Below are 144,179 nucleotides of genomic sequence, written 5' to 3' on the forward strand. Positions count from 1 at the left end.
AAATTCTGTGAGTTGAAATGGAAAAGAAGTTATCCTTCTTCTGTAAACTACTAAGCTCATCAACTCCCCTCATATAACAGAGATGAACAAAGGCAAACATGTTTGAATCCAGCTCTTTACCCTGGAATCTGGGCTGAAAGGTGTTTTGGGCCTGCCTGGTTACTGTTACAATAGTTTGCCTGGCCCTTGTTATTGCTTGGATCTGGGGGTGATCATTACCTTAAGGAAATCTTCTAATCTCCCATGTTATATTTTTTATACAAATGTTGGTACCTAGGGTTCTGTTGAGGAAGGCACCTTTTTGAGCTCACCTGGAGGGCTTGACGGATGACTTTTTAATACGGCATTGGTTTGAGACATAGAATTATTGTGATCACCTGGGTGTCTTACAGAGGAAAAAATGAATTTTGTTCAAAACATGTTGAGAGCTAAGAGAATGGTACCCAATAAATCTTGATCACAACTGTGGCCTCATGTATTGTTTTTTTTATAATTCTGCAATTTTAATATGTTTCTAATAAAATACATTTTATAGATTTACATGTGTGAACATGTGGAATGCCTGAAAAGTCCCACTCAGATTTGGAATTATATACTCAGGGTAACCATGGCTATAGATACAGTGGAAAAGTGGGTGTAGACACCCAGGAACAGTTTTTTTTTTTTTTACAGAAGCAGCAGCAATGCAATTCACAAGTAAAGGAAAAAAACTATGAAAATAGAAAACAAATTAATTCACCACATCTAAATACTGGTAAGCTGCAATATACTTTTTTTAGGTTACTTATACACCCACCCTTATATACCCACTGAAAATTAACTCCCTAACCTAACCCTGAAATTGAATCTTTGACTGCAAAACTAACCCTAAAAGCTAATCCTCTGCCTAAGCCTAAACATTAACCTCTAACCCCCAAACAAACATGGGAATGTAGACTGCACTATTACTGTATATAAGCTAAATTAAAAGAAACACCAAACACAATTTATTGGTAGTTAAATGGCCGCGGCGCTTTTATTGGCATAAATAAATAAATGAATAGATCAATAAATAAATAAATAAATAAATAATTCAAATAACTTTATTAATTCTAAAATTTGAATAAATATTGAATAAATTCAAACTCCAAAAAAAATGTGCAAATAAAAATTAACGCTTAGTCATAAAAAACTCAAGCGAATCAATAAATAAATAAATCAGAAGTCCCCCCTTACAATAAGGGTGACAAGCCACATAAAAGTGCTGGCGACAGGGGTGGAAGGGAGGGGAACTCGCTACACAGTACTAAGCCAACTGAGCCCGGAGCATTCACGCAGCTGTTTTTATAGCCCTATTTGATCACGTGATGAAAGCTTCTAGAAGGTCACGTGTTTCCTTATGACGCAAAGTCACATTTCTCCTGCCTAAATGACCCATGCGCACCGCGGATGGGTACATTCAAAAAAATTTTTTTTTTAACTCTCTTTATTTAAACACACAGCGGCAGCCACAATCCTATGTAGCGAGCCACGTACTGCGCCTCACTTGTCATTCATAAAACACTCAGCCTTAACCAAACATTTAAAATCTGATAATAAGATACCGCCCAGCGTTTTCAAAATGTTTTTTGGTATTTACCAAAAAAACGCTACGTGGCATTTTAGTCATGAAAACAGGTAGTAACCTAATGCCTGGCGGTAGCCCACGTATTTATTGCCATTAGGAAATACTATGTTGTTAAGGAGCGGGCAGATGCCCAGTAATAACCAGTAACTGTTATGTTTGTTAAGGAGTGAGCAGCAGCCACGTCCCTAACAACCGATGAATCATTAGCTGTCAGCAGACTTCCCCGCTGGCAGCTGAATGTAAGAAAAAAAAAGCCAGCAATGACAAATTAGGAAAAAAATGTCCCTTCGGGTCTGGTATGGATTTTGAGGGGAACCCCAACCAGACTCTTATCTGAGCATGCAGCCCGGCAGGTCAGGAAAAGAGGGACAAGCTAGTGCCTTCCCCTCCTGAACCATACTAGGCAACATGTCCTTAACATGGGGGGGTGCTTTGGGTCAGGAGGGGCTTCACCCCCCCAAAGCACCTTGTCCAAGGTGCTTTGGGCGGCAGAGCCCCTTCTGACCCAAAGGACAAGGGCATCTTCCCCACATCCCTGGCCGGTGATTTTGGGGGTTTTCAGGAGGGGGCTCATTAAAATCTGGAAGCTCCTTTGAAAAAGGGCCCCCCAGATCCTAGCCCCCCTATATGAATGAGTATGGGGTACATAGTACCCCTTCTCATTCAGTAAAAAAAAAAGTGTAGTGTAAAAAAAGACAGTAGGCTGCTTTATTGAAAAAATAAAAAAAATGTCCCCCGGTGTAGATCCAAGGTTTTTTGGAGGGCAGAGTCCCCACTGCCCCAAAGCAATAACCCATGTGGAGGGCATGTGGCCTGGTATGGTTCAGGAGGGAGGCGCTAGCCTGTCCCCTGCCTTTCCTGATCCCATAACATTATTTTTTACATTTTGGCATAGAGGTTGCCTTCAAAATCCATACCAGACCCAAAGGGCTACCCAGTCTTTAACAACAATGACAGTTACTGGCTGTAACATCCCATCATTAATGCATGCCTCGTTCACTTACTAATTACCGCATGAATTTAATTATTTATTTTCTTCTGTGAATGTAGTGAAACGCCTTTTCATGTGGTATTTACTGTGAATTTTCAGAGATTTTCAGTAAATACCACAAAACAGTATAGTGAAGTTACAGGATCGCATGCAATATTTAGGAAAAATGTGTCCAGACATCTAAATGTCGCATGTGAGTTCATTTTCTGAATGGAGCCCAATATGTTGTATTGCCGCATGAAAATGTTTTTTTCAAATTCCAATTCTGCTATTAGCAATAATTACAAACCCAAATCCTTCTAAATGACTTTCAGTTGTTAGCATTTTAGTAAAACTGTTTATCGTAGAATTTTTGTGAACTAAATTTATATTGGAAAATTTCATGGTATTCAGTATGTTAAATAAGGAAAGGTGAGCAATTTAAAGCACAATTTTCTATATGTAGAGTTTGTTTTTAAATTTGGGCAACAATCAGAATGTTTGTGGACCCTGTAGATCCCAGCTGGCGGCATATCACCCATATTGTCTTTTATGGCAATAATTTTAGGATAAGCGCAAGCAAGAAGAAGGCTTACAATCTATCTAAATATACTGTACACTTTTAAAGGATTCAAGTGTGGGTGGCTTTCTGCAGAATAGAGGAACCTTGCTGGTACTATCCACAGCATTCCCTGACATGTTGGAATGGCTCCAATGAATGTGCACATACAAGTCAGTGCCAAATATCTATTCTAAGTGCATAGCATGATATTATTGAATGAAGGCAATTAAAAAAACAGTGGCAAAGTAAAATAAGCACTACAGTTTTAAAGTGGTTGGAAAGGTAGAAGGTTTTTTACCTTAATGCATTAGAAACAATTGAGTACTGTCCATGATACTTCTTTTATTTGCACTAACATACAATTTTTCAGGACAAGCTTTTGGGGTATGTCCCCTTCTTCAAGGACCAAGCAGTACTAACACACAAAGTTTTAGCAGAATGTTGAAGTAAGACAAATTCTAGGGGGTATTTTATCCAAAAAAATTGCGTTTGAAAGACTGCTGCGCAAATACAGTGTGATATAAAATATTGCAATGACCATCATTTTATTCTCTATAAAGTTTGGGGTTCTAAGTAAATTTTCTAGCCAAAAATACTGATTTTAACTCATAAGCAACAAATAAGAATTAGGCCTGATCTTGAAGTGGTTAAAAAAATTGATTTACAATCACTTTAAGGGCTTGTTCACATGTCTGTACACTAAAATGGTCTGTTTTAGCTTGTTGGGCTGATGTCTGTTCTATGCCAATGATGGGAAGTGGTGCCTTGTGTTATAACATCTAACAATTGTTCACCTTTATTTTTTATTCAAACATTTTTGAAATGTTAAAGTGACACTTCTATCTACCAAAGTGGTGCTGCAGTGGAGTGGCTGACACTGACAACAGGTAAGCTCCTGTCGAAAATAAATGTTTTTTTTTGGGCCCTTGCAATGACTGGAGTTGATTCAGTGCTGCTCTGTAAATGAGCCACAAAAGTAATTTATAGCTTTTTTATACAATTTGTTTTTACTATAGCCAGAACTAAAAATTTGGAATATTTTTTTTAAATGTATTTTTTGCTTAGTAAGTAAACATAAAATATTGTGAACATCTATTATCTTCATTTAAAACCAAGAGATAGTTCTAGGCTCCTAAAAAAAGCTTGTTTACAAAGCCCAATAGTTTAAGCTCAAATTTATACACACAGCTAAATGAGTAAGAGAAATGAGTCCCCCTTCACCTCCCTGTCTGCTCTTTTCACATGGGACTGTAAGGAGTTTCAAATGAAGATTGAGAATCTGAAAGCAAACTTAACCAATAATTTTATTTGTGAGATGAAATTCCTCCTTAAATAAGAACTCCATGAACTGCAGCCATTTACAAAATCTTCTGGTTGATAAGGGGGTAATTCCAATGAGGTCTATGTTACTCTGCACTCTGACAAGAGAAATACAGCTGCTCTGCCCGCCCCTCCTCTCCACTGTCCATTCACAGAAGGCTTTGTATTTTGTGAACGAGTTCAAATAACACAAAGCCTTCCGTGACAAGAAGAGAGCAGGGGCAGGCAGAGCAGCTACTGTATCTGAGACCCTATGACCTAATGTAAGAAGTATAGGGTTAGCTGTACTCCTGACAGTAAAAATCTAAATAGTAAATAAAGGAGAGACATTCACCTTGTTGGACTTAACCCCTTATAAGCCAGCATATTTTTAAAACTGCTGCAATTCCTGGATTTCTTCTTTAAAGTCCTTAAATAAATGAATGCCTGCATCTTCTAAATCCTATATAAAAATCTTTTTATACCTTTGACACATTTCAAAGTTAAAAATGATGATTCAATTTGGGATCTTTTCCCAAACTGGGATATTGAAATGTGAGTTGTAGTTCAGTTCTTAAGAGCTGTGTCGAGAAAACTAGGTAATCAAATAAGAATGGGAAGGATTATACTTTTATCTATAATACTAGAATGGATTGAAAAAACACTCGCACCAAACAAAATGTACAATTCAATTTTAAAATTGGACTGCCACTGCTTTAATCCCCTAGGAGTAAAAGACCAAACAGAAATAAATAGCAAAATGCTATTAGCAGCGCAAACTCCTCAAACAAATGTATAACATATCAATCCCAGTGCTAAAAGATTATGATTGAAAGATCATGCCAGTGATAAAGTGCTCAAGTGCAAAAAAAAGTAATAAATACATAAATTAATAGTGCAATTAATAAATTATGGGGAAAAATGCATTTTCTTTATATACTTGGATTGAATTTACTTTTTTCCCCCATAATTTATTAATTGCAGTATTAATTTATGTATTAATAATTTTTATTGCACTTGAGCACTTTATCACTGGTATGATATTTCAAGCATAATCTTTTAGCACTGGGATTGATATGTTATACGTTTGTTTGAGGAATTTGCGCTGCTAATAGCATTTTGCTGTTTATTTCTTTAATAATAGAATACCTATAAATGTAATAATTAAATAAGACTATAACTTTTTGACCATGATTTTACATATTGCAATATAATACAGTACATGTTGGGGTCTGGGGTTACCCCACCTACAGTACATACTCCAAATTTCATATGGTTCTCCATATAAAATAAAAATACATCTAAACAAAAAAGGAAGATGTTTGCAACAAACATCCCTCCATCAGGCAAAAACGTGTATATCCTTAGCTGTAAAATACTCACTACAAAAAAGGGTGGATTTCTGTATTTGAAACCCCTCCCTAACCGTTGCAGGTAAAGTTGATCAGAAAAGGAGTCCACAGTGCAGATCACTCAACTTTATTATACTAAAACACATAAGATCTAACACAATCTGGTGTTTCACCAGTTGGGGCTTTGCAGGGGGGCTTTAAGTGTGATGTTCTCTAAACCAGTAAATACTCTTCTGTATAACTGTAAGTCCCTAGATAAGTGAACCAAACACATTTTAACAGTTATGTTACTTGTTATTAGTACAAGTAAAACGTTTAATTTCCAGATCCACACTTAAGAATGTAGGTACCAAAGTATCCAGTTAACAGCTGCATTACATTACTTGTTATTAGTGAAAGTATTAAAGGCCAGATCTATAATTTCGCAGATACCTCTCTTCACTAAATCCTGGTCAAGATTAGCAAAATAAACATATTTTAAACCCATATAGGTTTTATATGATGTTAAGTTGCTGTCAGATTTTTGGTGTTGGTCACATTAGGGATTTTATATATGTAATTCATGTTCTATATTTATAGAATTTTACATTGATGTTGTATTGATTTTACATGTGTGAATCATCCTGTGCAAGTTACTTATGAGTTTACACATAAAAAAATATTATATTGAAATATATAGTATTGAAAATATTTTTGCATGATTTATATAGGTGAGTTATAAAGAAGGTAAATAATTGTTGAGATCTATCTTGGAAAAAGCTTTCCACTTCAATATCCAATATTCTATAATTATTATTACTTAAAATCGAGGGTCACATTTGTCAGATCAAATAGTTAAATTTTTTATTGGAAAAATGTAATAATTTAATTTGTTGTCCCTTCGAAAGGCAAGGGTGGTATGCAAATCTCATAGGAAAAAAATAATCAAATTGGTTGTCATGGTCCTAATTTTAAAGAACAATATGAATAAATATCACTCTTACCATGGTATGTAGTAATGCATAAACCTAGTGTTCTTCTTTAAATGTCTATAGTATAGATCAAATAAAAGTTATTGTTACATGTCTCATGCCCTTTTTACATTTATGGCTTCTAAGTTTATCCCCATAATTATTTATTTATATGTCACTTCAACAGCCATTTTGAACTCTTACAGAAGCATCTCCATTCTGTCTTTTGCTCATTTGAAACACAGTCATCAAAAATGAAACAGTTCTCCAGGTGAGGCCTCATAAATAGTTTGTAAAGTGGCACTGCTGTCTCCTTTTTAGCTTTTCTTCCACTTCTCTCAATATATTTTATCTAATAAAATTGCAATTAAATTTTATTGAATATTCTCAGCCTGTACAGAACAGTCGAAACTGGGAAAAGAGACTCATTTTTTATGTGTCATGCAACTCCAATAAATTCATTGCTATATTACTGGTTTTGTGGCAGTAATATAACTGTTTCAATTCTAATACCATGCTGATAATACCATTATATGTTTTGCTTTGATGAGCTCACTTCTCCGTTTTTGGATTCCCTAAATGTTATTTCCAACCTAAATCCATAATGTTATTTCCAACCTAAATCCATAATGTTATTTCCTACCTAAATCCATAAAGCAAATCTCAAGAAAAGCACACTTTGATGGAAATATAACTATGTGAGCCTTAGGATTAACAGACACTTTTAATTAAAAGTCCACATCCTGATGTCCTGATGTATAATTCACTCCTGAAGCACTTAGCATCATGTTTTAAAGGACAATCAGTTAATTAAGAGGTCGAATTACAAGGGTAGGCATAATTTAAGTCCTTCCTGAGACACTGTATCTTGAGAGGGCACAAGCTTTAAAACCCAGTAGCAAAATGCTTAACACTATAACAAGGGAAATTCTATTTAAAATACATTTGTACTTAAATAACCCATCATATATACTATTCATTCGGCATACTGTATATAAAGATAGTTTTCTAATGAGGTAATTTCTAATCTCCAGAACACAGTTACAAGGTATTTTTCTTTTAAGAGGCAGTATATTAGTTTACTGGGTAAAACACTAGTACTTCATTTATATAACAGGTCTATTTAGTTGATTTTATGATGTCCGAGTGCTATCATTTTTGTATCATCTTTGGAAAAAAAAGTCTCTATAAGCTGAGCTTACCTTGAAAGATATAATATCACTTTGCTTTATTCAGAATGTCTTGTTCTAACAATATGTGCTCGGAATTATTGCTGGCAAAGATTTCAGAATATCCAGTTAGTGTTGCAAGACATTTTCTTAAGTCACTTGTCATTTGGAGCAGTTGAAGGTCACAGCAAACAGGAAATGGCTACTTTGAATCTGTCATGTTAAATAATATACTGAGGTTTAAAAAATGATTTATTCTGAACCAAGAATCAAGGACAGGATCAATGGACGATGCTATAAACATTTGTTCCTTTAAAAATACTTGAACACAGATATTTTGATTCTTTTTTCTTGTGTTTCTTGGCAATTCTGAGATTGTAAACTTGACTAAAGGTGCCTATACATACAAGAAAGTCACAATCTGTCAATAGAGTTTAAAACTATTTCACTATGAACATTATCAGTCAATTAAAAACAATTATGAATAATGCAAATACATAACCCCAGGATGCCAAAGTTGATTTTGTTGTCATAATTTATATCTCATTATTACTCATGAAATTTTGAAGCCTATAATTGAGAGAAACCATGCAAACCCAGACTATAGCATGATCAAACATCAAATATGCACAGGATGGTCATCATAGATTAAAGGGTGGTCATTGATGGAGGTGTTAAAAGAACAAACAGTAGTCATTAAACATGCAAGTATATATATATTTACAGTGCTCAGCATAAATGAGTACACCCCGACAGATTTGTCAGAAAACCTTTACTTTCCTTTCAGAATCAACATATTCTATGAAACACTATGCTACAAAATACCACAAATGCGGGCCATTGATTGCAACCAGGATTTTCTAATTTGTACACACAAAAAAGTATCTTTCCCAACAAATTCTTTCAAGACCATGTTGCAAAAACGAATACACCCCAATAAAAGTCTTAGACCCCGTTCACACTGGGGCGACCTGTCAGGCGACCTGGTCGCCTGACAGGTCGCCGTAGGTCGCCTGGCATAAAGAAGCTGTGAACCTGTTCTAATAGGAGCGACACAAGTTGCTCCGACTTAGAAAAAGGGTCCGGAGCTTCTTTGGGGCGACCTGGAGCGGCCTGCATTGACTTCAAAGTTATGAACCCGTAGCGGCAGCTCCGAGGTCGCGGTGCGAGCTGCGCGCCGCGACCTGTGAGGTCGCCCCGGGAAGTCGGATCGCCCCAGTGTGAACGGGGCCTTAGGAGCAAAACTAAATTGTAGACAACAAAATTCGAATTACCAAGAGTTCAACTTTCTGGACCGGAAGGTTTTACCCCCTTACTGATTAGGCCATGTTTTGCGATTCGGCACTGCGTTAATTTAACAGACAATTGTCGTGTAATGTTGTACCCAAATAACATTGATGTCCTTTTTTTACCCTCAAACAGAGATTTCTTTTGGTGGTATTTGATCACCTGTGCGATTTTTATTTTTGCGCTATAAACAAAAATATTAGTGACAATTCTGAAAAAAAAAACAATATTTTTCACATTCTGCTATGTAACATTCCCAATAAAAAAATCTAAAAATCTAATTTTTTCATAATTTTAGGCCAATTTGTATTGTGCTACATATTTTTGGTAAAAAAAAATCCCAATAAGTCTATTTTGATTGGTTTGCGCAAAAATTATCGCGTCTACAAACTAGGGGAATGACTTAACCCCTAACTGACATTTTTGACATTTTTGGGGGGACCAGTGACATTACTACAGTAATCAGTGCTAAAAATATGCACTGTTACTGTAATAATGACACTGACAGGGAAGGGGTTAACTCGGGAGATCAAAGGGTTAAGTGTGAGCCTAGGGGGTGTGTTTTCTAACTGTGAGGGGGATGGGCTTGTGGAATCAACACAAAGACCACCTGTGATCCTAAATAGGAGGATCACAGGAGCTCTGTGCTGATTCCTGAGAGAACAACCAGTCTGCTGTGTTTACAACAGCAGACCACTGTTCTCTCTCTACAGGGAGTGATTGCGGGTGCCTGACAGCAATCACGGCCACCGGCCCCATGAATCAGTTTCCCCGCTGGCTAATGGTGGCGCGTGGGCACCCCCAGGATCACTCCCATGGATTGCCGTACCGGTACAGCGTTTCGCGCAGCCGAGCCAGCGTGCCGCAGTATGTTGTAATGTATGTAATGTTTTTAAACCTTCAAAGATCACAAGACTCCTTAAGATCTTGTCTTGGAGACACAGCAGGATGCAAGTAGAAATCTCTCTAAAGTGAAAACAAATCCATATTTTTAAGTTATCACAAAACCCCTTCATTTTCTGTTTTGCAGACACAACAGGATGTGAGTGAAAATCTCTCCAAAGTAAAAAGAAATTCCCTCCTAAACAGTTGTCAATGGAATCAATGTCCCTTTTGCAAGGTTTCCCCTGACCTACTGTTCCTGTTGCAACTGTAAAATTGTCTTTCCCATCACTTTCTGTTGTGGTGACATTAGTCAAAATGACAATCAGAGACGGTGAATATCCCCAGCAGAAAAGCTGATTTTACCTAAGACCTAACTTAGACACAGTTGTCACAGTTGAAAATGACCACATTTTCTGAGGCAGCTTTTGACCCTGAAACTCCACCTTTTAGATACAGGTTATTCAAAATCATCTTTGCAAAAGTTTACAACACCCCTTTGAGCAGTTGTGATGGCATCCCCTGTATAGAACAAGGAATAGAAAACATGACCTATTCACACTCATAATTACCAGATATATGCAAGCCACCATTCCTTGATAAGGCAATCGATCAAAAAGTAATGGTATCTTTTATCCTCAGATACCATTAGAGTTAATATATTAGTTGCACCCAACCCCCATTGGGTGCAACTAATACCCAATTGTGGTAATGGGGGGCTATGCCTTTATGGGGTTCAGAATGACACCTGGCATGCATTGGCCTATTCTGGTTGTTCTTGGCATAATGTTTGAGTTGTTTTTGCCCTCCAGTTAACCTCTTCTTTTTTTTCCATCTGGGTTTATTTGAGGTTGAGAGTTCACGTCTTTATTCCCTATTTACAGTGCTTTCTGGCATCTGCCCATTTGTTTAATTTCAGATAAGGGCACTGAGCATGCCAGTGCCTCTTCCTGATTCCTGCCGTGTCATCTCCTGGTTCAGTTTATAATGTCATTTTTGGTGTCACACCTAAAGTGGCATTGGTGGAACCCCGATGTGATGGCAGTCCATCTTGGTTCATGGCTTCTCTAATTCACTTACAGATAACACATGGTGAGCACTCGTAATATTAAATTCAACTGTGTTACATTGCCTGTCTGGCTAAAGTGATCAATATGTCATAAATATGCCCCTCTGTTTGTCCCAGTCTCCATATACTTTGACCAGATGGGGCAACTTGGTGTGATCTTTGTGTCAATGGACTGGTGATTTAATTAAGGGCTTCTGACATGTTTGATGGCTTGTACTGTGTTTAAAGTTTTAAATCCTATTTTACTGCCTATTTGTTTTGCTTTAAAACTCTTTAAGCAGCTACATTTGGTGTGGGAATTTACTCCTTTGTATGTCATTTTATATGGTTGGACTTGCTTATTGGTAAGATGGGCTTGCATTGTTTCCTTCCCTTTTGAATTAAAGGGAAACTCCAGTCAAAAATGAAATTTTTCCTATTAATAGAATGGTAAATATCTTTATCTTTGATATTATTCATTTTCTGGCTAGCTGCTTGTGTAGCTTAGAAAGTTTTATCTAGACTAGACAATCAGCTTCTTCCTGTTCTTCACCGACAACGCTATCTTGTCTGAATTTGCTAGGCAGTCTTTCACTTCTTGAAAAGGTTGTTGGTCTTTCTTAGACAGGCATACCTAGACCTGCACAGCCCCACCCCCATCCCTCCTATCCATCTCAGAACATAATCTCTTCCTATCTTCATAGCCTCATTTAGGCTAGCAGCTTCTTCTGAGAGAGAGAGAGAGAGAGAGAGAGAGAGAGAGGGGTCACGTGACCGGCACAATATATGAAAGAAATGAGGTACAAAGAAACATTTTTGAAAGTTTAGAAGGATACAGATCCATTTATATTGCTCATTACATGTGAGTAATGAGTTTTAGGCTCCCTTTTCACTAGTGCGATTTATCATGTGACTTTGGACACATAAAGTCATAGCCTATTGATTTCAATGGCACCCGTTCCCATCTATGCCACTTTGAAAATCAGCGACTTTGAAAAGGTGCCTGCACTACTTTGATGCAACTTTGATCCAGAGAGTATAAAGTTGGAATAAAGCTGCACTAAAAAGTCGCAATCTAAATCGCACAACTTAAGAGTCCTACTAGTGAAAATGTAGCCACTAGGCTAGAGTGTGACTTTGATGCAACTTTGATTGCAGCTTTGATCCAATATGGGACAGTGCGTGTCCAAAGTCGCATGACAAGTCACACTAGTGGAAATGGAGCTTTAGTCTAGGTGTCCACTATTGCGATTTAGAGTTGCCACTTTGATGCAACTTTGATCCAACGTTACACTCTGTGGATCAAAATCACATCAAAAGTTGCATCAAAGTAGTGCAGGTAGCTTTTCAAAGTCGCATAGATGAGAACGGATGCTTTTGAAATCAATGGGCTGTAAATTGTCATGCGACTTTGTGTGTCCAAAGCATGACAAGTCGCACTAGTGGAAAAGGAAACTTAGTGTGGTTGCCTGTACTGTGATCATTGTAGACTGTGAGCTGAGACCCCAGAGCACTTTCAGCTACACTGACAGTCCCCCCCACCCCATGTCCAGCTCTCTTCTTCTATGGTAGTCTTCATTCAAAGCCTAGCACAGTTATACTGTATATGTGCACCTGCCCCCCTCTCCCCTGTGTTCTGTGTGAATTATTTCATCATTTTCTCACGAATCAGGGAGTACAATGCATTCCTACTGATGAGAGAACACTAGGCGGGAACCTATGATCAGCTCCTCCCATTCTGTATACGCCCACGGGCTACAAAGGAACAGTGCCCCTGCCTGGAAGTGATGTCACTAGCTTTCAGTAACCACACCCACTTTCTGCTCTTGGACTCAGCAGGAAGAGGAATTGAAGTCATGTGACAGCACTGAATACTGCAAAATAAAAGGAGAAATACTGGGATTTTTTAATTTTGACACATAAGGCTGAACTCCGCTCACATTAATGATTGCAGGGGAGAATTTAAGATATTAGGCTGTACTTCCGCTTTAATGGTAATTCTTACATTACTTGGGGCCCTTCTATGTTTTTGGGGCTTGGAGCTCGGAAACCAGTTTAAACTCTTGTGTGCATCTTTTCCCCTTTGATGACGTGTATGGGTATCATGGATTGTTGCTGGATTCAAACTGGAAATTGTTACTTTATAACTGTGGCTATTATAATATGGACAGTTGATCGATGATTAGATGGTAGAGTGACCCCTTGGTTATATAGGTGTCAACCCTTTGTTTTTTGGCTTTTAAAAAAAAAGAAAAATCTCTATTGGATTGTATACAAATTGTAATATGTTTTTTAACAAACATTATGGATTGTAATATTTAGGTTGTTACTTCTGGTGCCCTAAAAATCCCATTCTTTCTATGTATTAGTTTTTAATGCTCTAGTTTTATTCTGTTTAGTATAGGACTGGTTTGCAGGAACAAAGTGTAAATAAAACATCCCTAGCAGGCATACAGACATCAATTAAGCCTAATTTAACCACTTTACCACCGGAGGATTTTGCTGTCTTCCGTCCAGGCCACTTTTTGCGATTCGGCGCTGTGCGACTTCAACTGACAATTGCGCGGTCATGCGACGCCGTACCCAAACGAAATTTACGTCCTTTTTTTCCCACAAACAGAGCTTTCTTTTGGTGGTATTTGATCACCTGTGCGATTTTTACTTTTTGCGCTATAAACAAAAAAAGAGCGTTTATTTTGAAAAAATAACAATATTTTTAACATTTTTTTATATGAAATTCTCCCCAAAAAAGATGTAAAAAACAATTTTTTTAAAAATTTTTGGCCAATTTGTTTTATGCTACATATGTTTGGTAAAAAAAATCGCAATAAGCGTATTTTGATTGGTTTGCGCAAAAGTTATTGCGTTTACTAACAAAGGGAAAGATTTCTGTAATTTTTGGTGTTTTTTTTTAACGCGTAATGGCGGCGATCTGCGATTTTTTTTGCGGGACTGCGACATTGCGGCGGACAGATCGGACCCTTGACTGACATTTTTGACACTTTTGGGGGTACCAGTGACATTACTGCAGTAATCAGTGCTATAAATATGCACTGTTACTGTAAAAATGACACTGGCAGGGAAGGGGTTAATTTTATTGGAGAGGGAGGGGTTAATGTATGCCTGGTGCTTACTGACGTGTAGGGGGGGAGGTGACTGTGTGAGTCATGGACAGATCGGATGTCCAGCTATGCTGAACAGTCCGATCTGTCACTCCCTGTCACTATGGAGATCCGCCCGCTGTGTTTACACACAGCGGGCGGATCTCCAGACTCGATCCCCGACGATCGGGTAAGGGCAGCGGCGATCGCCGCTGCTCCTCCCCTGGCCCGACTCCCGCTGTGAATGAAAACAGCGGGAGCGAGCCTCCGGCGGCGCGCAAGCGCCGCCCAGAAGGGGGAGTGTCTAACGACGTTAATACTACGTCGCTGGACGATAACGAACCACTCTGCCGCAGTAGTATTACTGTGAGCGGTTCTAAAGTGGTCAAGACCTGCCTTGGATTTCTAACCCTCATCACCCCCTCCCCCTCTCCAAAAAAAAGGTTTAGACTAACTGCTGAAAGATAGGATATTAATGATTAAGTTAAGGTCTAACCACTTGCTAACTGCCCACCGCAGATCTACTGCAGCAGGCTGGCTCAGCTGCATGAACCGCCGTACCTGTGTTCGCGGGAGCACTCCTGGGGGCACGCGCCCGCCCCCATTAGGAAGCCGATCTACAGGGCCTTCTGCCACAATTGACCCTGGGCACTCATGATCGCTCTCCGCTAAGAGAGGATGGTCAGCTGTTGTAAACACAGCAGACCGTTGTTCTCTCTGAAATGAACACAGAGAGCCTGTAATCCTCCTATTTGGGATCACAGGTCTCTGTGTTGATTCCACGAGTCACTCCCCCATACAGTAAGAAAACACTCCCCAAGGTTTACACTTAACCCTTTGATCACCCCTGGGTTAACCCCTTCCCTGCCAGTGTCATTATAACAGTAACAGTGCATATTTTTAGCACTGATTACTGTAGTAATGTCACTGGTCCCCCCAAAAGTGTCAAAAATGTCAGTTAGGGGTCCGTTCTGTCCACCGCAATGTCGCAGTCCCGCTAAAAATCGCAGATCGCCGCCATTACTAGTAAAAAAAAACTAAAAATGACTTAAGCCATTCCCCTAGTTTGTAGATGCGATAACTTTTGTGCAAACCAATCAAAATACGCTTATTGGGATTTTACCAAAAAATTTGTAGCAGAATACAAACTGGCCTAAAAGGATGAAAAAATTAGATTTTTAAACTTTTTGGGGGGGAATGTTATATAGTAGAAAGAGAAAAATATTATTTTCTTTTTCAGAATTTTTTTGTTTATAGCACAAAAAAAAAAATCGTATAGGTGATCAAATACCACCAAAAGAAAGCTCTATTGGTGGGGGGAAAATAATACATCAATTTTATTAGGGTGCAGCGTCACACGACCGCACAATTGTCAGTTAAGGCCCGTACACACGTACCGATCGTCGGCATACAAACGTCGGTGGACGAAGGATCTGCCGATTGTACGCGTGTTAGTATGGTGCCTCCGACAGATGTCTGCGCACAATCCGCGGACAAAAGTCTTTCTTGCAAACATGAAAATATTTGTATGCCGACACCAGAACGGACGATTGTTCGCCTGTCAGTACACAATTCTGCCGACACACAGCTACAAATCCCAACACGCATGATCAAACCAAATGAGTTCCCGGAAGAATTTTCTCTAGTAAACTCAACATTTTATTCAGAAAGAACTTTCGGCTCGCGGAAGTCCAAGAAATAGGTGAAATGCGGAGCACATGCTCATCTTGATAAATGTGAGAAGAAGGAAGATGCTGCTCATAATGCCATACTTTTCTAATAAAAAGGCATGTGTTCTGTTATGATGAAGATAATGTTTGTCTATTCTATCTGTTCTATCAAATTTTAGAATTAAATAATTTGAACTCTTCACCATTATTTTTGTATTTTCACACCAAAGATCTAACTATTGATATGACCCTTTATTCTTTTATGAATTAATGTCTAAAACATATTTTTCAGGTTATGCACAATATTAAACATGTTAACAAATTCAGATAGGCCATTTTTTATTTTCAATTTTCTTTATTTTTTGGATCTCAGCAAAAAAAAAACAAAGCAAACATCAATACTTTCCGTATAATAAACTAAACATAAAAAAGTTCCATTTGGACAAAATTAAACTAGAAACTGGCAAACAGGGGTAAAATAAATAATAGGGGGTTACACAAATTAAAGTTGCTGGTAACTGTAATCAGGTTGCCATGAGGGCAGGTTTGGATCCTGCTGGCCATATTGCCACTGGCCATGTGGCATTTGGCGAGGTGGTGGGTGTTGTGGAGGTGGAGGTGGAGGTGGAGGTGGAGGGCACGGGTGCTCCTGGCATGCGTGGCTGTGCTCAGTAAGTATGCCGTTTTCAGCGTTTTGCAGCACATCCAGAATAATTTTTCTGGCATACTGACACTGCCTGAGGTCCACCTTATCCAGGATTTTGGCAGTCATATTCCCGAAGGACTCATTGGCCTCCGGTTTCCGACGTAGGGCTATGGTGGCCTCCTGGATAAACTCGTCGGTGATGTCATCCACGTGCTTCCTCTTTTGCCTCCGTTTGGCAGGAGGAGGTGGTGGTGGAAAGAGTTCCGCAGGCTCCTCAGGCTCCACAGGCTCCCCAGGCTCCTGGCTGCAACCTGGCTCCTCCTCAGTGACACTTCCCTGTTGATGAAATGAACAATTGATTAGAATGTTATAGTGTATATAAAAATGCATGTTTGTTATATTATTGTGAACAAATAGCAGACTTTACATACAGTGGCATATCTAGGGTCTCCAGTGCCCTTGTTGAGGAGCTGTATTTGGCAACAACCCCCCCCCCCCAAGATCAATGTAAAACTGTAACCCACCCCCCCAAAAAAAAATTAAAGGGCATTAAAAGTTTCTAATTTGCCCCTTGTTTGCCCAGTGTAGAGCTCTCTAGTGGGCAATCATTGTCTCAGGTGTGAAAAAGAAAGAGAGGGTTGAGAGCTAGAGAGAGGGAGAGAAAGAGGGGGTGTGAGAGAGAGAGGAGGGGGTTGCAGAGAGAGAGGGGCCTGAACTTGCAGAGGACTTGATGTAGGGCATTGAGGGTGAAGCAGTGCAGGGAAACATGAATAAGGAAGCCACCTGCCTTGCTGACCCAGAGTGAGAGACCAGAGACATGGAAGCAAGGATGGATGGATCATTTGCAGGAGCTGTTAGTTTTGTATTAAAAAAGGTTGAGCCAGAGGAATGCTGAGGCTACAGCAGTGTTTCTTAGGACCAGAGGTGTGCTGGGGATGCAGCAGTGTTTGTAAGACCAGAGGTGTGCTGGGGATGCAGTGAGAGGCAGTCTCAGTCTCCTGGTCTTTTGGCTCAGCTGCTCTCAATGTTTTACACCTGCATGAAGCAGCTCTCAATGTTTTACACCTGCATGAAGCTGCTCTCAATGTTTTACACCTGCATGAAGCAGCTCTCAATGTTTTACACCTGCATGAAGCTGCTCTCAATGTTTTACACCTGCATGAATCCGCCTGCAAACTGGGGGTTCTGGGGTGTGCAGGCTGAGTGGATTGTTAAAATAAACAATAAAACAATGCCAATGTTTTTGTGACCCACCCCCCTTGGCCTGCGCCCCTGGCGGTTGCCTGTCATGCCAACCCCTTGCTATGCCCGTTTACATAAAGGGTCAATTATGGTTTAGCTTATAATTTTGTTACATGATTACATTTTAGCAGACAATATATTGTGAAATGCCATACCTGAGTAAAACTCTCCTCCAGGAAATCCTCATCCTGGCTTGGATCTACCGACACTGAGCCCTCTGCCGAAGTAGAAGGCAGTGTAGAAATTGACGGCCTGGATTCCATGGTGTCTGCCAGGAACCGCATGTTATCATAGTACCACAGCCGTGGTACATATACATTCCGTGCCCCTGCTCCAGACTGGGTGGAATCTTCTATTTTTTTTAACTCCCGCCTGTAGGCAGTGCGAATACTGTTTATTTTTTTGCGGATATAATCAAAATTTGCCCCAGGACAGACGGGCTTGTAGAAGGCCACCAAATGTTCCATGGCCTGTTTTCTGAGTTTTCGATTTTTATAATCTGCGGACTTGACTTGCCACAAACAGGGCAGTTGCCTGAACTCATCAATAAAACTTATTAAAAAGTTGTGGGTGGTGAAATTGTCCACCATATTGCAGGACAGTATATGCCTGCAAGACACAAAACAACACAAAACATATTAAAATAGCATGTATTTTGGCACATAATAAAGATATTCCTAATAAAAGCTGTATAGGGCCCAAAACACACACTTTCTATTAAAAGAGTCGTACCTTTGTTTGTGTGGAAAAGTCGTGATTCGCCGCTCGATCGTGCTCCAACTCTCGATATGTCCGCTAGCGAATCGTCGGCCGAACGATCTGGCGTCCTTTAAATACAGCGCAGGCGTCAACTCCTCCTCCAGTGGCGGGCTTGTGCAGGGGTGTGTACGTGCCGAAGATCAGGCCTACATGCGACACTCACACCTGAGGCAGTGGAATAATCATTGTTTAATTAGGAACCATGTCTCAACAATCTGGGAGCTCAATTAGTGGGGGCCGAAGTGATTGGGCCACCCGAAAATCAAGGGCTACACCCATGTCAAAGCCAGAAATGGTGGAGATGGTCTCCATTTTAGAAAAAATGGATTACGATGGAAAGTTGGCAAATTACGATCGGCCCAATGCCAGGAAAGATGGCATCATGGACAAGGTGGTGGCCTGTTTGGTCAAAAAATTCGGTGTCGAGCGATCGAAAGATCAGATTCGGAAACGGTGGTCTGACCTCAAACACCGTGAGCAGGATCAGCTTTCCCAAATCCATCGGATTTTGAAAAAAAGTAAGTTTTATTTTTTTTTTTTTTTTTAATCATGCAATATGTTTTTTATAATTTGGTGTATGTTGTATTAACATGTCTAGATTATAATGTCTATGTAAAAAGTTAGATTACTCATTTTAGTTGTCATGTCGTGATTTGATCGATCTATTGTTGATGTTTTAGTATATGACATTAAAAGTCAGGAAGCCATAGTTAAAAATATATGTATTGTGTTGCAACGAACGTTCTTTCCTGCACGAATCTTCTCAGCAAACATTCCTATTAATCACAGATTATTATTCAAACCTTTAAATAGGAGAAAAACGTAAACTCCGTGCCAAACAATGGGAAAGGAGGAGGAGAGGTTTGGCAGCTCCATCGGCAGTTGTGGAAGAAGAGGAGGACATGGGCCCAGATGGTGGCACAGATTCCACTAAAGGTAATTGGTTCCTATGCACTGTCAAACATTAATGTACCATATTTTTCGTAGATAACCATGTACATGTCTTCATATTTGTTACTAAAAGAGCTATCAAGCAGGGCACCATGTCCTAACAAATGTACCTCTTGTGACTTTTATGATATGGCCAATGTTTTGTATTATGTAGATGAAGACATTATGCCTGAGGTGATTCTGGTGGAGCCTACAAGTGACCAGACACCAGAGCAACAAGAAGGTTGGTAGTCACAGATTTTTGTGTAGTGGGATCATAGAAATATGTGTATTTGCAATGATTGTTTAACCTTATATTCTTGTATTCCCTTACAAATTTACATTGCAGATGTTGCGTCATGCCAGGATGTGGCATCCCCAGCCAGGTCTGAACCAATATCTCCTGGCAACTTGCCAAGCAGCATGGAAGCCACTTCAGAAACTGTGGAGGAACCAGGACCAAGTGTCCAAGAGCCAATTGTGTGCCCACGTAGGTTTTTTCAGAATGATTTTTATCAGTGTTATTTTTAGCCTCCAATTTACAACACTAGTTCCCTATGGGAGCCTCTTTATTTGAATGGAAGTCGCACCGTAAGTCGGATCAGGATGCTCTGACTTGCGGGGCCACTTGCGTTGTGAAGATTTTTGAGGGGGAACTACACCCAAAAATTGAACAACCCACCGTGGGTGTCCCCCCAAGTTCACAACCAGGCCTTTTGTGTGTGGTATTGAGTTTGAGGGTATGCCCACAACAAAAAGACAGTGTGGGTTACCCCCAAAACCCCTACCAGACCCTTATACAAGCATGCAGCTTGTCAGGCCAGGAAAGAGAACGAGCAAGCGGACCAAACACCCCCTGGACCACAGCAGGACACATGCCCTCAACATGGGGGGGTTTTGTTGCTTTGGGCCAGGGGGCCTCTGCACCGCACACCCAAAAGCACCTTACTCCCATGTAGAGGAGGACAAGAGCCTCATCCCCACAACCCTGTCTGGTGGTTTTGGGGGGTCATGCGGCCAGGGGGTTCCTAGGACTTTGGAAGCAACCTTTAACAAAGGGTGGCCCCCAGATCCCAGACCCCAATCACTATGTGAATGGGTATGGGGTACATAGTACCCCTACACATTAACCACATAAATGGAAGTGTATGTGAATAACGACAGGAGACGTTTATGAAATGTTCTTAAATATCTTCATCCGGTCTTCTCCACTCTGCTCTTTGGATCTTCTCCTCTCCACTCTTCTGCTGTCCAATCTTCTGCTCTTATGTTGTCTGCTCTTTTGCCCTAGGCTCTTCTTCTTCCTCCTGTCCTCCTCCAATGCTGTTGCCGTGCATTCTGCCCGTCTCTGGTCTCTGCATCTTAATATATATACATTACAACCATGCCCTCACAATGACGTCATCATGCGTTCACACCCCTAATGAATATATAGTAAGCTCAGGAGACCGGCAGAATCATCAGCAACAGCATCGGAGGAGGACAGGAGGAAGAAGAAGAGCCTAGGGCAAAAGAGCATAAGAACAGGGTAGGTATTAACTCGAGAGGAATTTAAGATTACCTGGACACCAAATGTTTCTCTATTATTATGACCTCATGTAGGTGATTCACATTGACTCATTTTTTTTTAATTTTTACAGACCATGTTTTACATAGTTGCACATTAGCCAAATTGACCCGTGAGGCTCTCCAATGCTGCGCAGACCTGGAACAAATAAAGGAGACTGCAACGGCATTACAAATCAAAATGCGCAATTTTGTGGACATGATTGGCAAATTTTAAGCCACAATTTTACTAGGTTTTTAATGTTTGTATTGGGATGTTCCTGATGTTACAATTTTTTTAGAATGTTTTAGGGCATTTTAATTACACTCAGATGTTAAAGAGTGTACCCAAGTTTGGGAAAAGCACTTTACAACACCCTAACCCTAACCCTAACCCTAACCCTAACCCTAACCCTAACCCTGTGAATGTTTGATACTAAAACGTTTTTACATTCAACAATGTGTGTTCAATTCTTTATTAGACTTTAGTTGGGGGGTCGAGGTCTAAAGCTGTGTAAAGAAGCACTAAATGTATGATGGCTGTCCTATTCCCATATTTACATGTTAATGAAAGCATTTTGGTCACTGCCATATGCGAGTTGCTGGAGGTGTCAATGAAATGTTAAAGATACCCCCAGTTTTAACGCATATCACAGTGCGATCTGACATTTCACACAGGATCGGATCACACAAGTTTGAACGATTGTGCGATCCTATCCTGATGTGGCTGAATAAATGCATCATGTGCGACTTTTGTGCGAGTGCAGTGCGAATTGAGCCATACAAACTGTATAGCTGATTTTCGCATGAACATCTGATCGCATGTAATAAAGGAGCAGTGCGCTACGATATTACATGCCATCAGATGTGCAGTGTGAATTGAGACATACACTTTGTATGGCTACATTCGCACTGAACACGCATACAAGTCGCACATGACCCTTTATTTCTGATGTATCTGGATTGGATCGCACAGTGCTTAACACTTGTGGAATACAATCCTGTGCAAAAAGTAAGTGGCGGGTCACCCTTATGCAATGCTGGAAGGCTGCAAAGTCGCAGACTTCCCGCATCGCATAAGTGTGACTCAACACTCAAGGTACTAGCAGTCCTAGGATTCAATATGGCATTGATATTGCCAGTAGCAATCAGTGTAGGGAGATCAGTGTAATCTATAGTGTATTGCTTGTTCGTTGCTCTAGTTCACTTTCCATTACCTATATATATAACACTTTGAGATGAACAATGATCAAGTTTCACATAACACTGACATATCCTAACATTGGTGGGCAGTGAGAAGGATGTCATAAATGAACACAACATAACAGGTGTAGGTACTTTGTTAATACCCTAATGTATTATATGAAATATATAGTATGGGCAACTTCTGGACAATGAACACCAATGTAAGGTGACATTAGATGAACCTTGGGTGTGACCTAGTTCTCAATGTGACAGGGTTTGTGTACATTTTGTGGGGTGCAGAAGGCCCTTGTATTTACACCACTGGCTAAAAAATAACACATGGCCATCATCACTTTGGATCAGCTGGTGAGAGACTACAGTCAAGAAACACACTGATGAATGTATTAACCCTTCCAAAGTCACACATATATAACACATGATTAACCCAAATAATTGTGTTTGGCATATGTGCCCAAATGATTATAATCCACAATACAGAATCATTGCAATTTTTGTTTAATGTGTTGAAAAATAATATATCTCTGACATTTATCTTGTGTGTCCAATCTTTAACAAGATTAATGGGTGTGTGACAGTGATTGCTGCCAGGACACAGCTCCTCTCCCCACGAAATAGTCCAGATATTCCTGGCGGATCTGACGGGCCCTGTGTGATGCCAATGCTGACCGTCCAACTTCCATTGACGTCATGGACTCCACTTGGTTAGAAGGTTGGGCCTCTCCACTTGTACCTGGCATAGCAGGGTCAGTATCCAGTTGCTGCAAGACATAATTTTGTGCATTCCTGCGTAGGAAGTTGTGCAAAATGCAGCAACACAAGACCACATTATCCACTTTGTACAGTGCCAGGTTTATGGACGTCAGGAATATCCGGAACCGGTTGGCCATTATCCCGAAGGCATTCTCCACAACTCTGCGAGCTCTGGACAACCGGTAGTTGTAAATCCTTTGGTCTGGGGTGAGGTTCCTCTGAGGGTAGGGCTTCATGAGATGCTCCCCAAGCGCAAAAGCCTCATCTGCGATAAACACAAAGCTCATACCCTCAACAGTTTGCTCCCTGGATGGCAGGTTCAGAGTGCCGTTCTTTAGACGACGAGCGAACTCCGTCTGATCAATAACTCCCCCATCCGAATTGCGGCCATTTTTGCCAATATCCAAAAAAATAAACTCATAGTTTGCATTAACTATGGCTAGCATGACTATACTAAAAAAACCTTTATAATTATAATAAAATGTGCCGGAATTCGGAGGGGGGACAATGCGGACGTGCTTCCCATCAATAGCACCCCCACAATTGGGAAAATTCCACTTCTCCAGAAATTGATCAGAAATCTCCAGCCATTGCTCTGCGTTTGAAGGAAACTGTGGGGAAAAAATAAAAAAAAAAAAATAAATAAAATTAGTGCTTGAGCACATCACATTATTAATTACACACACAGTTGTCTGTTAAATGCTTATGCAACTTGCTAAAAAAATATACAACAGGAAGGCAAAGGTTTGGATATGGGGATGTAACATCTACATACATTTCTTTTCAACCTCCTATTGTTCTTATATTGTAAAGGGCCATACACACTAGAAGATTCTCTGAAGACTTTTTCGTGCAGATTTAACTTTTCTATGTAGTGCAAGGGCCTACCAGATTGCATAGGATTTGAAAGTGTTTGTTGGACCTCATATTATTTGGTTTTGGTAAATCGGAAGGATAAATTGTTCTGACAATCTTCTAGTGTGTATGGCCCATTATACTCACCAGCTAGAGCTGAGATTTACAAACTACGGCCCTCCAGCTGTTGCAGAACTACACATCCCATGAGGCCTTGTAATTCTCTGACATTCACAGACATGACTAGGCATGATGGAAATTGAAGTTCGTGAACAACTGGTGGGCCATAGTTTGAAGACCTCTGAACTTGAGCTTTGGTATATGCTGACTTTGAGATTTAGCATGTGGGTGGGGGGATGGGTAAGTAAAACTGGGCATTTATACATCAATTAGGGCTTGTGGTCAGTGAAGGTTTTAACATCATTACATAAACATACAGAATCATAGGTGGGAATGGATGGACTGATGTATTTTAGATAAATCATTAACTAGGTACTAAAACATTGGCCAAGGAATAATTGTTTGAGGGAAAGCAATAAAATGACCCAAATTCAAAATACTGTTAACAGGCAATGCGTTTAGGGACACATAGGAGAGAATGGTGGGGTGGTTAGTGGGTAATTTTACAAATGGTTAAAGATAATCTACATCTTTACTACTATGTGCATGCGGACAGAGGGTAGTTTACAAATAATGGCCTGTGTCAATTGCTGTACATCCAAAAACATCATAATTCGGGTGAAACTAGTAATACATGTAATGTAATGTAAAAAATCAAACATACCTTGATATAGTCCTTCTGCAAGACCTTGATGATGGCAGAGCAGGTCTCAGGGATGATGACTCCAAGAGCTTGGGGGGAGATGCCTGTGGTGAACTTCAGATCCTGCAGGCTTCTCCCTGTTGCAAGATACCTCAACGTCGCAATTAACCTTTGCTCAGGAGTAATTGCAAGCCGCATACAAGTATCCTGCTTCAGAATATAGGGGGACACCAGGGCAAGAAGACGGTAAAAGATGGGATCCGTCATCCTCAAATAATTCCTGAAGTCATCAGGATTATTTTCCTGGAGCTCCCTCAGCAAGGACATATGAGAAAATTGATCACGGTTAAGCAACCAATTTTTCGTCCAGGAGGTCCGCTTCTTCTTCCTATTGCTCGTACGTCGTCTCAGAGCCAAAACTCCAACACTAACGACAGCAACGGACGAATTCACGGTCGCCATAATAAATTCTCGAACGATGTCTCGGAAAATAGCGAAATGTCGTCAACCAAACAAATGCTACCGAAATCAGCGCGAGATGCCCAGAAGGGTCACGGCCAAACACTCACTTCCTCTTTTGTAGCGGCGAACGTGCGTGGAACGTAGTGACGTCATTTTCTGTCGGAAGACAAATGTCCTGGGCAAGTTTGGAGCACTTTTCAACAGACAAACAACAAACACACCAGCCGCGAACATTTGTAGGACGTTCCGTCGGCCGACGATCGGTACGTGTGTACGGGCCTTTAAAGTAACTCAGTGCCGAATTGCAAAAAATGACCTGGTCATTAAGGGGGCAAAACCTTTCGGTCCAGAAGTGGTTAAGGTGCAATGGTAAACAATAGATAAATATAACAGATTCAACCAGCAGGACAGCAAATGCACATTTCAGCTTGGATTTCACGTTTCAGTTGTAAGACTAAAGATACAGCTTCCCTGTCTAATAATAATAAACACACATTCAGTGGTTCTACAGAAGCTTCTTTAGGCAGCAAACAACATAGAGTTTATGGTCTTCTTTTGGGAAGTCTCAGCCTCAGTTTTGATGCAATTCTTGCTCTCTCTGAGCTCTGATGAGCCCTCTGCAGACACTTATTTGACTTTAGAAACCTACAGTGGAACACCTGCCCAGGTGATCAGACCCAAACCCTTTGTTTTCAGTTTACCTTCATACCTTTTGAAATATCTGGGGGTTCTGGATTCCTATCCAGCCTTATTTGTAAAAGCAAACCGTTTTTATTTCTGCAACACAGGAAAGCATAAATATATTTTCTTTAGCATAAATCAAACAAAAACAGTCAATGAATTGCTGATACAACACAAGGATTTGTTTCATGCCAGCATGATCCTGTCCCCCAAACTCGAGGGGGGTGGTCAGAAATGTCACAAAAGCCTAGCAGTGTCCCAGTAACCAGCCAGCTCACAGCCCTCTCACAACTGTGTCCTGTTCCATCCAACACATCATGGAGACCTGCTGGTGGCTTCTTGCACTTTCAGCCCTTTCTAACAAGTGGATCAACCCCTTCTTGTTCAAAGTACCTGTAGTCATAATTGAAGGCTCTTTTACGCCCAAGATCTCTCAAAGCCCCCCAAATTCCAGGACTTATATCAGGATGTAACACTCCTCGGAAGACTGCAAATCAGTTTTCCCTATTTCCAACAGAACCCTAGAAAATCCCTGAGTATTCCAACCTGCCTTTTGCTGTCCTGTTTAAAGAGACCAGAACCCAAACAAAGTAGGCACATACCACCCATCCAGGATCCATCCCTGGCATCCTGTACAATTTATATATCTGATATAAATTTTTCAATCTTAACTACTTCAACACAGCGCCCTTTCACCCCCTTCCTGCCCAGGCCAATTTTCAGTTTTCAGCGCTGTCACAATTTGAATGACAATTGCCCGGTCATGCTACACTGTACCCATATGAAAATGTTATCATTTCTTTCACACAAACAGAGCTTTCTTTTGGTGATATTTAATCACTGCTGTGTTTTTTATTTCTTATAAAAAAAAAAGAAAAAAGACAGATTTTTTTTTTAAATTTGTTCTAATTTTCTGTCAAGAAATTTTGAAAATAAGTAATTTTTCTCCTTCACTGATGTGCGCTGATGAGGCGGCACAGATGGGCACTGATAGGCTGCACTGATGGGCACTGATGAGGTGGCACTGATGAGGAGGTACTAATATGCCGCACTGATGGGCACTGATGGACACTGAGAGGTGGCACTGATGGGCAGCACAGATGAGCGGGCACTGATGGGCACTGATTATGGGCGCTGTGGGCAGTGATTGTGGGCACTGATTGGCACTGTTTTTTTGCTTTACTATAATCAGTCCTACACTCCCCTTTGAGGAGGAGCCCATGATCGGCTCACTGACAGTGTGAGGCGAGGAGAGCCGGTAAACCGCACTTCCTCATTTACATGTGACCGTCTGTGATTGGACACAGCCGATCACATGGGTAAAGAGCCAAGTTATTGGCTCTTTACCAAGATTGGGGTCGCACCGTGTCCCAGGAACCCACGGGTGTGCGAGATAGGCCTTTCTGGGGCACCGTCATATGACGTCGTCCCATAACGAGAGCCGCACCTCTCCGCAGGCAAGTGGTTAAATTAAAAAAAATAATAATAATATCTGGTGATCCAGTCATGAACATATTTGTTCAGGCACAGTCATTTATGCAGTGACAACTGTTTGCTACTATTCATCATCTTCTGTTATTTTGGATATGAAAATTATTCCGGTTTAATACTCAGCCCAGGTAAGTTTGTCACCCAGATTACCAGCAATCAAGCTTCCGTTGATTAAAGGTGGTCATTGTAGCTGAGGCACAATTGTCTACTAATAATACAGCCATTTAAAGCGGTAGTATCCCGCTTTTTTTCACTTTTAACTACAAGTAAGCCTATAATAAGGCTTACCTGTAGGTACAATTAATATCTCCTAAATCGGCACGGTTTAGGAGATATTTGCAGTGCATGCAGCCACTCACACGAGTGGCGCATGCGTTCTGAAGGTCCGGCGGACCTTCAGCTTCCCTTGCCGGAAGCTTGCCGGAAAATCACTCCCGCGCGCATGCACGGGAGTAACGTCATCGCGGCTCCGGCCAATCACAGTGCCGGATCCGCCAAACCCAGAAGAGATGCCATGGGATCATGTCAGTGCCCGCAGCGGTGTCCGGGGGTCTGTGTCGGGGCTTCGTTCTAAGGTAAGTAATTCATAATGAGCTAGTATGCGATGCATACTAGCTCATTATGCCTTTGTCTTGCAGGGTTTTTTTTTTCTGGGTTTACAACCGCTTTAAAGTGAATGAAATAATTGTTCAAGACACATTCATTTAAGTTATTTAGAAGGTGTCTGTATCTACTACTCTGTGGTAGTATCAGCATTTGATGTGACTACTAGAGTTGGCAAATCTTTCAACTATCTACAGTTATGGCTGTAAACATTTAGGCTACGTTCACATGTGGGTGTAACGGATCACGGGCAGAATCACTGTGATTCTGCCCGCGATCCGGAATCATTGCAAATTGCGGGACGCCTGTGCGATGCCCTTGATTTGCAATGGCACCCCAAACGCTGTGCGATGTTGCCGCAATTTCAGCCTGCCGAATCGCGGTAACATCGCGCAAACAGAATTGCGGGACACATGACGCCCAAAAAGGTACAGGAGCTTCGTCCCGCGATTCTGTTTGCGCGATGTTACCGCGATTCGGCAGGCGGAAATCGTGGCAACATCGCACAGCGTTTGGGGTGCTTTTGCAAATCACGGGCATCGCACAGGCGTCCCGCGATTTGCAATGATTCCGGATTGCGGGCAGAATCGCAGTGATTCTGCCCGTGATCCGCTGCACCCACATGTGAACGTAGCCTAAGTTAAATTTTTATATTCAGCTCTCTCTGAACAGAACACCTTGCTCCCATGATTGATAGAAAGTACTAATAAAACTATGCTTGATTTAAGTAATAATAAACAATTATTTCTATAAACACAGCTGCATTCATCATTTTAGTATGTAATTAATTTATTACATTAAATGTGAATGTTCTATTTAATACTATTTTTCAGAGACACATACGCCTATGTGTCAAGAGCTCTGCAAATTTTTCAGAAGCTAATGGACTGTGCACTAATTTTTAATAATAAGTAAAAATAACAGGTATTTATTTAGAGCGAATAGAAATCAAACCTTAGCATTTAACTTCCCCTAAAAAATTCCTTTAACCAACAAAATTTCATAGGGAAAAATTGTGATAGAGCTGTCCAATAGTGAACAATCAATCAATCAATTAATCAATTGAAAAAACAAAAAATAATGATTTCCATAAGTATTGGGTAACAATTAAAATTAACATTAACATAAAATTAAATAAAAATGGGGAACATCATGCTGGCACATTAAGTCAGTGTTCAATAAATGTCCTAAAGAAAATAAATCACATTAAAAGGTATGATATTAAAGCTGAACTCGGGGCACAAAGACGTAAAAATACAATATACAGTATTCTGCACTAGTCGCAAAGGATCTAAGTTCACATTGAGGGTACCAAATGCCTTTGCAAACCTAAGTATTACCCTGTAAAAGTAGGGTAAACATAATCGCTGTGCTACACATAGAGGTGGGTTTAACCACTTAAGCCCCGGAAGATTTTACCCCCTTCCTGACCAGGGCCTATTTTGGGATTCGGCACTGTGTGAATTTAACGGACAATTGCGCGGTCGTGCGACGCTGTACCTAAACGAATTTGACGTCCTTTTTTCCCCACAAACAGAGCTTTCTTTTGGTGGTATTGGATCACCTGTGCGATTTTTTGATCATGCGCTATAACCAAAAAAAGAGCGTCAATTTTGCAAAAATAACAATATTTTTCACAATTTTTTTATATGAATTTCCCCCCAAAAAAATTTAAAAATCAAAATGTTTTAACATTTTAGGCCAATTTGTTTTATGCTACATATTTTTGGTAAAAAAAAAAATCGCAAAAAGTGTATTTTGATTGGTTTGCGCAAAAGTTATTGCGTTTACTAACTAAGGGAAATATTTTTGTCATTTTTGTTGTTTTTTTTTAACGCATAATGGAGGCGATCTGCGATTTTTTTGCAGGAACTGCGACATTGCGGCGGACAGATCAGACCCTTGACTAACATTTTTGACACTTTTGGGGTTACCAGTGACATTACTACAGTAATCAGTGCTATACATATGCACTGTTACTGTAAAATGACACCCACAGTGAAGGGGTTAACTTTTTTTTGAGAGGGAGGGGTCTTGTGTGTCCCTAGGGGCGTGCTTCTAACTGTGATTGGCTGTGGCCAGAGGTGTAGGAACAGTGATCAACGGTCCTACATAGTAGAACCGTATGATAACTATTCTTACACAGGGGAGAATGACAGGCGGCTTGTTTACATCAGCCGCCTGCCTTTCCCCGCTCTAACGGACGATCGCGAGTGCCCTTGCGGACATCAGGTCCACCGGGCACCCCCGCGGGGGGGTCCGTGACCGAGCAGGAGCGGGAGCGTGCCTCCGGCGGCGCGCGCTCGCTCCCCAGAGCCTCACAGGTCACTTTTACCCATACGTCACTTTGCCTGTGAGGGGCTGACCGCCGCAGTATATGTACTTGCGGCGGTTGGCAAGTGGTTAAAAAAGCAAATAGCCTGGGCTTTTTGCAAGTGCAGTTGCACTAATTTTCCCCAGAGCTTAGCAAATGTAGTGAAGCTTCACTTAGTAAAAAAATACTAATCGGGTGCAAGGAAAATAAAAAAAACTGCATATTTGCTTGCACATGATTGGATGATGGAAATCAGCAGAACTATACAACATTCACTAAGCTCTGCAGTTGCAAAGTGCACAGTCTATTTGACTTTAGTAAATCCACCCCTGTGCAGGGGGCAGAGCTGTGGGAGGTCCCCCTTACAGGCAGCCAGCTACAGGAGATGGCATATGTGAGACCTGTCACCCTTCGCAATGGCTATGTAATTTACAGGAAGCTCCTGTACAAAGAAAAAGTTTCATGTTGGATTAATGCATTGATCTAAAGGAAATACACAGAAACCAAGATGCAAGTAAGCATGCACATGCCTCTTGTATTTAGACAATATTTGCTTATCATGGGATTCAACTTTGAACTATAGACCTAAAAGCTCATTTAGTTTACATCATATTGCGCAAATACACAAATCATATCCACACAGTATTTATTATGAATGCTGGAACTGTTACTTTACAGGATTTATTTAGTGCTAACAGTTTGCGCAGCAAAATGGGGGAGACAGTACAGTTACAATTCAATTCACTGCAAGAGGGATGAAAAGGCCTTGCTTGTGAGAGCTTGATCTAAAAAGGAAGTTATCAATGCATGCCTATACTTATATTTTAAATTATAAGGTCATTAAATGACCTCTACAACATTGTCTATGACTGGCAACAGCACTTTACATTTAAGTCACACATGTCACCTAACATATTAATGGTATTTAGTTTTCCTCCTACTGACATTCTATTGTCCCTGGGACTTTACTTTGCATTTGCCTTTCAATCTGATCTTGAACGTGCATTTTCGGTATTACAATGTCAAAACAGAGTATTGCTACTCATTACTTTACTGGGCAGATTATTATGCTGATCATCACAGATGTGTGCCATGAAAACTACACTCGCATTAGTGTACTGAGCTATCCTTACATTGATCTGCAGGCCATTTCCCATGGTGTTCAGACTTACAAAGACAAATTAAAGCAGAGTGCATTGATAATTCAAGGTAGCTGTAGATCACATTTAAATGACAGTACCAATGTTAGATGATGTCACCATATTACCAAAGATTGCTTAGAACTGGATCTCTGAGTTGTAGTTAAAATGCATATGCAAAGCATGTTTTGACATAATACATTTATTGGCTTGTTGTTGTCAATTCACTCGAATTAAAATATTTGGTAATTTGATAATGTTAAAGGGAAACGTTTGGGGTTTTGGGTCAGTTTTTTTTTTCAATTTCTAGATAATGCTTAAAAATATATAATAGTCAGTTATTCATCAGAGTGTATGCAATGCTGTCACCAATGACAGAGTTTGTCAGCGTTATGTATTATAACATATACAAATAGCCACATTATTTAAACCTTAATGTACCCATTAAACTCTATTATTGTAATACTCTGAAAAGATGACATTGAGAAATGATGGTATGTATATTGTAGTAATGCTTATTATGTAGAAAATTAAAAAACAAAACAAATAGAATAATGTTATGTAAAGAAAAAAAGAATACTAACCACCAAGATAAAGGAATCAGTGAGAAAGAATAATTATATTGAGGGCAATAAAAATGTAATTCCCAAGGTCTCATTCATCCACCAACATATACTGTATCCAAGGTTTGCACATTTTGGTACATGTCGTTTGGTTATTGTAGAGAGTTTGTAATATAACATAATCTAGTTTATTTTTGCTTGACATATTCAAAATATACTACTGACCGGTTCCAGGAGCACACAATTGCAGTTTTAGCAATCAATATCATATATGATGTCAAACATTTTACATTTTTAGGAATTTCACTATCTATTCTCTTAAATAAAGCTGTTTCTAGAGATCTAGGAATATTTACCCCAGTTACCAAATAGATTAGGTTAAAATATCTGATCCAAAACCTGGTTACTTTTGGGCCTTGACACCAAATGTGAAACATAGTGCCCACCTGTCTACATCCTCTGAAGCAAAAATAAGATATTTTTTGGCATATATTGGCAACCCTAATGAGACCCTATACCCCCTGAATAAAGTCTTATAATTGGATTGTACAAGTGTCATGTTTATTGAGGTTTTGGATAGAAGTATTTTTTAAATCTTGTCACGTTGGTAAGTTAAAGTAAAGTAAAATCAGTCTGTATTTGCAGTAAAGCATGATTGGTATACTCACTGTGGAACCTAATGGGTTAAGCCTCTGAATTGTGTAAAAAATACTGTTTAGTCTTGTATGCAGAGATCCTCTTCTTCTTTCACTGAAGGCAGAACCTTTGGAGTCAGGCTGCACATGCTCAGCTTGGTGTATATTGCTTTTTTTTCTGGGGAGAGTGCATGTGATCAGCACAGGGCCAATCAGCACTCTCCAGACAGAGGGTCAGGGGTCCTGGATCCTGATAGGACAATTCAGTGCAGTATGAAAACTTCTCCTACAAACTTTAATCAGGGACTGATAGAAGTCACAGCTATATTCTGTTGATGAACAAAGGAATTTAGCAGTAAAGTAACACTTTTTTTTTTTAATACAGTATATGTGTCATTTTATTTTTACAAGATACAAAAGAAGTACAAGCAAAACCCGAAAGGTCCTGGAGAAAAGCCCAAAGTGAGCACATGTTCAATAGGCGAGTATAGTAAAAGGAACTGCAGTGTGGGCAAATAATGTGACCTTGAGGGGAAGGAGATAAAGGGAGAGAGGGAAGGGGGAAAGGACAGGGAGGGGAGGGGAATGAATCCTGGGACGGAAGAGAGATAGGTGAGGAGGGGAGGGGGGATGAAAAGGAAGGGGATAGAGAACATAAGAGTGAGAGGGAGGGTAGCTGGAGAAGGTGGGGATAAAACCACTGGATAGGTCTCACCACTATAGAGCCAAAACTCGGCTTTGGGAGGGGTGGGGGTGTGGAAAACACTTAGATTAAGAGAAATTTTGCAGAAGGGTGGACCCCAGACAAAAAGTATGAATTAGAAGATGGGATGTAGAGGTTTGTAAATCCTCAAAATTTTGAGGCGGTCTAGGTCAAGACAAGTAGCCAAAATGGAGGAGTGAAATCCCTTGTCTCTATCATGGCATAGGCTGGCTGCAAAATTAGTCGCTTGATGCACATATAGGGAATGGTAGGCTGGAAGGTGGTAGCGGGATAGTATGATATGAAAGGGGAGGGTTGACCCAGAGGAGAGATCAAAAGGTTGTGCCATAGTGGACAACCCATGGGAGGCCCATGTGGAGAAGGCCACACACTACCATGTTTGTGGGAACAAGAGGTGACCAGTTATTGGAAGATGCCTAGATATAAAGGGAGAAAGCCCCAACTTTTTCCAAATTTCCCTCCAGGCTATTTGTGTGTCGTGCAATAGAAAATTATACTGTAGCGGAGGGGGTAGGGAAATGTTTTTGCAATGCAGGAGAGCGGACAATCCACATGGGTCAAGCATCTGGGATTCAAAGTCAAAATTAGAGTATCTAGAAGATCTTGGCAACCATTCCAGACCCACTCTGAGAAGGCAAGGTATATAACCAGATGTCTGGTAAATTTGCACCATCCTCGTGTTTAGGTAGAGATAATTTGTGGAGGGAAATGCGAGGACGTATAAAGGAAGGGAGAGATTTGTATAGGGTGTTGGTGTTCTTGTGTCGCAAGAGAAGAGGGATGGACTGAAGACAGTATAGGAGTTTCGGGAGGCTAACAAGTAACACTTTAAGTGTTATAATAAGGTCTAGTTCCCATTGTTCCATATATGGAGGTTTATGATCTGGGTCCAATAAAAAGTCGTATAATTTAAAAATAAGTCCCTAGTTCTACAGGAGATTTCAAACACTGTCAGAGACAGTGGATGGGTGGCCTGTTTCAGTTTGGTTTAAATGCAATATATAATAGAATACTACCTTTTGGAATTATTGAGAATTACTTTTATAATGTTCAAGAGTATGTTGTTAGCCATTGCTTACGTTTGGTTTGAATGTAAAATAGAATCTGATCATAAGGGAATATTACCATTAAGGTAATTGTAAATTATTGTTTCAGTATTTCAGAGTATGTAAATCATTCCCAGATAAGAAATCCTCTATTTGCAATCAAACCTCATTTTCCCACCATTTAAAAAAGGTAAGGAAGTAATCCTAGAGTAAATTTGGAATCGTTTAATATAAGAGCTAAAGGTACATGTGAAAAGCAAAGTTTCTTCCTCATCATCTGCTTGTTTCAAACCACTAGTGAATATGAGAAACTAGGGCACATGATAGAAGGACGCAGCTTACTAGGGATCCACATCAAGGCTTCAGTGGAACTTACAGGACAAGATAAGGCTTCCATAGAAACCTACTGTGTATTGTTGTGCCTTTGATCGTAGCATGTGCTAGTTGAGCTATCTGCAGAGCTTGATGGTAATCCATAAGAAGAGGAATTCCTAAGTCCCCTTTTTTACATTGTTTCTTTGGTGTGCTGTATACAATGTTATTCTATTAATTCTAGGTCTTTCATTACCCCCATATGAAAGAAAGATTCTGAAGTGTCATCAGTTTTCTTTTGGGGACTGACTTTGGGAGATTTCTAAAGAAATATAGTATATAGTATTCTAGGGAGAATATATATTTTTTTTTGTTTAACCAAAAACGTTTTATTAAGGAATAAAGCATACATAGCACAAAAGAACAAAGCAGTAACGGGCAGGTTACAAAGCCCACAAAAAGTGATCAAGTACAGAAGTGATACACATATAATCAGTACAATGCATGCATGGAGCAACAAGAGAACACAGGCAATCACACAAAGTGTCATGTGGTAACATGGTGTAAAAACAGAGGGCCAGTGGGAGCACCAAGTGGACGTAGGGCTATCGGAAGGGTTCTCTGGGCAGAGTGCCCACCCACCTGATGAGAACCGAAACAAGAGAGTTACCTATGATAAAGCATAGTGGCTCCCCCATACCCGACACCCCTTAAAGGGAACTATCTGTGTCAAGGAGTGGGGGATCCACCGCATACAGGTGGGGGTCCGGTAAGCACATCTCTGAACGTGGGCGCCATAGCTGTTGTCGGTGGAGGCCGGGGAGAATATATATTTTACCAGAGTGGATCCTATCAAACCAAGAGGGAGAAATGGGTCAGACCATCCCTCTAAATCCATAAAATGCTATTTAAATGAGACGGATAATTCTCCTGATATAGAGTGCCTAACAAAGGTATCAATTGAATCCCAAAATAGGGGATGGATTTAGATTTAATTTGCTGTTCTAAGTTTGAAGTGATGGCCCCATTGTTTCAATGAGATATAAAGATCAGATACAAGGCAGAGGAAGGAATACCCCCGTATAAGGAGAACCCACAGTCCCCCTGAGGATATAGAGTGGAGCCACGCTGAGACAGGAGTGGAGGAGTTACTTTTACCCTGACAGGAGTGGAGGAGTTATATTTATCCTGGCAATAATACTACAGGCGTAATATTAGCAAAATTAAGGTTAGCGGTTAGTGCACCTAGAAGTGCCACCACTGAAGAACACCCTACTCACGATTACCTGAGGTAGAGGAGCTATAAAAGCGATCAAATCCATAAGAAAACATTTGGAAATAATCAGTTATAAATTGGACACTACAACACGTTTATATATTGAATAATTTTGGATTATTATAGATTTATAAAGTCTGCACTGGAATACACTAATTGATTTGTTTGCACTATTATAAGCACTTGCACTTTATAAAGAATCGGATAATTGCACAAATCTACATATTTGAGTTATATTAAAAGCACTTTGGAATTAAGAGTTTTTCTAATTTGCACAATTATTTACTTTGCACAATGTACATATTGCTTTGATTACCAATATTCATTTTAAAATATTGAATATGGATTTATAATCTTTTATAACACTAAGCGAGATGAACTGAACACAGCATAATTAGCACCCTCTGTTTTGTGAATAAGAACATAATTTAATATTTATTTTTTGATTGACACAGCATTCTCTCTTTTAAATAAGAACATCATTTATATATTTATTTCTGTATTTACTATTAGAATTTGTTGATTCTAATAAGATACTTATATTTATATTCATATATTATTAAGGATTCACATTTATTACCCTTTTGTTTAATCAAACGGGTCTTTATTGAACAAATAAGTGTAAACAACAGTAGCAGGAGAATGCAGTAATCCACAGGTAATGAAATAAGCAACATACAATACAGCTGGACATGAGTATCAAAAAGAGCATAATTGCAAATACAGTGTGAAATGTAACTCAAGGAGGCATCATTAGTATGGAACAATTCCATGACATAAGGCAAGAAGACCGAGACGTACAGCAGATGGCCAGTAAACCACTCCAACTGCATGGCAACAGGAGAAGAGGTCCCAGTTTAAATACACGTCTCCGGGGCCTGTGTCCACCTATCCCATATCTTATTAAATTTCGTGGGGCAACCACAATGTGTGTATAACAGTTTCTTGTATGGTACAGTAGCATTAACTTCTCTGAGCCAGTCATGAAAGGTAGGGGGTCTGTCACGCATCCAATGCCTCGCTATCAGTTTCCGGGCGGAGAACAAAGTTTCATGCAAAAAAATAGTAGTAAATTTATTCATGCTGGTATCAGGGAAAATTCCCAATAAACACGGTTTGGGGAACAGTGAGAGGGGGGAGCCCATAGTGTCGTGAAGAAATTTAACTATATGAGCCCAGTAACCCTGGACTTCCGGGCAGCTTCACAACAAATGATAAAAAGTTCCCCGCTCCTGGCCACACATAGGGCAGGTGTCTATGGCGTCCTGTCGGTATTTGGCAGTCAATAGGGGGGTAAGGTACGCACGATGAAGGATGTATGTCTGCGTAAGGTGGTTGGACAATTTAGGGGAGACCAATTTACAGGCATCTAGAGCGTCACTCCACTCGTCGCCCTCCAGGGGACCCACATCCTCCTCCCACCTAGCCTTAGGCATATATGCAAGAACCGTGGAGGCCGGCTCGTGCAGCATAGTGTATAAAATCGAGATAAGGTGGCTAGGGTTCGATTGAGGAAACTGTGTTCGGAACGCATGCCGTAGCTGAAGGTACCGAAAGAGCATATTACGGGGAAGGTGAAATTGGCCGGCAAGGGACTCAAAGCTCCTAAAGGTTCCATTCGTAAGGATATGAGACAAAAAGATAATACCGTGTCGAACCCATACATGCACATCGGGAATAGTTCAAAATTCAGGGAGGGACGCATTGCACCACAATGGGGTGTATTCATGAAGACCAGGGAGAGCCAGTTTGCTCGAGACAACATCCCATAACCTCCTGTACTGATATAGCATCGAAGTCCGACCATCCCTGTGGTCCGCCCCCCGAATACCCAAGACAATAAGAGAAAGGGGATCTGTGAGTGCATGAGTCCGAGTCGGTGCAAGGAGCGCTAGGAATCTATCCTTTTCAGAGGAATTAAAATTGAAAAAAATGGGATAACTGCGCCGCAATATAATATAAATTAAAATCAGGGAGAGCTAGACCCCCCAGGGTGGTAGCATTCTTCAGCTTCCGCCAGGACAGTTTGTTCCCCAGACAAACAGCTTAAGAAGGGACTCCAGCTGGAGAAAATACCGGAGTGGAAGATAGATCGGGGAATGCCACAGCACATAGAGCAGCTTAGGAAGCAACACCATCTTTATCAGGTTGACTCGACCCATTACCCCTAACGGCAACCTAGTCCACGTCTGAGTCCTCGCTTTGACCATAGTAAGTAGGGGTTATCTGAGACATAGTCTGCCGGCCTTGCCGTGACCTGAACCCCCAAGTATTTAATGCGGTCTACTCTACATAAGGGGAACTCGGGATTAGAGGGAAATGACGAGATATCATCAATAGGCAAAATTTAGGACTTGTCCCAGTTGATCTTCAGACCTGAAAATTGGCCATACCGGCCAATCAGGGAGAATGCATGCAGCGAGGTCCCAGGGTCTGCGAGAAACAGTAGCGTATCGTCAGCGTACATACTGATTTTCTCCTCCAGGGGCCCAACGCGGAGGCCTACTATATCCGGGTGATCCCTAATAGCAATGGCCAGAGGTTCAGCCACTAAGGCATATAAGAGCGGTGACAGTGGACAGCCCTGGCGCGTCCCCCTGCTAAGAGGGAAGCTATCAGACGTCCAGCCGTTGGCCAGCACTCTGGCCACCGGGGCCTGGTAGAGAACCTGCACCCAGCGGACAAAGCGCGGGCCAAAGCCATAGCTCTCCAGACATCTCCAAAGAAACCCCCACTCCACAGAGTCAAAGGCTTTGGCTGTGTCCAAGGACACCACCACCCTGGCTCCCACATTATCATGAGTGGCCTGTAGATTCATAAATAGCTTTTGCAGATTAAATGAGGTATTCCTCCCGGGCATAAAGCCCGATTGGTCAGTGTGGATCAAAGAGAGGATAATCTTGTTAACCCGAATGGATACGATTTTTGCCAAGATTTTAACGTCAACCTGGAGGAGGGATATTGGCTGGTAGGACTCTGGGCGCTGTGGATCCTTACCAGGCTTGGGTATCAGAACCACCAGAGCCTCCCTCATGGACGGGGGTAAAGTAAAGGTCTCAAAAATATCCTCAAATAACGCCAGCAAGCGTGGGGCCAGGTCTTCAGCATACATAGAATAGAATTCTATCGGGAGGCCATCTAGGCCGGGTGATTTAGCTCTTGAGAACTGCGATATGGCCTCCGTGATTTCCTCCACTGTAAGCGGGGCTTCACATTTATTACCCTTGAAGCGCAGTACTCCCCCTTAAATTGAGTGTAAATTTGCTGTCCCCTCAAAATAACTCAACACACGGCCATTAATGTCTAAACAGCTGGCAACAAAAGTGAGTACACACCTAGGTGAAAATGTCCAAATTGGGCCCAATTAGCCATTTTCCCTCCCCAGTGTCATGTGACTTGTTAGTGTTACAATGTTTCAGGTGTGAATGGGGAGCAGGTGTGTTAAATTTGGTGATTGCCAAGACTCTGAAACTGAGCTGCAGCACGGTGGCCAAGACCATACAGCTGTTTAACAGGACAGGGTAAACAAGTGGTGATTAAATACCACCAAAAGAAAGTCCAGCAATATCTAGAGCAAATCCCTCTCTCTGTGCTGTCCCATGAGGCAGCAGAGGAGTTGGATCTTCCTATCTCTGTGCTTCAAATAGAGGCAGCAATGCATTCCATTCATCCCAACAAAACCCAGGGACTAGTTGATTATCTGGTTGAAGGCTATTGTACCTATAAATAATTTTTTGCACAAAAACTGTTAGAAGTATATAAAGATGCTTTTGAAAATGGTATGCTCCCAGAGTCTCTCAGGGAAGCATTAATTGTTTTATTGTAAATCCTATCGATCAATATCATTAATTGATGTAGATGCTAAAATACTGGCCAAGCTTCTTGCTAGAAGACTAAACAAGGTGATAGCCTCCATTATAAATCCAGATCAGACTGGTTTTATGCCGATGCGATCAACGGCTATAAATTTACGCCGACTGTTTACGATCCTGCAGGGGCCCAACTCATAAGGCCTTCGACTCCATTGAATGACCTTATTTACTAGTGGACTGGCTGGGTTTCGGACCCAATTTTGTTGTGTGGGTAAAGTTACTCTATTCCTACCCTGTGGCTCATTTATGAGTAAATCATATTATTACGGATGCCTTTTTTTACATAGTTACATAGTTAGTGAGGTTGAAAAAAGACATCAGTCCATCCAGTTCAACCTATGATGCGTGTTTGTGTTTGCTTTTAACCGTACATTGTATACCCCTGTATGTTGCGGTCACTAAGGTGCCCATCTAATAGTTTTTTTAAACTATCAATGCTCCCTGCTGATATGACTGCTTGTGGAAGAGAATTCCACATCCTTACCGCTCTTACAGTGAAGAACCCCTTACGCACTTTAAGGTTAAACCGCCTTTCCTCTAGTTTTAGTGAGTGGCCACGTGTCTTATTGTATCTCCTTTCTCTGAATAGTTTGTTCCTTATGCTAGGGTTGCCAGTACAGTATTTGTACATTGATATCATATCCCCCCTCAATCGTCTCTTCTCCAGAGAGAATAGGTTCAGTGCTTGTAGTCTTTCCTCATAGCTGATGTCCTCCATTCCCCTAATTATTTTTGTTGCCCTTCTCTGGACTCTTTCCAGTTCCAGCACATCCTTCCTGAGGACCGGTGCCCAGAACTGGACAGCATACTCCAGATGCGGCCGAACCAGAGTCTTGTAGAGAGGGAGAATAATCTCTTTATTTCTGGAGTGAAACCCCTTTTATATACATCCCAGTATTCTGTTGGCTTTGCTTGCAGTGGCTTGGCATTGCATGCCACTGCCAAGCCTGTTGTCTACCAGTACCCCCAAGTCCTTTTCCATCCTAGACTCACCCAGAGGTTCCCTCCTAGTGAGTAGCTTGCTTTCTCGTTTCTGGCCCCCAAGTGCATTACTTTACATTTTTTAACATTAAACCTCATCTGCCATGTAGTTGCCCACCCCGTTATTTTGTTCAGGTCCGCTTGCAAGGTTTCCACTAGGGATGATCGAACTTTTGAAAAGTTCGGTTCGACCAGAACACCCGAACTTCACGAAAGTTCGGCCCGGATTTCAGAACCCCATTGAAATCAATGGGACCCGAACTTCTGTAATCAAAAAACACCATTTTTAAGCCCTAAAACCCAATAAATGCCCCTAAAAAGTGCCTAGGGTTCTGGGTCATGCCCCATTAACTATTAATCACACAAAAAAAAGTTCTTAAAAATTGTCATTTTTGATAAAAAAGCCAATTATTGAAAAATTAAAAAAAAAAAAAGAGATTTTTTTGATTTTTACTTTGGATTTAGTATCTGGGGGGTCTAAAAGGTGTGCATGTGAAGTTTCAGCTCTGTAGCATGTCCAGAACCATGAAAAAAAAAAAGATAATTTTTCAGTAGAACAGGGATGTGGTTCGGGAGCCTCCTTTAACTTTAACACCTATATGATCTTTTTTTCTGGTTCTGGACATGCTACAGAGCTGAAACTTCACAGGTACACCTTTTAGGACCCCCCAGACACAAAATCACACAAAAAAAGTTCTTAAAAATTGTCATTTTTGATAAAAAAGCCAATTATTGAAAAATTAAAAAAAAAAAAAAAAAAAAGAGATTTTTTGATTCTTTGGATTTAGTATCTGGGGGGTCTAAAAAGTGTACATGTGAAGTTTCAGGTCTGTAGCATGTCCAGAACCAGAAAAAAAAAGATCGTTTGTATTAGAAAACTTTAAGCACAGGAATATGGCTTCTCTGCTGTAACACCTTGCCGGTTTAATAGCAGGCATTTTTTTGGGTTCTTTGCAGTCCGGAAAAACATCTGAACTTGTGTATAGTAGTACTGTGCACAAGTTCTGATGTTTTGCCTGCCTCCAAAATTCCCCAAAAAATGCCAGCAAAAACACACCTGGGCATTTTTTTTTTTGACGCTAGCGTTTTTTTTTGGCATTTTTTGGGGTTCTTTTGAGGCAGGCAAAACATCTGAACATGTGTATAGGGGGGATATATAGACATATATGTCTGAATATATACCCCTAGACATATATAGGTGTGATAGTAGCAGAAATAAATGCTTGCGCTAATGAAATCATTTACAGTAATATATTTCTGCTACTATCACACCTATATATGTCTAGGGGTATATATTCAGACATATATGCCTATATATACACCCTATACACATGTTCAGATGTTTTGCCTGCCTCAAAAGAACCCCAAAAAATGCCAAAAAAAACGCTAGCGTCAAAAAAAAAAATGCCCAGGTGTGTTTTTGCTGGCATTTTTTGGGGATTTTGGAGGCAGGCAAAACATCAGAACTTGTGCACAGTACCACTATACACAAGTTCAGATGTTTTTCCTGACTGCAAAGAACCCAAAAAAATGCCTGCTATTAAACCGGCAAGGTGTTACAGCAGAGAAGCCATATTCCTGTGCTTAAAGTTTTCTAATACAAACGATCTTTTTTTTATGGTTCTGGACATGCTACAGAGCTGAAACTTCACATGTACACTTTTTAGACCCCCCAGATACTAAATCCAAAGTAAAAATCAAAAAATCTCTTTTTTTTTTTTTTTTTTAAATTTTTCAATAATTGGCTTTTTTATCAAAAATGACAATTTTTAAGAACTTTTTTTGTGTGATTTTGTGTCTGGGGGGTCTAAAAGGTGTACCTGTGAAGTTTCAGCTCTGTAGCATGTCCAGAACCCCAAAAAAAGATCATATAAGTGTAAAAGAGGGGTCCCACCATCCCTGCTCTACTGAAAAATTATCTTTTTTTCTGGTTCTGGACATGCTACAGAGCTGAAACTTCACAGGTACACTTTTTAGACCCCCCAGACACTAAATCCAAAAAAAGTCATGCCTGCCTCCAAAAATGCCCGATAAATGCAAGAAAAAGCGCCGTAGAGAAGCCGTATTCCTGTTCTAATAAAAATTATAAGAAAATGCTAATTTTTGGGGGGTTCTGGACATGCTACAGAGCTGAAACTTCACATGTACACTTTTTAGACCCCCAGATACTAAATCCAAAGTAAAAATCAAAAAATCTCTTTTTTTTTTTTTTTTTTTTTTTTTAAATTTTTCAATAATTGGCTTTTTTATCAAAAATGACAATTTTTAAGAACTTTTTTTGTGTGATTTTGTGTCTGGGGGGTCTAAAAGGTGTACCTGTGAAGTTTCAGCTCTGTAGCATGTCCAGAACCATAAAAAAAAAGATCGTTTGTATTATAAAACTTTAAGCACAGGAATATGGCTTCTCTGCTGTAACACCTTGCCGGTTTAATAGCAGGCATTTTTTTGGGTTCTTTGCAGTCAGGAAAAACATCTGAACTTGTGTATAGTGGTACTGTGCACAAGTTCTGATGTTTTGCCTGCCTCCAAAACCCCCCAAAAAATGCCAGCAAAAACACACCTGGGCATTTTTTTTTTTGACGCTAGCGTTTTTTTTGGCATTTTTTGGGGTTCTTTTGAGGCAGGCAAAACATCTGAACTTGTGTATAGTGGTACTGTGCACAAGTTCTGATGTTTTGCCTGCCTCCAAAACCCCCCAAAAAATGCCAGCAAAAACACACCTGGGCATTTTTTTTTTTTGACACTAGCGTTTTTTTGGCATTTTTTGGGGTTCTTTTGAGGCAGGCAAAACATCTGAACATGTGTATAGGGGGTATATATAGGCATATATGTCTGAATATATACCCCTAGACATATATAGGTGTGATAGTAGCAGAAATATATTACTGTAAATGATTTCATTAGCGCAAGCATTTATTTCTGCTACTATCACACCTATATATGTCTAGGGGTATATATTCAGACATATATGTCTATATATACCCCCTATACACATATTCAGATGTCATGTCTGACATCAAACATGTCCTCAAAAAAGCACTGGCAGTGGCAGCCCCTGCAGCATTAAAAAATGCTTGCTGGTGAGAAGCCACATACCTGTCCCGAAGCAGAGAAATGATCATTTCTCTATAGGGGTCACCCTGCTATGGAAGGGTTTTGTCACCCTGCCATAGCAGTCACTGTCAGTTAACCCTACACTACACTACGGTCCCCTGACACTTAACACTTTCCCTACAGAAACTAAATTTTTGAAGCTAACTTAAGTGTAAAGGAGCACTCTAACTACACTAGATATCCCTTTCCTCACACTAAAAATAGCTAAATGACACTTTTAAAGTAAAATTAACAGAACTGCTTCCACTCTCTTCCATGTCCAGTATAACAATGCTGGGAATATGGCGGGGGCGATCTTATATACTGGGGGGCGTATTCACTAATGATTGGTCTAGGGACCCCCTAGTCACTCCAATCACATTCCTAGCATTCTCCTGCCCCCTCAATTGGCTTTTGCTAATGGTTCTGGTCCAATCACGGGCTTTTAAAGCCCATTTCCTGAAGCATTGCATTTTGGGCGGTTCTGGTTGCCGAATTCCGAACTTTTTGGGCAAAAAGTTCTAAATTCGGCCGAACCTCGAACACCCAATGTTCGGGCCGAACCGATGGTGGACCCGAACCGTTCGATCATCCCTAGTTTCCACATCCTGCATAGAAGATATTGGCAAGCCTAGTTTAGTATCATCTGCAAATACTGAGATTGTACTCGATATCCCCTCCTCTAGATCATTTATGAATAAATTAAACAGGATTGGACAGAACCCTGGGGGACCCCACTTTCCACACCCGCCCAATCCGAGTACTCCCCATTAATCATCACCCTCTGGACTTTCCCCTACCCTCTGGACTCTCCGCCTTTGAAATAGTTGTCGCCCCTGTTGTTTGTCCTTGCTATAGAAACCATTGGCGGCTGTCTTAAGGGCAGATAAGGATGTTAGGGGTTGTTGGATAAATGCTTTAGAAGAAAAGACCTCTTTCTATGAGAAATTGGTACAGTCTGTAGCTATTTACTCTCGGTGTAGAAACAATTATTATATCTTAGTTTTATTGTTTTTCATTTTTTATGTTTAGTTCTATATGCTCCAGCATCATTTAAAGGGCTACATTCTAAGAATAATCAGGCTTACTTTTATTCATTTCTGAAAATTGGACAATGTACAAACTGATGTAAACTTCGATAATGCATGAATATGTGGTCGAATGGACTGCTACCTGCATTCTATTCTGTGCTTTGTACATTGTGGATGCTGTCATCATTGCTTTGTGGAATATTAATAAAATGTACCCTTTAAAAAAAAAAAAAAAAACAGCATAGAGCTTGAATACCTTTTACGGATCATAAAATGACTTTGCAAGTCAGTTGACAATCAGGTTTCTACAATCTTCATCATATTAACATTAGATAAGTCTTTTGGTGTCTTTAGTTTTGAGCCAGGTATGTTAAGGAAATGTTCTGACCCCCCACAGTGCCTGTAAAGTTAGATATCCTTTCATAAACCCTTTGTAAAATTTTGACCTTGAACTAAGAATCATAAAGAACTGATATTTTAACTTCTCTGAGCAGATTTTTCTATTTTTTACATTGTGTCAATCTCTAACTAGGTACCAAGTATTAGAGTTCTGCAATACTGAGCTTTCCTGAAGTTCTGTGTGTTTATTTTTAGCTTAAGTTCTTTTATCCAATAAAACCTATATTACATACATACAATAAAGTAAATCAAGTAAAACAAAAGGGCTTTTAAATACTCCAGTCTACATAAAACATTTTAAAAAATTCTAATGGTGGAGCTGACTAGTAATTTAACCACATAAAGGAGTTGTAAAGTCAGATGTGTGGACGTGCTGGCTGGTCGCTCGGGTCTCCCGGTGGGACAAGAGACCAGGGCAGAGTGGTGGAAGGCATCAAGGGGGTGGGGGGGTGTCCTAACCCGCTGCATATGTTAGTGGCTGCTGGGCCGCATCAGTTGTAATCATCAGAAATCTGACCGCCGGCTCTAAAAAGTGGTACTGGGGTAATGTCTCTAGCTGCAGGCAACCCCCCCGGTACAACCACTTCTCCAAGCCAACGTATAGGTATGTTGGTTTGCATGAAGTGGTTGTTGTTTTAAAGGCAACACATTTTTTTAACCTAATGCATTCCCTGCTTCAAAATAAACAAAGATCCATTACCTCGACTTCCCCCCCCACCCCTAAGCTCTTACCTATCTCTCCAGATCCAGAACTGTCCCCACCTGTAGCATCCCTCTATTGACTTCCTAGTCTCACAGGCAGAATCAGGAGCCATAGACTGCTGTCAGTCAAAATCTGAGGAAGAAGTCGGGGTGTGGTGGAGCTGCACTATGTGTGTCTATGCATGCACACAGCCTGACTCAGAAGTGCATCCACATTGGGCACCTGCCGGAAAAAGAAGCCGACAACACCGGGGGGTGGTTGTCAAAAAAGAGGTACAATACAGCTCTATCATTGCACAGAATGGGTAAGTATATTCTCTTTTTTATATTAGGAAAAAAAGTTGCCTTTAGAACCACTTTATATAAGCACCTTGCAGAACTCACCTTGCAGCAATGCAAAGCATTGTGATGCATTGCACGACTAAGCGCTGCTTATAAATGCAGCATGTTCCAATTGCATCCAGTACACTGGGCCTGTTAAAAAATGGTTTTATTGTGCTAGATCTTGTCATTGTGCTAGATCTGCATAGAACAACATGGCCCAAAATATGTGTTGGGAATGGGCCCTGAACATAACCTATTAGTAATTTCTTATAACCCTTGCTTCTCAGGGAGAACTGTGAATGGTGCTGAATTGGTCAGAGTGAATTAAAGGGATTTCTGTAATCACTTTGTTAAACATACCGCCCTCCCCCCCTGTTCCTGTGCAAGTTGTCAACTATAGAGAAGGTGAGGAGTAATCCATAACTTGACAGTTGCTGCCAGAATAGGAGGTAAGGGGTATATAAACCAATGGGATATATGGTTACAACACAAATGTGGTATTTCCCCGTGATTTGGGCAGAGATCTACCCCCTTGCTGTCAGAAGCAAAAAAGTAAAGTAGAAATCTCTCCAATAGATGGCACAGACAAAAAACAGGAGTTCTAACCCCTCAACAATCTATTTAAAACAAATTAAAACTATTTTGTTTCTGCCACTGTAAGCTTTGATAAATATGTCATGACTTTTTTTGCAAAATACATATGTTGGTATACTGTGACTCAATGGCAAAGTATCCATTTTTAACTATTTTCAAGAGAAAAAGTATATTGATGGAAGTACTTTGTTCTTCTATGGTTCTAGATATTTTTACGTTGCTCTATTACATTATAGCTTCTATTAATGTATATCTTTATATATTTTTAGTTTTTTTACACCATTCTATGCTGGCCCCCCTGCTTGCCCATAGGGCTTCCTTATTGGTGACTTTTCCCATCTCCAGTTCCCAGCCAGGACTGCCCCAACTGACATTTGGCCATTGCACTGACTCCTATGTGAGGAATTACTTTAACTTTATTTTATGTCAGGTGACCTGCTAAGATACACAAGTGATGTTCAACATGTCACATTTGCTTTGTAAGTATGATTTTTTTCATGATCTCTCAGTATGTTGTCCTTTTTTTTTCAGTGCTTTAATGACATGGTTTTCTTGTAGATGTGGGTTATTACGCTGGAAAATTGCTTTATCTCCTGATGAAGTGAACTTTGTTTCATGAAATGCCTGGCAGTCATTTTCAGTGTATTGTAATGTACATCAATTCCTGTTTTTAACAAAACATGTTTTCATTCTGTCTTTGGCCCGATCCTTTAAATGTCCTTTAAAAGTCCCATGGATATATTTTTTCTGTGTCTTGTTAGTGATTCTTGAAGGAGAACTCACATCTTATTTGTTAAAATATTTCAGCAGTTTTCAATGGCAGAGCTATTCAGATTGATAAATACAACCAATGAATACATTTGGCTAGCTAAAGAGGGTTGCAATCTGGTTAAATAATTCCTAAATTAAAACTGAACTTATAGACTGGGCAAGCTTCCAGCAAAGCAGGCCTCCGGGTAACTTACCTGAGGCCTCAGTACTCCACAGGTACATGACTGGATAGCCTAAGGGGGCAAGCCGCCACCCCCTTACACTGTTATCTCCTTCTAAAGAATATGACCTCGCTGCTCTCTGTCTTAGAGTATTTATAGAGGCTCCCAGCTACCACCTGGGTGACCCTCCCCAGGGATTGGCCAGGGCTGTGTAAATATTTAGATGCTAAATTAAGTTTACCTAAACCTAACACCTATTTAGGAGGGTGCTAAACTTAACAATTATTAAAGGTAGAATGACTCAGATGGCTGTAGGTGTGATTGTCATCATCCCTAATTAATCATAAAAAAAGTATTTTGAACCTCATAAGGTGGGATTTTGGAGGCAATCCAAACAAATTTATATAAAAACAAATATTTTATTTTATTTTAGATGTTTTAAAACAAAAACATTTTTTAAAAGGAATATGCATTTGTAAACATTAGAAAAATATGAGCAAAAAGATACAAGGTCAGTTACAAAGTGGCATTCCCCAACTGGCTGCTGTCCAAGTCCATAAAGGGGGTGACAGAATTAATGTTTTACAGTGAGGAAAGTATCCAACGCATTCCAAAATATGTAACAGAATCTTCTTCAGGGATTTTTCTAGCACTTTTGCATGCTATAAAGGTATATTTACCAACACTGAATCAACATAAAAAGTTGAAAAAAGCTTAAATAATGTGTATGACCCTTTGGTTTGAGTGCTTCCATAGGCTAAATAACCTCCAAGTTGCGATTTACCCATAGTATTGCAACAAGGATTGCTGGAACATGTCCAATTCCGATGCCCAACTTCAAAAAAGAGCCTTAGCCAAGAGCAAAAAAGTTTAAGGCTGATAATGTAATGCAGGGATACAGGGTATGGAAGAGATGCCCATTACTTACTGAAACAATCTTTTTTAAGTCCTCCCACACCTGCCGTTCCTGCTTACTAGGGGAAAGGGGGACTGCAACAGGTGTTCCTGGGCTTGTTCCATTAGTGCAGAGTGCGGAATGTGATTCCCCTCATGCGAGTGTGAGGGGATGGAATGGCATCAGAAGCGATCCCCAGCGTCTCCATATATTTGATGCACATGCGTTTCGTGATGGCATCACGCGCCGCCACGTCACATCCAGTCTCCATGATGACAACATCCAGAGACCGGATCGCGGCCATATTGAAGACAAAAGCCACAGACACAAGTCACTCTAGTGCCTGAAAGCGAGGAAGAAGAGCGGAGGTTTCCCTAATCACAAGCATCTGCACCAGAGAGTAAAAAGCCCCCATCACCACAGTGTGGGAGCCTTCCTGTGCCGGGTGCAAACATTGTTTTTTGCAGCAAAGGGAGGAAAAATTCTGAAGTCACATGGGCGCACTCATACCAGTACAATTGGTCATTTGAAAAAAAAACAACAAGCATATGCTTACATGCACCACTACAAAACAAGTAAACAAATAAATATATATAATAGAAACCAAAAGGTGTATGTATAGACTCATAATCTTTCACCTATTCGATGTCCAATGTATGAACACTCAACTTAAGGGGGGGGGGAGGAAAAAATTGGGGGGAAAAAAAGAGGAAACTCCAGTACTATTTTAGAGGGATTTCTGACTCTCAGATCCTACATTCAAAGCCCTGATTACACAAAGGTCAGTTAGTCCATTTTAACGGAATTGTTAAAAATCCCGCGCATTTGTGATATTTAGTGACATATCAACCCAAAGGTTACCAATTCTCATACTATGCAGATGTTTACTGACTCCCAATTCTTGTTGTGTCTTCCCTATATAGAAAGACCCACAATGGCACTGCATTAAATGCCTTTGGTTTTGCAATTTGCTAAATTTTTTGCATAGAATTGTTTACCATTAGGGAGAGTTGTGTGTTTGTTACTTCTAATAACTGGACAGAAAGAGCATGACTCACATGGAAAAGCCCCCCCCCCCCTTGTCTTACAGGGTTTATTTCTCGATTCTCCTTTGTATTTACTTTGAGTAAGACATTCTCCAAGCTTTTTGAGAATTTTCCGTACCTTCTGATGTTCATTTAAATATCTCCTAATTATTCTTCTGGCATTGTCCTGTTTATTAGTCTTTTTAGATTTGAAAATAAGATTTTTCCTCTCAGTGTGTTTGACCCGATTAAAGGCCTTTTTGAGAGAGGACTTGGTATAACCCCTAGTAAGTAATCTTTGGGTTAATTAATTTGTTTCCTTTTGAAAATCTTCTATTACGATTGATCCGCAGAAACTGACTATACGGTATAGATTGTTTTAGGGGTTTAGGGTGGAAACTGTTGGCATGCAACAAGGTGTTGACGGCAGTTTCTATCTTAAAAAGCCTACTTATGAGAGCACCACTTCGTTCCTTGATTATACAGATATCCAAGAAATGTGCTTTATAAAAATCATAAGTCATTGTAAAGAACACGTTTAGGTCATTATGGTTCATACAATCCAGACGTGATTTTAATTTGGATTCAGGACTGTCCTACACAATAAGTATATCATCTATGTACCTCTGTCACAAAACAATGTGTCGAGTGTGCATAGATAATTAATTGTCTGTTAAAAAGTATTTTTCCTTTTTCTAAGTTGACACTGCTCGCTGAACTTCATGGAAAGTGTCTGATTTACGGGCCATATGATTGCATTTCTTTAAGACTAAAATCACTACTCTGTCTTTTAAATAATAGACAATGTCAGTAATTGCTGTAATGGAACATCTGTGATCACTTCTGAGACTTTTCATTGTTAATAACAATGCAGACCTTACAACTGTATAGTGTGTGCACATCATCACTATCTAAAGGATACACTCATAAGCTCAAAAACAAATTTAAATATGGACAAAGCTGCTTCTCAAATAAACTGTACATTGCAGTCTTCTATCCAGTCAGCATATGGGGCTCTAATCTCTGCATATTTTCAGCCATGAGCTATATTTAAAGAAGTCCCTTCAGGATCATCGTAAAAGTGACAGACAATCAGGATACAAAAGTAAGCTAGCTAATAGTGCTTTAGAAATCCTGTACCATTTATTACATTATTATTTGTAGTACAAAGGTTGTATACAAGTAATAAAAATTAAAAAATAAAACAACAACAAAAATAAAACTTTCTCAGAGAATGCTTGCACAGCTGCGAGATGAGGATAAATTCCTGACCCCTTCCGGCACTTAAAACTTCCTAATAGCAGCCCCCACCTCGCAGCAGGTTGCTGTACCCTAGCTAACAAAGGTGACATAGGCAGATCAAATCATGCTGCACAGAGTAGCAGAAATAGCTTGCAACAGGGGTGCAGAACTCCCCCAACCCACTAACGAGCAGGGAGGAGGGAGCAGCTCCCGGCTCACTGCATTTAGGAGACAGAGGTAAAGTACTGACACAAAGAATGAGAAATAGACTGGTGAGAGATAATTAAGACCCTCTCCCTGATAATAGGTATGCAGCCCAACCAGATGCAGAAGATGAGCAGCAAAATCTTGCACAAATACAGTTCAGACATGCACCCTCTCCCCTACTAGCAACTATGTACTCTTGGGACATGATATCTCCTCCCCTTCCCTGGACAAGGAGATGGCAGAAAAATTATTTAGCCAGCATAGCAGTCAGCCACTAGAACCAACTAGCCCCTCTGAATCTCCAGCTACACCACCAGCTGCCACAACCTACTCAGGTGATTTAGTTCTAATTGTTTGATTTGTAGGTCTGTTTCAACAAGAGCTGGACAAAGAAGCCACAAAGCTGTCAACTGAACTGAAACAAGATTTACAGAATTAGGCCATAGGTTGGATAGCATTGAACAAAAAAGAATGAAACAGTCTATAGAGTTTCTCAAAATACTTCTCAAATCACAGTTTTTCAAACACAATTTTAGGAAAGGGAAAACCTCTCTAGACATTATAACTTTTGTATCAGAGGCTTACCTGAAACCATTAAAGAAATTACACATGCAGTGTAATCTTTTTTGAAAAAGCGATTACCAGAAGCAGATGACCTCCATTTAGAGATTGATGGGATCCACAGGATAGGGTGATTACAATGCCTAAAACTGATGGCCCACCCAGGGACATTATTATAAAACTGCATTTCTATCAAACTAAAGAGGCTGTTATGAGATATGCTACAGAGAATCCTGATATGGAAATAATGGGCTACTGAAAAAGATCCTGACTTTTGCGGACATTGCTGCACTCACAATACAAACGTGAAGGGCTCTGAAACATTTACTTCTACCTCTTGCTTCTCAAAACATACTTTATTGCTGGGCTTAGCCTTTCAATATAAAGGTAAAAAATACTCCTTTTCTACACTAAAGGAGGAAGAGAAACTATTAACTGATTTGAGTCTTATTTCCACAAGCCCATCTGCCAGCAAAAGTAAAACCACAGAATATTTTGCTCTTTGTCCCCCCTGTTGTCACAGGTCTCCAGGAAATCTAAGTTAAGTCCCCTCGCTCCACTACATGAAAGCATTTGACACCACATGAATATATCTAACAAAAGACTTTTAACTCGGTTGTGAGACCTTTATGCCTATTTTTTCAGATTTACTGTATAGACGTACTGTAGCAGAAACGGTTTCAGTGACCTTGAAATGTTGTCCAACTTATCATAGATAATTTCTCTGGATACTTAAATCAAGATTATAGACAGCTGACCTATCATTGGGTGTACTACAATCTTGTTTAGACACTATATAGTCATTATGGATATTTTTGTATGCCATTTTCTAATGGGCAGAGATGAACTTTCCTTTTAGCTTGCTACGGCTTGCTATCTGAGTTAAAGCAACATCCAAATGATCTAATTACTTAATGGACTGCTTAGTGTTACAATCTATAGTGCGATGCATATCTCAGTAGTTATTACATCCTTACATTTAATCGTTTCCCCTATCTACCTCATTAAAATATTATTTCCATGTTAAAGGATATATGGCTCTATATGTCATTAACATAGGTGGTTACACTAGCTTCTCCTTTCTTGTACCATTTTAATATTATATGTCAACTTGCCCATTAAATACAAAATACCAAGATTTAGAAAAAGAGCAGTTATTTTTAATGACTGTCAGTCCTAGAAGGGGCATCGAGACCCTGCTACTTATGTTACTGAGAGATGTCCATTATGAGGCACTTACTTGTGTGTTGTTCCTTCCCCTTGTAAAATGGAGGTCCTCTAATATTGAGAGGTGTGTGGTAGTGGTACTTTTGATATTTCTATTTTGTGCCTAGTTTCCTTTCTAGTTTATTATGCCCCAAATTCTAAACAACTTCAGTTCTTTCTTTAAATCCTGTGATAGAAGGCACGCTCATTTTGCCTGGAGTTACTACCTTGGCTTTAAACCACATTTTAGATAAATCTTATACTATTACAAACACCCCCTTCTAAACAAAGCCACAAATTGGCAGACCTATTTCAATAACAAGACTTGATAAATGCTTGGAGAGAAATTAAGCCTAACATGAAGGAATATTCTTTCTACTCCATGACCCATAAACAATATTCTAGAATTGCCCATGTTTTCATTACTTTTACAATTATTCCTAATTTGCAGTCAGAAAAAATCCTATTGACTTCCTGGTCTGATTATGACCCAGTGCTGATATCATTATTTTATATAATTGCCACAGCCATATAATTTAATTGGTGAATAAATTAATCTTTGTTTGATAATTGACATAGCCCTACAACTTTAGGCTGGGTTCACACTTTGTGCAGACGCGGCTCACAGCAGGGGTTCGGTGCATCCCTGTTCTCCTTTTCAGGGACAAATCAGGCCCAAATTATTTCTGGACTTTACTGAGAGCCGGTCACAGTCTCCTGTAATGTGAATTGGATGCAGGGAAACCCGCATCCAACTCACATCAGTGTCAACCCAGCCTAAAAGATATTTGAACTGAACAAATTGGTGGACACATCTCCCTCTAATAACTGGGCAGCTCATAAAGCTTTCAACAGGGGATTCCATATTCAATTTTCTTTGAGATTGAAAAAAGTACATACAGTAAGCAACTTATTGTTTAAGACTAAAGAATATAGTAACCTAATCAAACAACATAAACCAACACTTTACCCCAACCTTCGAACCAAAATAGAGCATAATTAATTGTCTGCTTAACTAGTAGGGCTGAAAAACCCCTAACCTGGACACAAAATAAATGTTTAACTTTGAGAGACAAGCTGGGTTCCCTATTAGCAAATAAACATAACCTAAGAACCCAAATGCACACCCTACTAAGATTTAAGTGGTAGTAAACTCATTAAAAACAGAAGCTTCCAGGTCCCCTGCAATGTAATGGCATAATGTGCTAGTATGTGACACATAATAGCGCATTATGAAAGACTTACCTGTAAAATAAAGCCCTCCAGTAGCAAGCTGGAGATATGGCTTCCATCTTCACTTGGTCTTCCTTCTGTGTTTGTGGGCGGCCAAGCCGCAATGACGTCACTCCCCCACAGGCGCCCAGGAGTCACAGTTGCAGCACAACTCTCTCAATGGACAGCATGCTATCCATTGAGAGCACAGTGTGCATGTGGGGGTGAAGATTCCGGCTGCTACTCATTGGAAAATCTTGTACATGGTGCATGTTTAGGAGATATGCATTATACCTACAGGTAAGCTTTACTGTAGGTAAAAGTTGGAAAGCAGACTTTACTACCAATTTGAAATAAGAAATGGCACATTATCTCAGAACCTTTAATGAATTCTTCACAAATGTAAATCTTTTTATGATAAACTTTATCAATAGCCCAATATTAACTCAGAATACACCCTCCAAAAATTCCTATATGATCTGCAACTTCCGACTCTTCATAAGAAACTTGTGGATAAAATATTAACATGTGATGGGATTTCTAAGATTATCAAGCCCTAAAATTACATACTGTAAATCCCCAAGACTGGATGGTCTTCCTAATGGATATTATCCACTAACCGACCACCCGCCGCATTTTTACTGCGGCAGGGTGGCTCTCCTGAGCAAACTAACGTAGGTCTACGTCGGTCGCATGCGGGAAGCTAGGAAAGCTAGGGGGCGAGCGCGCCCCGCCGGGCGGCACGCTCCTGCCCCCACTCGTCAGCGGGGAAGCCGATGCGCGTGTCAGGCAGCTCCGATTGCTGTCTAACCGGCCGACTGTCCTTCTCCCTGAAATGATCACAGAGCTCATGTGATCCTTCTATATAGGATCACATGTCTCTATGGTCATCTCAGAAGCCACGCCCCCCCACAGCTAGAATCACTCCCCTAGGGTCACGTTTAACCCCTTGATCACCTATATTGTTAACCCCATTCCCTGCCTTTGTCATTACAGTGACAGTGCATATTTTTAGCACTGATTACCTTAGTAATGTCATTGGTACCCCCAAAAGTGTCAGTTAGGGGTCCGATCTGTCCGCCGCAATGTCGCAGTCCCGGAAAAATCAAACGTGACATTACTAGTAAAAAAAAAAAAAAAAAAAAAACAATAAAAAATGACATAAATCTTTCCCGTAGTTAGTAGACGCGATAACTTTTGCGCAAACCAATCAAAATACGCTTATTGTGATTTTTTTTAACAAAAATATGTAGCAGAAAACAAATTGGCCTAAAATGTTGAAAAATTTAGATTTTTTATTTATTTTTTTTTTGAGAATGTCATATAGCAGAATGTGAAAAATATTGTTTTTTTTTTTTTTTCAAAATTGTCTCTCTTTGTTTGTTTATAGCGCAAAAAATAAAAATTGCACAGGTGATCAAATACCACCAAAATAAAGCTCTATTTGTGGGGGGAAAAAAAAGGACGTTATTTTTTTTTGGGTACAGCATTGCAGGACTGCACAATTGTCCATTAAAATAACACAGTGCCGAATCGCAAAATAGGGCCTGGTCATTAAGGGGGCAAATCCTTCCAGTCTTAAAGTGGTTATAATACATTTACTGATGTATTAGTACCACCATTGACTTTATATTTTAATCACTTGAGGAATGGCAGAATAACACTACTTAAGAAGAAATGCTAGCCTTTACTAATGTAAAACCTAAACCAAACAAAGATTCTGCAAATGTATCCACCTATGGACTACATTTTTGTGATAAGTATTATGATATTTACTAAAGCTCTTGGTTAACAGCTTAACTCAGCTTAAATTCATACCGATCAAACTCGCTTCATTCAATATCATCAGGTGGGGAACCAAATACACTGTATGCTCGTGGAGCCGCGGGACCTGGTTGCTCCATCCCGTAACGTCACTTCCGGTATTTTTCCTCAGTCTACGCCCTATGTGTTATGTCACGATACCATGTGACTTCCTCAGGGGTCACATGGTATCGTGATGTAACGCGTAGGGCATAGACCGAGGAAAAATACCAGAAGTGACGTTACGGGACGGAGCAACCAGGTCCCGTGGCTCCACAAGCATATAGTATGAAGTAATCTTAAATGTAAGTCTGCTATGTTTTTTTGAAAATACATTTTTAAACATACTACACCATGATGGCCCCATTGTTTCATTGAGATATAAAGATCAGATACAAGGCAGAGGAAGGAATACCCCCGTATAAGGAGAACCCACAGTCCCCCTGAGGATATAGAGCGGAGCCATGCTGATAAAGGGGTGGATGAGTTACATTTACCCTGACAGGAGTGGAGGAGTTATATTTATCCTGGCAATAATACTACAGGCATATTATTAGCAAAATTAAGGTGAGCGGTTAGTGCACCTAGAAGTGCCACCACTGAAGAACACCCTACTCACGATTACTTGAGGTGGAGGAGCTATAAAAGCGATCAAATCTATAAGAAAACATTGGGAAATAATCACTTATAAATTGGACACTACAACACGTTTATTTATTGAATAATTTTGGATTATTATAGATTTATAAAGTCCGCACTGGAATAAACTAATTGATTTGTTTGCACTATTATAAGCACTTGCACTTTATAAAGAATCCGATAATTGCACAAATCCACATATTTGAGTCATATTATAAGTAGGGTTGAGCGGACACCTAGATGTCCGTGTTCGACGGGTTCGGCCGAACTTTAAAAAAAAGTCCGGGTCCGTGTCCCGGACTTTTACCGAACTTTTCCCGGACACCGAACCCCATTGAAGTCAATGGGGACCCGAACTTTAAGGCACTAAAATGGCTCTAAAACACCAAAGGAAAGGGCTAGAGTGCTGCAAATGGCAGCAAAACGTAATTAAGAGCATGGCAAGTGCTCTGCAAACAAATGTGGATAGGGAAATAACTTAAAACAACAAAAAAAAACAGAAAAATAAAACAATGTTCTTCTTCATCTCTGAAGGACGAGGCCCATATGGAGTAGGAGGGAGGTTGAGGTGGTGGTGGATGTGGCGGTGACATAGGCGTGCGCACAGGGTGTGCTGGGTGTGCCTGGGCACACCCTAATCACCTAGGGCACATAGCATTGCCAGTGAGGAGATGGGAAAGATCTCCCTGGGACCTGCTCTGCTCTATTTCTCCTTGCCTACAGGTACATGGCCCCGATACATTACTCTCCCTGCTGGCAAACACATGCATGTGTATTTCAACTTTGGGGTGCACACCTTAATGCAATAGGCTGCGCACACCTATGGGCGGTGTAGGTGGAAGCGGCGGTGGAGGAGGACCAGGGCCGGATTAACAGCATCATGGGCTTGGTGCTGAGGATTTTGAAGGGCCTTAAGGGCCGTGCCTTGCCATGCACCCAGAGGAGGAAGGGTGCAGCCATGCATGCCTAATTCAACATGGGATGCTGTCTCTGAAGCCCATAAACACATCCATGCATCGCCAACTGTCCCTCCTTGTCCGGCCTTCACGCTGTGTGGGGAGGTTCTGAGGGTGCTGCCTGGGGAAGCGAGCATAGAAGCCAGACTTCTGTGTTTACAAGTGACAGAAGAGCGGTAACAGTGAATATGGCCAACCCGGGGCCTATATAAAAGGTAGGGGCCTGGAGCTGCAGCTCCAATAGCCCCTACATTAATCTGGCCCTGAGGAGGAGGACGAGGTAGCCAACACTGCTTCTTTTCAAAAATTTTAAATGAGGGTACACCCCAAAAGAGTGAGAAAGAGCAAAAATGGAACAATGGGTGGGTAAGGTCGGTATCCATTGCTATTCTGCATAAGGTACGGAAAAGTCCCGTGGGATCCATGCCTGGTTCATTTTAATGAACGTGAGCTTGTCCACATTGTCTCTGGACAGGCGGCTGCGCTTGTCTGTTATAACGCCCCCAGCCGTGCTAAATACCCGTTCAGATAATACACTGGCTGCAGGGCACACCAGCACCTCCAAGGCGTAAAGGGCAAGCTCAGGCCATGTGCCCAATTTGGAGACCCAGAAGTTGAAGGGGGCAGACCCGTCATTCACTACATGTAGGCGTGTGCACACATACTGCTCCACCATGTTGGTAAAATGCTGCCTCCTGCTAAGACGTTCCATCTGAGCTGCTGGTGCTGCTGTTTGTTGTGGCGTGCTGACAAAGCTTTTCCACATTTCGGCCATGCTAACCCTGCCTTCTGAGGTGCTGGCGGTGCCCTGGTTGCGTTGGCGACCTCCTCCTCCTCCTCCTCTGCCTTGTGCTTCCACTGTGGCCCCGCTGTCAGATGGGAATGCCAGCAGCATGGCGTCTACCAGCGTGCGCTTGTACTCGCGCATCTTGCGATCGCGCTCCAGTGAGTGAATTAAGGACGGTACGTTGTCCTTGTAACGGGGATCCAGCAGCGTGGCCACCCAGTAATCAGCACAAGTTAGAATGTGGGCAACTCGGCGGTCGTTGTGGAGACACTGCAGCATGTAATCGCTCATGTGTGCCAGGCTGCCCAGAGGCGACGAAAGGCTGTCCTCTGTGGGAGGTGTATCGTCCGTGTCCTCTGTATCCCCCCAGCCACGCACCAGTGATGGCCATGAGCTGGCCTGGGTGCCACCCTGCTGTGAACATGGTTCCATCTCCTCCTCCAGCTCCTCCTCCTCCTCATCCTCCTCATCCTCCAGAACTGTGCCCCTGCTGGACAATTGCGTCCCTGGCGTTTGCGTGTGCAGGAACCCACCCTCGGAGCCCCTTGCGAATGACTGCCCTGAAAGCCTTGGAAATGTTACCTCTTCATCCTCCTCCTCCTCCTCATCCTGTGCCACATCCTCTTCCATCATCGCCCGAATTGTTTTTTCAAGGAGGCATAGAAGTGGGATAGTTAAGCTGAGAACGGCGTCATTGCCACTGGCCATGTTGGTGGAGTACTCAAAACAGCGCAACAAGGCACACAGGTCTCGCATGGAGGCCCAGTTATTGGTGGTGAAGTGGTGCTGTTCCGCAGAGCGACTCACGCGTGCGTGCTGCAGCTGAAACTCCACTATGGCCTGCTGCTGCTCGCACAGTCTTTCCAGCATGTGCAAGGTGGAGTTCCACCTTGTGGGCACGTCACATATGAGGCGGTGAGCGGGAAGGCCGAAGTTACGCTGCAGCGCTGCCAGGCGAGCAGCAGCAGGGTGAGAACGCCGAAAGTGCGCACAAACGGCCCGCACTTTCTGCAGCAGCTCTGACATATCGGGGTAGTTTTTAAGGAACCTCTGCACCACCAAATTCAGCACATGCGCCAGGCAAGGGATGTGCGTCAAACCGGCTAGGCCCAGAGCTGCTATGAGATTTCGCCCGTTATCGCACACCACCAGGCCGGGCTTGAGGCTCGCTGGCAGCAACCACTCATTTGTCTGCTGTTCCATGCTCCTCCACAACTCCTGCGCGGTGTGTGGTTTGTCCCCCAAACAGGCAAGTTGTAAAACTGCCTGCTGTCGTTTACCCCTGGCCGTGCTGAAGTTGGTGGTGAAGGTGTTACGCTGTCCGGATGAGGAGGCGGTAGAGGATGAGGAAGCGGAGTAGGAGGAGTTAGGAACAGGAGGCAAACTGAAGCGCCCTGCAATCCTCGGTGGTGGAAGGACATGCGCCAAATTGCTATCCGCCTCAGGCCCATCCGCCACTGCATTTACCCAGTGTGCCGTTAGGGAGATATAACGCCCCTGACCGTGCTTACTGGTCCACGTATCCGTAGTTAGGTGGACCTTGGCACAGATGGCGTTGCGCAGTGCACACCTGATATTTTCCCCCACTTGGTTGTGCAGGGAAGGGATGGCTTGCCTGGAAAAGTAGTGGCGGCTGGGCACGACGTACTGTGGGACAGCCACCGACATAAGGTTTTTAAAACTGTGCGTCTCCACCAGACGGAATGACAGCATTTCAAAGGCCAATAATTTTGAAATGCTGGCATTCAGGGCCAGGGATCGCGGGTGGGTAGGGGGGTACTTCCTCTTCCTCTCAAGTGTTTGGGAGATGGAAAGCTGAACGCTTCCACGGGACATTGTGGAGATGGTTGTTGGTGACCCAGGTGGTGGTGTTGCTGACAGATCGTCTGTTTGCGGGGTGGCAGGTGCCGGTATCACTACAGATGTGGCTGGAGCGGCCGAGACTGCAGCAGAAGAGGAAGCAGGATGAGCCAGAGACGTTTCTTGGTTTTGAAGGTGTGTACTCCACTGCAGCTCGTGCTTTGCACTTAGATGCCTGATCATGCAGGTTGTGCTCAGGTTGAGAAGGTTTATGCCTCGCTTCAAGCTCTGATTGCACAGGGTGCAAACCACTCGTGTCCTGTCATCAGCACATTTTCTAAAGAACTTCCACGCTAGAGAACTCCTTTGAGCTGACTTTGGTGCGCTCGTTCCCTTGCTGCGTTGGGCAGTAGCGGGCGTAGTGTCTAGGGCACGGCCGCTCCGCTTCTGCACCCTGCTCCCTCTTCTGCTGTGCTGGTGGCTCTGTGCGACCACCGCCTCTTCCTCCAAACTACTCAGGTCACCTGCATGACGTTCATTCCATGTGGGGTCGAGGACCTCATCGTCCTCCACATCATCTTCCACCCAGTCTTCACCCCTGCCCTCCTTGTCGGTCTCCACAATGCTGAACGCCGCAGCAGTTGGCACCTGCGTTTCGTCATCATCGGAGACGTGCTGCGATGATCCTTGCATGTACTCATCTTGAGAAATAAGTGGTTGGGCATCGCTGCACTCAATCTCTTCCACTTCTGGGGCAGGGCTAGGTGGATGGCCCTGGGAAACCCTGCTGACAGAGTCCTCAAAAAGAATAAGAGACTGCTGTATGGCTTGGGGCTCAGACTGCTGGCCTGATTTGCAAGGGGGTGAGGTGAAAGATGGTTGGACATTGGCTGCAGGTGCCAACTCTGACCTTTCTGCAGTAGACTGGGTGGGAGACAATGTGAAGGAACTGGAGGCACTGTCAGCAGCAAACCAATCTACTATCGCCTCAACTTGTTCTGGCCTCATCACTTCTAGGGGCGTTTGATGCCCTACCAAATACTGATGCAGGTTCTGTCGCCTACTCACACTTGAGGAAGGTGTTTCACTTGTGCGTGTAGCTGGCACAGATCGACCACGTCCTCTCCTTGCAACAGGAGCTCTACCAGCAGCACCACGACCCAGGCCACGGCCCTTATTTGACGGTCTCCTCATATTTCTGTAATTTAAGATCTTGCCCTAGAAAGGTTTTTATTGAATAGCGGAATAGGAAATATGATCCAAAAAAGTGTATGTATCTCGCACGTACAAAACCACACTAGGCCCCAATTACTATTGTTTCTACCCCTAAAAGGATGGATGAGGAGTAGGAGGAGTATGGAACAGACAGCACCCTCAAATCTTCAGAAGTATGAGATGAACCCCAAAAACTTGGAAAGGTGGATCTCACACGTACCGACACAGACTATCCCGCAATTCAATTGATCCTCAAAGGTTTTTATTGAATAGCGGAATAGGAAATATGATCAAAAAAAGTGTATGTATCTCGCACGTACACAACCACACTAGGCCCCAATTACTATTGTTTGTACCCCTAAAAGGATGGTTGAGCAGTAGGAGCAGGAGTATGGAACAGGCAGCACCCTCAAATCTTCAGAAGTATGAGATGAACCCCAACAACTTGGAAAGGTGGATCTCACACGTACCGACACAGACTATCTCGCAATTGAATTGATCCCCAAAGGTTTTAATTGAATAGCGGAATAGAAAATATGATCAAAAAGAAAGTGTATGTATCTCGCACGTACACCACCACACTAGGCCCCAACTACTATTGTTTGTACCCCTAAAAGGATGGTTGAGCAGTAGGAGGAGGAGTATGGAACAGGCAGCACCCTCAAATCTTCAGAAGTATGAGATGAACCCCAAAAACTTGGAAAGGTGGATCTCTCTCACACGTACCAACACAGACTATCCCCCAATTTAACTGATCCCCAAAGGTTTTTGATTAAATAGCGGAATAGAAAATATGATCCAAAAAAAGTGTATGTATATCACACGTACACAACCACACTAGGCCCCAATTACTATTGTTTGTACCCCTAAAAGGCTAGATGAGGAGTAGGGGGGGTATGGAACAGGCAGCACCCTCAAACCTTCAGAAGTATGAGATGAACCCCAACAACTTGGAAAGGTGGATCTCTCTCACACGTACCAACACAGACTATCCCCCAATTTAACTGATCCCCAAAGGTTTTTGATTAAATAGCGGAATAGAAAATATGATCCAAAAAAAGTGTATGTATATCACACGTACACAACCACACTAGGCCCCAGTTACTATTGTTTGTACCCCTAAAAGGCTAGGAGTAGGGGGAGTATGGAACAGGCAGCACCCTCAAACCTTCAGAAGTATGAGATGAACCCCAACAACTTGGAAAGGTGGATCTCTCTCACACGTACCAACACAGACTATCCCCCAATTTAACTGATCCCCAAAGGTTTTTGATTAAATAGCGGAATAGAAAATATGATCCAAAAAAAGTGTATGTATATCACACGTACACAACCACACTAGGCCCCAATTACTATTGTTTGTACCCCTAAAAGGCTAGGAGTAGGGGGAGTATGGAACAGGCAGCACCCTCAAACCTTCAGAAGTATGAGATGAACCCCAACAACTTGGAAAGGTGGATCTCTCTCACACGTACCAACACAGACTATCCCCCAATTTAACTGATCCCCAAAGGTTTTTGATTAAATAGCGGAATAGAAAATATGATCCAAAAAAAGTGTATGTATATCACACGTACACAACCACACTAGGCCCCAATTACTATTGTTTGTACCCCTAAAAGGCTAGATGAGGAGTAGGGGGGGTATGGAACAGGCAGCACCCTCAAATCTTCAGAAGTATGAGATGAACCCCAAAAACTTGGAAAGGTGGATCTCTCTCACACGTACCAACACAGACTATCCCCCAATTTAACTGATCCCCAAAGGTTTTTGATTAAATAGCGGAATAGAAAATATGATCCAAAAAAAGTGTATGTATATCACACGTACACAACCACACTAGGCCCCAATTACTATTGTTTGTACCCCTAAAAGGCTAGATGAGGAGTAGGGGGGGTATGGAACAGGCAGCACCCTCAAACCTTCAGAAGTATGAGATGAACCCCAACAACTTGGAAAGGTGGATCTCTCTCACACGTACCAACACAGACTATCCCCCAATTTAACTGATCCCCAAAGGTTTTTGATTAAATAGCGGAATAGAAAATATGATCCAAAAAAGTGTATGTATATCACACGTACACAACCACACTAGGCCCCAATTACTATTGTTTGTACCCCTAAAAGGCTAGATGAGGAGTAGGGGGGGTATGGAACAGGCAGCACCCTCAAACCTTCAGAAGTATGAGATGAACCCCAACAACTTGGAAAGGTGGATCTCTCTCACACGTACCAACACAGACTATCCCCCAATTTAACTGATCCCCAAAGGTTTTTGATTAAATAGCGGAATAGAAAATATGATCCAAAAAAAGTGTATGTATATCACACGTACACAACCACACTAGGCCCCAATTACTATTGTTTGTACCCCTAAAAGGCTAGGAGTAGGGGGAGTATGGAACAGGCAGCACCCTCAAACCTTCAGAAGTATGAGATGAACCCCAAAAACTTGGAAAGGTGGATCTCTCTCACACGTACCAACACAGACTATCCCCCAATTTAACTGATCCCCAAAGGTTTTTGATTAAATAGCGGAATAGAAAATATGATCCAAAAAAAGTGTATGTATATCACACGTACACAACCACACTAGGCCCCAATTACTATTGTTTGTACCCCTAAAAGGCTAGATGAGGAGTAGGGGGGGTATGGAACAGGCAGCACCCTCAAATCTTCAGAAGTATGAGATGAACCCCAAAAACTTGGAAAGGTGGATCTCTCTCACACGTACCAACACAGACTATCCCCCAATTTAACTGATCCCCAAAGGTTTTTGATTAAATAGCGGAATAGAAAATATGATCCAAAAAAAGTGTATGTATATCACACGTACACAACCACACTAGGCCCCAATTACTATTGTTTGTACCCCTAAAAGGCTAGATGAGGAGTAGGGGGGGTATGGAACAGGCAGCACCCTCAAACCTTCAGAAGTATGAGATGAACCCCAACAACTTGGAAAGGTGGATCTCTCTCACACGTACCAACACAGACTATCCCCCAATTTAACTGATCCCCAAAGGTTTTTGATTAAATAGCGGAATAGAAAATATGATCCCAAAAAAGTGTATGTATATCACACGTACACAACCACACTAGGCCCCAATTACTATTGTTTGTACCCCTAAAAGGCTAGATGAGGAGTAGGGGGGGTATGGAACAGGCAGCACCCTCAAACCTTCAGAAGTATGAGATGAACCCCAACAACTTGGAAAGGTGGATCTCTCTCACACGTACCAACACAGACTATCCCCCAATTTAACTGATCCCCAAAGGTTTTTGATTAAATAGCGGAATAGAAAATATGATCCAAAAAAAGTGTATGTATATCACACGTACACAACCACACTAGGCCCCAATTACTATTGTTTGTACCCCTGAAAGGCTAGAAGAGGAGTAGGGGGGGTATGGAACAGGCAGCACCCTCAAACCTTCAGAAGTATGAGATGAACCCCAACAACTTGGAAAGGTGGATCTCTCTCACACGTACCAACACAGACTATCCCCCAATTTAACTGATCCCCAAAGGTTTTTGATTAAATAGCGGAATAGAAAATATGATCCAAAAAAAGTGTATGTATATCACACGTACACAACCACACTAGGCCCCAATTACTATTGTTTGTACCCCTAAAAGGCTAGGAGTAGGGGGAGTATGGAACAGGCAGCACCCTCAAACCTTCAGAAGTATGAGATGAACCCCAACAACTTGGAAAGGTGGATCTCTCTCACACGTACCAACACAGACTATCCCCCAATTTAACTGATCCCCAAAGGTTTTTGATTAAATAGCGGAATAGAAAATATGATCCCAAAAAAAGTGTATGTATATCACACGTACACAACCACACTAGGCCCCAATTACTATTGTTTGTACCCCTAAAAGGCTAGATGAGGAGTAGGGGGAGTATGGAACAGGCAGCACCCTCAAACCTTCAGAAGTATGAGATGAACCCCAACAACTTGGAAAGGTGGATCTCTCTCACACGTACCAACACAGACTATCCCCCAATTTAACTGATCCCCAAAGGTTTTTGATTAAATAGCGGAATAGAAAATATGATCCAAAAAAAGTGTATGTATATCACACGTACACAACCACACTAGGCCCCAATTACTATTGTTTGTACCCCTAAAAGGCTAGATGAGGAGTAGGGGGGGTATGGAACAGGCAGCACCCTCAAATCTTCAGAAGTATGAGATGAACCCCAAAAACTTGGAAAGGTGGATCTCTCTCACACGTACCAACACAGACTATCCCCCAATTTAACTGATCCCCAAAGGTTTTTGATTAAATAGCGGAATAGAAAATATGATCCAAAAAAAGTGTATGTATATCACACGTACACAACCACACTAGGCCCCAATTACTATTGTTTGTACCCCTAAAAGGCTAGATGAGGAGTAGGGGGAGTATGGAACAGGCAGCACCCTCAAACCTTCAGAAGTATGAGATGAACCCCAACAACTTGGAAAGGTGGATCTCTCTCACACGTACCAACACAGACTATCCCCCAATTTAACTGATCCCCAAAGGTTTTTGATTAAATAGCGGAATAGAAAATATGATCCAAAAAAAGTGTATGTATATCACACGTACACAACGACACTGGGCCCCAATTACTATTGTTTGTACCCCTAAAAGGCTAGATGAGGAGTAGGGGGAGTATGGAACAGGCAGCACCCTCAAACCTTCAGAAGTATGAGATGAACCCCAACAACTTGGAAAGGTGGATCTCTCTCACACGTACCAACACAGACTATCCCCCAATTTAACTGATCCCCAAAGGTTTTTGATTAAATAGCGGAATAGAAAATATGATCCAAAAAAAGTGTATGTATATCACACGTACACAACCACACTAGGCCCCAATTACTATTGTTTGTACCCCTAAAAGGCTAGATGAGGAGTAGGGGGGGTATGGAACAGGCAGCACCCTCAAACCTTCAGAAGTATGAGATGAACCCCAACAACTTGGAAAGGTGGATCTCTCTCACACGTACCAACACAGACTATCCCCCAATTTAACTGATCCCCAAAGGTTTTTGATTAAATAGCGGAATAGAAAATATGATCCAAAAAAAGTGTATGTATATCACACGTACACAACCACACTAGGCCCCAATTACTATTGTTTGTACCCCTAAAAGGCTAGGAGTAGGGGGAGTATGGAACAGGCAGCACCCTCAAACCTTCAGAAGTATGAGATGAACCCCAACAACTTGGAAAGGTGGATCTCTCTCACACGTACCAACACAGACTATCCCCCAATTTAACTGATCCCCAAAGGTTTTTGATTAAATAGCGGAATAGAAAATATGATCCAAAAAAAGTGTATGTATATCACACGTACACAACCACACTAGGCCCCAATTACTATTGTTTGTACCCCTAAAAGGCTAGATGAGGAGTAGGGGGAGTATGGAACAGGCAGCACCCTCAAACCTTCAGAAGTATGAGATGAACCCCAACAACTTGGAAAGGTGGATCTCTCTCACACGTACCAACACAGACTATCCCCCAATTTAACTGATCCCCAAAGGTTTTTGATTAAATAGCGGAATAGAAAATATGATCCAAAAAAAGTGTATGTATATCACACGTACACAACCACACTAGGCCCCAATTACTATTGTTTGTACCCCTAAAAGGCTAGATGAGGAGTAGGGGGGGTATGGAACAGGCAGCACCCTCAAATCTTCAGAAGTATGAGATGAACCCCAAAAACTTGGAAAGGTGGATCTCTCTCACACGTACCAACACAGACTATCCCCCAATTTAACTGATCCCCAAAGGTTTTTGATTAAATAGCGGAATAGAAAATATGATCCAAAAAAAGTGTATGTATATCACACGTACACAACCACACTAGGCCCCAATTACTATTGTTTGTACCCCTAAAAGGCTAGATGAGGAGTAGGGGGAGTATGGAACAGGCAGCACCCTCAAACCTTCAGAAGTATGAGATGAACCCCAACAACTTGGAAAGGTGGATCTCTCTCACACGTACCAACACAGACTATCCCCCAATTTAACTGATCCCCAAAGGTTTTTGATTAAATAGCGGAATAGAAAATATGATCCAAAAAAAGTGTATGTATATCACACGTACACAACCACACTAGGCCCCAATTACTATTGTTTGTACCCCTAAAAGGCTAGATGAGGAGTAGGGGGGGTATGGAACAGGCAGCACCCTCAAACCTTCAGAAGTATGAGATGAACCCCAACAACTTGGAAAGGTGGATCTCTCTCACACGTACCAACACAGACTATCCCCCAATTTAACTGATCCCCAAAGGTTTTTGATTAAATAGCGGAATAGAAAATATGATCCAAAAAAAGTGTATGTATATCACACGTACACAACCACACTAGGCCCCAATTACTATTGTTTGTACCCCTAAAAGGCTAGGAGTAGGGGGAGTATGGAACAGGCAGCACCCTCAAACCTTCAGAAGTATGAGATGAACCCCAACAACTTGGAAAGGTGGATCTCTCTCACACGTACCAACACAGACTATCCCCCAATTTAACTGATCCCCAAAGGTTTTTGATTAAATAGCGGAATAGAAAATATGATCCAAAAAAAGTGTATGTATATCACACGTACACAACCACACTAGGCCCCAATTACTATTGTTTGTACCCCTAAAAGGCTAGATGAGGAGTAGGGGGAGTATGGAACAGGCAGCACCCTCAAACCTTCAGAAGTATGAGATGAACCCCAACAACTTGGAAAGGTGGATCTCTCTCACACGTACCAACACAGACTATCCCCCAATTTAACTGATCCCCAAAGGTTTTTGATTAAATAGCGGAATAGAAAATATGATCCAAAAAAAGTGTATGTATATCACACGTACACAACCACACTAGGCCCCAATTACTATTGTTTGTACCCCTAAAAGGCTAGATGAGGAGTAGGGGGGGTATGGAACAGGCAGCACCCTCAAACCTTCAGAAGTATGAGATGAACCCCAACAACTTGGAAAGGTGGATCTCTCTCACACGTACCAACACAGACTATCCCCCAATTTAACTGATCCCCAAAGGTTTTTGATTAAATAGCGGAATAGAAAATATGATCCAAAAAAAGTGTATGTATATCACACGTACACAACCACACTAGGCCCCAATTACTATTGTTTGTACCCCTAAAAGGCTAGGAGTAGGGGGAGTATGGAACAGGCAGCACCCTCAAACCTTCAGAAGTATGAGATGAACCCCAACAACTTGGAAAGGTGGATCTCTCTCACACGTACCAACACAGACTATCCCCCAATTTAACTGATCCCCAAAGGTTTTTGATTAAATAGCGGAATAGAAAATATGATCCAAAAAAAGTGTATGTATATCACACGTACACAACCACACTAGGCCCCAATTACTATTGTTTGTACCCCTAAAAGGCTAGATGAGGAGTAGGGGGAGTATGGAACAGGCAGCACCCTCAAACCTTCAGAAGTATGAGATGAACCCCAACAACTTGGAAAGGTGGATCTCTCTCACACGTACCAACACAGACTATCCCCCAATTTAACTGATCCCCAAAGGTTTTTGATTAAATAGCGGAATAGAAAATATGATCCAAAAAAAGTGTATGTATATCACACGTACACAACCACACTAGGCCCCAATTACTATTGTTTGTACCCCTAAAAGGCTAGATGAGGAGTAGGGGGGGTATGGAACAGGCAGCACCCTCAAACCTTCAGAAGTATGAGATGAACCCCAACAACTTGGAAAGGTGGATCTCTCTCACACGTACCAACACAGACTATCCCCCAATTTAACTGATCCCCAAAGGTTTTTGATTAAATAGCGGAATAGAAAATATGATCCAAAAAAAGTGTATGTATATCACACGTACACAACCACACTAGGCCCCAATTACTATTGTTTGTACCCCTAAAAGGCTAGGAGTAGGGGGAGTATGGAACAGGCAGCACCCTCAAACCTTCAGAAGTATGAGATGAACCCCAACAACTTGGAAAGGTGGATCTCTCTCACACGTACCAACACAGACTATCCCCCAATTTAACTGATCCCCAAAGGTTTTTGATTAAATAGCGGAATAGAAAATATGATCCAAAAAAAGTGTATGTATATCACACGTACACAACCACACTAGGCCCCAATTACTATTGTTTGTACCCCTAAAAGGCTAGATGAGGAGTAGGGGGGGTATGGAACAGGCAGCACCCTCAAACCTTCAGAAGTATGAGATGAACCCCAACAACTTGGAAAGGTGGATCTCTCTCACACGTACCAACACAGACTATCCCCCAATTTAACTGATCCCCAAAGGTTTTTGATTAAATAGCGGAATAGAAAATATGATCCAAAAAAAGTGTATGTATATCACACGTACACAACCACACTAGGCCCCAATTACTATTGTTTGTACCCCTAAAAGGCTAGATGAGGAGTAGGGGGGGTATGGAACAGGCAGCACCCTCAAACCTTCAGAAGTATGAGATGAACCCCAACAACTTGGAAAGGTGGATCTCTCTCACACGTACCAACACAGACTATCCCCCAATTTAACTGATCCCCAAAGGTTTTTGATTAAATAGCGGAATAGAAAATATGATCCAAAAAAAGTGTATGTATATCACACGTACACAACCACACTAGGCCCCAATTACTATTGTTTGTACCCCTAAAAGGCTAGATGAGGAGTAGGGGGGGTATGGAACAGGCAGCACCCTCAAACCTTCAGAAGTATGAGATGAACCCCAACAACTTGGAAAGGTGGATCTCTCTCACACGTACCAACACAGACTATCCCCCAATTTAACTGATCCCCAAAGGTTTTTGATTAAATAGCGGAATAGAAAATATGATCCAAAAAAAGTGTATGTATATCACACGTACACAACCACACTAGGCCCCAATTACTATTGTTTGTACCCCTAAAAGGCTAGATGAGGAGTAGGGGGGGTATGGAACAGGCAGCACCCTCAAACCTTCAGAAGTATGAGATGAACCCCAACAACTTGGAAAGGTGGATCTCTCTCACACGTACCAACACAGACTATCCCCCAATTTAACTGATCCCCAAAGGTTTTTGATTAAATAGCGGAATAGAAAATATGATCCAAAAAAAGTGTATGTATATCACACGTACACAACCACACTGGGCCCCAATTACTATTGTTTGTACCCCTAAAAGGCTAGATGAGGAGTAGGGGGAGTATGGAACAGGCAGCACCCTCAAACCTTCAGAAGTATGAGATGAACCCCAACAACTTGGAAAGGTGGATCTCTCTCACACGTACCAACACAGACTATCCCCCAATTTAACTGATCCCCAAAGGTTTTTGATTAAATAGCGGAATAGAAAATATGATCCAAAAAAAGTGTATGTATATCACACGTACACAACCACACTAGGCCCCAATTACTATTGTTTGTACCCCTAAAAGGCTAGATGAGGAGTAGGGGGGGTATGGAACAGGCAGCACCCTCAAACCTTCAGAAGTATGAGATGAACCCCAACAACTTGGAAAGGTGGATCTCTCTCACACGTACCAACACAGACTATCCCCCAATTTAACTGATCCCCAAAGGTTTTTGATTAAATAGCGGAATAGAAAATATGATCCAAAAAAAGTGTATGTATATCACACGTACACAACCACACTAGGCCCCAATTACTATTGTTTGTACCCCTAAAAGGCTAGGAGTAGGGGGAGTATGGAACAGGCAGCACCCTCAAACCTTCAGAAGTATGAGATGAACCCCAACAACTTGGAAAGGTGGATCTCTCTCACACGTACCAACACAGACTATCCCCCAATTTAACTGATCCCCAAAGGTTTTTGATTAAATAGCGGAATAGAAAATATGATCCAAAAAAAGTGTATGTATATCACACGTACACAACCACACTAGGCCCCAATTACTATTGTTTGTACCCCTAAAAGGCTAGATGAGGAGTAGGGGGAGTATGGAACAGGCAGCACCCTCAAATCTTCAGAAGTATGAGATTGTGTTCACTGTACCCCACAAAGATTGAGTTCACTGCACCCCACAATGATTGTGTTCACTGCACCCCACAAAGATTGTGTTCACTGCACCTCACAAAGATTGTGTTCACTGTACCCCCCAAAGATTGTGTTCACTGCACCCCACAAAGATTCTGTTCACTGTACCCCACAAAGATTGTGTTCACTGCACCCTAAAAGGATGTTGTTCACTGCACCCCACAAAGATTGTGTTCACTGCACCCTAAAAGGATGTTGTTCACTGCACCCCAAAAAGATTGTGTTCACTGTACCCCCCAAAGATTGTGTTCACTGCACCCCACAAAGATTGTGTTCACTGCACCCCAAAAAGATTGTGTTCACTGTACCCCCCAAAGATTGTGTTCACTGCACCCCAAAAAGATTGTGTTCACTGTACCCCCCAAAGATTGTGTTCACTGCACCCCACAAAGATTCTGTTCACTGTACCCCACAAAGATTGTGTTCACTGCACCCCAAAAAGATTGTGTTCACTGTACCCCCCCAAAGATTGTGTTCACTGCACCCCACAAAGATTCTGTTCACTGCACCCCACAAAGGATTTTGTTCACTGCACCCCAAAAAGATTGTGTTCACTGCACCCCAAAAAGGATTTTGATCACTGCACCCCAAAAAGGATGTTGTTCACTGCACCCCAAAAATGATTTTGTTCACTCCACCCCAAAAAGATTGTGTTCACTGCACCCCACAAAGATTGTGTTCACTGCACCCCAAAAAGATTGTGTTCACTGTACCCCCCAAAGATTGTGTTCACTGCACCCCACAAAGATTCTGTTCACTGTACCCCACAAAGATTGTGTTCACTGCACCCCAAAAAGATTGTGTTCACTGCACCCCAAAAAGGATGTTGTTCACTGCACCCCAAAAAGGATGTTGTTCACTCCACCCCAAAAAGATTGTGTTCACTGCACCCCACAAAGATTGTGTTCACTGCACCCCAAAAAGATTGTGTTCACTGCACCCCAAAAATGATTTTGTTCACTGCACCCCAAAAAGGATTTTGTTCACTGCACCCCAAAAAGGATGTTGTTCACTCCACCCCAAAAAGATTGTGTTCACTGCACCCCAAAAAGATTGTGTTCACTGCACCCCACAAAGGATTTTGTTCACTGCACCCCAAAAAGATTGTGTTCACTGCACCCCAAAAAGGATGTTGTTCACTGCACCCCAAAAAGGATTTTGTTCACTGCACCCCAAAAAGATTGTGTTCACTGCACCCCACAAAGGATTTTGTTCACTGCACCCCACAAAGATTGTGTTCACTGCACACCAAAAAGGATTGTGTTCACTGCACCCCAAAAAGATTTTGTTCACTGCACCCCAAAAAGATTGTGTTCACTGCAGCCCAAAAAGATTGTGTTCACTGCAGCCCAAAAAGATTGTGTTCACTGCAGCCCAAAAAGATTGTGTTCACTGCAGCCCAAAAAGATTGTGTTCACTGCAGCCCAAAAAGATTGTGTTCACTGCAGCTCACACACAGAAAAATGGATGTGGATCACTGACACCTGCCTATCTCCAATCCCACACCACACAGCAATATCGATTGTAGTTTGTAGAACACAGTTTCCCTAAAATTCAGCAGACTCTGTCCCTAACAGGATTGAGAAGAGATCGTAGATCAGGATTGAGTGCAGATTCACCCCACCCCCCACACAGCAATATCGATTGTAGTTTGTAGAAGACACTGACCCTATAATTCAGCAGACTCTATCCCTAAAATGCCTACAACTCGCCCTGCCTAAACACTCCGACCTGTCCCTCAATTCTATCCGGACACAAATGGTTTTTTCCTGCCTATCTTTCCCTAATCAGCAGCCAGCACATTGATGTGTGCTCTGCCCCTTAGCTAAGCAGCAGAATGACGCTGCTGCGGCGGCTGCCTCGAACTTATAAAGACTTGGTCACATGCTTCAGACGGCCAATCACAGCTACTAAGACATTTGCAGGCATGGCTGGGATGGCTTAAGGCACACCAGTTAAACGATTGTTGATTGGCTGTTGAAAGCCCGCCATGAAAAGAGCGCCAAAGCATGCAAAACCCGGAAATAAAACGACCGAACACGGATTTTTACCCGAACATACAGTAAAGTGTCCGGGTAAAAAAAATCCAATTATTCGGTACGAACACGAATAATACAGTCCGTGTTCGCTCAACACTAATTATAAGCACTTTGGAATTAAGAGTTTTTCTAATTTGCACAATTATTTACTTTGCACAATTTACATATTGCTTTGATTACCAATATTAATTTTAAAATATTGAATATGGATTCATAATTTTTAATAATACTAAGCGAGATGAACTGAACATGAGCATAATTAAGTAAAAGGCAAGGGTGACCAGCGCTATGGAGTATGAGGTAGAACAGTGTAGAACGGGTGTAAAGGTGTAAGCAGCCAACAACCAAACCCCGAAGGGTTAAGGATAAAGTGAAATGTGCAAAAGGGGTTGAAACGGCGCTACCTGAAAAGTGATTGAGTGCTGATATAATAATAATATGCAAATGCCTTTTAAAAAGGAAAGTGACACCGGCAAATAATAAATAACGTGAAAACTGATTATATTTCCAAAGGGTTAAAAACCACACATTTCCTTATCAGTAACCACAACCGATATGATCTGTTGGTGTGTGGTGAATTTTATCTGTAAAATAATAATAATAGTGCCAACAAGTGAGCAGATATTGTAGTGGGTTTATTCCAATAGTGATACAGTGTAAATCAAACAATATATAATATATAAATCCCTGGTGGTGAAGTGATGGATATAAGTGACCAAAGTGAATACTGAAGTGCTGTATTCCTTAGAAGTGTAGGTGCTGTAGTACCCCTGATGACCACTAGGTGAGGTATATACGACCTGTTCACATGAAGTGGTCCCAAGAGGGGTGGATCGTGGGGTCCTCTCTTTATCCCGCAAGGCACCGGCTGGTAATCTCACGGAAAGAAAAGAAAGGGGAGCCCCATCAAGTAGTAAGCGAGGTTAAACCAATGTAGAAAGTAGTAAAAACTCACGGTGAAGCTGCCTCGGATCAGTGTAGAGAGACGCCGGGAAGCTTCCGCGTTCCACGGCTCCCAAGTCCGAGACCGGAAGTGACGTAATGGCGCAATGGACCCGCCCACACAATTTACATATTGCTTTGATTACCAATATTAATTTTAAAATATTGAATATGGATTCATAATTTTTAATAATACTAAGCGAGATGAACTGAACATGAGCATAATTAGCACCCTCTTTTTTGTGAATAAGAACATAATTTAATATTTATTTTTTGATTGGCACAGCATAATTAGCATTCTCTCTTTTAAATAAGGGCATAATTTATATATTTATTTCTGTATTTACTATTAGAATTTGTTGATTCTAATAATATACTTATATTTATATTCATATATTATTAATGATTCACATTTATTACCCTTTAAGCGCAGTACTCCCCCTATATTGATTATTTCACTAAACTGTTTGAGGTATCAGTTACTGTATGTGCAGCATCAGGGGTGCAATTTAATTTATTTTCCTATGAAAGCGCAGGAATCACATTCATAGAGTAAAACCCTTAGAAAATTTACACTGTTATATAAGCTGCACACTCACTACTTTATATATATATATATATATATATATATATATATATAGTTTTTAACATTTTTTCTTTTTTAACTATTTTTTTACATGCTGTGAACAGAGCAGTACAGTATCACCATTTTGTGATAGCTGTGATTGGCTACAGCTATCACATGGTATAGGTCCACGGTGATTGGCCACTGTATTTTGTGATCACTGTAACCAATCACAATTAGGGTTGAGCGAACACCTAGATGTCCGTGTTCGACGGGTTCGGCCGAACTTTAAAAAAAAGTCCGGGTCCGTGTCCCGGACTTTTACCGAACTTTTCCCGGACACCGAACCCCATTGAAGTCAATGGGGACCCGAACTTTAAGGCACTAAAATGGCTCTAAAACACCAAAGGAAAGGGCTAGAGTGCTGCAAATGGCAGCAAAACGTAATTAAGAGCATGGCAAGTGCTCTGCAAACAAATGTGGATAGGGAAATAACTTAAAACAACAAAAAAAAACCAGAAAAATAAAACAATGTTCTTCTTCATCTCTGAAGGACGAGGCCCATATGGAGTAGGAGGGAGGTTGAGGTGGTGGTGGATGTGGCGGTGACATAGGCGTGCGCACAGGGTGTGCTGGGTGTGCCTGGGCACACCCTAATCACCTAGGGCACATAGCATTGCCAGTGAGGAGATGGGAAAGATCTCCCTGGGACCTGCTCTGCTCTATTTCTCCTTGCCTACAGGTACATGGCCCCGATACATTACTCTCCCTGCTGGCAAACACATGCATGTGTATTTCAACTTTGGGGTGCACACCTTAATGCAATAGGCTGCGCACACCTATGGGCGGTGTAGGTGGAAGCGGCGGTGGAGGAGGACCAGGGCCGGATTAACAGCATCATGGGCTTGGTGCTGAGGATTTTGAAGGGCCTTAAGGGCCGTGCCTTGCCATGCACCCAGAGGAGGAAGGGTGCAGCCATGCATGCCTAATTCAACATGGGATGCTGTCTCTGAAGCCCATAAACACATCCATGCATCGCCAACTGTCCCTCCTTGTCCGGCCTTCACGCTGTGTGGGGAGGTTCTGAGGGTGCTGCCTGGGGAAGCGAGCATAGAAGCCAGACTTCTGTGTTTACAAGTGACAGAAGAGCGGTAACAGTGAATATGGCCAACCCGGGGCCTATATAAAAGGTAGGGGCCTGGAGCTGCAGCTCCAATAGCCCCTACATTAATCTGGCCCTGAGGAGGAGGACGAGGTAGCCAACACTGCTTCTTTTCAAAAATTTTAAATGAGGGTACACCCCAAAAGAGTGAGAAAGAGCAAAAATGGAACAATAGGTGGGTAAGGTCGGTATCCATTGCTATTCTGCATAAGGTACGGAAAAGTCCCGTGGGATCCATGCCTGGTTCATTTTAATGAACGTGAGCTTGTCCACATTGTCTCTGGACAGGCGGCTGCGCTTGTCTGTTATAACGCCCCCAGCCGTGCTAAATACCCGTTCAGATAATACACTGGCTGCAGGGCACGCCAGCACCTCCAAGGCGTAAAGGGCAAGCTCAAGCCATGTGCCCAATTTGGAGACCCAGAAGTTGAAGGGGGCAGACCCGTCATTCACTACATGTAGGCGTGTGCACACATACTGCTCCACCATGTTGGTAAAATGCTGCCTCCTGCTAAGACGTTCCATCTGAGCTGCTGGTGCTGCTGTTTGTTGTGGCGTGCTGACAAAGCTTTTCCACATTTCGGCCATGCTAACCCTGCCTTCTGAGGTGCTGGCGGTGCCCTGGTTGCGTTGGCGACCTCCTCCTCCTCCTCCTCTGCCTTGTGCTTCCACTGTGGCCCCGCTGTCAGATGGGAATGCCAGCAGCATGGCGTCTACCAGCGTGCGCTTGTACTCGCGCATCTTGCGATCGCGCTCCAGTGAGTGAATTAAGGACGGTACGTTGTCCTTGTAACGGGGATCCAGCAGCGTGGCCACCCAGTAATCAGCACAAGTTAGAATGTGGGCAACTCGGCGGTCGTTGTGGAGACACTGCAGCATGTAATCGCTCATGTGTGCCAGGCTGCCCAGAGGCAACGAAAGGCTGTCCTCTGTGGGAGGTGTATCGTCCGTGTCCTCTGTATCCCCCCAGCCACGCACCAGTGATGGCCATGAGCTGGCCTGGGTGCCACCCTGCTGTGAACATGGTTCCATCTCCTCCTCCAGCTCCTCCTCCTCCTCATCCTCCTCATCCTCCAGAACTGTGCCCCTGCTGGACAATTGCGTCCCTGGCGTTTGCGTGTGCAGGAACCCACCCTCGGAGCCCCTTGCGAATGACTGCCCTGAAAGCCTTGGAAATGTTACCTCTTCATCCTCCTCCTCCTCCTCATCCTGTGCCACATCCTCTTCCATCATCGCCCGAATTGTTTTTTCAAGGAGGCATAGAAGTGGGATAGTTAAGCTGAGAACGGCGTCATTGCCACTGGCCATGTTGGTGGAGTACTCAAAACAGCGCAACAAGGCACACAGGTCTCGCATGGAGGCCCAGTTAAATTAAATAGCGGAATAGAAAATATGATCCAAAAAAAGTGTATGTATATCACACGTACACAACCACACTGGGCCCCAATTACTATTGTTTGTACCCCTAAAAGGCTAGATGAGGAGTAGGGGGAGTATGGAACAGGCAGCACCCTCAAACCTTCAGAAGTATGAGATGAACCCCAACAACTTGGAAAGGTGGATCTCTCTCACACGTACCGACACAGACTATCCCGCAATTCAATTGATCCTCAAAGGTTTTTATTGAATAGCGGAATAGGAAATATGATCAAAAAAAGTGTATGTATCTCGCACGTACACAACCACACTAGGCCCCAATTACTATTGTTTGTACCCCTAAAAGGCTAGATGAGGAGTAGGGGGGGTATGGAACAGGCAGCACCCTCAAACCTTCAGAAGTATGAGATGAACCCCAACAACTTGGAAAGGTGGATCTCTCTCACACGTACCGACACAGACTATCCCCCAATTTAACTGATCCCCAAAGGTTTTTGATTAAATAGCGGAATAGAAAATATGATCCCAAAAAAGTGTATGTATATCACACGTACACAACCACACTGGGCCCCAATTACTATTGTTTGTACCCCTAAAAGGCTAGATGAGGAGTAGGGGGAGTATGGAACAGGCAGCACCCTCAAACCTTCAGAAGTATGAGATGAACCCCAACAACTTGGAAAGGTGGATCTCTCTCACACGTACCGACACAGACTATCCCGCAATTCAATTGATCCTCAAAGGTTTTTATTGAATAGCGGAATAGGAAATATGATCAAAAAAAAGTGTATGTATATCACACGTACACAACCACACTAGGCCCCAATTACTATTGTTTGTACCCCTAAAAGGCTAGATGAGGAGTAGGGGGGGTATGGAACAGGCAGCACCCTCAAACCTTCAGAAGTATGAGATGAACCCCAACAACTTGGAAAGGTGGATCTCTCTCACACGTACCAACACAGACTATCCCCCAATTTAACTGATCCCCAAAGGTTTTTGATTAAATAGCGGAATAGAAAATATGATCCAAAAAAAGTGTATGTATATCACACGTACACAACCACACTAGGCCCCAATTACTATTGTTTGTACCCCTAAAAGGCTAGATGAGGAGTAGGGGGGGTATGGAACAGGCAGCACCCTCAAACCTTCAGAAGTATGAGATGAACCCCAACAACTTGGAAAGGTGGATCTCTCTCACACGTACCAACACAGACTATCCCCCAATTTAACTGATCCCCAAAGGTTTTTGATTAAATAGCGGAATAGAAAATATGATCCCAAAAAAGTGTATGTATATCACACGTACACAACCACACTAGGCCCCAATTACTATTGTTTGTACCCCTAAAAGGCTAGGAGTAGGGGGAGTATGGAACAGGCAGCACCCTCAAACCTTCAGAAGTATGAGATGAACCCCAACAACTTGGAAAGGTGGATCTCTCTCACACGTACCAACACAGACTATCCCCCAATTTAACTGATCCCCAAAGGTTTTTGATTAAATAGCGGAATAGAAAATATGATCCCAAAAAAGTGTATGTATATCACACGTACACAACCACACTAGGCCCCAATTACTATTGTTTGTACCCCTAAAAGGCTAGGAGTAGGGGGGAGTATGGAACAGGCAGCACCCTCAAACCTTCAGAAGTATGAGATGAACCCCAACAACTTGGAAAGGTGGATCTCTCTCACACGTACCAACACAGACTATCCCCCAATTTAACTGATCCCCAAAGGTTTTTGATTAAATAGCGGAATAGAAAATATGATCCCAAAAAAGTGTATGTATATCACACGTACACAACCACACTAGGCCCCAATTACTATTGTTTGTACCCCTAAAAGGCTAGGAGTAGGGGGAGTATGGAACAGGCAGCACCCTCAAACCTTCAGAAGTATGAGATGAACCCCAACAACTTGGAAAGGTGGATCTCTCTCACACGTACCAACACAGACTATCCCCCAATTTAACTGATCCCCAAAGGTTTTTGATTAAATAGCGGAATAGAAAATATGATCCCAAAAAAGTGTATGTATATCACACGTACACAACCACACTAGGCCCCAATTACTATTGTTTGTACCCCTAAAAGGCTAGGAGTAGGGGGAGTATGGAACAGGCAGCACCCTCAAACCTTCAGAAGTATGAGATGAACCCCAACAACTTGGAAAGGTGGATCTCTCTCACACGTACCAACACAGACTATCCCCCAATTTAACTGATCCCCAAAGGTTTTTGATTAAATAGCGGAATAGAAAATATGATCCCAAAAAAGTGTATGTATATCACACGTACACAACCACACTAGGCCCCAATTACTATTGTTTGTACCCCTAAAAGGCTAGATGAGGAGTAGGGGGAGTATGGAACAGGCAGCACCCTCAAACCTTCAGAAGTATGAGATTGTGTTCACTGTACCCCACAAAGATTGAGTTCACTGCACCCCACAATGATTGTGTTCACTGCACCCCACAAAGATTGTGTTCACTGCACCTCACAAAGATTGTGTTCACTGTACCCCCCAAAGATTGTGTTCACTGCACCCCACAAAGATTCTGTTCACTGTACCCCACAAAGATTGTGTTCACTGCACCCCAAAAAGATTGTGTTCACTGCACCCCAAAAAGGATGTTGTTCACTGCACCCCAAAAAGGATGTTGTTCACTCCACCCCAAAAAGATTGTGTTCACTGCACCCCACAAAGATTGTGTTCACTGCACCCCAAAAAGATTGTGTTCACTGCACCCCAAAAATGATTTTGTTCACTGCACCCCAAAAAGGATTTTGTTCACTGCACCCCAAAAAGGATGTTGTTCACTCCACCCCAAAAAGATTGTGTTCACTGCACCCCAAAAAGATTGTGTTCACTGCACCCCACAAAGGATTTTGTTCACTGCACCCCAAAAAGATTGTGTTCACTGCACCCCAAAAAGGATGTTGTTCACTGCACCCCAAAAAGGATTTTGTTCACTGCACCCCAAAAAGATTGTGTTCACTGCACCCCACAAAGGATTTTGTTCACTGCACCCCACAAAGATTGTGTTCACTGCACACCAAAAAGGATTGTGTTCACTGCACCCCAAAAAGATTTTGTTCACTGCACCCCAAAAAGATTGTGTTCACTGCAGCCCAAAAAGATTGTGTTCACTGCAGCCCAAAAAGATTGTGTTCACTGCAGCCCAAAAAGATTGTGTTCACTGCAGCCCAAAAAGATTGTGTTCACTGCAGCTCACACACAGAAAAATGGATGTGGATCACTGACACCTGCCTATCTCCAATCCCACACCACACAGCAATATCGATTGTAGTTTGTAGAACACAGTTTCCCTAAAATTCAGCAGACTCTGTCCCTAACAGGATTGAGAAGAGATCGTAGATCAGGATTGAGTGCAGATTCACCCCACCCCCCACACAGCAATATCGATTGTAGTTTGTAGAAGACACTGACCCTATAATTCAGCAGACTCTATCCCTAAAATGCCTACAACTCGCCCTGCCTAAACACTCCGACCTGTCCCTCAATTCTATCCGGACACAAATGGTTTTTTCCTGCCTATCTTTCCCTAATCAGCAGCCAGCACGTTGATGTGTGCTCTGTCCCTGAATCTAAGCAGCATAATGACGCCGCTGCGGCTGCCTCGAACTTATAAAGACTTGGTCACATGCTTCAGACGGCCAATCACAGCTACTGAGACATTTGCAGGCATGGCTGGGATGGCTTAAGGCACACCAGTTAAACGATTGTTGATTGGCTGTTGAAAGCCCGCCATGAAAAGAGCGCCAAAGCATGCAAAACCCGGAAATAAAACGACCGAACACGGATTTTTACCCGAACATACAGTAAAGTGTCCGTGTCCGTGTTCGGGTACAAAAAATCCAATTATTCGGTACGAACACGAATAATACAGTCCGTGTTCGCTCAACACTAATCACAATAGTTCCCAATAAATGGCTATAAACAAGTCATTGTACACTATTTACATGTTATCTTTGTGGTTGGTCCCAGTGGTCACATTGTACCGGGGACGGCCCATTACAACTTTTGTTCTTCCCCTGGACACAACAGGTGACAGATTGCACCACTGCATGCCCCATAGGTTGGGCACCTGGAGGACATCATATGATGTCTACCCAGGATAGTAGTGGAAGTGGTTTAATAGCATCTACCCTGACCTATGAAGATTTGGGACAGTCACTCTGCAGTACTGTAATCTTATCTCCAACAGTTATCTTAAGGCAGCCCATAGAGAACAACCTGCAGGTTGAACAAAAATAAAACTGACTTGATTGCTCTAGCCACACACTTGATGTGGATGGAGGAATCCTCCCCACACTTTTATTGGTTGAACTGGATGGACTTGTGTCCTTTTTCAACCCGACTAACTATGTAACTGAGCTATTTCATTCTGACAATAGGGAGACTTCCTTGCCATCATAATACTCTGATCAGTATTGTAGGGTACAGCCTGCAGCACTGATTGAGTTGTACAGAAGTGGTTTGTTAAATCAACTTCTGTACAACCTCCCTGCCCATACATGGATTGGAATTTGGGTGGTTCCTGCTAAACCGGCTGAATTTTGATCCACGAATGGCCGGCTTAACTGTAACACATAACTCTAACCCTCCACCTATTGTTACCTACCTTATAATTTTTTTTTCTCCCTTCCTTCTCTTCTTTTTGTGGGACCTTGGCTGCATCGGACCATTGTCCTATCTCTCCACTCTTATCTGGCGTACAATCTAGATTTGCATACATGTCCAGGCTGGGCTGCTGGTTTTTAAGCGGCACCTTGCCATGTGATGGAGTTGGATTGTGTATATATTGGCTTTGTGGCCGTGGCCCCTGATGCCGCTTGTTTGAGATTGGCTGTTTGTTTTCTTCCCTTGGTCTGTGCTTTTTTTTCCACCCCTTCTCCTTTTGGTATCTTCTTTGTATACATCTGCCGTAGTTGCCGGATTCTTCTCATCCGGTTCCTACTACGGCCCGCCAGATACGTCATTTCCGGCTACGTTGTGACCGGAAGTGGCGTGGGAGAGAATAGGAACATCCTCCCGCACGTACGCACGCTGCGTTGCTTGGCGGGAGGATGTGGGGGCGGGATACGAGTGGCAGGGGAGGAGGTTTCTATCTTATATAAACCCTGTTATTTGTTTGAATTTGGTATTTATGACAGCATTTGACTCATATTGGCGTTGGAAGAGACAAAAAAGGTCACTAGTCTGGGACTATGGTGAGTTCCACTATATAACTTATTTATTAGTAAGTCTTACTTGGTTTATGCCTTTGAGTACGCATATTTTTAATAGTTTTCCCTGTGGTTTTTCTTTCTAAATTTTTGGCAGCCTATGAAAGACAAGTCTTCTTTGATTCAAGGATAATTCAGGCCATCATTGATGCATTGATATAATGGAGATTTCCTATTTTATGTTTTTTACATCTGGGTCTTATATGCAATATACTTTTTCCCCGTCTATTTATTTATGGACCTTCCTGTTGATAAACGGTAATTTTGCACTCCCCATCTCTTTTCGCATACTTCACTGCTTTGGCACGTTTGCACACTTGATTTGTGATTATGTACTTGGATCATCACCATTTTACAACACTTATTCTTTAGTTATCTGTATATATATATATATATATATATATATTGTAACAGGAAGTCAGGTAAATCTGGGAATGTAGTCACAGAGAGGAGACACATTCCCACCTGCTTTGGAAAGTTCACCAATTACTATAGGGTGTCGGCTGCCAAAGGCAGCAGGAAGGTGTAAACAAGTTGAAAGGCCTTCAGCTGTTCGGAATGAGGAAATGAAGGCCTCTATAATTTGTCCAGAGGAAGTCTATGGATTGCTGCCTCCTGTCGCCGTGTGGGCTGGGAGAGGAGGACAGACAGATGAGTGCCTCCCGACAAGCTGGTGTAATGCTCCGGCGTTTGTTTAGTGAACTGGATATGCAGCTGCAGAATTTCCACTCAGTAGTCGTGCAGAGATGTGTTGAATCACCATATCCAACTCTCCAGACTCATCATTGTGGCCCAGCCTGCCTCAGCATGCAAATATACAGGCACTCAGTTAAGATGTTCCTGGAGTGATAGGTTGTATACGATAGTATAGAGGTGATGTGCTGAAAGGACAGGCGTGAGTAGTGATAGCAATGATAGGCACTCAATAGTAATGTTCAGGAGTGTTAGCAGATGGTGATAGATAGTATGCAGATAGGTTAGCAATCATGTACAATTCACAGGTGGTAGGGAACAGCAGATGAAGTGTACAGGAATTGCTAACTCAGTGCAAGGATATAGATGGTAGTAGACTCAAGAGCTAGCAATCTATGTAACAGTGCAGATGATAGAAATAGTAATGCATAGATAGCAACAGTCTTTAGTATACAAGAGTAGATAGTGCAAGTTGATAGGAAGGAATCCCCTGCGGGGTACTTATCACTAGTTGGTTTTAGAGAGATGAAGGGTCCGGTAATGAGGAGAAGGATTGGTAGCGAGATACAGGATCCGTAGCGAGATACAGGAAATAGCTGGAGGCTTCGGCAGCGTCAGACAAGGCTGTGTAACAAGCGGTTTGTACGAACACCTTGTGAGTGAAAACCGGCGATTGAAATAGCCGCTCAGAGCGGCGCCTAGTGATGACGTCACGAGATTTAAAGGGACAGGTAGCTATATGCGGAAGAATTGGGCTGGAAGGGTACCGAAGGTATCAGAATCTTACAGTACCCCCCCCCCCCCTTAAGGCCGGCTCCGGAAGGCCTATAGCACTGGTCTCTCCGGGTATTTGGAGTGGAACCTTCGTATAAGCCTGGGAGCGTGAACGTCAGAAGTATCCAACCAGGTGTCGTCTTGGGGTCCATAGTTTTTCCATCTTATGAGATATTGGAGTTTCCCTCTGTGGATACGAGAATCCAAAATCTCCTTAATCTCAAATTCTTCTCCGCCTTCAACTTGTACTGGAGGTGGAGGCAAGATGGTAGGTCTTATTCCTTGGTTGGGAACATGTGGTTTCAGTAGCGACACGTGAAAGATGGGGTGTATTTTAAGATCTGCCGGTAAGGTGAGTTGAACTGCAGCTCTCCCAATGAGCTTCTCAATTGGGAAAGGTCCTAGAAACAAAGGCCCAAGCTTTTTACTGGGGATCTTTAACCTTAAGTTTTTCGTAGATAGCCAAACGAGATCCCCAATAGCATATTGAGGAGAAGGTCTTCTACGGAGGTCGTAGTACCTTTTTTGTTGGCTACGGGCATGTGAGATGGTGGTGTTAAGTAAACCCAGAGAGCCTTTTATTTGGGTAAGATAGTCAGAGGCTACTGGGTTACTTGATGGCAGGATGCGCGGTGGAAGAAGTGTGGGATGAAACCCATAGTTTAGGTAGAATGGACTTTGCTTAGTAGTACTGTGGGTTGCGTTATTGTAAGCAAATTCTGCCAGAAGGAGGAGGTCCACCCAATCATCCTGTAGGTATGAGGTGTAGCAACGCAAATATTGTTCAATGCACTGGTTGACTCTTTCAGTTTGTCCATTGGTCTGAGGGTGGTAGGGAGAAGTAAGTTTTCGCTCAATTCGTAGTATATGACATAGAGCTTGCCAAAACTTGGAGATGAACTGTGAACCTCGGTCAGATAAAAGAGTCTTTGGAATTCCATGTAGCTTGAACACATGTTTCACTAGTAATTCCGCTGTTTCCTTAGATGAAGGTAGTCTGCGAATAGAAATGAAATGTGCCATCTTTGTCAGATGGTCCACTGACACTAGAATGGTAGTAAATCCTTTGGAAGGTGGTAATTCTACTATAAAGTCTAAGGACACAACTTCCCATGGAACTTTGGGTATTGGTAGACTGCAAAGTAGACCAGATGGTTTTGTAGTGTCAATTTTGGACCTTGCACAGATGTCACATGAGGAAACAAATTTTTGTACAGACGTCTTCATATCAGGCCACCAAAATTGCCTGGTGAGCAAATTGAATGTCTTAGTCATACCCATATGTCCTGCCATAGGTACGTCATGTGATAATTCCAAGATCTTGGTACGCATACCAGGAGGTATGTAGAGTTTGTCGTTAAAGTAGAGGAAGCCTTCTGCATCAGCACTTAGTTGTGGTGGTGGTGAATCCAGTCCTATACTGTGCAGAATCTCTTCCTTCAAGGAACGAACAACACCAATAATACGGTCATGGGGTATTATAGGAAGTGAAGGGATTTCGGCGCAGTTATCTTTGGTTAGCCGTGATAGCGCATCCGCTTTTTTGTTTTTGTCTGCAGGCGTGTAGGTCACTAGGAAGTTGAATCTTAGGAAGAATAATGACCAACGTACCTGCCGGTGGGAAAGAGTCTTGTTGGTCTGAAGGTATTGGAGATTCTTATGATCTGTATATATGAGTATTGGCAATCGAGTACCTTCAAGTAAATGTCGCCAATTTTCTAGTGCCAATTTTATGGCAAGCAACTCTTTTTCACCCACTGGGTAATTCACCTCTGGGCTACTTAGTGACTTAGAGAAAAAAGCAACTGGGTGGAGTGGTGAAGTATTCGTTGGTCGTTGGGAAAGAACTGCTCCTACAGCCATATTTGACGCATCTACCTCCAGGATGTATTGAAGGGATGGGTCTGGATGGCGTAGTATGGGAGCAGAAGTGAAGCTTGATTTTAACAAGCGGAAAGCTTTATTTGCTTCTTCAGACCATTTGAATGGTTTCTTTACACTTGTAAGTTGTGTGAGTGGTCTCACAATAGAAGAGAAGTTCTTGATGAACTTCCTATAGAAGTTTGAAAATCCAAGGAATCGTTGTAATGCCTTACGAGTTGTTGGTACAGGCCAATCCAGTATACATTATATCTTGCTCATATCCATCTTGATACCGTTCTTAGATATGATGTATCCTAGGAATAGTACTTCTCCCTTGTGAAATAGGCATTTTTTTAATTTTACGTATCAGTTGTGTGCGAGTAATCTGGATAGCACAAGTCTTACATGACTTACATGTTCGGACAAGGACTGAGAATAAATGAGTATATCATCCAGATATACCACAACACAAACATCAAGTAAGTCTCTGAAGATGTCATTTATGAATCGTTGAAATGCTGCGGGAGCATTACACAACCCAAAAGGCATCACTAGATATTCGAATAATCCGTATCTGGTTCTGAATGCCGTCTTCCACTCATCCCCATTACGGATTCGGATAAGGTTGTATGCCCCTTTTAGGTCCAATTTTGAAAAGTAGGTAGCTCCGCGCACTTGTTCAATAAGTTCGGGAATGAGAGGTAAAGGATAGCGATCCTTTATTATCGTAATGGTATTTAATTGCCTATAGTCAATAATAGGCCTGAGACTTAAATCCTTATTGCGGACAAAGAAAAGTCCTGCAGCTGTGGAAGAAGTAGAGGGTCTAATAAACCCTTTCGCTAAGTATTCATCCAAGTATTCCTTGAGATGAGAAAGTTCATCCTGAGAAAGAGGATAAACATGACCGAAAGGTAGTTTACTATTAGGGAGTAGATCAATAGAACAATCGTAGTCCCTATGGGGAGGCAATACCTGAGCATTTTTCTCAAGGAAGACTTCTGATAGATCCTGATAACATGGTGGTGGTGAAATTTCATCTGACACCATGGACAGGATTTTTTTATATGATTGAAGGTTACACGTGGTCTCGCAGTAGTGAGAGGGGAAGGTTAAGGTCCGTGTTTTCCAATCAATGATTGGTTGATGTATGTGTAACCAGGGAAGTCCCAAAATAATGGAAAAATGGGGTGAAGGTAATACATCAAAAGTGGTGGTCTCAGCATGAGACTCGTTAGCAGTAGCAAGGAGTGCTTGTGTCTGATTGGTAATTGGACCAGAAGATAACGGAATACCGTTAATAAAACTAACAGAGACAGGTTTAGATTTTAAAATAATAGGTATTTTATTTAAAGCAACAAAACTAGTGTCAATGTAGTTCCCACAAGATCCTGTGTCGATCATAGCCTTGGTGGTGATCCTATTATGGTCCCACTGTAAGGTCAAATGAATAAAAAGATAGGGATTAGAAAAAGAAGTCGTTAATCCCCCCAGCAAGACATGTGAACACTCACCCTCTTCTTTGCGGACAAGGGGACAGACGCTTATCAAATGATCCCGGGAGGCGCAGTACATGCAGAGATTTTCAGATCTTCTCCTGGCTCGTTCAGTAGACGATAATGGTGGGCGTATGGTTCCTACCTCCATAGGAATAGGGTCAACGGGCGAAACCCGAGAAGGATTGGATAATGGTATTCCCATTTTCTCAGCCTTTCTTTCTCGCAATCGCCTGTCAATATTGATGCTGAGTTGTATTAAGGCATCCAAAGTGCCAGGTAAATCCGCTCGGGCGAGCTCGTCTTTAACGGCTTCTAATAACCCGAGTCTGAACTGGGATTGCAAAGATGCATCATTCCACCCTGAATCAAGGGTCCATCTTTTGAACTCTGCTACGAAGTCTTCAACAGGTCTCCTTCCTTGTTTTAAAGCCCTCAATTGGCTGTCAGCAGTACTCTGCCTATTTGGGTCTTCATATAGGCTAGCGAGTTCTGCTAAAAATAAAGGATAGGAGTTAAGAAGAGGGTCATTTTTCTCAAAGAGAGAGTCTGCCCAAGCCCGTGGATCACCCGACAAATATGAGATAGTGGTGCAGACTTTAATTTGGTCTGTAGTGTAAGTACGAGGTTTTAGATTAAAAAGCAATTGACATGCGTTTTTAAATTAACAAAATTTTTTTCGATCACCTGTAAACACTAGAGGAGGGTTTATTTTGGGCTCACGAGGTTGAGCAGCAGTAAGCTGTGAAATACGAGCTACCTGCTGTCTCAAAGTCTGATTTTCATTTTTCACTTCGGTAAGGGAAAGGATTAGTGCATCTACCTTTTGTGTTAGTTGTAACACATGAGTGGCTAATTCTGCTGAATCCATTTTTTTTTTTCGGGTTCGTACAATCTGTAACGCTCCGGCGTTTGTTTAGTGAACTGGATATGCAGCTGCAGAATTTCCACTCAGTAGTCGTGCAGAGATGTGTTGAATCACCATATCCAACTCTCCAGACTCATCATTGTGGCCCAGCCTGCCTCAGCATGCAAATATACAGGCACTCAGTTAAGATGTTCCTGGAGTGATAGGTTGTATACGATAGTATAGAGGTGATGTGCTGAAAGGACAGGCGTGAGTAGTGATAGCAATGATAGGCACTCAATAGTAATGTTCAGGAGTGTTAGCAGATGGTGATAGATAGTATGCAGATAGGTTAGCAATCATGTACAATTAACAGGTGGTAGGGGACAGCAGATGAAGTGTACAGGAATTGCTAACTCAGTGCAAGGATATAGATGGTAGTAGACTCAAGAGCTAGCAATCTATGTAACAGTGCAGATGATAGAAATAGTAATGCATAGATAGCAACAGTCTTTAGTATACAAGAGTAGATAGTGCAAGTTGATAGGAAGGAATCCCCTGCGGGGTACTTATCACTAGTTGGTTTTAGAGAGATGAGGGGTCCGGTAATGAGGAGAAGGATCGGTAGCGAGATACAGGATCCGTAGCGAGATACAGGAAATAGCTGGAGGCTTCGGCAGCGTCAGACAAGGCTGTGTAACAAGCGGTTTGTACGAACACCTTGTGAGTGAAAACCGGCGATTGAAATAGCCGCTCAGAGCGGCGCCTAGTGATGACGTCACGAGATTTAAAGGGACAGGTAGCTATATGCTGAAGAATTGGGCTGGAAGGGTACCGAAGGTACCAGAATCTTACAGCTGGTGAGCATGGGAGAAGACCCCCTGAAGTGATGTGCGCTAAGGAGGGTAAACAAGTGTGAAGACTACTCGAAGTGAGGTCTTGGATCGTCTCAAGGTGAGAAGAGAAACTATTTCTATGTGGAAAGAAATAAATGCACTGCTTGCTATGTGGAGAGACAAGCAAATGAACTGTGTTCAATGTGAAGAGTGTGAAGAGACAAAGGGACATGTTTCATATAAAGAGAAAAAGCGACATGTTAAATGAACTGTTTGCTGTGTGAAGAGATAAAACATGGACTATTGAGAGTCTGCTGTATGACCAGCCAAGTCTGCCCAACAGTAGGTTGGGGACAGACTTCATTAGATAGGTTCCAGTGTGTGAGAAGGTAGCCGCCCACAGTGGCAAGGATTTATTTTGTTTTATTTTATTTTGGCTGTTTTGAGGCTTGCAATTGTGTGAAGTAAATTGCATGAATAAAACAAAGTGTTGTTTGCAACCACTACTCGGCTATCTCTCTGTGAAAACGCACCCCCAAAGGGGTCATCCACGCCTACCACTGAGCTAATCCCTCACAATATATAAGTGAATATATATATATATATGTATATATATATATATGTGTATATACATATTGGATCATTTTGTTACTTTATTTATATAATGTCACTTTCACTCTCTACACTCAGTACCCTGCCTTGGATTCTTATATATCCCCTTCCTGTCACCCATAGGTGTTCCCCTTCTCTGCAAATTTTTTCGGGTTCTTTCTAATTCGTGATATTAGTTTTAATGTATTTTTTATTTAATTATAATCATCTCATATACAGATGTCAAGGCTCCACTACCTGCTCATTTAATCCTGCAAGAAGTTTGTGTTTAGTTCTGATCTGCTAGGTAAAAACTATCATGCTTAATATTTGCTGGTCCTTCTCCTTTCCCTTCCCCGTCCTTCAACTTGTTTGAAGTCCTCCCCACCTTTGGTCGGATGCAACCCGATGCCCCACAAATCCCCCCCCCCTTTTTTTTTTTCATTGGTTTTTCCCTTCTCTTGCTCTTTTATGATGTACTGATATATTTATATGTGATAACATGTACGCTTATTTGAAATATAAGTTGTATTATATATTGATTCATATTGCTGTTTATTCTGACATATATATATATATATATATATATATATATATTATATATATATATATATATATATATATACTGCGTGGATCCTGAGGAAGCTAATGCAGCGAAACGCTTCAGGTCCACCAGCAGATTTTATTTGTGATTCTCAGATACACTGTTATATTCTTTGTAATAAATATTATATATAGATATATATTATTTTGTCTGTATTTTAATAAATGCTATTTCCTTATCAATTTATGGCTTATTGGTTAATATATATATATATATATATATATATATATATATATATATATATATATATATAGAGGCACAATTAAATCCCCATTTTCCAGGAGTTGGTAGTCCTCCTGTACCCAAATGAAATTGATGTCCTTTTTTCCCACAAACAGAGCTTTCTTTTGGTGGTATTTGATCACCTCTGCGATTTTTACTTTTTGCGCTATAAACAAAAAAAGAGCGACCATTTTGAAAAATTAACACATTGTTTATATGTGAAATTCTCAAAAAAAAAATGTAAAAATCAAAATTTTTTAACACTTTAGGCCAATTTGTTTTCTGCTACATATTTAGGCCCCTTGCACACTGCAGCTTAAAAATGCTCAGTACAGCTTTTTTTTAATGAGCTAAAATAGAGCCCATTCATTCTAATGTGCCAATGCACACAGGCGTGTAAATGAGCGCCGCGTATTCTTCAGTAAGAACAAAATAGAAAAATCTGCATTTTTGGACAGTAATTTACGCCTAATGCGCGCATTTGCACGCAAATACGCTCAAGTGCGATCAAATGAACGCAAACGATAATACTGTTGATCTTAAAAAAAATTTGCATATTCAGAGGCACGAATTTACGCGAATTTGCACGAACGCATATGTGCAAAAATGCGCGAAGATACTCGCAAATGCACGCTTTTCAATAAAACAAAAATTACGGCTGAAAAAGGAGATGCTCAAACAGGAGTATCGTGTGCAAGAGGCCTTATGGAAAAAAAATTACAATAAGCGTATTTTGATTGGTTTGCGCAAAAGTTATTGCATTTATGTCATTTTTATTGTTTTTTTTATTAACTAGTAATGACGGCGATCTGTGATTTTTTTTTCGGGACTGCGACATTGCGGGGGACAGATCGGACCACTTTTGGGGGTACCAGTGCAATTACTACAATAATAAGTGCTATAAATATGCACTGTTACTGTAAAAATGACACTGGCAGGGAAGGGGTTAACTTTATTGATGATCAAGGGGTTAAGTGTGTCCCTAGGGGCATGATTCTAACTGTCAAGGGGAGTGGCTTGTTAGATCATCACAGAGACATACGATCCTACATAGCAGGATCGCATAGCCTCAGTGATGATCTAAGGGAGAATGACAGACGGCTGTGTTTATATCAGCTGTCTTTCTTTCTCCCTCTCCTGAGCGAGATCGCCAGTGGCTGGCGGACATTGAAGCCACCGGTCACACGCGCAGGGAAGGCAGGGAATGAGCGGGGGCGGGAGCGCGCTGCCGGCGGCGCGTGATCGCCTCCTACAGGCTCGTGGGCGAGTGACGTACCCATACGTCACTTTTCCCAGGAGAGGATTACTGCCGCAGTGTATAGTCGTGCGGCAGTTGGCAAGGGGTTAAAATTAAACATGCAACAGTTAACATACCCTAATAGTTACCCTTAACCCAACTCCTATAGTGAAGCCCTTATTTATAACCTATAACATAAAATGAGCTCTTAACAATTAAAGTGATTGTAAAGACTTCTTTATTTAAAAAAAAAAAAACCCTCCATGTAGTCTGGATCCTCCTCTTCTCAGGTCCCTCATTGCTGCTCCTGGCCCCTCCCTCCTATTGAGTGCCCCCACAGCAAGCAGCTTGCTATGGGGGCACCCGAGCCGAGCTGCAGCGCTGTGTGTCCATTCAGATATGGAGCTGCTGTTCGGCTCTGCCCCTCTCGCTCTTGATTGTCTCACTGACTTTAAAAGACAGCCACAGGAGCCAATGCCACCACAGCTGTATCTAAGCCAATCAGGAGGGAGAGTCCCAGGACGGCCGAGGGACTCGTGGACATTGCTGGACAGAGAGGGGGCACAGGTAAGTATTAGAGGGTATTGGGGAGGCTGCTACACACAGAAGGCTTTTTATCTTAATGTATAGAATGCATTAAGATAAAAAACCTTCCTGACTTTACAACTCTTTTAACTTCTGTCAGGAAAGGGTTCACCTGCTGGTGGCACTGCGGCTCCCAGATCTATAGACTGCAGTTTCAGTGTCCACCAGCGGGTGTCCCTCAGCAGCCAAAAGCTGACATCTCATGCAATCAGTCATCACCTGATGCTGGTTGCAGAAAGTGTATTTAAACCCTGTGCATGCTCTTCCTCAGTGCCTTGGCGTTGTCTCCATGTGCCCCTGACCTGCATTCCTGCATACTGATCCTTGACCCTTAACCTCATCCTGCAGCCTGATCCCTTCCTACCTGCTTACTCCCTCTCCTGTTACCCTCTCCCTGTCCTGTCTTGCACCCTGCTCCCTCTGCTTGATTTCCCATGTATGACCCTGGCTCTGTTATGATTACTATTAGTTTATCCTGTTTTCTGTATATAAAGTGGGGATCGAAAGTTTGGGCACCCCAGGTAAAAATTTGTATTAATGTGCATAAAGAAGCCAAGGAAAGATGGAAAAATCTCCAAAAGGCATCAAATTACAGATTAGACATTTGTATAATATGTCAACAAAAGTTAGATTTTATTTCCATCATTTACACTTTGAAAATGACAGAAAAAAAATGGCGTCTGCAAAAGTTTGGGCACCCTGCAGAGTTAATATCTTGTACTGCCCCCTTTGGCAAGTATCACGGCTTGTAAACGCTTTTTGTAGCCAGCCAAGAGTCTTTCAATTCTTGTTTGAGATAGCTTTGCCCATTCTTCCTTACAAAAGTATTCCAGTTCTTTGAGATTTCTGGGCTGTCTGTCACGCACTGCTCTTTTAAGGTCTATCCATAGATTTTCAATTATGTTGAGGTCAGGAGATTGTGAAGGCCATGGCAAAACCTTCAGTTTACGCCTCTTGATGTATTCCCCCGTGGATTTCGAGGTGTGTTTAGGATCATTATCCATTTGTAGAAGCCATTCTCTCTTTAACTTCAGCTTTTTCACAGATGGCATCATGTTACCATCCAAAATTTTCTGAAATTTTATTGAATCCATTTTTCCTTCTACACGTGAGATGTTCCCCATGCTTAACAGTTGGACAGAGGTTCTTTTCATTCAATTCTGTGCCCCTTCTTCTCCATACGTACCTTTGCTCATTCCAGCCAAAAAGTTCAATTTAACCTCATCGGTCCACAGAACTTATTTCCAAAATGCATCAGGCTTGTCTATATGTTCATTTGCAAAGTTCAAAAGCTGATTTTTGTGGTGAGGACGTAGAAGAGGTTTTCTTCTGATAACTCTTCCATGAAGACCATATTTGTACAAGTATCTCTTTATAGTGAAATAGTGTACCACAACTCCAGTGTCTGCCAGATCTTTCTGGAGGGATTGTGCAGTCAACATGGGGTTTTGAATTGTTTTTCTCACAATCCTGTGAGCTGTTCTGTCTGATATGTTTCTTGGTCTTCCAGATCTTGCTTTAACTTCCACTGTTCCTGATGACTGCTATTTCTTAATTACATTCCAAACAGAGGATATTGACATCTGAAAATGCTTTGCTATCTTCTTATAGCCTTCTCCAGCTTTGTGAGCATCAACTATTTTCAGTTTCAGTTTTCTAGACAACTGCTTAGAAGATCCCATGGTGCTGATTGTTGGGGCAAGGTCAGATGAGTCTGGGCATTTAAAACCTTTGAGATTGACATCACCTGGTCTTCCCAGACGATGATTGAGAACAATCCATGACAATGGCAGGTCTCAGCCTTGCAAAGGGGGCAGTGCATGCTATAAATTCTGCAGGGTGCCCAAACTTTTGCAGATGCCATTTTTTTGTTTTCTGTAATTTTGAAAGTGTCAATGATGGAAATAAAATCTAACTTTTGTTGACATATTATATGAATGTCTAATCTGTAATTTGATGCCTTTTGGAGATGTTTCCATCTTTCCTTGGCTTCTTTATGCACATTAATACAGATTTTTACCTAGGGTGCCCAAACGTTCGATCCCCACTGTACTTGGTTTAGGCAGTTGTTTGTTGTGTGTCACTATTGTTTGGTTATCTGGTTTGATTTACACAGTTTTAGCTTACTGGAGGTGTGCATTTTCATTTGTGTTATTCACTTATTTTTAAATAAATTATATTATCTACACTTTACTTGTGCCTGATATTCTCTGTGGCAGTCCACACATTCTGGTCACACCTGTTATTGACAACTGTAACAGGTAACCCTTTCCTGACCCCAATCCTAAAGCATAAATAAAGGAAGAACTTTTTTTTTGTTTAGTTTCGGGCAGAGTGGAGATGGATTAGAACAGTGCTTCTCAACTTAGGTCCTCAGGGAACACTAACAGGCCAGATTTTAAGTATTAAAATACAAAAGGGGTGCAGCGCTACAGTAGAAAGTATGAACTCAGACTGTATAATTGTGAAAAGGTCCTGACTGAACAATTAAATCACAAATACTGTGCAAGCTAAAAATAAAGAAGAGTCCTTTAAATGTCACAAATCCAAGCCATAAGATCAAGGAAAACCCGTGCTGTAAAGGATGAAACAGATGCACCTCTTCATAAGTGACTCCATCACCAGAGTGTGTGCTAGCCTCTCACCTCAATGCTCAGACCTCTAGGGTCATAACGCAGTGTGTTTTCAAACACCTGATGGGCTCCCAATCTGCTCAGCTTTGCCTCCAACCTCCAACCTCAGACCGATCATATAGTAAGAGATTCCAACATAGAGGGGGGGACAAAAGGACATCTAGTGCTCTCCGTATATATAACAATTTATTGAATAAAAAATATTGCACTTACAAGCATGGCACTATCCTAGTGCAAAACGAACAGCATAAGTGTACAACAGCACAGCCAGCTGGCCGCTCGGTGTGCGATCCCTTCGGAGCGTCGCGGGTGACGTCACAGCTCCTCCCCCGTACGCGTTGCGTCAGTGGGTGTGACTTCTTCAGCGGGGTACGTGGAGGGCGGCACCCGCACGCTATTTATAGATGCTGCTAAGCAACCGGACCAATCGTTCCAGAGCGGAACAGGAAGCTCTCAGGTTTCCATTTTGGAGAAGCTACCTGAGAGCTTCCTGTTCCGCTCTGGAACGATTGGTCCGGTTGCTTAGCTTAGCTGGCTGTGCTGTTGTACACTTATGCTGTTCGTTTTGCACTAGGATAGTGCCATGCTTGTAAGTGCAATATTTTTTATTCAATAAATTGTTATATATACGGAGAGCACTAGATGTCCTTTTGTCCCCCCCTCTATGTTGGAATCTCTTACTATATGATCGGTCTGAGGTTGGAGGTTGGAGGCAAAGCTGAGCAGATTGGGAGCCCATCAGGTGTTTGAAAACACACTGCGTTATGACCCTAGAGGTCTGAGCATTGAGGTGAGAGGCTAGCACACACTCTGGTGATGGAGTCACTTATGAAGAGGTGCATCTGTTTCATCCTTTACAGCACGGGTTTTCCTTGATCTTATGGCTTGGATTTGTGACATTTAAAGGACTCTTCTTTATTTTTAGCTTGCACAGTATTTGTGATTTAATTGTTCAGTCAGGACCTTTTCACAATTATACAGTCTGAGTTCATACTTTCTACTGTAGCGCTGCACCCCTTTTGTATTTTATGTTTCATCTGGGTTTTGATAGATTTGACCTTTACCGGTGTTCAGCAGCTTTTATTCCATTTTGCTGATTGTAGCGCTGAATGAGTTTTCATTTCAGATTTTAAGTATTACCTTGGGTAGATGCAGACTAGAATACTTCAATCACTGAGCAGCAACTTATATCACCTGTGATGTATTTCAGTTTTCTTGCAAACCTGGCCTGTTAGTGTGCCCTGAGGACCGGAGTTGAGAAACACTGGCTTTGATCGCCGTCCCTTTAGGGAGAGTCACCCTCTCTATTGTTCTGTTATCACTGAAAGTGAAATTAAAAGAAAATCCCAAATGTTTGGTTGTCCCCAGAAAAGTAAAGGGGGAGCAAGGGATTCCTTTAATTTGCAGATATTTCCTTTCACTTCCTGTTTTGGCTATTGGACAGGAAGTGAAGGTAAATCTCCCCAATGGGACACAGATGGCAAAGAAAAAAAAACTGAGAAGGGTTATAACCCTCCCTTAAAATAAAGTTTGCCTATAGTTCTACTTTAAACTATGCATGTGTTATCAAAGCAACAGGCTTGCTTTAAAGCCTCCCTCCCAGGCAGCAAACATTCACACTTTCTTGCCTCCCCATTCAGCTGCTGGTGAATAATGGAAAAATCCAGAACTTTCAGATATGTTTGTGATTGGCCCAACTCTGTCAAATTATGGTGTGGGAAGACATCTCTGTGCAAGCAGCAATTCAAAATCCTAACGTTAAGAGTGGTTTATAGGTGGATGATTAAACCACACTTATGCCTATTTGCTGTATGCACTGCACAAATATGCCACAGTGCTTGTAAGAACAAATTACTACTAACTACTGGGTCACAAATGGCAGTCTCACAGACATGCTAAACCTCAGGACAAAGAATCATTGGAAAAGTTAAATTCTTTCATTACCTTTGCTTTTATGCAGATAAAAAGCTCTAATTTTAGCTGAGTCTAACTTAAAAAAAGACTTCTTTAATACCAGTAACTGTTTAGACAAAGAACACTTTGGTCATGACTACGTAACATACAACATAGTGTATAGAATCACAAAAAATAGGAACATCTACCACGAGCACCCTATAGATGAAACCTACCACTGCGTCTCGGCAGACACGAAAAAGAGCAGGAGTAATGAAACTCCACTCAACAGTAGATTAAATAAAATATTAGATTAAATTAGATTAGATTAAAACATACAATGGAATAGTGCTAGCCACATTAAAAATAATCACAACATAAAAACAAAGTCCATATCCCAAAAAATGAGAATGACCAGCGGCACACAAAATGAAACCCTGTGATGAAAGAGTGTAAAAGGTGATGATGACACAGTCCAAAGAGTCATTTAAAAAGCAATCAATGACAATCTTGATATGATGCCGTCCACCACACCACGTGAGCTACCACTCCCTCTAGGAAATACACTTACCAGATAACTTGCATTACAGCACATATCCAGCACACCAAATCAGGGGCTGTATATAGGTATAATCCACCAGGATAATCAGCAGCTCATTATTGTTCCATGAACGCCAATAGATGATAGAGAATGGGAAAGACCATAGCGTGATACCGTAATCAAAAGTGTTTTTTTTTTAAATAAATCATATAGGTTAAACTCACATATCCCTAATGGAACAGTGGGCAGAAAGAAATCCCCAATGACTGGTGACAGTTCGAGTTAGCGGAGAACAACCTGGAGGCGGTCTTCATGTCTCTGCTCGTCTCCCCGGGGTCCACAACGTCACTTCCGGTTAGACGTTAAACGTGGATGAACAAATCTAGTTGCCGTGCAGCCACGTCCCCACGATTTGTTTAATTTTGTGTGATGCTGGTCATTCTCATTTTTTGGGTTTTGGACTTTGTTTTTATATACAGTAGTGTATAGAATACAATAGTCAGAGATAGGCGGTAACAGGAGAGCCAACAAGGCCCCAGGGGCAACACATTTTCTATTTCCTTTAACTAAAAACCTTCCTGTCTTGAAATAAACCTGAAAGTATGCAAACATGTATTATCTACTATTGCCATGTTAAATGTGCTACATTTCCATATAATTTTCTCTGGTCGAATTCAGCTCAGAATATGTTATAAACTTGCATGGTAATATATGGTTGCTGTGGCAACTTGTAACATAGAATTCCACAAGCAGTCTATATTATTTAAAAAAAACTTTTTCTTACACATCCTAGGAAAGGTTATATCTGAGGTCAATGGGCATGTTTTTCATTTGATAACCCTTCAATGAGAGCAAAGGCAATTTATCCTACCTTTGTTTTGAGCCTCAGGGGGATTCTGGGTTCCTAGTGAATAGATAACCTGCATATTTAATTATGCCCACAGAATACCTGCCTTGTGGGCCCCAGAAAAGAAGCTTACAGTACCTTTCCTTGCTCATTGCTGAATCCATCACAGAGTCAACTATGGGCACTGAGGCCCCAGAACACCCTTGGTTACTTGGTTAGCCAGCACAGGCCATACAGGGATTCATGACTGACAGCGGAATGTAAACAAAGGAGTGGGGATTTAAAAAAATGACATGAGGTTTCCTCCATATTGATACAAGATTCTTCAGGACTGGTATGGATTTTAAGGAGCAGAAAATAGGCTCCCCCAAAAATCTAAATCAGAAACCTAAAAAAAAAGGGGAACACCTGTCTCCTGAACCATAGCAGGACTAGAATTGGGCCGAACACCCCCCTGTTCGGTTCGCACCAGAACTCCCAAACATGTAAAAGGTTTGGGCCGGAGCTGCAAACTCTAGTTAAGTCCATAGGATCTGAACTTAAAAAATAAAATCCCAATTTTGAAGGCTTATATGCAAGTTATTGGCGATAGAAAGGGTATTGGGGCCTGGGTACTGGGGCATGTTTTAATGCAAAAATGTTTTTTTTTAAAAGTTTGTTTTTACAGGAGTAGTGATTTTAATGATGCCTAAAGTGAAACAATAAAAATTAAAAATGTCTTTAAATATAGTGCCTGGGGGGGGGGTCCCCTTAGTATGCCTGTAAGGTGGTGCATCTGTACCGTATATAGAACCTGCTGCAGAAAACCTGACATTTATAAAAAAAAAATAAAAATGACATTTAAATTGCTGGCAATACAAAAATGCTAAAAATAAATGGCATCGGCCGCCCCCAAAAGGGCATGGGGTCCCCCCAAAATCCATAAAAGAGCACCCCCCCTCCTGAACCATACCAGGCCACATACCCTTAACATGGAGGCGTGCCCCCTACCCCAAAGCACGTTGATGGGGACAAGGGCCTCTTCCCAAGAACCCTGGGCTGTGATTGTCAGCATTTGCGGGCAGGGAGCTTATCAGAATCTGGAAGCCTGCTTTAACAAGAGGGCCCCCAGATACTGGCGCCCCCTATTCGAATGAGTATGGGGTATATAGTACCCCTACTTATTCATCAAAAAAGTATCAAAAAGAAATAAAAACACACAGTTTTTGCCAATTCCTCCGACCGTTACATGCTGGGTCAGTGACATCACAAGGAGGAAGTGCAACCAGGTGATGTCATCAGGTGGCCCCACCCCTTACCTATATAAAGAACTGTCAAATGGTGGGGCAAGTAATTAGTGGTAGCCTTCAACGTGGGAGAAGAGTTTTTTCTTTTCTTTTTCTGGGTCTAGTGGTGGCGACCGGCAGCGTTATTGACAATCTACATTCTTAATGGATCTACATTGGGAGACATTATTTTTTTTTATTTTTTAATAAAGGAAATTTAAAAAAAAACTGTGTGTGTTTTTATTTTTATTTTAAACTTTTTTTGGTGAATGAGTAAGGATACAATGTACCCCATACTCAGTCACATGGGGGGGGCGGGATCAGGGGGCCCCCTTGTTAAAGGGGGCTTCCAGATTCTGATAAACCCCCCGCCCACAGACCCCCACAACCACAGCCCAGGGTTGTGGGGAAGAGGCCCTTGTACCCATAAACATGGGGACATGGTACTTTGGGGTGGTACAGATTTGTAGGAGTATAGATTTTTGGGGGGACCCCATAATGTTTTTTTTGTGTAGAGATCCCTAATTAACATCTATATTAGACACTCATCTAGTGACTCCGTGGCCATCTCCCATCTGGCTATCTCCCATCAGTGTTGTCCCACTGGATACTGATCAGAAGCAGTGACCAAGAGCGCTCAGACACAGCTTGAACAATGTGCTGAGACTGTGCAGTGTGTGTGCTCTCAGCATACAACTTCAGACTGTGATGGAGAAATATGTGTGGAGGCTAGGTGTTAAGGCCCATTTTTTTATTTTTTTTTGCTACCCCATATACGTATGCGTTATGCTGTAGGACAGAGGTTAAATGGCATTTTTTTTTTGTAAATGTTTTTCTGCAGTAGGTGGCATGTTTCTTACAGATACTCAATTTTACAGGCAGGTTAAGGGCATCCCCTAGGCATATTATTAAAGCTGTTGTAAACTGGGAATTTAAAAAAAAAAAAAACGCAAGCATCATAAACTGGCACATTATGAAATACTTACCTTGGAACGAAGTCCTGCAGTGCTGTAAAGTCACAGCTGAGAGGGCTGGCATGCTCCCCCTGTCTGTCTTCCAGGTTTGCGAGCTATGTGATTGATGATACCACTCCCGCGCATGCTTGCGGGAGCCACCATTTCCGGTGTAAGCCGGACCTTCAGAGCACATGCGCCGATGGTATCATCAGCTGCATGCACTCCGAAGATCTCCTAAACTGTGCAAGTTTAGGAGATATTCACAGTACTTACAGGTAAGCCTTATTATAAGTGGTAGTACAGAGTTTACTACCACTTTAACTTTCAATTTCTAAGCACTACATATCCCATGGGGCCATGCTGCCAATGAACAGTGATTCTTACACTGATTCTGCCTCCTGAAAGTACACCTCTCAGCATTTCTGTAGTTCAGAAGGCAGGCTGTGTAAATTCTGTGTCACAGAATTCAATGAAGTAAATGTGTGGGGATCTTCACAAAGTACATTTACAAACTTGAAGACCATTCAGATTAATAGGAGTATGCTACAAATGGCTAAATTACAATATGGAGTTGATATATGATTTTACATTTTTACAATAGATAAGCTTTAACTTGAACTATCAACTTATAACTATCTCCTGAACTCTCAGGTCAGTACTCAATTTACTCTAAATAAGTTTGTAGCAGATACCGGGCCTAGTTGTTTTGGTGCTGAAATCACAGCAAAGAAAGTTTCATGTAAATGTATTTTGATCAATTGACAAAAAGGTCAGAAGAAAGAACATTATTCTTAGGCAGCAAGCAGCAGATTGGACAAACAATTTAAATAGCAAATCATATGTAAAACAAAACCTCCAGGCTTAATGTGCTCTGATGCCCTGTAGGTGCAGAGATTATTATAATACTTTCACATTTTTGGATGTGAGTAGCTCCTTGTTAAGGCTCTTTTCACATTTGGCGGTTTGGAATCTCAGCAGAATTGCTGCGATTCTGCCCACAATCTCAAATTGCACTGCAACCACAAGACGCATGTTCAGATGCCATTAATTTGTAATGGCACCAAAAGCGCAGGGTCTTTACACAATTATCGCGTCAAACGGCAACGTGTGAAGGTTGACGCCCAAAAAGGAACAGAAGCTTCTTTTGGGTGACAAGCTTTTCATGTTGTGGTTTGCCATGATTTCTGTGCAATAATCATGGTAAAATTGCACCACGTTTTGGGTGCCATTGAAAATGAAAAGCGCCTGAACATGCGATTTGCGATTGTAGTGGGATTTGAGATTACAGGCAGAATTGCAGCAATTCTGCTCGAGATCCCAAAAAGTCAAATGTGTATGGAGCTTAACTATATCTAACATTTCATTCTCTCAACCTGGTAAATTTTCTTCTACAAGATTACAGAACATGAAATTAGCTGTACATTGGAAAATACAGAACCCTGATACCTTGGTATATAAATACTTACTGATCTGCTGAGGGTTGTAATTACGTAGGCTTTGAAGGACAGAGCCCCTGTCTGTAGTGTGGGGCACAGGCATCAGGCAGTTTTAGAAGCGTTGAATGCCAAAGCACAGAAGCTAAAACACTGTAAACGGTGAATCTTAATTTTATTGACTCTTCTTTTGCAGGGAATGTCTATAGTGGATTTGACTTTCTTTAACCACTTAAGCCCCGGAAGATTTTACCCCCTTCCTGACCAGGGCCTATTTTGCGATTCGGCACTTTGTGACTTTAACGGACAATTGCGCGGTCGTGCGATGCTGTACCTAAACAAATTTGACGTCCTTTTTTCCCACAAACAGAGCTTTCTTTTGTTGGTATTTGATCACCTGTGCGATTTTTTGATCATGCGCTATAATCAAAAAAAGAGCGTCAATTTTGCTAAAAATAACAATATTTTTCACATTTTTTATATGAAAGAGCCTCACATGCTAGCGACGTAGTCCTACGTCGCTTTGCCTGTGAGGGGCTGACCGCCGCAGTAAATAGTCGTGCGGCGGTCGGCAAGTGGTTAACCACTTCTGGACCGGATGTTTTTACCCCCTTAATGACCAGGCCATTTTTTGCGATACGGCACTGCATTATTTTAACTGACAATTGCGCAGTCGTGCGATGCTGTACCGAAACAAAATTGATGTCCTTTTTCCCCACAAAAAGAGCTTTCTTTTGGTGGTATTTGATTTTAATTTTTTGCACTATAAACAAAAAAAGAGCGACAATTCTGAAAAAGAAAACAATATTTTTTACTTTCTGCTATAAAACATTCCCAATAAAATTTCATCATTTTAGGCCAATATGTATTCTGCTACATATTTTTAGTAAAAAAAATCGCAAGTGTATATTGATTGGTTTGGGAAAAAGTTGTCGCGTCTACAAACTAGGGAAAAAAGATTTATGTCATTTTTATTTATTTTATTTTTTTTACTAGTTATGGCGGCGATCAGCGATTTTTAGTGGGACTGTAACATTGCGGCGGACAGATCAGACACCTAACTGACATTTTTGACACTTTTGGGGGAACCAGTGACATTACTACAGTAATCAGTGCTAAAAATATGCACTGTCACTGACACTGGCGGGGAAGGGGTTAACACCAGGGGTGATCAAAGGGTTAAATGTGTTCCTAGGGGTGCTTTCTAACTGTGTGGGGGATGGACTTGCTGGATGAACACAGAGACCTGTGTTCCTAAATAGGAGGAACACAGGATCCCTGTGCTCATTACTGACAGAACAGCGGTCTGCCGTGTTTACATCGGCAGACTGCAGTTCTGTCTTCACAGGGAGCGATCATGGGTGCCCGGCGGACATCGAATTTGCCGGACCCGCTGATTGGCTCCCCCTGTGGCCAATCGGCGCGTGTGTGTGCCCCCACTAGCTGTCTCACAAAGCGTCATACAGGTACAGAGCCGACCTGTTGCCGTTTAGCTACTGGGGCTGGTCGGCAAGTGGTTGACGACTAACAGAGTATTTTACCTATGGTAAAGTAGGTATTTTTTTCATGAATCAGTATTTACTTATACCTCAACTGTTCTAATTTGTTGCTCTCCTCTATAGAGCCCTCAGTTGGGTGACTGTATTCAGTGCTACATTACCTCTCTAAGATAGGCATGTACTGCAGCCTGGATAGAACGTTTGTGTAAACAGTTGTTTCTACCTTTTTAGGAGAGTGCACTAATAGACTGCAAAGAAATTTTGAAGGATGGTTCTTGATATTCTAAATCTACTGAATCACAGGCTACAGTTTAGGTGTTCAGAGAGTGCTCTGATATTTGAATGCTAAAGGGCTTCATCCATTAGGGTGGCCTGGTGGTTTCAGGTAGGCTGTGTACCCTGTATCTTTTGGGCTAAGTAAAACATGACCCAGGTAGGGCTAAGAGGATGGAGTGAACATCAAAACCAAACACATTAAACATTATAAATTACACATCATGACACAAATTATTTTCTTTTGAGTGTATGGCCACTGCTTTTATTAAATAACAATATAATAACAATAACATACTTTAGGCACTAATTGGGGGATCAGGAAGGAATCTTTTCCCCTGCTGGAGCAAATTGGATCATGCTTTGCTGTTTTTTTTTTGCCTTAATCAACTGTGGGTGTAAAATTGTATGTATAGATATGTATATTTTCTTTTCCTTCTATTGGGTGAGCTGTGGACTTTTTTTCAAGCAGACTAACTATGTAACTATGCAATTCTTCAATATATACACTTTTTTATATGAACGTTTAAAGCCATGCAATGCCATGTTTTGGTGTATTCCCATACTGGCCACCAGCCATTCACAGCTATCTTGATGGGTGTACATCAGTCATTATACACCAATGTTCACCTAGAACAAAGCTTAGTAATTACTTCCTTTATGAAAATCACATAATCACACCTGTTTTGTGACCATTAAGGTTAAATCACCTGTCCAAACATTACGATCAATCTTACTTTTTTGGCACCATTAAAGACAAAATTATAGCATGCCAGACAAGCCCCCATCCTCTTCCCATAACTCAGTTCTCCAAATGTATGCACCTCTAATCATCACCATAACCACACCGTTACCAATAGATATGTGTTTTTTTTTTCTCCTCAAGGTCTCACTAGTTATAACCTGCTCTCTACTTCATAACCCTTTTCCTGTCTTGAACCCACCCTGTCATATGGCCTTTCTCCAACATGCTCAGTGCAGCCCTTAGACAAATGACAATAACAAACATTAACCCTCCTCTTATGTTAGCTTTCTGTTACTATCCACGATGTTAATGGGTCGGTTTTGACCCGTGTCTTAAATCAGCCATAAAATACCCTCTGAACAATTATTTATCATCCAATTTGTTTCTTACCTCTTGGTTACCTTGTTAGGCTTCTTTATCCTTGAAAAGATTGGTTTTAGTATTTTTGGTGTGACCCCTAGACCTTTCTTTTGATAGCATACCTCTCATTTTCAAATTTTAAAAATGGTAAAATAAAGTCAGCAACTCTGAAATGTATTTGTCCTATGTTTCTTCACTTTATTTAGAGAAGCAGACAAGCAGGAAAAGAGATAGGCCCCTCCCTAACTACAGCTCACAGGGTTGAGAGGTGATTGGCTGTCAGTGTTACTAAGCAGAGAGAGTGTTTATGATTTCAGTTTTGGCACTTATTAGTTTCCTATAATCCTATATTATAACTGGGTCAGAATTGACCCTAACACCATAAACGTCTTAATTTTCACCACAGTATTTTATAATTTAGTGAAAATGATTCTTTTTCTATTACATTGTTTAAATAGAGGTTCCTGACAAAGTAAAAAAATCTTGATGCAATAAACAAATTTATGTGATACTTATAGATAGGGATGATCGAACTTTTGAAAAGTTCAGTTCGGCCAGAACATCCGAACTTCCTGAAAGTTCGGCCCAGATTTCAGAACCCCATTGAAATCAATGGGACCCGAACTTCGGTAATCAAAAAACACAATTTTTAAGCCCTAAAACCCAATAAATGCCCCTAAAAAGTGCCTAGGGTTCTGGGTCATGCCCCATTAACTATTAATCACACAAAAAAAGTTCTTAAAAATTGTCCTTTTTGATAAAAAAGACAATTATTGAAAAAATTAAAAAAAAAAGAGATTATAGATCTGGAGTATGGCTTCTTGCTTTTCACAGCACCTTGCCGGTTTAATAGCAGGCATTTTTTTGGGTTCTTTGCAGTCAGGAAAAACATCTGAACTTGTGTATAGTGGTACTGTGCACAAGTTCAGATGTTTTGCCTGCCTCCAAAAACCCCCAAAAAATGCCTGCAACAACACACCTGGGCGTTTTTTTTTTTTGACGCTAGCGTTTTTTTTTGGGCATTTTTTGGGGTTCTTTTGAGAACTTGTGTATATACACACATACTTATATATATATACACACCTAGCCATATATAGGTGTGATAGTAGCAGAAATTAGTGTAAATGATTTCATTAGCGCAAGCATATATTTCTGCTACTATCACACCTATATATTTCTAAGTGTGTATATACATATAAGTATGTGTGTATATACACCACTATACACAAGTTCAGATGTTTTGCCTGCCTCAAAAGAACCCAAAAAAATGCCCAAAAAAAACGCTAGCGCCAAAAAAAAAAACGCCCAGGTGTGTTGTTGCAGGCATTTTTTGGGGGTTTTTGGAGGCAGGCAAAACATCAGAACTTGTGCACAGTACCAATATACACAAGTACAGATGTTTTTCCTGACTCCAAAGAACCCAAAAAAATGCCTGCTATTAAACCGGCAAGGTGCTGTGAAAAGCGAGAAGCCATACTCCAGATCTATAATTGCACTAATACAAACAATCTTTTTTTTATGGTTCTGGACATGCTACAGAGCTGAAACTTCACAGGTACACCTTTTAGACCCCACAGATACTAAATCCAAAGTCAAAATCAAAAAATCTCTCTCTTTTTTTCAAAATATTTTTCAATAATTGGCTTTTTTTATCAAAAATGACAATTTTTAAGAACTTTTTTGTGTGATTTTGTGTCTGGGGGGACTAAAAGATGTACCTGTGAAGTTTCAGCTCTGTAGCATGTCCAGAACCATAAAAAAAAAGGATTGTTTGTATTAGTGCAATTATAGATCTGGAGTACGGCTTCTCGCTTTTCACAGCACCTTGCCGGTTTAATAGCAGGCATTTTTTTGGGTTCTTTGCAGTCAGGAAAAACATCTGAACTTGTGTATAGTGGTACTGTGCACAAGTTCAGATGTTTTGCCTGCCTCCAAAAACCCCCAAAAAATGCCTGCAACAACACACCTGGGCGTTTTTTTTTTTTGACGCTAGCGTTTTTTTTGGGCATTTTTTGGGGTTCTTTTGAGGCAGGCAAAACATCTGAACTTGTGTATAGTGTTGTATATACACACATACTTATATGTATATACACACCTAGCCATATATAGGTGTGATAGTAGCAGAAATATATTAGTGTAAATGATTTCATTAGCGCAAGCATATATTTCTGCTACTATCACACCTATATATGTCTAGGTGTATATATACAGACATGGTTGTGTATATATACCCCCTATACACATGTTCAGATGTCATGTCTGACTCCAAACATGTCCTCAAAAAAGCACTGGCAACCCCTGCAGCATAAAGAATGCTGACAGGTGAGAAGCCATATTCCAGTTCCGAAGCAACTCAGAGAAATGATCATTTCTCTATAGCGGTCACCCTGCTTTGGAAGGGTTTTGTCACCCTTCCATAGCAGTCAGTGTCAGTTAATCCTACACTACACTACGGTCCCCTTACACTTAACACTTTCCCTACAGAAACTGAATAAATTAAAGCTAACTAAAGTGTAAAAGAGCACTCTAACTACACTAGATATACCTTTCCTCACACTAATAAATGCTAAATGACACTTTGTAACACTTTGTAGCAGAAGTAACAGAACAGCATTCCACTCTCTTCCATGTCCCGTATAAGAATGCTAGGAATTTGGCGGGGGCTATCTTATATACTGGGGGGCGTATTCACTAATGATTGGACTATGGACCCCCTAGTCACTCCAATCACATTCCTAGCATTCTCCTGCCCCCTCAATTGGCTTTTGCTAATGGTTCTGGTCCAATCACAGGCTTTTAAAGCCCGTTTCCTGTCCCATTGCATTTTGGTCGGTTCTGGTTGCCGAATTCCGAACATTTTGGGCAAAAAGTTCTAAATTCGGCCGAACCTCGAACACCCAATGTTCGGGCCAAACCGATGGTCGACCCGAATCGTTCGATCATCCCTACTTATAGACATTCAAAACCTGAAAACGGGTCGGTTCTGACCCTAACACAAGTGGAGGGTTAAGGCTTCATTCGCACTATGCTACTATGAAAACGTGGGCAGAATCACATGTTCCACCCGCATTTTCAGAAACACTGCAAATCGTTTTACACACTTAGTACCATTATATCTCAATGGCACCCCAAACATGGAGCAGTTCTGCTATGTTTGTTGAACTACAAAACATGTAAAAACCACGGCAAAATGTGCCTTGCCAGATACACCTGGCTTTTTGCCAAAATTTGGCACATGAGCTTTTTGGCGCTTTCAGCTTAATGGGCTATCCACACAAATGCACAAAAATCCAGCAAGAATGCACGTTCCCACTATGCAAAGTCTAAATGGGGCCTAATTGAATGACTTGTATCTTGTTTTAAACCCACAAACCCACTTAATTTAGACATTTAGTCATTAAACTAATGGGTGTGCTTTGCTAGGGCTAATTACAAGTTGATTGCAGTACACAGTTCTTCTGTGATTGTTCCATGAAAAATATGGCAAATAAAAATTGTTTAAATATTAGATGAGTTATTTTTGCAAAAATGCATTTTGTTGCACATCAGAATTAAAAAGATATGCTGCAGATTGTATTGCAGACAACATGTAGTGCTTGTGGATGAGTCCTGGGGGAAAAAAAGCAAGAGCTGATTGATTTCTGTCTGAGCAATTTGAAGCAATGATTTCACTTGAATCATGTAAAGCATTTCCAGCAGCACTAGGAAAAAATATGTGACTTGAACTGTCAGACATTTCCACAAAGTAAGCAAACAATTATTCATTTAACCTCTCTGCACCAATAACTGTTACAGCATCAAAGTAAAGGAGAACCCTGGTTTCAACAAAAGCTTTAGCTATATAGAGTTGACCCCTACAGTAAATATGTATTCTTTAAATTAAAATAATTGATCTAATAACAACAACATACCAAGACACCAAAACAAAAAAATGTTAAGCGGATTATTTCTCCAACATTTGCCAAAAATTAAATATCAGTTTTGGCTTGACAACCCCATTTAAAACCATAAGCAATCAGTGGTGCTCCTACTGAGTATGTGACCTACTGACACTAATCTTCTGACTTATGTTCCTGGTTCACATTTTCTTAGCTGTTACATACTGAGAACAAATGGTAACATTTTGGTTATTTTGGTTACCATTCGGGGACCCCATAAACAATTTGGGATTTTTTTTATCTGGAGTAAAACTGAATATTGTCCACATTTTCAGAGTTTTTCTTTTTTACTTGCTGTGATTTTATGTTATTTTTTTTTTTTTTTTTACAGCTTTGTTAAGACAAAATCTATATTTAAATGCTTTATACCCAGTTACTTATTTTCCCTTTAATGTTTGTAGTTATTATTCTATTAATCTATACAAAGATGGCAAACACCACAATTTATAACTAGCTTTAAAACCAAGGAGCACATAAAAGGGCTTTTGCACAGCACAAACAAAAGTTTTCCCAATGTACTTACTAGCTACCCTGTAAAAAGACAAAAAAAAAAGAAAATAAAACAGAAGAAAAATTAAATGACACTGTCAAACAATTTTCATTAAAACAGAGGTTTAAGTAGGACAAATGTTACATATATTTGGAAACTACACTGTCCTATCTCTAATATTTAAGATGCTCCAAGTTAAATCATATCATATCAGTATTTAGCAAAGGATACATTAAGGGCAGTTATGTCTGGAGGCAGCCCATTCTTCCTTAAAGGCACAGGGACATAGTAGAAGTCCAGCAAGAGCACAATGGCAGCTAAAGGCGTTCAATGTGTCCCCTCTCCAAATCCAGAGAGCTAAGCAGAGATATCAACCACTCCAATTTAAAAATAGCTTGAAAAGTAAGATGCACATGGAAGAGTTTTTCACAGCACAAAAAAAACTAAAGTTTTCCCAGTACACTTGCCAGCTAGCCCACAAAAAAATCCCCAAAAAACATAATGACACTATCTAACAATTTGCGTTAAAATAGAGGTTTTGCACAACATTACTCTTCCAAGGGAAACAATTCATTTCTACTGTATAAAAAAAATGTGTAGTGCCCAAAAAAAAGCACTATTAAAAGTATAGTGCAAGTAAAGAAAAAAACTTAATATAATAGAAGTCCTTTGTGATACAAAGCAAAAACAATTGAAAACAGTCCAGTAAAACAATGTACAGTATACCAACTGAAGTGAACAAGTGGTTTAAAATCGAGTGCTCAGAAGGCAGCCACCGTGTCCCAGTGAAGTGGACACTGACCAGAGATGATGGCTGCTATTACAGCCAAAATATAATCTTTTTTTTTTTTTGCATTTATCTCATTGGACTTTCTAATGAGTCTTCATTGTTTCACTGAACTGTTGTCAATTGTTTTTGCTTTGAAGGATTTCTATTATATTACGTTTTTTTTTTCACTTGCACTATACTTTTAACAGAGGTTTTTTTTTTTTTTTTTATATTTTTGTTTATATATTGCTAGAAGTTGTCTATACCTCTTGTTTGTGACAGCGGCCATTTTCTCCACAGTGCAGAAACATTTTGGTGTGTTTGTATTTCTGTTATTAATTTCTACTATGTTCACCAGGTCAAGTGTGACAGATGCTTGTGTAATGATGCATGCAAGGTGAATACTGCTTAGATTTGTTTTTTTTTTTTTATGCTTCATGGATAAAAACTGATAAAAGGCCGCCCACCTACCAGAAGATAACAGCTCAACAGCAGGCTAGCACCAAGATAACAGCCCACTGCCGCATTGATTCTGACTTGTATAGCATTTAGCACATAACAAGTGTTTAAAGAAGCAACCCTAAAAGGTTCTCCTCCTGAAAACAACAGCCAGGGGACGGAAGTAAATGGGCTCTTCTGCACCACCAGTGCCCCATTGGATAATGTAAGGATTGGTAAATATGCAGTATTTATGTAACTATGTAATATATAATTTCTTCTCATTGGGAATAAGAATATAAAAGATCTTATTTAGGTTTTTAAAGTGATGTTAAACTTTAACACCAAAAACAAACATGTTATACTAACCTACTCTGTTCAGTGGTTTTGCACAGAGCAGCTCCAATCCTCTTCTTTTCAGGTCCCCTGCTGGCACTGCTGGTTCCTCCCCCTCAAGCAGTGCTCCCAGTGCACCGCTGCATGCTCACCCTCTAGTTGCTGCTCTATGCGTTAATAAGACACTTAGCCCCACGCCTCCCGCTCTCTCCTCATGGCTCACTTGCTGTGATTGACAGGAGTGGGAGCCAATGGGCTCCCGCTGCTGTCTCAGCCGATGAGGAGGGAGAGTCCACATACAGCGAAGGCTATTGTGAACATTGCTGGATTGGAGGGGGCTCAGGTAAGGATTTGGGGGTGGGTTGGGGGGAGCAGCTGTACACAGAATGTGTTTTACCTTCATGCATAAAAATGCATGAAGGTAAAAAACCTTCAGCCTTTAGAACCAGTCCATTATCATTATTGTCTTGCAACCAAATATTTTTCTGGAAATATAAAGCAAGGTCGCAGGTGTGAAGCAATGTTTTGCCTATACTTTATGTGAAAGGTATCTCTCAAATGTCAAATACAGTATAAAGTCTGGATTTTGTTACCAAGAACAGGAGTAGAAGAGTAGAAGAATTTGCAGGTAAACAGGAGGGAATCTATTCTCTACTAAAGTTTATCATGTCAGTATATATATTGTCTATTGATCTGCAGTCTTATTGCTGCAGAATCAGAATATTCACCGCCAGCCAACAGAGCACAGCACAGTGTGTTCTGCTACAATATGAGTTCAAGAAGACTTATTGGTTGTTCTCATCTTTGTCTTATTTCAGGTGATGTGCAGAGTTTTTACAAACGACAGCTGTCTAATCTGTTATAAAAGAAAAAAATTTCCAGTACTTAAATCTGGGCTTTTATGAGATTTTAAAACAAAGAAAAACTGACATTCAAATTGTTGTCACATAACAGTACACATATACTAACTTGACTTAAAAGGCAATTGTTTGTTAAACAATACATTAACCATATAGCAAAATGATGGCTGCAAAGTGGTTACGTTAACCTGACTGGGCTTTGTATGACGTCCAGCAGGATGCGCCGCTAATGCGATTTTTTTTGTTACCTTTACACATTACTGTTAACAAAACGCCCCCCCCCCCCCTATGTTTTCTGCACAGGGGCCCAAAGTCCTTATTAATCTGGGGTGATGGCAATGGGTGTGCAGCTAATCACTCACACTATAACCCCCCCCCCCCCCCCACGTACAATGGGCAGAATTCAGCTCAGCAGAGCCAGATTACCCAGGGCTACTAATTAGCCCCACTCTCACTGGTCTCCATCCTCTTCCCACCACACACAGGTTCCTTCTTCCATCAAAAGAATACTTTAAGAAAGATGAATTCTTAAACAAAACAAAGTGAACTTCACATAATCCAACATCAAACAAAAGTAGCTGTTTCTTCACTGTGATACACACTGAATTTCTCAAAATAATACAATTCCAAACAATGAAAGGTAATGTTCACATAGCAAGTTTCTTCCAACAATCCTTCGCCCTATGAAGGTATTCCTGTCTAATATTCAATGGGGAGCAGTCCCAATGTTCCCCGAAGGGTAACGCACAGACCAGCACTATAACAATTCACATGGTGGTTAAAAGGTGTGTGCTCTATATGAGAAGAAATCCTGCTTAGCTTCTCCTGTTGTCCCAACTGAACAAAGGCTCCATCAGTGCTTAAAGGTTAAGTTCACCTTTCCAGAAAACAGTACACACAGTCAGGGCCCTAGTAGATATTAAAAAATTGCACAGCTTTGTAAAATGTTAATTAACTTTGTCATACCTGTAGGCCATTTGGAACTCCACCCAGGAGCCTGGCAAAAAAAAAAATCTAATTTAGCAATCCCACATCCTACCTTGTTGTTAGGATATGAAAACCATTTGTACAAGCCAACTTTTTTTGAAAGAAAGCAACAAGGCAGGACACAGGAGTTGCTCATTAGGGAATTTTTGCCCACACTTCCTGAGAGGCCCAAATGTCCTTTAGGTATGATAATAAAATTAAAACAGAACTAAAGACAAAACTTTTTTTTATTTTGGAAAGATCAAGTCGGGGAAGGGGGGGGTTATAGGATTACAACCGGTGACAGGTTTATTTTTTGCCATCTGCATCTTGCCGGGGAGATTTCCCTTCACTTCCTGGGATAATGGCATGCAGCAGGGGTGAACCATGTGAACTGGGGCTACATGCGTGAGGTACTTATCAAGTTTGGATTTTCAGGTTCGATTTTATCTGCCATAATGGCCTTATATTCCTCACCGTCAGCCAAAGTCCTTTCATCTGGTCTCCTATCTAAATAATTTTTGACAACCAATGGTACAAGGCAGGGTTGTCCCCTCTCACCTCTAATTTTTAACCTTGTAATTGAACCCTTGACCGAATCTGTCCGCAAACATCCACACATTTCAGGATTTAAGTTTCAACACGTATACCATTCGATTAACCTCTTCGCAGATGATGTCATCTTAAGTTTTACAAACCCTATCATATCCCTTCCAAATGCCCACCAATTACACCTTCAGTACAGTGTCCTACTACAAGGAAAATGTTTCCAAATCTCTAATCCTGGACATGGGTTTACACCAAGCTACATGTGCCCATCTTGTTAAATCACTCCCATATTCTTGGACGAACCATAGTATCCCATATTTAGGCATCACCTTAACTTTCCCGACATCTAATCTAGCATCCTCTAACTTGAAGCCCCTCATTGCCTCTATATTGGAAGACACACATACATTTTCACAAAGTAGAGTTGTCCTGGGCTAGCAAAATTGCCGCCTTCAAGATGATGTGCTTCGGTCAAAATGTAACAAAATGGACACTGCCACTGCTAATACAGTGCTGAAATCATATAATGAATGATAATAGCATCTCTTTCTAGGCAATGAACTCAATTCAGATCCTCCCATTTCTCAACTTTCCTTCATTTGTAATGATATCTATTACACTTATAAAAATCAGGTAGGCAAATTACCCAATTTTCCTCACTATAGAACAATGAGTAACGTTAGCTATAATGTTTATACAGGATTCTACACAAATGCACTGTTATTTAATTATGGGTTTTAAACTATAATGCTAATGACCTATCCAGCCTGACATAATTTTTTATTTGAAGTAGGAATATTGTTGATTATACCCACACCTCTAAACTAACCAGGTAACATTGCTGATTTAGTTGGCATGTGTGTGATTAGCTTATTAATATCCAATTCTGAAGACTCCCCAATTACATGGGCAACATTTAGACAAAAGATGATACTCTCTTCATATGTCTTGTTTGGCTAAATAAAGGGCAATCCAATGTTTGCTAGACAAATCACAAGAGGCATAAATAAACATTCGCAAATATTGTCTCAGTTTGTGGGTAACATATAGTTGCCATCATCCCATAAATCATTTGGAAATCAACATTGTTTTTCTCCTCTTAAGCGGGATTTTTAAGGCAATCATTCGAAAAAAGCAACAAATATGATAAAATTTAAATATTTATTGAAAAAGTTAAAAAAGAAAATTAATCCATGGCTCATATAGCCACATCAACCACTAATAACCATATTATTGGTAAATCATGACAATAATACTTGATCAGAGACAAATTGATAAAAGAGAGAAAAAGGAGGGAATACAATACTCCTCCCTAGAGGGAAAGGACCTCTTGGGGAGGAGAGAAATCCGAACGCGTTTCAAATAACTTGAGAACTTGTAGTTTGAATCTTCTTCAGGGATATATATATATTGCAGTCCGTTCTCACATTCTTTATCTTGATTCGTTAATATAAATAAGATAGATAGACAGATCCATCCATATTTCCTTCCCAGTAAGTGCTTGCGAACCTCACATCCATATAAAAAAATATGTGGAGAGGGAATGAAGAAAACCAATCCCCAAAAGAGATGAGAGAGCCTTTTGTCCCAGTAGGGCCAGGGGGTATGGAACTAAAATTGCCCCATATAGTGCGGTGCAAGAATCAAATATCATGAATTGCTTAGAATCCATACAGATCCATAGAGTAGAAAAAATCACATCCTAAAGGTTGTTCTCCGCGATTCTTTTCACAGCTGAGGTCTGGTAATCAACATCCTTCCATTGCGGAAGGTAGAGGAAATGGGGAAATAAAGTGATTGGGCAAGTTGGAAACCTTAAAAAACAAACATTTTTATCAGTACTGTCTGCTGTCTGCTGCACAGTACGAATGAGCTTCAAGTTTGGGTTGGGCATGGGTTTAAGGTGAATCCAAGCTGTTCACAGTTTGAGGTTTCGGTGACCTAATACTGTGATACAACCCTGATAGACTGAAATGATAATGCACTGCGAGGCCCTTTGAATTTTGGTAATAATAGGGTTTTGTTACGTGTTAGCTCCCTCACTATAATGGGAGAAGGAGAGTATAGAGCAGCAATAATGTCAGTATATTGAGAGCTGTTGTAGGGAAAGGATAGAGAAGACTGACAAACTGAAGGAGAGCTTTAGGGTCCATTAAGAAACTGAATTTTAAATCTAATTGCCAGGTCTTTGGGCAATCAACCCCTCCTATGCCTTTATCTTATTATTGGGGACTTTTAAAAAAAAAATGTTTGGGGTAATTTGAGGTCAGAGGTCACTTTTACCACGCTGTCCTATACAAAATAATTTTTTTTTTTGTTTTTTTTTTGCTGAAAGGCTTTACTTAAAAACGCATTTGTTTTAGGGTTCAGTATTTGGGGGGTATTTAATTTAGGAGTATATTGGATTTTTATTTAATGTCAATAGGGCCTTTTTTTTTAGGGTAAACTGCTTTTTCCTGGAAAGTTTCCCTTTAACAAACAGAAATGAAGGGTTTGTGTAAGGAGTGGTATTATTTTTTTTGTTTCATTTGAGAGTTTCTATAATTTTATTTAAAATAAAAAATAAATAAATAAATACATAAACAACAGACATTTTCATATAGCTCAAAGGGCAAAACTGAAAAAACACAAATACAAAAAAAGTGCAGGAATCTAACCAGACCATGATATAGGCATGCTGCCTGGACGGCCAAGAAAGGCAGAACAGTAAGTGTGTGTCCTCTTCTTCCTGCACTTTATCAGGCCACAGTGGGTGGGTGGTGGTTATTTGCAAGGGAGGGCAAAATAAGCCCAGTAAGGCACATCATCTCAATGTTTAGAAGTCAAGGGCCCTTCCCCATGATCTGTCCCCCAAAAAAGGATATGGGGGTGTTTGGTGTACTTAAGTAAATTGGGAAGCCCCTCCCTCCCTCTTCCACTGCTCCAAAAAAAAAAAAATACTCATGCTGTTAGAGGATTCTTGTTTATTGGGGAAACTACAAAGAAGACATAGCAAGATGGTTTAACCATAAAGTCACATGTATGCCTGACCATTAATTTATGCGTATAACCAGTTTTAGACTTAATATAAGAAAATTATATTTAAATGTGCATAATCTATGTAGTATGAAAATGTCACCTTGGGCAAAATGCCATTATTAGTAGACCATGTAAATGTGTAATGCAACAATTTAATTTTCTAGATATAGATCCAGCATGAATACTGTTCAAAATCATTCAATAAATTAACAACATTGGTAGAAAGTTTTGGAGTTGGAATAGGAGAATTTATTTGTAAATATTGTGGCATTCCACAGATATAAGGAGGGTCTAGATCTCCCCAAACCCTTGGTTTTCTATTTATTGAAACAATTGCAACATCTAACAGAATAATATTTTCTACCACTTTTATACTAGCCTATTAGTAATGTTGCAATCATTTTGAAGCGGTGAAAGTTGTTTTTTTTTTTTTTTAACTTTTTTTTGCCATAATCGTAACTTTTCAGTAAACACTAGACCTCGTGCAACTTGGATTCTGTGCCTCTCCACTGTTCCTCCAGACTCTAGAACCTTGATTTCCAAATGAAATGCAAGCTTTTCCACAGTCCATGATGATTTGGGGAGCCATGCCATCTGATGGTGTTGGTCCACTATATTTTATCAAATCCCAATTCAGTGCAGCCATCCACCAGGAAATTCTTCAGTACTTTATGCTTCTCTCTGCTGACCAGCTTTATGAAGATGATGATTTCATTTTCTAGCAGGACTTGGCACCTGTCCACACTGTCAAAAGTACCAATACCTGGTTTAATGATCATGGTATAACTCTGCTTGATTGGCCAGCAAACTCACCTGACCTAAACCCCTATAGAGAATCTGTAGAATATTGTCATGAGGAAGATGAGAGACACCAGACCCAGAAATGCAGATGAGCTGAAAGTCACTACCAAAGCAACCTGGGCTTCCATAACACCTCATCAGTACCACAAACTGATTGCCTTAATGCCACGTCTCATTGATGCAGTAATTAATGCAAAAGGAGCCCTGACCAAATATTAAGTGCATACTATACTGTACATGAACACACTTTTCAGTAAGCCAACATTTCTGTATTAAGAATCCTTTTTTTTTATTGGTCTTATGTAATATTCTTATTTTCTGAGATGCTGAATTTTGGGTTTTCACTAGCTGTAAGCCATAATCATCAAAATTAAAAGAAAGAAATGCTTAAAATATATCACTCTGTGTGTAACACATCTATATAAAATATATGAGTTTCACTTTTTGAATTGAATTACTGAAATAAAATAACTTTGATGATATTCTAATTTTATGAGATGCCACTGTGTGTGTATATATATATATATATATATATATATATATATATATATATATATATATATATATACTGTATATATACAGTATCTCACAAAAGTGAGTACACCCCTCACATTTTTGTAAATATTTTGTTATATCTTTCATGTGACAACACTGAAGAAATTACACTTTGCTACAATGTAAAGTAGTGAGTGTACAGCTTGTATAACAGTGTGAATTTGCTGTCCCCTCAAAATAACTCAATACACAGCCATTAATGTCTAAACCACTGGCAACAAAAGTGAGTACACTTCTAAGTAAAAAAGTCCAAATTGGGCCCAATTAGCCATTTTCTCTCCCCGGTGTCATGTGACTCGTTGGTGTTACAAGGTTTCAGGTGTGGATTAGGAGCAGGTGTGTTAAATTTGGTGTTATTGCTCTCACTCTCTCATACTGGTCACTTGAAGTTCAACATGGCACCTCATGTCAAAGAACTCTCTGAGGATCTAAAAAAAAAGAATCGTTCCTCTACATAAAGATTGCCTAGGCTATAAGAAGATTGCCAAGACCCTGAAACTGAGCTGCAGCATGGTGGTCAAGACCATATAGCGGTCAGGACAGGACAGGTTCCACTCAGAACAGGCGTCGCCATGGTCAACCAAAGGAATTGAGTGCACGTGCTTAGCATCATGTTCAGAGGTTGCCTTTGGAAAATAGATGTATGAGTGCTGCCATAATTGCTGCAGAAGTTGAAAGGGTGGGGGGTCAGCCTGTCAGTGCTCAGACCATACACCGCACACAGCATCAATTTGGTTTGCATGGCTGTCATCCCAGAAGGAAGCCTCTTCTAAAGATGATGCACAAGAAAGCCCGCAAACAGTTTGCTGAAGACAAGAAGACTAAGGACATGGATTTCTGGAACCATTTCCTGTGGTCTGATGTGACCAAGATTAACTTATTTGGTTCAGACGGTGTCAAGAGTGTGTGGTGGCAACCAGGTGAGGAGTACAAAGACAAGTGTGTCTTGCCTACAGTCAAGCATGATGGTGGGAATGTCATGGTCTGGGGCTGCATGAGTGCTGCCGGCACTAGGGAGCTACAGTTCATTGAGGGAACCGTGAATGCCAACATGTACTGTGACATACTGAAGCAGTGCATGATTCCCTCCCTTCGGAGACTGGGCCGCAGAGCAGTATTCCAACATGATAACAACCCCAAACACATTTCCAAGACGACCATTGCCTTGCTAAAGAAGCCGAGGGTAAAGGTGATGGCCAAGCATGTCTCCAGACCTAAACCCTATTGAGCATCTGTGGGGCAGCCTCAAATGGAAGGCTGAGGAGTGCAAGGTCTTTAACATCCCCCAGCTCCGTGATGTCATCATGGAGGAGTGGAAGAGGACTCCAGTGGTAACCTGGGAAGCTCTGGTGAACTCCATGCCCAAGAGGGTTAAGGCAGTGCTGGAAAATAATGATGGACACACAAAATATTGACACTTTGGGCCCAATTTGGACATTTCCACTTAGGGGTGTACTCACTTTTGTCACCAGAGGTTTAGACATTAATGGCTGTGTGTTGGGTTATTTTGAGGGGACAGCAAATTCACACTGTTATACAAGCTGTACAGTCACTACTTTCCATTGTAGCAAATTGTAATTTCTTCAGTGTTGTCCCATGAAATGATATGATAAAATATTTACAAAAATGTGAGGGGCGTTGTTGCGCCTAATGCCCTTAGTAGTGTCAGTAAAAGAATTGTGTTTTAAAGAGCAAACAAAGTTTAAAATCTTGCTCCTTAGTTTCCTTGGTAAATAATAGGTGGGTCATATAAAATCATCAATATCATAAAATCAAACACTAGTTCCTAGGTAATCTATAATACAGTGAGCATGAATGTGAAACACAAATACGTACTGAAAAAAAAATTGCAACTGAATGTCGTGATCGCAAAATCACAATATTGCAATATAATCGCATAAACAAAGAAAATCCTTAAAAATGCAACATGTATATGCAATTTATAAGCAAATCCATATTATTACCAAGAACAAGTGCAACCAAAGGCTGAAACATTCCTCTTTAGTGTCCATTATAAATTGTATTGGTAAATACACAAATATAAATCAATATCATAAATTCAAACCCTGGTCCCTAGGTATGCTATAAAACAGAACAAATAATGTGAAACACAATGTGTAATGTGAAAAAATGCAAAATCACAATATTGCAGTATAATCGCATAAACTGAAAAAAATATGTATACACAATTCATTAGTGAGTCGATAATAATCCATAATCAGAAAAGTGCTGGTGCATCAGTATATATATATATATATATATATATATATATATATATATATATATATATATAAATGTAATAGACCTCCTATGATCTGAGCTCTCTATAAACAAACAAGAAGAATTTGATTTGCAATGAGGTAGGGAACATTTAGAAAAGGTTAACTGAGCCTAAGCAGTGCCTGCAAATGTTCCTCTTAAAAAAATAGCAGTAAAACTCCTGTGCCTACAGCCTCATAGTTGTTCATATGTAATGTGAGATATATGTAGTAATGTCACTACTGTGCTGCTCGTTTATTTTCTTGCTGGACACTTTGACATGAGGAAGCAAACCCCCTGCCAAGATGGCCACCTCCACAGAAAAACACAGTGCAGAATAAGGCTACTGTCACTGACAGACTCTGAGACCAGCAGCTATAGCAGTAGAGTGACTCCCATCAACCAGCAGGATCTGTTCACAAGCAGGTCCACCTGGCGGATGGAACAGGCTCACCTGAGGTGCAGGGTCTAAGTACTAACCGATATTCACAAGAGCTCCTGATGGTAGAGACAGGTTTTTCTGCCTGTTTATACCAGGTCACAGTCCTCAGGATTGCCCCACCAGGAGGTGAGCAAGCCAAGGCCCAGTAGCAGATGTGGCAGGTAGGGGTCAAGCAAAAGCATAGTAAGTGAATGAACCAAGGGTCAGTAACAAGTGGCTGCAGATTGGAGATCAAGCAGACGCATATGGATGACAGCAGGTGTGACAAGAGTGAGATATTGGCTGGAGAGAGCACAATAATTTGGCAAACACAAAATGCAAAGGCATGGCTTAAATAGGAAGTTTATGGGAAGAGCAAAGGGTTCAAGGTTCCAGAGAAACAAACAAGGTTGTCTAAGTAATCAGGCAGGGAGCTGTCCAGCATCTCATGTATCTCAGCAAGAAGAGTTAGGGGGGAAAAGGAGGGGGTGGGGAAATATTGGCTAAGGATCTCAGCTCAACCAACATTCATCATAAAGTAGTAGGCTCACCACCGGTTGTTTGGGGGATCCCAGACAAAGTAATTTAAAACCTATTAGGCTGGAAGTCACATGGACTAGTAAGTTGTGGAACCAGAATAGAAAAAAACAAAACACGGAGGCATATTGCTAAGTGTGTGTCTATTAATCAGTCCAGGGCTATAACAGCCTTACAACAGACACCAGCAAGTGTTAAAACAAAAATGTTATATACCTGTATGCTGTTAACCACTTAAGCCCAGGAAGATTTTACCCTCTTCCTGACAAGACCCCTTTTTTCAACTTGGCACTTCGTGACTTTAACTGACAATTGCGCGGTCATGCAATGCTGTACCCAAACGAAATTTACGTCCTTTTTTTTCCCACAAATAGAACTTTCTTTTGGTGGTATTTGATCACCTCTGCCCTTTTTATTTTTTGCGATATTAATAAAAAAAGAGCGAAGATTTTGCAAAAAAAATTACATTTTCAACTTTGTCTTTTAAAAATATCCAATATACTCAATTTATGTCATTTTTTTGGCCAAAATATATTTAGCTACATATCTTTGACAAAAAAAAAATTCAATGAGCGTATTTTTATTGGTTTGCGCAAAAGTTATAGCGTCTACAAACTATGGTGTAAATACTGAAATTTACGCAGCTTTCATTTCTGACTGCCTATCTCATTTCATGAAGTGCTAAAATAGCAGGGCAGTACAACCCCCCCCCCCCAAACTACCACTTTTTGGAAAGTAGACATTGTAAGGAATGTTCTGAGAGGCATGTTGAGCTCATTAATTATTTCATTTTTTTTGTCACAGGTGTTTGAAAAATGACTAAAAAAAAAAAATTTTTTTTACACAAAGTTGTCATTGAAATGATATATTGCTCACACGTGCCATGGGTATATGTGTAATTACAACCCAAAATATATTCTGCTGCTTCTCCTGAGTACAGGGATACCACATATGTGAGACTTTTTGGGAGCCTAGCAGTGTACGGGAGCCCGAAAACAAATCACCACCATCAGAATTTCAAAGGGCGTACATTTTTCATTGCATTTTCTCACTACCTATAACGGTTTAGAAGGCCCTGAAATGTCAAGATACCACAAAACCCCCCCAAATGACCCCATTTTGGAAAGTAGACACCCCAAGCTGTTTGCTGAGAGGCATGGTGAGTCCATGGAATATTTTATATTTTGCCACAAGTTTTGGGAAAATTACAATTTTTTATTTTATTTTATTTTTTTACACAACGTTGTCACTAAAAGATAAATTTCTCACACATGACATGGGTATATGTGAAATGACACCCCAAACTACATTCTGCCACTTCTCCTGAGTATGGGGATGCCCAATGTGTGAGACTTTTTGGGAGCCTAGCTGTGTACGGGACCCCGAAAATCAATCACCATCTTCAGGTTTTCTAATGGCGTAAATTTTTGATTTTACTCCTCACTTCCCATCACAGTTTCGGAGGCCCTGAAATTTCAAGATAGCACAAAATCCCCCAAATGACCCAATTTTGGAAAGTAGACACCCCAAGCCATTTGCTGAGAGGCATGGGGAGTCCATGGAATATTTTATATTTTTCCACAAGTTTCGGGAAAATTACATTTTTATTTATTTATTTTTTTAACACAAAGTTGTCACTAAATGATAAATTGCTCACACATGCCATGGGTATATGTGAGATGACACCCCAAAATACATTCTACTGCTTCCCCTGAGTACAGGGATACCCCATGTGTGAGACTTTTTGGGAGCCTAGCTGTGTACAGGATCGCGAACACCAATCAACACTCTCAGGTTTTCTAATGGCGTAAATTGTGCTTGTCACCTCTGCACTACCTGTCACAGTTTCGGAGGCCCTAAAATTCCAAGATAGCACAACCCCCCCCCCCCCCCAAATGACCCAATTTTGGAAAGTAGACACCCCAAGATATTTGCTGAGAGGCATTGTGAGTGAATGGAATATTTTATATTTTGCCACAAGTTCCGGGAAATATATATATATATATATATATTATTTTACACAAAGTTGTCAGTAAATGATATATTTCTCACACATGCCATGGGTATATGTGAAATGACACCCCAAAATACATTCTGCTCCTTCTCCTGAGTACAGGGATACCCCATGTGTGAGACTTTTTTGCAGTCTAGCCGAGTACAGGACCCCGAAAACCAATCTCCACTTTCAGGCTTTCCAAGGGCGTAAATTGTTGATTTCACTCCTGACTACCTATCACAGTTTCGGAGGCCATGAAATGCCAAGACAGCACAACCCCCCCCCCCCAAATGACCCCTTTTCGGAAAGTAGACACCCTAAGCTATTTGCAGAGAGGCATGTTGAGTGTTTTGCAGATCTCACTTTTTGTCACAAAGTTTTGGAAATTGAAAAAAGAGGAAAAAAAAGGCATTTTCCTGTTTTTCCTTCATCCTCCAAAAAAAAAATGAGAGCTGCAAAATACTCACCATGCCTCTCAGCAAATAGATTGGAGTGTCTAATTTGCAAAATGGGGTAATTTGGGGGGGTTTTGTGCATTCTTGGCATTTCATGGACTTCAAAATTGTGATCGGTAGTAAGGAGTGAGATCAACAATTTACGCCCTTAGAAAGCCAGAAGGTGCGGATTGGTTTTCCGGGACCTGTACGCGGCTAGACTGCCAAAAAGTCTCACACATGGGGTATCCCTGTACTCAGGGGAAGCAGCAGAATGTATTTTAGGGGTGTCATTTCACATATACCCATGGCATGTGTGAGCATTCTATCATTTACTGACAACTTTGTGTAAAAAACAAAAAAATAAATAAATAATTTTCCAGAAACTTGTGGCAAAATATAAACTATTCCATGGACTCACCATGCCTCTCAGCTAATAGCTTGGAGTATCTACTTTGCAAAATGGGGTCATTTGGGGGGGTTTTGTGCTATCTTGAAATTTCAGGGCCTCTGAAACTGTGACAGGTAGCGCAGTGGTAAAATCAGCAATTTACGCCATTAGAAAACCTGAAGATGGGGATTGGTTTTCGGGGTCGCGTACACAGCTAGGCTCCCAAAAAGTCTCACACATGTGGTATCCCTGTACCCAGGAGAAGCCGCAGAATGTATTTTGGGGTGTCATTTCACATATACCCATGGCATGTGTGAGCAATATATCATTTGGTGACAACTTTGTGTAAAAAAACAACAACAAAAAAAAGAAATAATAATTTTGCCGACACTTGTGGCAAAATTTAAAATATTCCATGGACTCACCATGCCTCTCAGCAAATAGCTTGGAGTGTCTACTTTGCAAAATGGGGTCATTTGGAAGGGGAAGTTGGGCAGGCATGCCTCCTGGGTACAGGTAGGCAAGGATGATCGCTTCCTGGAATTCCTGGAAGGATCCAGTTCGTCCTGACGCCCTGTATAGGACAAAGGCGTTCAGCATAGCCAATTGGTATAAATAAACAGACACTTTTTTGTACCAGCGTCTGGCTTTACGGGCAACTAAATACGGCACCAAAAGCTGGTTGTTAAGGTCCACCCCTCCCATATTAAGGTTATATTCCTGGACACAGAGGGGTTTCTCCATAACGCCAGTTGCCGTAGGAATTTGGATCGTCGTGTCTGCGTGAAGGGAGGACAGAACATAAACATGCCTTGTATCCCTCCACTTCACTGCAAGCAATTTGTCAGTTTTCAAGCAGGCTCTCGCCCCCCGACTAAGACGGGAATTTACAAGCCGTTGGGGGAAGCCCCAGCGATTAGGTCGCACGGTGCCACATGCGCCAATTTGTAATTCAGAAAGATGACTAAATAGTGGCACGCTTGTGTAAAAGTTGTCCACGTACAAATGGTACCCCTTTCCGGATAAGGGTGACACCTAGTCCCAAACTATCTTGCCGCTGCTCCCTATGTAGTCTGGGCAGTTCGGGGGCTCCACAGTGCTATCTTTTCCCTCATAGACCCGGAAACGAACTGTATAGCCCGTGGCCCTGTCACACAGTTTATACAGCTTGACCCCGTACTTGGCACACTTGCTGGGGAGGTACTGTTTCATAGCAAGGTGGCCAGTAAATTTAATCAGGGACTTGGCAACGCAGACAACTTGTTCGGGGGTAAACAAGGCTGAAAACCGCTGATTGAAGTGGTCTATGAGGGGCCGAATTTTGTGGAGCCGATCATATGCAGGGTCTCCACGAGGACGACAGATTTCATTGTCGCTGAAATGCATAAATCGCAGAATTTGCTCATATCTCGCCCTGGACATGGAGGCAGAGTACATGCGCATATGGTGAAGTGGGCTAGTGGACCAATATAGCCGCAATTCACTCTGTTTAGTTATGCCCATGTGGAGGGAAAGGCCCAGAAAGATTTTAAAGTCGGAAACCGTTATAGGTTTCCAGCCGCATGGTCTGGCAAGGGGCGAATTTGGGTTGGCGGCGATGAATTGTTGTGCATATAAATTTGATTGATCCACAATAGATCTGTAAAGATCTTCCGTGAAGAACAGCTCAAAAAAGTACAGGGGCGTAAAACCAGCTGTCTCCACGTGGTTCCAGGTTGGGCAGTGAATGGGGGAAGTACTGGCGCTGTAGAATCAGTGGGTTGCCAATTGGGAAATGCCAGCGCATCAGGGACGGCACTATGGGCTCTACGGGCCTGTCTTCGAATACGCAGTGGCTGCGGGCCACTACTCGTGCCAGCCACCGCACCAGCTTCCACTGCACTTATGGGACTCGCCACGTCACCAAGTGATACTGCAGTGCTGGTTGTACTAGGTCCAGGGTGTACTAGGCCGCTGGCGCTTGCCAGGTCGCCAGAAGGATGAGTGGCACTAGTAACCACACTCTGCTCCATACGAGCACCCTGCGATGCCTGCATCTCAACAACTCCAGAATGGGGTCGGGTACACCTGGGTCTAACAGGGAACCATCTGTCGTCAGAGCTTTCTGTCAGGGAGCCGCTGCTGTCATCAGGTTCATATACTGACACTAATTCTGTCAGTGTAGCTTCCCCATCGCTATCATCTGACATGGCCAGTATACTATAAGTCTCTTTACCACTGTACAAACGTTTAGACATTTTGGTAACTAAATTTACCTGTATAGTGGTGTTGACTCACAGGTAATAAAAGCACCCGGTTGTCAAGGACTATTTCAAGCGCTACCAAAAAAACTGCTAATGCTAGCAGGGATCAGGTCTGACTCTGCTAACACAGCGGTTTTGTGTGTTGTGTTTTTTTGGAAGTGACTGTGATCTATTGAAAGGGTTAAACGCAGGCGCTGGCAGGAATCGGTGCTGACCGTGCAAACACCCCGTTTTGGGAACCCTAAACTATGGGGACGCTAGTATAGTTCTGATCAGATCAGATATTGATCTGTTCAAAGACTATACTAGTAATGGAAGTGTATGTGTGCGTATGTGTGTGTGTTTGTGTGTGGTAATCAAGGGGTTATTTCTAACTATGCGCCGGGGATCTGCGCTTTTTTAGGCTGACACTAACACTAGCTAATAGCTAATGTCACCTGTGTCACTAATAATAGTGATCAGAAAAAAAACTGTACACTATAAAAGTGACACTGTGACAGGGCACGGAAGGGGTTAACTGGGGGGATCAGGGGGTTAAATCTTTATTGGGGGGTGGCGGGGACCCTAAACCTCCTTTGGGATAGAAACTAAGTTGCTAGCGCAACCTCAAGTCACAATCACACTAATACAAAATACAGTAAAAACAGTATATTATGTGTGTATTAGTGTGCAATGTGACAGGGGGGAAGGGGTTAACCGGATGTGATCAGGGGGGATCAGGGGGTTAAATCTTTATTGGGAGGGGGTGGCGGGTATCCTAAGGATAAAAGGAACGACCGCAAGCGCTAAACCTGGTCACAAGTCACACTTATATGGGTACATAGAAAATGCTATATACTGTATACAGTGTGTGTTGTGACCTTGGGTGTAGGGGTGATCAGGGGGTTAAATCTTTATTGGGGGGGTGGCGGGGACCCTAAACCTCCTTGTGACAGAAACTAACTTGCTAGCCCTAATTCAGGTCACAAGCACACTAATACAAAATACAGAAAAACAGTATATGACGTTTGTATTAGGGTGTAATGTGACAGGGGGGAAGGGGTTAACTGGGGGTGATCAGGGGGGATCATGGGGTTAAATATTTATTGGGGGGGTGGCGGTATTTTAAGTGAAAAAGGGAGGGCCGCAAGCGCTACACCTGGTCACAAATCACACTTATACGGGTATATAGGAAAATGCTATATACTGTATACAGTGTGTGTTGTGACAGGGGGTGTAGGGGTGATCAGGGGGGATCAGGGGGTTAAATCTTTATTGGGGGGGTGGCAGGGACCCTAAACCTCCTTTGGGACAGAAACGAAGTCGCTAGCGCTAAGTCAAGTCACAATCGCACTAATACAAAATACAAAAACACAGTATATTACGTTTGTATTAGTGTTCAATGTGACAGGGGGGAAGGGGTTAACTGGGGGTGATCAGGGGGGATCAGGGGGGATCAGGGGATTAAATCTTTATTGGGGGGGTGGCGGGTATTTTTAGTGAAAAAGGGGGGGGTCGCAAGCACTACACCTGGTCACAAATCACACTTATACAGGCATATAGGAAAATGCTATATGCTGTATACAGTGGGTGTTGTGACAGGGGGTGTAGGGGTTAACTGGCGGGGGTGATCGGGGGTTAAATGTGCCTATCTAAGTGTACAAGTGTGTGCTTGATGCAGTACTTACAGTTAGATGGGCTCTTTTCTCGCGCTGGATCCAAAAAGGATCATGGGAGGGGAGGGCACATCTTTTCTGAGCCTGAGTTTACATTTCACAGGCTCAGCACAGGATCTGATTGGGCAGAACCGATCTACAAGTCCAGGCCAAAAATGATTGGCCTGGACCTGATGACTGATCAGTTTTGAACCCAATCGAGTCATCGGCGGGACCGCGGGAGCGCGCGCACGCCAGAGCGGTGATGGCTAGTGACGTACCAGTACGTCACTTTGCCTGGCCGGGGCTGACCGCCGCAGTATATGTACTTGCGGCGGTCGGCAAGTGGTTAATAAACAGACCTTGGTCTGGCCAGATGGTAAGGGCAGCTAATGGTGGGGGTATCTGGCATGATAAAAGGCTCACTGGGAGCCTTATATGTGTGTCCCGATCGAGGTGTTGGTGCAATGCCAGCATCAGCGTCACCCAACCCGGCCGGGTGGAACTGCGCATGCCCCGTGACCCCAGGTGCATGTGTGGACAACCAGGGGCTTGTTGCCACCCAGAGAGCAGGGAAGGGAGCATAGAGTAGTCCCAGGAACAGCGCAACCAAGGGAGACCACCCCCTGGTGTTGCCTCCATATACCGCAAGCTTAATGACAGCCACCAGAGCTGGGACTGACAATTGAGCCCCGGCTACCCAGCCGTACATATCCCTTTGAAGCCCAGCATGCAGTCCAGCTCTGGGTACCCAAAAACAGCTAAATAACATACACAAAAAACGAATATATATACTGTACATCAGATGGTATCAAAAACATACAATGGCATAATGTGTAAAAACGCACCTTGTTAAAGACATAAAGAGATGACATTTTTTTTTCACCAATAGAGCAGACATCTACATAGATGTTTCTATATTTTAGGGCCATTAAGGAGCTTCAAGTTAGAGCAGAATTTACATCAAGTTCCACAAGAAAATCATATCAGAAAGTAATAAAAATGACTAAGTCATAAAAAGGACTTACTTGAATGAACTTCATTAATTCCAGGTGGATAGGTGGCATTAGTTGGCTCAATCCAAAGGGTTAATTTTTGTAATATTCTTCTATCTCAGTCTTCTCCCCTAGGATCCTGAGGGATAACCTCCAGGACTGAAAAGGAGACTAGGGAAGTATTGAATTTGTGGTATAAATCAAGATGTCTACTCACCGAAGTAAGCATTTTTCCACTTGTTGAATAGTACACATGATCGTTCAGTCTCTGCCTAAGTTGACAAATAGTCTTCCCAACATAAAAGGCCCACACTTACATAACATTAGATAGACTACACCTTGGGTACTACAGTCTGCCACAAAATTAGGATAAAAATTCTCCCCATTTGGGAGTACAAAACGTGAGCCCGTAACTATCCACGGGCAAATCGTACAGTGTCCACATCTGTATATCACTTTTGTTTTGTCCTGTCGGAGCAGGGACATAGTGAATGCTGGCCAGTCTATCCTGAAGTGATGTGTCATGTCTAAAGATGATTTCAGGGCGGTTGCGGATATACTTTCTGAGAGTAGGATCATCATGCAGAAGGTGCCAATGGTTAGACAAAATATTTCTTAATTGTTGTTGTTAACCTGAAAACTTAGTAATAAATTTAATAGTTGAATTATAGTTTTTCTTATTATTGGATTTGTAAAGGAATTGGATTTGTAAAGGAGTTAGTTGGGGGTTTGTTTGAGGGTTCAGTTTTATGCCTTACGTAAAAGGGATTTGGTATATCCCCTCTGTAACAATCGTTGATGTAACAAGTTAGCCTAGTGTTTAAAATCTTACAAGTATGTGCAATTTCTTCTTTGTCTGATGTACTGGGCATACAGGATACTTAGAATTAGTCCAACTAAAATAATAAATACAAAAAAAAAAAGAATTAGTCCAACTGGATGCGCACTACGTGTGCAGGATTGTGTTTACCGCCGTTTCCTTGTGGTACAAACTTGTGTCCAAACAATTCTCAGAATCTTTAGATATTTGAAGGTCTAAGAATGTAATGGTATTGGGATGACAGTTTATAGTGAATTTTAGGTTAAAGGTGTTAATATTAAGAGTTCTCACAAACGTTTAGAAGAGTTGGCTTGTCCTTGTCCATATGATGAACAATATATGGTCAATATATTGATAGTGATGTATTACCAGATCTTAAAACAGCCCTGAAAACATAAAGAATATAGAGGTATAAGCATGGTAACTACTTTATGTTTCTGCATAACAACAGTACATAAAAACTTAAATAGTAATATAAACAATGGCTGAACAGGTTGTTATACATGTTTATTGTTTATCGATAAATTGGCTACCTTATTGTCATGGTCCTTGTTAGGCTCATTTTTTGGTTGGACATATTAATGTTGTTAAGCTATTTGATTGCTTGACTAAAGATGTTTTAATTGCTCTTGTGTGTCCCACTTCCCACTGCTATAAAAACTTTTAAGTAAATAAATTCTCTTTGGATTGCACTAAAAAGTTATATTCTCAAGGAGCTCTTTTCAAAGTAATTTGCCAATGTGTCCAACAACTTTTTTAATCATAGGTTACAGAAAATAAATTGTGCACACAGACCAAAGTATGCATAAAAATTATTTTATTGTGATATCCATAACATTCCACATTTAGATGCTCAAATGTAAGATGAGCTGTTGAACCTTAAGCTAGATAAAATGTAATGTAGAAAACAAAATATGGCCTGAATATATGACTGAGTTATTCCTAATACTGTGATAAAGCACAGATGTTTCAATTTTAGCTATGTGAATTGTGTTATCTAAAATTGCATTCTGAAATTGAATATATAAGATAGGAAATGTGTTATGTTTAAAACTCACCTCTTAACTCCTAAGGCTGTGATAGTACTGATTTTGCAACACTTAATGTACAACTTCCTAGTAATGCAACTTAAATCTTTCCTGACTGGGGTCCAATTTAACCATTCCATTTCTTTAGGAAATTATAATTGTACAATTTTGTGTATCTGCTTAAAAACTGTGAAACATAATGACTAATGGCTGCATTAGTTATCTTTTTTTCAATTTTTTTTACTTTATATTCACCTGGTGATTTTGTCAGTAACACACTTCCTGTCCAATGCTCACTCACCCATCTATATCAGGACAACAGAAGCAAGATAATACTGGGCCCCACCCCATTCTAATTCTTCTTAACATAGAGGGGAGGTGTTCTGTTATCCTCAGAACAATGTAATTGCAAAAGCTAAGTTTTGTTTTTCATATATTGTATTCTTAGCTTGGATAACTTTATAGTCATTAATTAAAGCACCATGTGTTTCAAAATTTTCAAATTGCCTCTTATTATTTTGTTTCTTGTTGTGTACTTAGTGAATGGTAATAACATAATGGAGACCAGTTATAAATCAGGATGTCCATTGTTCTTCAAAAGATGGCTGTCAACCAAGCAACCGTAAAACATACAAACTATATGAATACTAACTATGCTGAAAACCTATAGTGAGTTTAAAGCATATAGTGAAGTAAGTTTAGTGCACCAGTTTTAGTCATCTACCCCATTGTCTATATGAATAATACATCAATATTATTAACCACTTCCCGCCCGCCCTATAGACGATTGACGGCGGGAAAGTGGTTGCATTATCCTGACAGGACGTAATATGACGGCGGCAGGATAATGCGCTCTGCGCGCCCCCGGGGCGCGCAAAGCAGCGATCGGTGAAGCGGCGTGTCACTCTGACACACCGCATCTCCGATCTCGTTAACGTAGGCTCTTTACCATGTGACCAGCTGTGACCAATCACAGCTGGTCACACAGTACACAGGAAGAGCCGTTGATCGGCTTTCCTTAGTTCGTGTCTGACAGGCACGAGTAGAGGAGTGCCGATCTGCGGCTCTCCTGACGGGAGGGGGGGGTCTGCACTGGTAATCAGATCATTGATTACCAGTGCAGGCCCTCGGGGGGGTGCCACTAGAACCACCAGGGAAGCCCACCCATGACCCCAGGGATGGCCACCAGGGCTCAGGGAGCCCACCAGTGCCCTCCCCAATAGTGCTGCCTGCCAGTGCCCTCCCCATCAGTGCTGCCCACCAGTGCCCATCATTGCCATCTATTAGTGCCGCCCACCAGTGCCCATTATTGCCCACCAGTGCTGCCTATCAGTGCCGCCCATCAGTGCCGCCTATCAGTGCCCATCAATGCCGCCTATCAGTGCCCAGCAGTGCTGCATATTAGTGCCACCCCATCAGTGCCTCCTTATCAGTGCCTGTCAGTGCAGCCTCATCAGTGCAGGAAAAAACGTATCTATTTACAAAATTGTATAACATAAACCAAAAAAATTGTTTTTTTTTTCTTTTAAACTTTTCGGACTTTTTTTTATTTGTTTAGCAAAAAAGAAAAAACCTTGCGGTGATCAAATTCCACCAAAATAAAGCTCTATTTGTGGGGGGAAATGACATAAATTTGGTTTAGGTACAGTGTTGCATGACCGCGCAATTGTCATTCAAAATGCAACAGTGCTAAAAGCTGAAAATTGGCCTGGGCAGGAAGGGGGTGAAAGTGCCCTGTATTGAAGTGGTTAATAATATTTATAAATTACATAGTATTATTTCTCACCTTTCCTATTGAAAATGCTTGCTGCCTACCGTGCTGAATCTATTGTTTCAGTATTCATAGTCACTCACTTGAAACAAGCATACATATCTGACATTCTGAATCTGAATTCTCCAATCTGCATGCTATGTCTGTGTCAGTCATTTGTAAATTACAGAATCCAGAGAAAACCAAAGAAATAGCACAAGGAGGTCAGCAATGGCAAACTCTGTATTATTTCCAGGACAGACCTCCTTTAATGAGATATCATTTCAGTGTAATAAATAGCATGCTGGGTCCTGACATGTGAATTTTTTCAATTTTTAAGTTATGATCAAAATAAGAAAGCCATATATATTTTTAAACCTAATTGTGTGATCAATGTTATAAATATGCCTTAGCAGTTCATGTACCTGGTATGCTGCCCAAAGCAAAATGCGCTCAGGGCTACCTAGTTAGTAAATTAGCTATGCAGATAACAAAAGCATTTGATGAATTCACTGGAATAAAATGAATGTACTTATAACTTGGGGATTGCTAAAGAAGCAATTAACAGTTTGTATCACTAAAAAATTGCCTTAGACATGAAAATCTAAAAGGTATGGGAGCCCCTCAAAGTTTTGCTTTGGGGCCTCATCACACATAGTTACAACCCTGTTTTAGGCTTAATCAGTTGCTTTGGTATAGTAACATTTAAACAGCAATTGAATAATCTCTGCACATGTTTGTTAAGAATACAATATAATTCATTTTATAATCTGAAATTAACTCCCAAAATTAACCTTTACATTTGACTGTGCTGGATGCCGGATTAGCCAATCTCTACTCATTCAAAACTGGGTGGAAAGGGAGTTTTTGTTTTACCTATTCCAAGAAACAGTGGATATTTGTATTCATGACTCATTAAAGTGAATCTGTTGCTTTGAACCACTTGGGCAGTTTGCCTTAACTTGGAGACCTCAGGCACATGTGTGTGCACTAACTGGCAGAATTAAAAAAATGTGGGGACAGAGGCCGTGCATCACCTGGCAGTCTGCACAGCAAAGTTCCCAGAGGAATGGGGTTACAGGTAAGTAGAACCTATTATGAGTATGCAGGGATAATAAAATAGTTAAGTTCACTTAAAGTTAATTTACTCTTTAATATGACCCCTGGACCTAATTTTAAACCTAAGACAAACTTCTAAACGTAGTTCTTAATCTAAGGAAACCTGTGAACCTAGGCCAAAAATTTCCACAATACAGAGTTTTTAAAGGTATTAGTAAAGCTGGCCATACACTAGTAGAATTTTGTTTGAAAAATAAAAACAGTCATTGGATTTTCTAATCAAAAATTAGGTCAAATCAACATTCATTTTTGACAGCAGTGACCAGAAAGTTAGTAGGAGTAGGATGGAAGTTGTTTTTCCAATGAACAAATTAATTTCTAACAGTGTAAGGGGTTTTCTTTTGGTAAAGCCCATTTACGCCAAAATTGAATGTTAAAAGCAAATACAATTTTTAGACAATTTGAAATTACATTTGGCAAGTCATCAAATGTTCTGGGAATTTTCTTACAAATTTTCGAATGAAGGGCTGAAAATCAACTTTACAGGTATGATGTAATTATGACGTAATGGGGATTTCATTATACATTCATTGTTCTACAGGAATTGTTCTACACTAACAAGGTTTAATTTATTTAAAATATGGCAATTAAAATAATTGGTGAATACTTCAAGTATAAATTATATAGGCAATTTCTTACATACAAACACATGAAAATCAAGATTATGTGTATTTTATTCCCTTGAGGCATCTCTGTACATTTTTCATGAGCCTAATGGCATAGCAATTTACACAAGTAAATGTTATAAAGCAAGGTAAATAATTGCACTTAATTTTCTCGCATTTAATTTGGTTAAAAGTCTTCCCACCAGTGTAACTCCATGATATTGCTCACCCAGTGACAGCCTGTAAAGCACTTCAAGGGGTAGTTCCTGTGCCATCTGGTCTGCATGCTGTTGAAAGAAGGCAGGAGGCACAATTAAATGTAGGTATTCCCTAGTATGAATAATACTTTCACTTCGGATGCACCTGGCAAAACGAGCTTTTGAATCTACAGGTAGAGTGCATGGCGAGCAATGTACCATATGGCACTTATTCATTTAGTCATTCAGAAATATTGCCACAGATCGAGCGTCTTCCAACTGAAAAATAAAGTCCTCTTGAAAAACATCAGGTGTGTAGTGGAAACTGCTGCTAATCTCAAATTGTGTCAAGATGAATATGCTGATATTGTTCAAGGTGAATGTCAAGAGCTCATTAATCAGTTGCCAAAAATGTGTGTAAAGGCCAACTATATCATAAATTGTCAATTTTTCTTCCTTCAAGAGTTTGCTGAAACTGCTCTGAGCTAAAACTGCTTAGAACACTTTATAAATGCATACATTTTGAGCAAAGTCTTGACTGTAATACTTTCTTTAATGTTTCCATCTTAAATTGAATGAATTTTTTCCATAGACTTGAGAAAAGGTAATATATTCTGCAAAATATGTATTTATCTAACCTTGTTAAATTTAATGAAATGCAATAAACAGCAAATGGTGTGTAATTTTTCGAATTGTGGCTGTCTTAATATATTTAGATTTGGTTTGGCAGTCATTATAGTTTAAGCTGTTAAGATATAAAGGTTGGTTGTTGTTGAACTAAGTTAAAAGGTGTACCCCTCTATAAAAGGCAGTATTTGCCATGCACTCTTGTCCATGTGTTCCTTTATCCTAAAGCAAACAGGTCAGCAATGTGCTAGGCACCCTATCATGTGCTCTCCTGTGGTGTCCCCGCTCACCCGAAAGACTTAGGAAATAAGCCTGTGTATGTATGAGAAGCTCCTGGTCACGTCTGGGCTTGCTGAGAAATGTGTGATGTTACGTCCTGGTAAGAGCTGGTTTAGTATTCTCCTCTGCTGCCAATTTCAGCGATGTCTCCTCTCTACTTCGTCCTGAGTCTGGTGAGTGGGGACACCACAGGGGAGCACACCCAGCCCGTTTGGAGCACCTTAAGGACTATTTTAAGCACTCAGAGCACTTTGATGGACTTATTGCTGTATTATTTGTACCATTGTATTTGGATTTCATTATTGTTTACAGATAGCATTGCACTGAATCACTTCCTTGCACATTACTGGTACAGCAGCACTTTATTGCAACCCTAAATATATTTATATTGTTATTGATGTTTATTTATTTATATGTGGACACTTTACAGCAGCGCTGACACTGTTTGATTTCATAAACATGGGGTTACCACATCCCTAGGGATATATGGATTACAGATTTGCAATGGAAAGCTTTACCCCCTAAACTTTGTAACACAAGTATAAAAGAAAAAAATGTATTTAATAACAAAGCAAAAAATACATACATACAAAAAACACCTTAACTACTTCCTGCCTGCACTATAGCCGAAAGACGGCTTCAGTATGGGCTAAGTTTCCCGGAAGGGCATCCATGGACATCCTCCGGTTATTGCTTTGCTCGTGCCCCTTGCAATCACTGAGTCTTTCCGACTCAGCTGATCACAGATCGGGGTAAAGAGCCAATCACAGCAACATTTTACCAGGTGATCAGCTGTGTCCAATAACAGCTGATTACGAAAGTAAACTTAAGCCGGTTTTTGGCTTTTCTTTCCTCATGCTGAGAGTGGGAGGAGAGAAAAAGAGAGCCGATAACCAGATTGTGTTAAAGGGACATTGGCACTTATAATCAGAGCACTGATTATTTAAATGCAGTCCCAACAGTGCTTACCAATGTGGCCAATTAGTGCCCACCAGTTCTGCCAATCAGTGCTCATCAGTGCTGCCAATCAGTGCCCATCAGTGCTGCCAATCAGTGCCTTCTCATCAGTGTCACCTATCAGTGCTGCCCATCAGTGCCACCTACCAGTGCCTATCAGTTCCCATCAGTGCCACCTATCAGTGACCATCAGTTCTGTCTATCAATGGCCATCAGTGCCGCCTATCAGTGCTGCCTATCAGTGCCCATCAGTGCGACCTATCAGTGCAGTGTCATCCAGCTTCCTCACCAGTGCCCACCAGTGCCACCTCATCAGTGCCAATTAGTGCCACCTATTATTGCCCATCAGTGCCACCTATCATCTATTAACCTATACACTTCAACCTTAACAATAATCTGAACTAATTGTTGCTATTTTTTGTCTAAAGGGTTAAACCATTTTTTTACAGTATATGCAAAATACATTTAAAAAGGTCATAAAATGTTAAATATTGAACAATCAGGTATGTTAGGTTGGTCTTCAAAAAATGAACTAAAACAGTATTTTAACGTGGACAGTAAAGAGATTAGGAGCATGCATAAAATGTTGCTTCAAATCTTAAGTAACTTCCAATAGATATTAATAGTAGAGTCAAAAGGCTATCAAAAAAAATCTAAATTAGGTATTGCAGTGGTCTGAAAATGTGCACCAATCATTACTGTTCTAAAGGGAAATCTGCCTATCATCTTTTTAATATTAATTCTATAATTACAGTTAAAGTAGAAACTCAATTGTGCATCAATTAATATGACCTAATTACAGGTAAGCATTTTATCTAATTTACTAAAATTAATTTGAATTAGCTCAGCAGAAAGCCATGTCTACTTTCAAACAGCAAATTAATTTTTATATACCGATCGTGAGTCTAGTACTTTAAAGTGTCACTAAATGATCCACTTAAAACAAACTTCCCAATCTTGCACAATGCTCTTTTCCACTGGCTTTATTGTAATTTTCAAATACTTTTTAAATACCTATTTTTTCATATCTCTGTTGCCTCTGAGTGTTTCCCACTGCAGCTCATTTACTTACAGAGTATGAGCAGCGCATTATCAGCATTCTCAATTATACAGTATATAGAGTATATACAGTATATTTATAAAGAAGAGTATATACAATATATCCAGTATATTTATAAAGAATAAATCCCTCTATATAACTAACGATTCACAATACAAGGTAATCCCTGCGTTTACGTGACTGTTATTCCAAGTAGAGTTTAACAGAACCAGAAGGTATAATTTAAATGTACCATCTAAAATGAAAAATAAGGAAAGTACTAGTGCAATGACTTAAATGGATTGTAAAGTCTCAAAGCTTATCGCGTTCTATGCATTAAGGTGAAAAACCTTCTTTGTTGCAGCTGCCCCCAGAGCCTCCCCTTTTTCTTACCTGAGCCCAGTGGTTCCAGCCGCTGTCTCTGTCCTCATTGGATAGATTGATAGCAGCAGGAGCCATTGGCTCCAGCTGCTGTCAAATAAATTCAGCGACACAGGAGTGGGACGCGGGGCCAAGTCCCACTGTCTCTGTCAATGGACACAGCAATGGGACTCAAGAGCGTGCCCGCACGGATGCCTCCATAGAAAGTGGCTCTCCGTGGGGCACCCAATGAAGGGGAGGTTCAGGGCTGCTCTGTGTAAAACCATTTCACAGTAGGTAAGTATAACATGTTTGTTATTTTTATTTAAAAAAATCTGAATCTTTGCAACCCCTTTAATATGGGCCAGCTCAAATGGAATCAATGGGTCATGGCTAAAACACCATAATAGTCCCAAAGTGAATACCTTAGCTATGTGGGGATGATCATTTGTAAGTGAAGACACAAGGACTCACTGCTCAAGGTGGTGTAATTGCCTGATGACTCACACCGGTGCATGCCCCGGCTCGCCTCCGTGGAAACTTGATAAAGGAAAAGGAATTGGCAGCACTCCAGGTTGAGTCAAAATCCAGATTTATTGACTGGACATCCAAATATGACAATCGTGACAAGGTAGACGCGTTTCACACACTGACTGTGTGCTTAATCATTGCATAATGATTAAGCACACAGTCAGTGTGTGAAACGCGTCTACCTTGTCACGATTGTCATATTTGGATATCCAGTCAATAAATCTGGATTTTGACTCAACCTGGAGTGCTGCCAATTCCTTTTCCTTTATCATTTGTAAGTAAAGATGTAGGTCAGGAGATGTGCCACTGGTTGTTCAAGACCAAATGGGACCAAGTATAAAAGAGGCCACATGAATATTGTCCATTATATTTACAGTGTGTACTCATGCAATTAAAACTTCTATGGGGGGGGGGGGGCGTGTTTTGACATCAGCCAAGCCGGACGCAGAGAACTGGAGCTCCTGTGCTAGTGACTTCAATCCTCTACCATCCGCTGGATTGCAGCCGTTCAACAGCCATAACAGCCCTTCAGTGGATACAACAAGTCCTGCTGTTGCTGTATCAGGCCATAGTTTTGGCGTACAGGGCCAGATCACACTGTAGGGATGGTCACAGCCTACTGGGGCCTCCGCTGCCATCGGACTATCCAGGCCTAAATCATCCGCCGCCAGGAGCCAGGTAGGCGCCCGCCAGACCCCCACAGAGCCATCCAACCCTGTCTATCCTACTACACTTCAGGGGTACAGCATCTTGAAGACCACTGGCGGCCTGAGCCTCTCCATCCACCCGCGGCCGGCTGCCATCTTGCCCACACTAGCCCCCGCATCACTACAGCTCACCTTTCCCGGGGCCCATCCTGATTCGGATTCTCATCCTTGCCTCACCATCGGCCTGCTCATGGTATAGGTTACCCCCAACTACTCTGTCTTGGGCCCAGACAACCTTGACAGACGTGCCGGCCTGTGTGCCCCCCAGGTGCCTTTCTGTACCGGGGTTGTGGCCCACTACTACCCTGGCTCTGCATTATAAATCTATACAAGATATATCCATAGCTTCAGAGACACCCGCCATTGACCTATAGGCTACCAGTCCTTTTACATAAACTGTCTAAACCTTTTAAGCATTCACTGAGCTGCCTGCAGATTATTGCTCCTGTATACAATATTTCAGGCTTTTGCGGACGCTCCAACTTTATATGAGTACACATTCTACACTTACTATCACTTCTTACTTGGAGAACATCTCTCAAATCTGTGTGCTTGTCCTCTAGTGTCCTTTTTTCATATACCTGAACTATAAGCAATATGATATGATGTGATAATCTTACAGATAAGCTCACCGGATTTCTTGTAATATATCCAGGATCACTGAGTTCTTAATTATATTTTTTCTATCGGTGTTCCACCTTTGATGCGTTCAATATTATGGCCTCAAAAAAGAGAAAGGGATCCCGCAAGCATGGGAAGATGACAGACTTCTTTCCTGCCCCACGTTACTTCAACTTCCAAAAACCTTGAGGATCATCTCCCACTCCTCCTCATAACTCGCCTAGAACATGACTATCATCATCTGCTTTCACCCCCCCCCCCCCCAGGCCCCCAGCTGAATTCTACTGTGGCGGGCAATAAATCAGGTACATCGTCAGTGTCTTCAGGCCCAGCTAAGTCTAAACCAAAACTTCAGAATTACTTTAACAAGGGGGTCGACGAGAATGCTTCCACCTCCCTTGCATTAACCAGGGAGCTACAAGATTCCTTTATGGAGTTTCCCACAACAAACCAACCAGTACTTTACACCACCTTGAAGGACATGCTAATGTCTCTTCAGACCACTTTACACTCTGACATTCTATCACTGGCAAGCCAATTCCACTCGGAAGTTGCTGCAGTGTCACAACGGGTTACCCACATTGAGGACAAAATGGAGGAATTTGCATCAACATTTAACAAAATGGTGGACTCCCACAATAGCAGAGATGATGAGATACATTGGATCAAGTCTAAAACTTCTATTTGGGTGCATCAATTGCAAATTGCATAGCACCTGTGGATTCCTGGTAAATTGCTTTAGTGGCAAATGGAAAGGAGAACCAAAGATGGTGTCTGGAACTACAGATCCCTGCATGCCTGAGAGGAATTACATTATCATGCATGTGTGGTGTGGCACAGCACCAGGATCCCTCTGTATCTGTGAGGAGGGCAGGCCTGGACCCAGCAGAGGTGGACCATGTTACTGCCTAATATCTCAAGCCATCCCACCACTGAGACTGCCCCACCACAGCCAGGCCCCCTCCATGCGAGGCAAACCCATAGCCCAAATGAGGCAAGGAGAGTGCCGGTGACACTCCAGAAGAAAGCACTGTCAAAAGGAGATATCCAACTGAAAAACAAAAATTAAATAATACAATTCAATAGGGTCTGCTGTCCATATGTGCCAATATAGCAATTATACACACACTCATCACATTGGTAAGTACCCCTAACTTTCCATAGATCTCCCCCCTACTACTTGGTACATACTATGCACCAAAGTATCCCTAAAAGAAGTAGCTCTTCAGTAGAGCAAGCAGAGGGGGTGGCTACATTTCTACATACAGTGGGACAATGCAGATTGAACATGGCCAATCCTGTAAAATAATTTGCATCAACATCAAAAATGGCTGCATATTAAGGGAATTTAATGTGATGCATTTGCTTTTTTTTATATTTCTTTTAGTGGTGCGCTAACTATTTGATGTCAACATACGAAAGAGTGCCACTCCCAAATTACACTATTACACTAATTGCTATTCAGTGCTTGCGAAACAATCATTTTATGAACAGTGAAAATCAGGAAAGCTGAGAAAATTTTGGGTAGCACCCTAGAGACAGCATTGTACTACATTCTTACACTCAATCAATTTAAAACTAACATAGGAAGTGCACATTGAGAAGGAGATTCACCAAGCTCATGATAAACAAAAAATCCCCAGCTTTGTCCTAACAATCAGCAAAGAGTGCATATCTAATCAATTTCTATATTAAAAATATGCTTAGTTACTTTCAAGTGCAATTATATCTTGAAGTTGCATGTGTTGTACAGTCTACATCAACAGTGGGACACTGAATTGACAACTGAACTCAATTGACACTAAATTTCTCATGTTGTCTCATGGTCTTTTAGCTGCCACCTTCTTCTGTGTACACTATAACGGTAGTGCCAGGAAGCAGAAATGACCTGTTTCCTCACGTCATACAGAATTTGATAGAGCTACATTCAAGACACAGTGGGGCTTAAAGTTGACCTTCCAAAAAAATTAATGGGCCAATTAATAGTCAGCCCCCCACAGTTCAAAAACAATTAGCTTTAAAAAAGCCATTGAAAAAATAAGCAGTTTCTTGAAATAAATAGAATTAATACCTACCTTCTTCTAAAAGGCCTAGGTGATGCCACCTCAGTTTCCTAGGAGAGCTGGGTACAAACAATTCTGTGAGAATGCACTCCTGCAGTGGCCAGGACTTCGAGCACCCAGCCCTTCCAGGAGGCAGTGGTGAAATCACCCTTGCCACCTGGAAGCATTACATTGTTACATAGTTACATAGTTAGTGAGGTTGAAAAAAGACACCAGTCCATCCAGTTCAACCTATGATGTGTGTGTGTGTTTGCTTTTAACCGTACATTGTATACCCCTGTATGTTGTGGTCTCTAAGGTGCCCATCTAACAGTTTTTTGAAACTATCAATGCTCCCTGCTGATACGACTGCTTGTGGAAGCTGGGGTTAAGGTAAATGATTTTAAAATTTGTTTCAACAAACCGCTTATGTTTCAATGGTTCTTTTAAACCACTTGTATTTGTGCTGTAGGGGGCTGGCAATAAAACAGGGGGTTGCACTTGAGTCACTTCATGCTACTTGGCTGCAGCCTAATTATTGTAAACATTGAATTATGCTGAAAAAAATGAGTGGAAGTAGTGCTGCATTTAGGGAGGTAGGAGGCTTCAAGAAATCACTTCTTCTACCAGGTGTAATGCTGGAAATGTGGAGCACATGGGTGGTCCTCTTCACTTCTTTCGTCCAAAGGTCACATCCTTGATTGTGGTAATTTCAATGTGCATACTGAGATTTGGTTCTTATAGTACAACAATGACTAACACAGCGAGCAAAAGGTCCCAGGAGCCCAACAATTCCAAATCTCAAAAAAGAAAGGTATGCATTTAAACATATTATTTTAGCCTTCATTGCTTAACCATTTCTTCTAAATATTGTAATGTTGCAATCTTTCTGTGAAACTGCATTTCGTTCACTAAAAAAAGAATTTGCTTGGAAATAACAAGGTCAATTATACACATCATTGCCTGTGTTCTAAATCGAAAGTCAAATGTGCTTGAACTGTATTATTCACCACCACCTTCAAAAAGGCCAGTTCACTGGGTGGGACAGACCTCAATTCAAAAAGGTTGCATTTTCACCATTATCTCCAGATCTTGCATAGGTAAAAACATCCAGGTGGGAACACCATATTATTTCATAAAGGATATCATTTATTATCATTGCAACTTCAAATTAACTTCACTATATGCATTTCATCAAATTACTTCACCAGAAGCATTTGGCAAGGTCTTCTGTGTTCTAGTATTTGGCTCCATTGATGAATACTTTAATGCAGAAGAGACATTGCATGTCTCCCTTGTATTAAAAAGCCTGACTGTACACACTTTTTTTTAAGTAAAGTTCCCACTTTAAGGGGGCTGTTTACTTCACAGACTACAACCTTCTAGTAACCGAAGCTGAGGGACCTGTTCCCCATTAGGTCCGCTCTTTCCTTATAATTGACAGTAGGGAGTGGGTAGATTCTATGGTCAATGGCAGGCTGTCAATTGGCTATCGATCAGTCCACTGCCTCCTGTCAAACACAAGGGGAGCAGGCCTGATGAGGAACTAGTGTCTCTGAATCCCCATAATCCCAGATTCAAAAATCCAAAAATCATTGCCTGCTAGCTTTGTGACAGCTCATGGGGGGGGGGGGGGGGGAGAAGCTCAGCTGCACTTAGGATGGAGTGTCCTATGGACAGGTATATGAACCTGTCACTAAGACATTGTGACATTTGTTGTGCAGAGGAACATTGGAATTACATTATATGAACTTCATTGTATGTGCTGCATGGTTAGTATACCCTTTGTTTAAGAATTGAACTACGACTAAGCTTGCAGATAAGGATTAAGGATGATCGAACTTTTGAAAAGTTTGGTTCGACCAGAACACCCGAATTTTCCAAAAGTTTGGTTCGGATTTCAGAACCCCATTGAAATCAATGGGACCCGAACTTCGGTAATCAAAAAACACCATTTTGAAGCCCTAAAACCCAATAAATGCCCCTAAAAAGTGCCTAGGGTTCTGGGTCATGCCCCATTAACTATTAATCACACAAAAAAAGTTCTTAAAAATTGTCATTTTTGATAAAAAAGCCAATTATTGAAAAAAAAAAAAGAGAGATTTGGATTTAGTATCTGGGGGGTCTAAAAGGTGTGCATGTGAAGTTTCAGCTCTGTAGCATGTCCAAAACCATGAAAAAAAAAAAGATAATTTTTCAGTAGAACAGGGATGTGGGTCGGGACCCTCCTTTAACTTTAACACCTATATGATCTTTTTTTCTGGTTCTGGACATGCTACAGAGCTGAAACTTCACATGTACATCTTTTAGACCCCACAGACACAAAATCACACAAAAAAAGTTCTTAAAATTTGTCATTTTTGATAAAAAAAAGCCAATTATTGAAAAATTAAAAAAAAAAGAGAGATTTTTTGATTTTTACTTTGGATTTAGTATCTGGGGGGTCTAAAAGGTGTGCATGTGAAGTTGCAGCTCTGTAGCATGTCCAGAACCATGGGGAAAAAAAGATAATTTTTCAGTAGAACAGGGATGTGGGTCGGGACCCTCCTTTGACTTTAACACCTATATGATCTTTTTTTCTGGTTCTGGACATGCTACAGAGCTGAAACTTCACAGGTACACCTTTTAGACCCCCCAGACACAAAATCACACAAAAAAAGTTCTTAAAAATTGTCATTTTTGATAAAAAAGCCAATTATTGAAAAAATTAAAAAAAAAAGAGATTTTTTGATTTTTACTTTGGATTTCAGATCTGGGGGTCTAAAAAGTATACATGTGGAGTTTCAGCTCTGTAGCATGTCCAGAACCAGAAAAAAAAGATCGTTTGTATTAGAAAACTTTCTGACAGGGGGTTGGCTCCTGTAACGCTCTGGGTTCTTAGTTCAATGGGGCTGGATCTACAGCTGCAGAATTCCACTCAGTAGTCTTGTAGAGATATGTTAAATCAGCTGATCCAACACTC

Source organism: Pelophylax lessonae, assembly GCF_965119305.1.
Source record: "Pelophylax lessonae genome assembly, chromosome: 5".
Lineage (NCBI taxonomy): Eukaryota > Metazoa > Chordata > Amphibia > Anura > Ranidae > Pelophylax > Pelophylax lessonae.